General features: G+C 41.5%; 1 protein-coding gene and 1 long non-coding RNA gene across 2 annotated transcripts; one reads left to right on the top strand and one right to left on the bottom strand.

Moving 5' to 3' along the window:
* Positions 1–16,380: 16,380 nt before the first annotated feature.
* LOC116355496 (uncharacterized) lies at positions 16,381–17,444 on the bottom strand. Its single transcript, XR_004204512.1, has 2 exons — positions 17,401–17,444; positions 16,381–17,248 (listed from the first exon to the last, which is right to left on the bottom strand). It is a non-coding gene; the product is annotated as an uncharacterized LOC116355496 (long non-coding RNA).
* Positions 17,445–20,607: 3,163 nt separating this feature from the next.
* Positions 20,608–113,640, top strand: LOC109865191 (transient receptor potential cation channel subfamily M member 4). Its single transcript, XM_020453296.2, has 27 exons — positions 20,608–20,835; positions 23,824–23,885; positions 24,112–24,289; positions 36,234–36,414; positions 40,527–40,696; positions 41,368–41,545; positions 45,293–45,357; positions 45,544–45,777; positions 46,063–46,165; positions 57,898–58,019; positions 60,333–60,629; positions 63,561–63,662; positions 63,889–64,147; positions 65,515–65,660; positions 65,921–66,033; positions 66,314–66,415; positions 68,647–68,693; positions 69,099–69,331; positions 73,050–73,165; positions 89,594–89,726; positions 95,305–95,479; positions 95,640–95,805; positions 96,047–96,228; positions 99,463–99,595; positions 101,679–101,751; positions 106,338–106,431; positions 113,447–113,640. Exons 1-27 carry the CDS (start codon positions 20,779–20,781, stop codon positions 113,476–113,478), a joined length of 3,753 nt encoding a protein of 1,250 aa, XP_020308885.1. The 5' UTR covers positions 20,608–20,778; the 3' UTR covers positions 113,479–113,640.
* The last annotated feature ends 2,326 nt before the right edge of the window (positions 113,641–115,966 follow it).

The raw sequence follows: 115,966 nt of genomic DNA, 5'->3' as shown, positions 1-115,966 counted from the left end.
GTCCATTTAAAAAAAAAAAAACGTGTTCCTCTGCTGAGACTTAGGGTTCTATTCAGTCTGTAAGCTGAAGCGTAACAGATTCTGCGATTAGACATTTAAAGGTAATTTCTGGTTGAGCCGTCATATGCAGCTTTTACCATGAATGCAGCCACCACTAATGTGGGAACATTTCCTTTAAATTTCAATCACGCTGTAAAGCTGAACATCTGCAATGCGGAATGAATAGTGCCCTAAATCACTGTAAAGGCTGGTATACAGTAGGTCTATTGACATGTCTGTAGAGAGTTGTCGCAATGACATCATGAACATTGTATTGTCGTACGACATAATACATTATACTAATGACAAGTTTTAACACAAAAATGACAGCCTGGTGGTCTAAAATAGCATAACTACGGTATTTTAATATCAATAAACCCATTGGTTTTATGAATTTAGTATATGTCAATCTAGCAATCCAAGCAACTACTGTAAAAGCAACTTTCTAAACAATGTTTTGGTTAGTTTCTAGCTTATCTGGCTAGCCAGTTCAAATAATGATCATATCATAGCTTTAGCTCATTGTTATTCATTATTACAGGAAAAATGAACTCACAACAAGATAATTATTGAATTTTGATTCATTTTTTATTTAACCTTCCCTATCTGACTGAGTGCCTGGGGACAGTTCATGTCAGAACATGTTAATAGGCTTGAGCAGTGCTTGCCTCACTCCAAGCCTTTTATGCAACTCCCTGACAGATCTCAGCCAGTGTTTCTTGGCTGTGCTCGCCTTTTCGGTCACACTTTATTTAGATGTTCCATCAATAAATGCTCTACAGATGGTCATACTATACAAAATAATACAGTATATGGCATGTGTGTCCAAAAGTGATCATCTATTTTTTGTGTCACATGTCTATGCCCTTTTATGGACATCCTGTCTGGATGTTCTCACGCTATCGAGTGAGTGCTTTTGGGTAAAGCAAATGTTTGCAATAATATTTGTATAGTAATAATACTTGTAATAATACTTGTATAGAGCAGACAAACCCAGTAATCTGTAAAGGTTTCACCGTGTTACAGGTGGTCCAAAAGCTGATAGAGACCCCTTCAGAGAGGAAAACTGTCCAACAACAGAAAGCTTGTGTTGTGAGGCCATTGCACTGATGAAGCAATTGTGAAGGAGAAGATGAAGCAGATGTTCGCCTATCGCCTAAAGATGGTTCATGACCCAGTGAAGTCCTCTGAAATATTCACAGCGTTTCCAAGATTCCAAGACATAGCAGGAATGGTATGTGGATCTTCGACTGTCTTGCCTTGAAACTGTCAGGACAATTGTTTTCTGTTCTACAACAGTCCGATTAGGGCTGTGATATATTACATGACGATAGTGCCACACCATAATGTTTACTGTTCTGTCTTGACTTATTCCATCTTGTCGGCAGATTTAGCAAGATTTTAGTCTGATGTTTGGTGATGGAACCTCTGCAAAGTTTCTGGAGAAGTGGCCTACTCTCTTCAAGCAGAAAGTCATTGACCAAAGCCAGGGACTCACATAGACAGGTGACCAGCAAGACCTGGTTCAAAATGCTGAATCCACAACAGAAGTGGAAAATGGTATGCTGGAATAAAATGATTATACTAATGGAAGGGAGCATGGTTTCTGAAAGCAAAAGGGAATGATGCAACTTTCAGTGAAAATGTGTACTTTCAGGATGGGACAGGGACATGTCCTCCACTTTGGTCCTTGTCCACCTTCTGCCACAGTCACCTCATGGCCGCAAGAGACCAGGAAAAATCTCAGCCAGACATGCCAGTGACAACATTGTGAAGTTTATCAAGGTGAGGTTACAGTTGACTGTTCTGTCCCCATTCCTAATAACTACTTTTAAGATTATTGGACAAACTTTGCGAACCGTGATTCATTTTAATAGCACACTAATGAAGTTATTGTGGCACAGACTGGGACCAGCATCCAGGGGCATCTGGAGAGCATCATGGGAAAGCCTTCAACCCGATCTGCTTGCTGTGGGGACCCAGAGGACTGGGATTCACAAGCATTTCATTGTGATTGACAAACATGCAATACCTTGTAAGTCACCAGACCCTCTTGCCTGTTTTGATGAGCATTTCAAAGCTCATGTTGTCTTTGGTACCTCATACAACCAGGATCTGGTTAATGTGTACAACTTCTTGCAACCACAATTTATGAAATTGATGTTGATACCACTAAGGTTAATCCTAGGGTTGCAGAGTTGAGGGCTCGGATGCTGCATGGAGTTAAACGTTTTGAAGTTGCAAAGGGTTAAAACGCAGCATATGAAAAAGGTTATTTCCTATCATTCATCTAAAATGTTGTTTTGCTTGCAAAAGCCCCCAGGCGAATGCTAATTCTTTGACAAAACACTTCAAGTTGGTCCACAGACATTGTCCAGGAAAGGCACGGTCTTAAATGCGGTCAGGCTGGTTGTTCACAAGTTTATGGCACATTTTCTGGGTTCAGAAAGCATCTTAAAAAGCACATGAACCTTGTTCTGATCATGAAGGCCCCTCTACAGCTGAATATGTAGCAGTAATTTTGATTACTTGCCATCAACTAGTTCCCCTTCTGCCTCAGTCCTTGTCAATAAGAGTCTTGTAGACAGCTGAGCTGCAACCATAGCTGAACTTAGTGGCAGGTGTAGATGAAACAACCATTAACTCTTTGGTCATTTCCATGGGCGAGATAGCTTGATTATGAATATCATCAACTAAAGAATCTGTGAAGAAGTGTCTGTCTATACAGGAGCCTATTAAAAGTGACATTGAGTGTAAAAACGATCAGTGTTTTGAAAAAGAACGAAAATCCTTTTGGTGTATTAAATTCTGAAAGTAAGAGAAGGCAGTATTTTACAGAAAAGTGGGGAAGGGTAGACCCAGTGAATACTTTCTTGGTACAAGATTTGATACACAATGCAATCGGACTACTGGAGGCTATGATCAAATTGGTGTTACTGATAAACTTGTTTACATCCCAATTTTGAAAACATTAGTTTATTTACAAACAACCTAAAGGAGATGCAGACTTGATTCCAGTTCAAGAAAACTTTATGACTTATGTGATGGAGATCTGTTCAAGAGCCATGATCTATTTTCAAAACCAGAAGCATGCAATTCAGATACAGCTTTTCTATGATGATTTTGAAACAGCAAATCCTCTTGGATCAAAACAGGGAATACATAAATTAGGAGCAATCTATTTCACCTTACAGAATTTCTCCAAAGTTCAACTAATTTCTGCTTAATATTCATTTGGTTGCTTTATTTCATGCCCAAGACGTTAAAACATATGGCTTTTCTAAAATACTTGAACCAATTGTGCAGGATATTCAAGTACTTGAGAGGGATGGAATTATGGTCCCCTTGAATGATCAACCAGTGTATGGAACTATTGTCCAAGTTACAGGTGACAACCTTGGTCTTCACTGTGTATTTGGTTTTGTTGAATCATTCAGTGCCACATATTGTTGCCGCTTTTGCCTTGCTGAGAAAGAGGACTCAGACTGAATTTGATGAAGATTCACCCAAGATAGTAATGTGAACTCGAGCACTTCATGCAGAACAATGCCAAAAAAAAGACAAATCCCAGTCTTCCCTATGTGATGGGTGTTAAACGTTCTTGCAATCTAAACTCCTTGCACTCGTTCAATACATGTGAAAACTTGTCTGTCAATATTATGCATGATATCTTGGAGTGGCACAATATGAAATGAAACTGCTAATACTGCACTTGTCTATCAAGTACACAACATCAAATGAAATAGATAGGAGAATAAAGAGCTTTAACTATGGTTACATGGAGCAAAACAACAAGCCTCCTGCTGTGAAGTTAGGAAAGGACTAATGACGTGGGGTTAAATGCTATCCAGTCCTGGTGTTTACTTCGCAATCTACCATTTATCTTTGGAAACTTAGTTTGTCCAAATGATTTACACTGGTATTTACTGTTGCTTCAGATAATACACTGCTCAAAAAAATAAAGGGAACACTTAAACAACACAATGTAACTCCAAGTCAATCACACTTCTGTGAAATCAAACTGTCCACTTAGGAAGCAACACTGATTGACAATACATTTCACATGCTGTTGTGCAAATGGAATAGACAACAGGTGGATATTATAGGCAATTAGCAAGACACTCCCATTAAAGGAGTGGTTCTACAGGTGGTGACCACAGACCACTTCTCAGTTCCTGTGCTTCCTGGCTGATGCGTTGGTCACTTTTGAATGCTGGCGGTGCTTTCACTCTAGTGGTAGCATGAGACGGAGTCTACAACCCACACAAGTGGCTCAGGTAGTGCAGCTCATCCATGATGGCACATCAATGTGAGCTGTAGCAAGAAGGTTTGCTGTGTCTGTCAGCGTAGTGTCCAGAGAGTGGAGGCGCTACCAGGAGACAGGCCAGTACATCAGGAAACATGGAGGAGGCCGTAGGAGGGCAACAACCCAGCAGCAGGACCGCTACCTCCGCCTTTGTGCAAGGAGGAGCAGGAGGAGCACTGCCAGAGCCCTGCAAAATGACCTCCAGCAGGCCACAAATGTGCATGTGTCTGCTCAAACGGTCAGAAACAGACTCCATGAGGGTGGTATGAGGGCCCGACGTCCACAGGTGGGGGTTGTGCTTACAGCCCAACGTTTGGCATTTGCCAGAGAACACCAACGCCAGAGAACACCAAGATTGGCAAATTCGCCACTGGAGCCCTGTGCTCTTCACAGATGAAAGCAGGTTCACACTGAGCACATGTGACAGAGTCTGGAGACGCCGTGGAGAACGTTCTGCTGCCTGCAACATCCTCCAGCATGACCAGTTTGGTGGTGGGTCAGTCATGGTGTGGGGTGGCATTTTTGGGGGGGCCGCACAGCCCTCCATGTGCTCGCCAGAGGTAGCCTGACTGCCATTAGGTACCGAGATGAGATCCTCAGACCCCTTGTGAGACCATATGCTGGTGCGGTTGGCCCTGGGTTCCTCCTAATGCAAGACAATGCTAGACCTCATGTGGCTGGAGTGTGTCAGCAGTTCCTGCAAGAGGAAGGCATTGATGCTATGGACTGGCCCGCCCGTTCCCCAGACCTGAATCCAATTGAGCACATCTGGGACATCATGTCTCGCTCCATCCACCAACCTCTGGCGAGCACATGGAGGGCTGTTGCACCACAGACTGTCCAGGAGTTGGCGGATGCTTTAGTCCAGGTCTGGGAGGAGATCCCTCAGGAGACCATCCGCCACCTCATGTCCAGGCGTTGTAGGGAGGTCATACAGGCACGTGGAGGCCACACACACTACTGAGCCTCGTTTTGACTTGTTTTAAGGATATTACATAAACGTTGGATCAGCCTGTAGTGTGGTTTTCCACTTTAATTTTGAGTGTGACTCCAAATCCAGACCTCCATGGGTTGATAAATTTGATTTCCATTGATAATTTGTGTGTGATTTTGTTGTCAGCACATTCAACTATGTAAAGAAAAAAGTATTTAATAAGAATATTTCATTCATTCAGATCTAGGATGTGTTATTTTAGTGATCCCTTTATTTTTTTGAGCAGTGTATATGATCCCATTTCAGATGCATTAGCTAGCTCCAACACATACTAGGTTGTTGTGTGGCTTGGTCTTGTGGGGTTAGTTAACCACCACGCAGTTCAAATGTTTGCAACTGCACATGGGGACAAAGATTGTACTTTTTGGAGAAATGTCCTCTGGTCTGATGAAACAAAAATAGAACTGTTTGGCCATAATGACCATTGTTATGTTTGGAGGGAAAAGGGAGGCTTGCAAGCCAAAGAACACCATCCCAACCGTGAAGCACGAGGGTGGAAGCATCATGTTGTGTGGGTGCTTTGCAGCAGGAGGAACTGGTGCACATCACAAAATAAATGGCATCATGAGGTAGGAAAATTATGTGGATATATTGAAGCAACATCTCTAGGCATCAGTCAGGAAGTTAAAGCTTGGTCAAAAAATGAGTCTTCCAAATTGACAATGACCCCAAGCATACTTCCAAAGTTGTGTCAAAATGGCTTAAGGACAACAAAGTCAAGGTATTGGAGTGGCCATCAAAGCTCTGACCTCAATCCTATAGAATATTTTTGGGCAGAACTGAAAAAGCTAGTCCGAGCAAGGAGGCCTACAAACCTGACTCAGTTACACCAGCTCTGTCAGGAGGAATGGGCCAAAATTCCCCCAACTTATTGTGGGAAGCTTGTGGAAGGCTATCCAAAACATTTGACCTATTTTAAACAATTTAAAGGCAATGCTACCAAATACTAATTGAGTGTATGTAAACTTCTGACCCACTGGGAATGTGATGAAAGAAATAGGAGCTGAAATAAATTGTTCTGACATTTCACATTCTTAAAATAAAGTGGTGATCCTAACTAACCTAAAACAGGGAATTTTTACTAGGATTAAATGTCAGGAATTGTGAAAAACTGAGTTTAGATGTTTGGCTAAGGTGCATATAAACTTTGAGTATGAATCAAGTCGACCATAGGACAAACATTACACAAGTTGGAAATCGAAATTCAACAATGAGTGGTTTGAAAGGACTCAATGACAGTGGCTTTTAGCAAGCATTTATCGAGCCACACAAAGCGATAACTAGCTGAGTCACTAGTTGACATGAATGTTTTCTAAAGTTATTGTGATCATCATCTCCTTCTGACACACACGCAGGGAACACACATACCTGTTGTGTTAATGATAGTAAATGTGCGTATCAAAAATGTCAGCTAGCTACAACCAATGCCTACAACAGGTAAAAATGAAAACTTACCATGCCCATGGAGGATTAGCCATTGAGCTAACATTAGCCAACTAAGTTAGCTGGCTAGCAAATTTTTCCTTGACGTTCTTCTCCCCAACAAACCACCTGTTACGCTCGTCGTTGTAAGAATGGTCGGACCAAGATGCAGCATGGGGTAGGTTAATCATATTTATTAATGCTAACCAGCAAGAAACCCACCGAACTGTACAGCCTTGTCGGGCTCAATAGCAACTATACAAAAAAAAGATCCCACAAACAACAAGTGGGAAAATATGATCCTCAATCAGAGACAACAATAGACAGCTGCTTCTGATTGGGAACCATACCAGGCCAACAAAGAAATAGAAAACATAGATTGCCCACCCTAGTCACACCCTGACCTTACCAAATAGAGAATTAAAAGGATCTCTAAGGTCAAGGCGTGACACCACTGCTTAACTTACACAAGTAAAACAAGAATGCAGGAGAACAGGGACTACCACTTAGCAGTCAATTATTTTCTAAGTTGTCTGTGTACATTTTTTTAGAAACTGTCATTGATTTCCAGCTGTGTTGTTGTGTAGCCTACTGGGCCTCTGTCCAAACTGCTTTTGAAATAACCACAGAGCAAGCAGGCTGCCTGCATGTAAAGATCTATTACTGCGCTATGCACAGATTCCATTCCAAGTTTTCACTGGAACTGATATGCCTACCTCCTTATTTAAAATAACATTATGTTTATTGTTTAAAAGCTCATCATATATGCATAGTCACCTTAACCATACCCACATGTACATACTACCTCAATAAGCCTGACTAACCGGTGTCTGTATATAGCCTTGCTACTCTTATTTTTAAATGTCTTTTTACTGTTGTCTAATTATTTCTTATTACTTCTTATTTCACACACACACACACACAATTGGTTAGAGCCTGTGAGTAAGCATTTTGGGGCACGTGACATATAAACTTTGATTTGACAATAGTAATATTTTCAGTGTCCAAATCAGGTGGAATTTTTGAAAACAAATTATTCATAGAAATAAATGTGATGAAAATAGGGTTTTGTAAATCCTGGTGGATTTTAGTATGATATTGAAGTAAAAGACAGTTTTATTTATTACATTCTGAAAATTATTTAGTTATTCATAATTGTCACGACTTCTGCCGAAGTCAGCCCCTCTCCTTGTTCGGGCGACGTTCGGCGATCGACGTCACCGGCTTTCTAGCCATCGCCGCTCCATTTTTCATATATCTATTTGTCTTGTCTTGTTTCCATACACACCTGGTTTTCATTTCCCCAATCGAGCTACTTGTATTTAACCCTCTGTTTCCCCATCATGTTTTGTTTGTAATTGTTTTCATGTTAGGTAGTGTTAGTTTACGCGCTCTCGTTTTTGGAACTATAATAAAAGTGCGCCTGTTCATTGTATCTGCTCTCCTGCACTTGACTTCACCTCCAATATGCCATCCTGACAATAATAGAACTTCAAAACAGCATTCAGTGGAACAGAAGAAAATGTGCAGCACAATAAACAGTGCAATTAGCTAACACAAATACAATATTACCATTAGAAGCCAACACACACAGCAAGCTACCAGATTTCATTAATTTAAAAACATTTATTTGTACTGCAGTTTTACTGCATTTTAACAGTAATGCGTTTTTGTAAGGGTATCCTGTATTATTGTGCATGTTTATATTTAATGCTGGTGAATGTGCATTTTTCAATTGGGTGGACTGCAACTATGTAAAACACTGCATGCTCAGCCATGAATTGAATGGTCATTTTTGCAAACAGTGATAGAGTTATTGTTACGCGGAGTGGAACAAGGGAACCCAAGAGCAGACTTAGACGAGGAAACTGGGATGAAGTAACCAAAGGTATTTATTGAAACACGGGGAAGATGGAGTGCAGGTCAGAGGAAGCGAAACGGAGGTGGAGGTGAGAGTAGTGAGAGGTGCTGCCAGGCGGCTGTAGTTGCGGATGAAACGTCTGTAAAAATGTGCAAACTTCAGGAAATGCTGTAGCTGCTTCAGGTTGGAGGGCGCAGGGCACTCTGTGACTGCCATAACCTTGGCGGGGTCCAAACACAACTGTCCCTGTGCAAAAATATGACCCAGGAAAGACACTTTGGCAGTATGGAACTCACATTTTTCAGCTTTATTCAAAAGCTTATTCTCCAACAGCCGTTGAAGAAGGTGTTGCTGTTGAGCCTCAGGGTCCTTGGAAAAAAAATCAGGATGTCGTCTAAATAGATAAAAAATGAAGCATCCAATCACATCCCTCAGCACGTCATTGACTAGGTTCTGGAAAACAGCAGGGGCGTTAGGAAGACCAAAAGGCATGACCAAATACTCAGTGACCAAGTGTTGTGTTGAACGTAGTCTTCCACACGTCCTCCTCTCTTATGCGACAAGGTGGTAGACATTCCGGAGCTCCTGCACACTTCTCACATCTCAGAATCTCCCTCCTACACACTGCTGCTACATCACCATAAACTTGACACCTTAGTTTGTTTGGCACAAAAGCTCTCATGGACATATCCTAGCATGACTTTGTCAGGTAAAGACTCAAGGGGCGGAAGGGTAGCCTAGTGGTTAGAGTGTTGGACTAGTAACCGGAAGGTTGCAAGTTCAAACCCCCAATCTAACAAGGTACAAATCTGTCGTTCTGCCCCTGAACAGGGAGTTAACCCACTGTTCCTAGGCCGTCATTGAAAATAAGAATTTGTTCTTAACTGACTTGCCTAGTTAAATAAAGGTTAAAAAAAATATATTTTTTAAAGGACAAGACAGTGTTATCTCAGTTTCACCATGCTCAGTTTCACTGTGTCTCACCAAACTGCAGGCGTAGACACAGAGAATCTTAATTTCAGTTGCTCCTCCTCAAAACTTAACACTACCCCAGTAGTCACTCGTTTCAAAGGCACCAGACAAAAGCAACAATTCTTGGGACGTGAGGTGCCTGCTCCCTCTGGGCAGAAGAAACACAGAAAATGATCACAAGCCCACTTCAGTGATTTAACAGTAGCCAATTTATTTTCTACCCAGCCTTAAACTACAGTGCAAAATCTACAATGGAATGGTTAAAAAATAAACATATCCAGGTGTTAGAATGGCCAAGTCAAAGTCCAGACCTGAATCCAATCGAGAATCTGTGGAAAGAACTGAAAACTGCTGTTCACAAATGCTCTCCATCCAACCTCACTGAGCTCGAGCTGTTTTGCAAGGAGGAATGGGAAAAAAATGTCAGTCTCTCGATGTGCAAAACTGATAGAGACATACCCCAAGCGACTTACAGCTGTAATCGCAGCAAAAGGTGGCGCTACAAAGTATTAACTTAAGGGGGCTGAATAATTTAGCACGCCCAATTTTTCAGTTTTTGATTTGTTAAAAAAGTTTGAAATATCCAATAAATGTCGTTCCACTTCATGATTGTGTCCCACTTGTTGTTGATTCTTCACAAAAAAATAAAGTTTTATATCTTTATGTTTGAAGCCTGAAATGTGGCAAAAGGTCGCAAAGTTCAAGGGGGCCGAATACTTTCGCAAGGCACTGTACATATGGGTCAGCCAAAAGGCTTAGCTTGCTTCTTGTTGCTTCCTCTCAATGTGAAGAAGAACAGCACGCACCAGCAGTAGCAACACTCTGAAAGTCTCCCTCTAGTGGTAGCACTAAATATTGACGCTACAGCTAAAAATATGACATTTGTTCTCTGATTTTAAAAACAGCTGGAGAACTTGTGTTATCAACCTAAACATTTAATTGACTGAAACCGTATATCTATGCATTAAAAAAAAATTGAAGGTGCATGCTTTCACATCTCAAATAGAGTGTGAGCCATACAGCAATTGGAATACCCAATTATTTTATAAGTACAGCAAGGCAAATGCACATGCATCCTTCAAAAAACCCATATCAGTCATACTGTGACATTCTCCGTAGGTATAGTCGGGATTCGGGACCAATATGTAACTTTATGAAAACACTTTCAATTTTAGTGACTGGGCAGAGTATTCCCATACCTCACTTGCGATGGCCATGTGGCGTGAGGTAACGTTCTCTGGGAGAGGAATGAGGGTCAGCACATCCTCAAGGGATACCAAAGGAAATTGTCCCTCAACAGCCAGAAAAAAAACGGTTTACCCCCACTCTATGCATACATTTCACCTGACGTTGGGTCTTATTCACCTCTTGGATGATCCCTGAGTAAATGGTGTGGTCATGCACCAGTGCACACCATTTCACCACAACCTCTGTACTGTGCCACTGCACTCCTTCTGGTGTGGTGTATGGGGGGTCATCTGTGGGATTAAAGCTGGAGCACTTTGTTTTTTGACAATCACACTTCAGATTCCTTGTTGCAGCTGACGTCGCGGTAGAGAATTTTCCCAGGTGAAAGTGACCACCTGGTGGAGCCTCATTGTGGACAGTACGGCTGGAAGGTCAGCTAGCATTTTTTTCACTGCATCCTCCACAGTTTTATCCTGAATGTAAAACAATTTCACCTTCGATTGTCCCTCACTCAGAGTTTGGTACAGGGACAATGCTGTGGGGATATCAACTCCTTGGCTGACAAGCCTGTCAGCCCTCCTCTTCAATATGCCACCCACACCATCTGGGGCACCTTTGCCATGACTGGCTTCGAAGTAGTTCCAGGTTCCTCTTGTAAACCCCTTGAAAATGTCAGTACAAAATAGGTACAAATGTTATAGAGATGGTGCCTGAACTTCTGGACCAAAATGTTACAAGTTTCCACCAGCTCTTCTTGGGGACATTCAAATAATTTTTTCAAAGTGATCTTTGAGGCTGCTCCAGGATCATTTTTGTGCTCTTTGTCCACAGTGGCCCACTGAAGGTAGGAGACGCGATCGGTGGCTCTGTAGCGGATTTTGAGTGTATGGGTATTATTGCTGCATTGCTCATTCTCCATACATACAGTGGGGATAACAAGTATTTGATACTGTAATTTTTGGTACACTTCAATTTCATAGGTACACTTTAACTGTGAGAGACGGAATCTAAAACAAAAATCCAAAAAATCACATTGTATGATTTTTAGGTAATGAATTTGCATTTTATTGCATGACTTAAGTATTTGATACATCAGCAAAGCAGAACTTAATATTTGGTACAGAAACCTTTGTTTGCAATTACAGAGATCATACGTTTCCTGTAGTTCTTGACCAGGTTTGCACACACTGCAGCAGGGATTTGGCCCACTCCTCCATACAGACCTTCTCCAGATCCTTCAGGTTTCAGGGCTGTCGCTGGGCAATACGGACTTTCAGCTCCCTCCAAAGATTTTCTATTGGGTTCAGGTCTGGTCAAATTTCAACGAAATGTACCATTTTACTACCCCTCCTAATCTGTCTAATAAAGTAGAGAAAAAAATATTCTCCATAGGACCTTATCATCAATCAATATTTAGGCTATAAACCATTTGCATTTCTAAACCATTGATTGTGTGAGAAAACAACTTTTTGTGTTTTGATCCCTTTTCATGCACTGAAACCCCAAAAAGTGTTTTTACAACACTCTCAAAAACACCAATATTCAGGTTGAAGAACCACTTTGGGTGTTTCAGAGTACTTAATTTCTGTTTTAAAAAACATTCTGTGTATTAATACATTGAGTTACATTCAATCACCATCCAAACACCAGATCTCAGCTTAAGTGCACTACTTTACATGATTTAATTTCACAATCATGGTGTTCTGAGACTTTCTAGTTCTACAGTGTAGGGTAAATGAGCTCAAATTAAATAGACAGAACAGAACTATTGTACCTGCCGGTGGGGTGGGAATAATACAGCCTTGGACGAAAGTAACAGCTGTCAAGAAATGCACAATATCTGTCTTATTTCCATGTTACTGGTTTGTAATGCTTGTTACTTTCAACAAATGTACAATCAGCCATCATTTCATGTTCGTGTCGATTTGAATAATCAGTTGATTAAGGCATAATTATAATGATGTCATATAATTTTCAGACATTGTCACATATTTTGCGAAGATTATAAAGCAATATGAATTAGAGGAGACAATGGCCTGTGCTTAAAAATTATTTAATTTTATTCCAGGTCATCAGTTAACATTGTGTTACTTTGCTGACTTCGCTGTTTTCATTCTAGCTTCTGTTTTATCTGAGAAAATGGCCGTGTTACAGTAGCCCTGTGTTACTTTCGTCCCGGCTCTCCCCTACTGTAGTCTTTTTTATAGGGGTTAAATCAGCTTTAATATTGCAGATAAATTGTAGGTTCTATCAATTTAATTGTTTCCCCCTAAATGGACTAAATGGACAAACAATACTTATACTGCGAGGTACAGTTAAATAACTAGAGATTCCTTATATTCCTAATTTCCTCTTTCCTCAAGTACTGGATTTTTTATCCCATAGCAACCAATTCACCATTCATTCTGATTTTAATTCCAATCCTCCGACTGTTATGGGTGTGTACTGGAGGCGAAGTCAGGTGCAGGAGAGCAAAGTGTAGTGAACAGGCGCACTTTTTATTCCGGTCCAACGAAAGCACAAAAGTACACGAATGTGCCCAAACACGGAACAATAGACAAAAAGTATGGCGCGTAACAATACCCACATAACATAAATACAATTTCACACAAAGACATGGAGGGGAACAGAGGACTAAATACATGCAGTGTGATTAGGGAATGAAAACCAGGTGTGTATGGAACAAGACAAAACAAATAGAAATATGAAAAATGGAGCGGCGATGGCTAGAAAGCCGGTGACGTCAATCGCCGAAATCCGCCAGAACAAGGAAAGGAGCCAACTTCGGCGGGAGTCTTGACACCGTCCAGAGATTAACCCATCTTTCCCAGTATAATGCCATTTTATAATGTTATTTCCCATTGACTGATCGTGGTTTCTCAGATCCCCTAACTATACAGTTTGCAGGTACTTCTGAACCTTGATATTATGACATAACAACCATTCCTGGACCTGACTCCAAAACCGAAACACTGATTGACAGTACCCAAAAAATATTCTATTGATTCTGTTTCCTTGTAGCAGAGTCTGCACAAGGCTGATTGTTCAATGACCCATATATTGAGCATTCCTTTTGTAGCAAGTATTTGATATAATAGCTTAAATTGAAACGAACGGATTGATGTGTCAATTGTTGTTTTCTACTGTATGGAGGGCATGGCTGAGGCTTAGTGTTACGGAGTCTAGTTGATAGGTAATCGACTAGCCGGACTGTTCCCCGGACTACAGTTGTACGGATTTGTACAATGCACTAACAAGGCTATTGAACCTGACAGTGGTGTCTGTCTTTATTCCTTTATCCAACATATCATACTGAAACACTTAGAGCTGGGGCAGAATGCTGTCCTTCACAGGTGCAAAGCAGGCTGGGTGATGGAGACCGGTTGACTGGGTGAGTGACTGTCCTTCTGGGGGGCAGAGCAGGGTCCCTGGGGTGGCCCCATTCCTCCCTGGCCCTTTCCCTGGGGCAGAGAGATGGCTAGACTGAGTGACGTCCCCTGGCAGCCGTGTAGTGGGTAATATTTGATATATACACCTCGTAATAAGACTATGCAATTAGCCCATTAAATGAAATATCTGACTCCATAGGATAAATGGATGCAGTGGCACCACCTGGAACCCCAGCCCTCACTGGCCCTCCGGAGCTCTCTCATTCAATTCAATAAAGTGCGGATAAAGGGAGGGAGTAACTGTAGATAGCCAAATTATGACACAGAGCTCTAAATTGGCCAGTGTAGCAAAAGTTGGACTCTGTAATTGTTTTATTCATATGGAAGTAATTAAAGTTAAGGAAGTATTTGTCATGTAAATACAATTACCATTGATAAAAAAAGTTAGAAAGTCAAAAAGCCAAAACGTAATTGGAGGGAAGAGGTCCCTCAACCAATAACAGTTGGTTGTATTCATGGAAGTCATATTGGGTTGAAGCTATTGAAGATTTAAGGAATCATTTTTCATGTAAAGTCAATAAAAATTCATTAAAATAGACAAAGTAAAAAAATACAAAAGTAATTGCCGTAGACTGTACAGACAAGGTCCCTGAACCAATAACAGTTGATTGTATTCATGCAAGTGATATGGGGTGGAAGCTGTTGAAGTTTTAAGCATGTATTTTTCACAGTTAGATGTAACTAAATGTAATCCAAAATGTAATGTACGTAACACCCAAAAGTAATTATTTGTCATACGTGGGCCATAAACAATAACTAGTAATGCATACCCCAAGAAAGGTTATCTTACCTTTCTGGTAAAAATATTAATACATTGCTGAGGTGTAGTCCCTCCCACCCCCCTCCTGAGTGGCACAGCGGTCTAAGGCACTGCTTTGCAGTGCTTGAGGCGTAACTACAGGCCCGGGTTCATTCCCGGGTTGTGTCACAACCGGCCATAGCCGGTAGTCCCATTGGACGGCGGACAACTGGCCCAGGGTCATGTTTTGGAGGAAGCATGACTCCACTGTTGCCTTTCCCGAGCCCGTTAGGGAGTTGAAGTGATGAGACAAGACAGAAATTGTGGAGAAAAAGTGGGGTAAAATACATTTTTTTAAATATATAATCCTCCATTGCTGTGAACGTCACAGAGCTCTAGCTTGGCTTCCTGAACTCCTTAGGAACTCGCCTTTCATCGCATATTAATGTTGTCCGTCTATGACCAAAAGAAAGAAAGTTTTCATTTAAATTGAATTAGTTTAAACGACTGGGTATAAATCTGAATGTGCTAAAGTGATAAAACCATTCTCCTGCTGCGCTACGATGTTAGGATTACAGGCATGTGCTTTATCAGTGGCTTTGACATAGGGTTCAGCCAGGAGTTTGACAGTTGAAAGCGCAAATTAAGTGGTATTTAGGGACATCCCGGCTTCAAGTGGTTACATTCATTGAAGAGCCAAAGCAAAAAAAATAACCATTTGTATTCACGCAAGTGATATAGGGTTGAAGTTAAGTATTTTTGTTTTTTACATTTGAGCTATTTCATTTTTTTTTTAAATACAAAGGTTATTGCCATAGAGTGTACAGAGAAGGTCTATGAGCCAATAACGTTTGGTAGTATACTTGGAAGTCATTTGGGGTGAAAGCTATTGACATTTAAAGGAAGTGTTTTTAATTTAAAGTCCATTCAATATTATTTTTATTCATGAAAGTCCTTAGTGGAAGATAGAAATTAAGCAATTATTAATGACAAAAAACACAAAAGTAAATGCTGTAGCTCGGAAATGGCCGAGACCTCCGCAGTAGAGGCAGCAGCATCAAAAAGGCGGTCACGCGTTCTGAGGTGGTTGTCGATCCTGATTGCCAGCAATTAAATCATGGCCTCGAGGTCCTCTCCCAGTTCATCCATGGAGTTAGACAAACGCTGGTGGAAAGCAGTGACCAGGACCTCCGTATTACTACACCCACTCTGAGGTGAGGGTGCAGAACTCAGCCACTGGTCTGACCCCTTGGCAGATGTAGAACAGTTGGCTGGCTGCTTCTCATCTGCCGACTGGGTATTAAAGGAATTTCATTCCTATATGTTCTTCAACCAATTCAATTAAAACACTCTGCCCAGTTCTAAGAATTTGTAAGATACTTATTTGCATAAAATGGACAGAGACCAGTCTCAAAATCAATCAATAGCGTTTATTCTCAAGAGTACTGATCATAGTACAATTTACATAAGGTTATATACTAAAAATGACATAGGTTTTAAAATGTCCTTGCTCCACTCCGATACAATGTATAGTTCACAAGCCTTCCCACATTGTCTACCACCTGTTAAATAATCTACTACTAGCCCAAGGTCTATCCCCTCCCTGGGTAGAGACAGGATGTCCTGTAAAGGAACACAATATTCCAGCCGGTCTGACGATAACTCCATTAGTTTCTAACAAGGAACAGAGTCCTTGTTCTAATTACACACATTATATCCAGTACTATGATTATAATAAGATTCATACAGTAACAGCAGTATTCTGTTTAGTTATAGTTAAGCTAAATGTATACATCATTTAGTCATTATTCATCAAAATCCCATAACACTGGGTGGTCGAAGACTCGTTGCAGCTCGGCAGTGAAGGCTAATGTGGAGCTGCAGGATGGTGGCAGCTGTTCCCACACAGCCGTTGCCCACGCCAGGGCCTTGTTGAGAGTAGAGAGATGTAGGTGACCATGGCCCAATCTGTGTAGAACGAGGAGGACTGTAGCTCAAACACCAGAGAACACTGAGTGAGGAACCCCTTGCATCCTCCCGGGTGGGCGTCATATCGCTCGGGGGCTGAGATCTTGGGTTCCCTGGAGGAACTACAGCGACACCGGTAGCACTGGGCGATGGGACTTGGCAGCTCCTGGGTTGAAGTTGGACTGTGGTTGGAGGGAGTAGGTAAGTGCCCGGAGGGTCTCATATTTGTGAGAGTTGTTCTTGCCGTCGCCCCAGCAGTGCTCCTTGATCTGGATGATCTCTGCTGGGTCCATGTTTTGGCAAAAGCTTGCTGTGACATGGTGAAGTTGGACCCAGGCACAGAGAAGAGACCAGACAAGGAATCAGTGGTTAAGAATAAACATAATACTTTACTGAGAAACAGTAAACAAAGGATCACAGTAACATTGTGAAACTACCAAATACTTAGTCTCAAAAACTCACTCAGGAGCCACCCGCACACAGCAAACAATTCAAGCTTCTGCAAATGAAACCAGAACACACACCTCTTTTAACAGGGAAATCATAATGAGTAACAGGACACACCTGAGTGTCATTATTGTCTCTAGGACGGTCTCTGCCACCCACTGGTGATAGGTGGAACCATGACATCAGGAGGGAAGCAGTGAGTGACAGAGAGTGGGAGAGGGAAATGGGGAGGGATTGGGGTATTGTGAGAAACACTAAATTACAATATTGCCTCCCTGTGTAATTGGAGAGATTAAACGATAACCTCCAATAAGATTATTTCCTGCAAGACTGGGTTATACTATGACATGAAAATAATTCTGAAACTGAAATTAATCTCTTTATAATTATTATAAATTATCTCCTTTGGGATGTATTGAGGGGGAAATCTTGGGAAACTGGTCATGAGGGAGTTTTCTGGTGAGATGTGTTTGAAGGATATTTCAGAAATAAACATGGTAATGTAAAACTTGACTCAAGGGAAATATGGCATGAAAAATGGGATTATAAAGAAAGAGTGAGAGGAGACTGAGTTATTTTGAGCCGTTGGGTTTCCTGCAGGTGAAGAAATGAAACAATGTTTTTGGGAACAATCGCTCCACTGCGAACGGGGCGGGGGGAGAGGAGGAGTAGGAAAGGGAGGAGGGAAGTGTACAAGAAGAGGAGTGATTATAGCACAAACACATAAACAAAATAATATCTAATATAAACATTTATGATGTTGACTTGGCTACTTTATAAGAAGTGTTTATATTTCAAATGTAGCTATTACTAAATGTACAATAACACTGTCAAAAGTATTGATTTATTATAGGAGGAGAATTTGGCTTGTGAGTATAGTAACCCTTGGACACACCTCCCCTCATCCCATCTCTCCAGCTTATAAAAGAAGAGAGAAGGAGAAGAACATAACAAAAATAATTTGTTTGATTTTCAGTTTTCTTAGTGATGAGTTTTTATTCATGTATCCACTTGTATTAATTCATTCAAAGTCTGTTGCATTTGTATGTATAAATATGAGGGTGTATCAGTACTAAAACACTTTTTATTTTTGTTTTATATAACCTCCCATGAGAAATTATAAATGTATGAAAATATAAAAAATGTATTCCATGTTATTCCAGTGATAGCATGGATAATCATATCCGAAAGGTGCAATATATTACTCTATGCTATGTATGCAGTGTAATATTACAGTATATAATGCAATGTTATCGTCATTTCTATGTAATAATCATATCATCTTCCTTATAGGCCACCGCAGTATTGAGATGGCTGTACTGCTGCTTTTGACTGTGCCTTTGACCAGAGCCTCACCTCTCAGATTAACACACAGGTGACTTATTGATCCCTTATAGACTGCATCTATGACCATAACCCTCAGACTTAACACGGGCAGAGCTACACTTTAAAAAAATGAGCGGGATAGGGTTATACTAAGAAACGTTTTCATCTGAAGAACCCTTTTTGGAAGAGAAGGGTATTTTGTAAGGCAAAGAGTTCTACCTAAAACCTTTTTCATTCTTTGAAAGGCAAGAAGGATACCTTGGAAGGCAAGAAGGGTTCTACAAAGAACCCTTCTGAATCTGAATAAGCTTTTTTACTGTTTATTTTCTTCTTTCTTTTAAATAGTGCCTGAGCATTAGTGTTGACTGCAGTGTTTAAACTTTAACTTCAGGACTTTGCATAATCTGATACGTTTGAAAAGATATGTGTGAGAATGTTTTAAACTGTACCTATAATATTTGCGCATGTCACTTGTTAAATCCACTCAATCAGTGTAGATGAAGGGGAGGAGAAGGCAGTCATTCTGAATGCAATTTGCGTGTGATTGATAGTTTCAATTGTTGGATAAACACATTCTGGCTAAATTCCAATAAGAATTACACATCACTTTGCTAGTGATGGGAAACCGAGGCTTTCTGAAGGCGTTGGCGCTTTCATCAAATTATACTGAAAAACGGTTCATTACTTTGCGCTTCATTATCTGTTCACAATGCACATTAGGGACCTCTGCCAGCCAGCAATACTTTTTTCTTCTTCACTGTTTTTATCAGAACTCCGTGGCTCAGTGGTAAGTCGTTGGCTTCAGTAGCCTATAATCAGTTGGAATACCAGGTTTGCATTTTACATTATGCTTACCTTTCTTGCCTTCCAGTTGACTATTATTATTATTATTTTTTAAATCTATGCATTATTTAGGATGCTTAAGATAGAAGCTTATACTATACCAAATAAAACAAATTATTTGAACAACAGTGCAGAAAGTGTCTCTGAATGTTCCATAGTTCCCTACTCTACCTGCTAAGTTACCAGTCAGGTGAAACCTTTAGTACAAAATTCAGTCGAGGTCGATGTTTGAAAGCAGCATGGGATCGAAGAAAGCACTGAAACCACAGCGAAATCAATGGTATCTCACATTTTGCAACACACGGTTTGAAAAAGCATGTGATCAAACGTGTGTTATGTGACAAAACAGCACATTTTAGAGTGGCCTTTTATTGTGCTTTAATTAATGCTAAATTGTAATTATTTTGGCTCTATGGCCTATTTATTGCCTTACCTCCCTACTCTTCCACATTTGCACACACTGTATATGGATGTTTCTATTGTGATATTGACTGTACGTTTGTTTATGGGTTGTTGTTTGTGTCGCACTGCTTTGCTTTATCTTGGCCAGGTCGCAATTGTAAATGAGAACTTGTTCTCAACTGGCCTTCCTGGTTAAATAAAGGTTAAATAAAAGTGTCCCCAGCACAAGGTGCACCTGTGTAATGTTCATGCTGTTTAATCAGCTTCTTGATAAGCCACACATGTCAAGTGGATGGATTGTCTTGGCAACAGAGAAATGCTCACCAACAGGAATGTAAAAAAAAGTGTGCACAACATTTTAGAGAAATAAGCTTTTTGTGCATATGGAACATTTCTAGGATATTTTATTTCAGCTCAATAAACATGGGACCAACACTTTACATGTTGCATTTATATTTTTGTTCGTGTTATTATGAAATATTAAAGGTGGATAGTTTGGCCCCTTTTCAACGTTACTATCCGCATTATTAAGTCATGCCATGCCTTAATTGTCTGTCTAGACTTGACTTGTTATCCATATGCTGCATTGGTATTACCCCATTTTCGCAATAAACTTTTTTCCGATGTCCTTCTTTCATACCCTTTCTTGATTCTAACCACACCTACCTAGCAAACGTGTCGTCGAATGTAACCACAACGAAACTGGATTTTCATACTCAATTCTGAACGCTCACCGCATGGCCAGTAATTTAGAAAAGGTTTAGTCATATGGATAACTTATCTGTTCATAGTTTTTCGGGAATAAAACGATAGGTATTTGAGATGAGCGATACGGAAGGAGAAGGCGGCGGCGAAATGTCAAAGACCGAGAAAGATCAGGTGGGAATGCTTCCAAAATGTGTGAGAAATTGTATTCCGTTGTAACCTAAAGTTGACTGTACTATACAGTATTGATTTACTGCATGTGGGGCTATTTATTATGTGGGGGCTAGACTACGATTAAAAAAGGCTGAGAGCACCGTGTGTGGCGCGGCAGCAACACGCTTTTAACACGGCTTCAATCAGCATTTTGAAACTTGTCTTTCGAGTAGCCTAGCTATGCACTACTGTAGAATGTGGGATAACAACATTTTATGGTATTATTCGTTTGTAAAATAAATGTTGGCTATTCTTCCTGGTATCACATTATTTTACAATCGGTCAATTGTAAATCTGAGTGGTTTTTACGCATTGTGATTTTGCATACACAGTGTTCCAAGCATCGCCAAAAGTATGCTGCATGACCATGAGTTTTTAAATACACAGCAAAGTCCCCTGTGTTAAATCCACACAGAGTGTTACATCTACCTCTGATTTAACACCGGTCCAGTGTATAGGGGTGCACACTTTTCAGTGTTAAATTAACACACTGCTTAGTGTAAAGCCTTATTTGCATATTTCCTCACCCCATTCCGTACAAATGTGCGCCATCGCAACATTCAAACGAGGCTACAAAGAAAACTAATGGGACTGTGTTGACTTCAAAATCGGGGGTGTGAACTAGGTTTTTATTCATGCGTTGATCGACATGGTGATGGCTCTATAGTATTGGAGAAAAGTTGAAAAAACGGACCCTCCATTACATCGTGGGGTGTCATGTCGTAACGTACAGCACGCATAAAGCAACTATGTCTGTGTTACAATCTCTCTCCACCAGGTGTAGCACTTCTATCATCCTTTAAAAACAAGAAATGGACTGTGACAGGGGTAATACCAAGTCATTTTTTCCGTCATCATTGCATGCGATCATCATTCTCAAAGCCGCTGTTTGCTTCAAAGATCACTTGACCACTGCCCTAAAAAACGATAAAAATTTGTACACAAACCTTCAAATAGGTATGTAATGACATTATATAAACTCTTTTATATTGTTTTATTAACATTTTAGAGGCGATATTGTGATAAGTTGGACAGATCGAGTGTGGGAAAAAAGCCATTTTCCCACTCGACATCTCCTTCTCACTATCTCGCATTAGTTTCGCTTCCCCACACGCCATTTTTAAAAAGACCCAACGGGGCTCATTGCCTGCTTGACTTATGCAGAAACGGGCAGCGTTTAGGTCATGTCATTTATTTTGTTGGAAAGTGGAGAAATTGTGCTCTACAATGGTATTGACATTACATTTGATTTGGAAGTATTACGTTTTTGGGGCGCTAAAATAAGAGCAATTGTACGGACCAAGGTGATGTACGAGTTTACATGAGTTTACGTTATTCTTTAACACAATACCACACATATTTTATAAAGGGCCTAGCTTTACCCTAATACAGTGGCCTGAACTCATGGTTTTACAGGTAACAGTAGGACTGCAAGTCACATTATGCAGGCTTGGGATTCAGCAAGAGTGGCCATAATTTTTTTGGGAATTTTTATTCACCCACAATATGAGACTACCTAATCCAAGGGGGGACAATGTACGGCCCGTCGGGCACTTCAAGCCGGCCCGCAAGACAAAATATATATATATTTTTTTATTGTCCTTTTTTGTCCCCAATTTCGTGGTATTCAATTGGTAGTTACAGTCTTGTCCCATCGCAGCAACTCTCGTATGGACGCAGGAAAGGCGAAGGTCGAGAGCATTGCGCCTCCGAAACATGGCCCAGCCAAGCCGCACTGCTTCTAGACACAATGCCCGCTTAACCCAGAAGCCAGCTGCAGCAATGTGTCGGAGGAAACACCTGGCAACCGTGTCAGCGTGCATGCGCCCGGCTTGCCAAACCCTTTCCTAACCCGGATGACGCTGGGCCAATTGTGCGCTGACTCATAGGTCTCCCAGTCACAGCCAGCTGTGACACAGCCAGCTGTGACACAGCCTGGGATCAAACCCGGTCTGTAGTGATGCCTCAAGCACTGCAATGCAGTGCCTTAAAGCGCTACGCCAAGAGGCACCCGAAAACTGCTAAAAAAATTAAATAATTGGGTCTCCCAAAGAATGCGACCCTCTGTAGAATATCAAAATCCCGTTTTGGCTCTCGAGCCAAAAATCTACCCACCCCTGACCTAAATCATCTAAACTGGAACAACCATTTCAGTAATGGGTGCAATAAATCCAAGTAACATGTTGGATTAGTTTATAACAAATTGTATGTTATTTATATTTGAGTAGCACAAGATTAATGAATCAATCAATGTACATGCAAAGACATAGATATTAAAACAATCAATTCTAAAATTCAACCTGCCATAGAGCATGCTGGGAAATATGATAATGGTGGGTGTGGATTTTAATACTTGAATCAACACAAGAAATGTTACACTGAAGATCAACACTAGGTAAGACTGGCCTATTTGCTATGTAGGAGTAATAATATGGCAAATGGGTGGCAAACCGGTGGCAGATTACTTGACAATTATGCCATTGTTGATTAATGCTTTTTTCATTAGCTATTTTCTCTTGAATAATATGGCTATCCACTAGAAACTCATGACATGGACAATATGGACACAGATGTACATTTGAAGAAAAAAATGAATATATTAATACATTTTAAAAAATATGATTGAAGTATAAATTACCACATTTTCCATAGATTACCTGTTAATTACAGAAACTTCAGGTAACTTTGGTAAATTACTGGTAGTTTTCCAACACTACATGGCACTTATTTCAAAGCACCTATAACAAAACAGTGTCATCGTTTGGATTTAATATTACAGGAGGCCTAACAGTTAGGCCTAATCTTAATTTAGTGAGGCACCCTGAAAGTCTCAGGGTGGAAACCGAACACCTGCAATAACGCACCAAATCATGTGTATTTTGCTTCTTGAATCAATCAAATATCAGCAATCTTGATGGTTATAAACTAACCTTCTAATTATAATTTCAGAGCTGGATACCCAAAATTATCAAGAAACGAGTGTGCACAACTTTCGTAGAGGATTCTTTCAGGTAAAGTCTAATCGCATTCCCAGTTTCCCTCATTCTCTACATTTGTTTTATTAACATTTCAAATTTTTCACCTATTGCTCAAAATAATGCAAGCTCAGGAGGCCAATAACTGTGTAAAGCTTGAATATAGTAATGATGAATATGTTATTCTTATAATGTAAATGATCAAAGTAATAATGAATATTTTCCTATGCTGCTGCTGATTGTCCCATTTCCTCTCCCTTAGTAATGGCAGGCTGTGTCAGTGTGGGGGTACGCGGGACACCCATGAGTCAGTGGCTCTGGGGGACTATTTCAGCACAGCCATCGTCAGCCACTGGGACAGCTCCCAGCATTCCTCAGAGTACCCCACCGACGCCTTCGGAGAGCTGGAGTTCGCCGGTGCCAGCAAGAGACACAGCAAAGTAGGTGTCTGTCTTTCTGTCTGTATGCTTCTCCCTCTCTCTACAGTGTTTCCTCCTTTAAAAGTTGCGAGCTTACGCCGCTGGACTTAGAGGTACCCAGCGTCACGGCTGCATTGCTCCAGACCACCGCAAGGGGGAGTGAAAACACTCATTATGTATTTGGGTCCCAAGGTTTTTATATGACCAATCATTCCGAGTGGTTCTAATGACGAATTTGACGCGAGCCACCCATCCCTGGTGACTTTCAAAGATGGCTGACAAAACACTATGGTGAAAGCAAATTTAAGTAATTATAACGTCATAACGAGTCAAGCAAAAAATGTACAATTGAGAGGAGTATGTTAGTTAATGTAAAGACAAACGATTGTGCATATTTTTTGTTATAAAGTACATTTATGAAAATCGCTATTTAGGATGTTTTTTTTCAGTCATATCCAATACCAGGTGTATCAAACTCCATTCTTTGAATGATGCTGTGTCTGCATGTATGTATTACAATTATACACTTCAACAGTGTTTACCACTCCTGCTCCTGGGACATCAATGATTACACATTGTAACTATGCAAAAGACTAGAAACCTTGGTTTAAGTAAAGGCTGATTTGTAATTCATATATACAGTGGGGCAAAAAAATATTTAGTCAGCCACCAATTGTGCAAGTTCTCCCACTTAAAAAGCTGAGAGGCCTGTAATATCATCATAGGTACACTTCAACTATGACAGACAAAATTAGAAAAAAGACCAAAGAGCTGTCAAAGGACACCAGAAACAAAATTGTATACCTGCACCAGGCTGGGAAGACTGAATCTGCACTAGGTAAGCAGCTTTGTTTGCAGAAATGAACTGTGGGAGCAATTATTAGGAAATGGAAGACATACAATACCACTGATAATCTTCCTTGATCTGGGGCTCCACGCAAGATCTCACCCCAAAATGATCACAAGAGCGGTGAGCAAAAATCCCAGAACCACACGGGGGGGCCTAGTGAATGACCTGCAGAGAGCTGGGACCAAAGTAACAGCCTACCATCAGTAACACACTACGCCGCCAGGGACTCAAATCCTGCAGTGCCAGACGTGTCCCCCTGCTTAAGCCAGTACATGTCCAGGCCCGTCTGAAGTTTGCTAGAGAGCATTTGGATGATCCAGAAGAAGATTGGGAGAATGTCATATGGTCAGATGAAACCAAAATATAACTTTTTGGTAAAAACTCAACTCGTCGTGTTTGGAGGGCAAGAATGCTGAGTTGCATCCAAAGAACACCATACCTACTGTGAAGCATGGGGGTGGAAACATCATGGAAACATCATGCTTTGGGGCTGTTTTTCTGCAAAGGGACCAGGACGACTGATCCGTGTAAAGGAAAGAATGAATGGGGCCATGTATCATGAGATTTTGAGTGAAAACCTCCTTCCATCAGCAAGGTCATTGAAGATGAAACGTGGCTGGGTCTTTCAGCATGACAACGATCCCAAACACACCGCCCGGGCAACGAAGGAGTGGCTTCGTAAGTAGCATTTCAAGGTCCTGGAGTGGCCTAGCCAGTCTCCAGATCTCAACTCCATAGAAAATCTTTGGAGGGAGTTGAAAGTCCGTGTTGCCCAGCAACAGCCCCACAACATCACTGCTCTAGAGGAGATCTGCATGGAGGAATGGGCCAAAATACCAGCAACAGTGTGTGAAATCCTTGTGAAGACTTACAGAAAATGTTTGACCTCTGTCATTGCCAACAAAGGGTTGTTGCCAACAAAGTATTGAGAAACTTTTGTTATTGACCAAATAGGCCTCTCTCATCTTTTAAAGTGGGAGAACTTGCACAATTGGTGGCTGACTAAATACTCTTTTGCCCCACTGTATAGAATAAAAAACAGTCCATCCTGCCAGCATGCCCACAAGAGAGCCAGCCACTCAGGAAAAGAATGACGCGAGGAACGAGATGGGAGTTTTTTGCTCTGAGACCGGCATAATAATGTAATGAAACAAGGAGGGATCAGGTTTTGAACCCTCAACATTTTGGCCCGAAGTCCAGCACGCTATCGACTGTGCCCAAATGTATTAATTGGGGTTAGGGCCGATTGTGGCCAAAAACACTTTATCAATTGTAGTCTTCAACATGTGGAAAGGGGAAAATTATTATTATTAGTTTTTCACAAGCGTAGTAGCAGGATGAGCTATTAGCTGAACAATAGTCTATTCAACCTTTATTTAAGAATTGTCTAATAGCCGAGCTAGATGTGAAGCCCCCTGCCCAACTTGAGCTAGGTGAAAATCCCCCCCCCCAACTAATCATTTGTATCTATCGTTCCACATCTACAGTGGTTTCCGAAAGTATTCACCCCCGTTGGCATTCTTTCTATTTTGTTACTTTACAACCTGGAATTAAAATATATTTTGGGGGGGGATTTGTATCATTTTATTTACCCAACATGCCTACCACTTTGAAGATGCAAAATATTTTTTTTGTGAGACAAGCAAGAAATAAGACAAACTATTCACCCCCCAGTCAATAATTTGTAGAGCCACCTTTTGCAGGAATTATAGCTGTAAGTCTCTTCGGGTATGTCTCTATAAGCTTGGCACATCTAGCCACTGGGATGTTTGCCCATTTTTCAAGGTAAAACTGCTCCAGCTCCTTTTAAGTTGGATGGGTTCCACTGGTGTACAGCAAAACAGTCATTCTCAATTGGATTGAGGTCTGGTCTTTGACTAGGCCATTCCAAGACATTTAAATGTTTCCCAATAAACATCTCAAGTGTTGCTTTAGCATTATGCTTATGATCATTGTCCTGCTCGAAGGTGAACCTCGGTCCCAGTCTCAAATCACTGGAAGACTGAAACAGGTTTCTCTCAAGAATTTCCCTGTATTTAGCACTATCCATCATTCCTTCAATTCTGACCAGTTTCCCAGTCTCTGCCAATGAAAAACATCCCTACAGCATGATGCTGCCACCACCATGCTTCACTGTGGATGGTGGTCTCAGGGTGATGGGAGGTGTTGGGTTTGCGCCAGACATAGCGTTTATCTTGATGGCCAAAAAGCTCAATTTATTCTAATCTGACCAGAATACCTTCTTCCATATGTTTGGGGAGTCTCCCACATGCCGTTTGGCTAACACTTTAAGCAATGGCTTTTTCCTGGCCACTCTTCTGTAAAGCCCAGCTCTGTGGAGTGTACGGCTTAAAGTGGTTCTATGGACAAATACTCCAATCTCCGCTGTAAAGCTTTGCAGCTCCTTCAGGGTTATCTTTGGTCTCTTTGTTGCCTCTCTGATTAATGCCCTCCTTGCCTGGTCCGTGAGTTTTGGTGGGCGGCCCTCTCTTGGCAGGTTTGTTGTGGTGACATTCTTTCCATTTTTTTATAATTTATTTAATGGTGCTCCGTGGAATGATCAAAGTTTCAGATTTTTTTAATAACCCAACCCAAATCTGTACTTCTTTACAACTTTATCCCTGACCTGTTTGGAGCGCTCCTTGGTCTTCATGGTGCCCCTTGCTGAGTGGTGTTGCAGACTCTGGGGCATTTCATAACAGGTGTATATATACTGAGATCATGTGACACTTAGATTGCACACAGGTTGAATTTATTGTACTAATTATGTGACTTTCCTATTTTGTTGCATTACAACCTGTAATTATTAATTTAATGAAATTTAATGAAATAAACCCCTAAATAAGATCTGGTGCAACCAATTGGTTGCACCAGATCTTATTTAGGGGTTTCATAGCAAAGGGGGTGAATACATATGCACACACCACTTTTCCGTTAGAATTTTTTGAATCATTTTTTGAAATAAGTAATTATTTTCATTTCACTTCACCTAATTTGGACTATTTTGTGTATGTCTATTTCATAAAAAAAAATAATAATAATTACAGGTTGTAATGCAACAAAATAGGAAAAACGCCAAGGGGGATGAATAATTTTGCAAGGCAATATACCTACACCTACACACAGTTAGTGTTCTGAAATAAATAAATATTTATTTATTTATTGGTCATGGCTCCCGAGTAGTGCAGCAGTCTAAGGCACTGCATCTCGGTGCAAGAGGCTTTACTACAGTCCCTTGTTCGAATTCAGGCTGTATCACATCCGACCATGATTGGGAGTGCCATAGGGCGGCGCACAATTGGCCCAGCGTCATCCGGGTTTGGCCGGAGTAGGCCGCCATTTGTAAATACGTTTTTTTTCTTACCTGACTTGCCTAGTTAAATAAAGGTTCAATTTAAAAAACAGCTGGCTGCAATCAATAGGAGGTGAACAGAGGCTGGTGCTGAAAATATAGCTAACTTGTTATGCAAGTGTTGCACACCAACAGATGGAGAGAACCTACACCAGTCAAGCAATTCATTTCAACAATAATATTAATTTTAATTTGACTTTACAAACAACAAGAGGGCTTAATTGGAGTCTATTTCTTCAGAGCCTAGACCTATATACAATTACTTAACTGGATGAGGTAGGCTATTAGGCTTAACAGCCTAATAGAAGTAGGATTTATTTTATTAGCCCTACTTACAATTACAACTGTTCAGAAATGTAGCATACTACATAAAACAATAGTTTAAAGAAAAAAAGTCTGCACTTTCTAACTAAAACAATGTAACTAATATTGAAAAGCGTACATTTGTAAATCCCAAACTCTAAAAGTAATTGGAAAGTTAGATACAAATGATGTGTGACACAATAAAGAATGTAAACAAGATGTTATGTTTTTATTTACAGTAGTATGGACAACTGGAGGCATTTTGAAAACAGGTTTTCAAACTTGTTTTTCACAACTGTAGCAGGTGTAGCCCATCATGCAAATGTTTCCTATTAGCAGGACAATAGACTTTTTATAACCCAGCCACTGTTGTGAATATCCCTCAACTTGCAATGTATTCGATGCTTAAGCACTCTAAAGTGTTACATTTCTAACTCAAAACAGCAGTTACAGTATTTATTCATCAACATCTTTATGCTTTTGTTAATAAAATAAAATCATGAGAAAAATGCATTAAAATGGGGATGTTTATATAAACTACATTTTAGTCGCACTTCCACCCAGCTCCACGACCACAGTTAAAACCTTGCTGAGATGAATGTATTTGTTGCATTGTTCTGTCATCAATTTCTCTTGCCAAAACATCTTGATGGCCTTGAACAGTTCACCTTTGCTTGTCGGCTTGGCAGAGTTACGGATTAATGTTTTCAGTTGATGCCAAACAAGTTCGATCATGTTTAAATCAGGAGACCAACATGTATAGATGAATTATTATTATTATTATTATTTATTTTTTTACCCCTTTTTCTCCCCAATTTTGTGTTATCCAATTGTTTTTAGTAGCTACTATCTTGTCTCATCGATACAACTCCCATACGGGCTCGGGAGAGACGAAGGTTGAAAGTCATGCGTCCTCCGATACACAACCCAACCAAGCCGCACTGCTTCTTAACACAGTGCCCATCCAACCCGGAAGCCAGCCGCACCAATGTGTCGGAGGAAACACTGTGCACCGGCAACCTTGGTTAGCGTGCACTGCGCCCGGCCTGCCACAGGAGTCGCTGGTGCGCGATGAGACAAGGATATCCCTACCGGCCAAGCCCTCCCTAACCCGGACGACGCTGGGCCAATTGTGCGTCGCCCCACGGACCTCCCGGTTGCGACAGAGCCTGGGCGCGAACCCAGAGTCTCTGGTGGCACAGCTGGCGCTGCAGTACAGCGCAATTATTATTTTTTAAACATACCGTTAGGCCTACCGAAGGTTTTGTAGGTCTTTTACTTATTTGTATTTAACCTTTATTTTACTAAATAAAGGTCTACTTACTCTGCTGGCGTCTTGACTCAGTTTATGCCCTCATTTGCAATGCAAAACCTTGCGGCAGTGTGTTTTGGGTCATTGTCTGCATTTGGAGAAGAAAAAATACATTTAGGTACAATAATAGAAATATACATGTAAATAGGCCTTAAACGTAACAAAAATATTGCTATAATCCTACATAGAAATAAGCAATGTGTACCCAGAAACACCTCTCTGACAGGGTCCAGCATATCTCTGATTTATTCGTTTTCATCAAGCCAGCTTCTTTCTATGGTGCTATCCATTCCAGAGTTAGGACTGTAACCACCAGAGGACTTGAAAATGAGCCGGTGCTGAGAGGATCACCAAAACTAAAGGTATTTTGGTTTCAGAGCATTTTATATAAAAAATAAGGTATATAGCCAATCAATGTGTAGGCATACACATAATTGTGTACTTTAAACCTCTCTAGGGTATGTGGGACGCTAGCGTCCCATCTAGCCAACAGCCACTGAGATTGCAGAGCGCCAAATTCAAATACAGAAATACTTATTATAAAAATTCAGAAAACAAAACATATTTTACATAGGTTTAAAGATTAACTTCTTGTGAATCCAACCACGGTGTCAGATTGAAAAAATGCTTTACGGCAAAAGCATACCTTACGGTTATTTGATAACAGCCCAGCAGACAAATCATTACAAACAGTAACCAGCCAAGTAGAAGAGTTACACAAGTCAGAAATAGAGATAAAATTAATCCCTTACCTTTTGATGATCTTCATATGGTTGCACTCAGACATTCATTTACTCAATAAATGTTCCTTTTGTTCGATGAAGTCTCTTTATATCCAAAAACCTCTGTTTAGTTTGCGCGTTTTTTTTTCAGTTATCCACAGGCTCAAACACAGTCAAAACAGGCAGACAAAAAAATCCAAATTGTATCCGTAAAGTTCATAGAAACATGTCAAACGATGTTTATATTCAATCCTCAGGTTGTTTTTAGCCTAAATGATCTATAATATTTCAACCGGACAATAACGTTGTCAATATAAAAGATAAACAAGAAAGGCACTCTCTCGGTCGCACGACAAAGGCACTCTCTCTGTGACACGACAAGGGTCCACTCATTCAGACTGGTCTTACTCCCTCATTTATCAGAACATGACAACATGACATCTAGTGGAAGGCATAGGAACTGCAATTTGAGTCCTAAGTCAATGGATACTGTAATGGCATTGAATTGAAAACTACAAAAAAAACTGCCAAATCAGTTCTGTTATACTCACAGACACTATTTTAACAGTTTTGGAAACTTTAGAGTGTTTTCTATCCAAATCTACCAGTTATATGCATATCATATCTTCTGGGCCTGAGTAGCAGGCTGTTTAATTTGGGCATGCTTTTCATCCAAAATTCCGAATGCTGCCCCCTACCCTAGAGAAGTTAAAACGTGAATGTGTTTTTGCAGAGCTTACATTACAACCATGCTGACAACCATCCGTGGAGACCAGTGGACAAAGGTCTGGAAAAAACGCATGGTTGCCAAGAAAGCGGTTGAGGCTAGGGTCCTTTTTTCAGAATTTCCGCCTGACTGACGTGCCCAAAGTAAACTGCCTGTTACTCAGGCCCAGAAGCCAGGATATGCATATAATTGGTACCATTGGATAGAAAGCAAAGTTAAAATAATATATGAGAAGAACCAGAAGTAGTTTTTTTGGAGATCCCGTGCTCTTACAATGGAAAGCTATGGGTCCTATGCAATTCTCCCATATTGCAATTCCTATGGCTTCCTCTAGATGTCAACAGTCTTTGTTCAAGGTTTCAGGCTTGTTTCTTCCTAAATGAGGAAGAATTTTGAGTTTTGGTGCTGGGAGTCACAGTTGGAAATCAGTCTGTGGGTGCGCGATTAAGACGACGCACACTTTCTAATCTTACTTTTCTTTTGAACATACTTCTTTCCGTATGAAATATTATAGTTTAATCACATTTTAGGGTGCCTGAGGATTAATTAGAAATGTAGTTTGGCTTGTTTTAACAAAGTTTAGCGGTAGCTTTATGGATTCCTTTGTCTGCATGTAGAACTCAAATCAATGGAGCCAACTAAACTGACTTTTTGGGAAATAAAGAAGCATTTTATCTAACAAAACGACCATGCATGTTGTAGCTGGTACCCTTTGGATTGCAAATCAGAGGAAGATTTAAAAAAAGTAAGTGATTATTTAATCGCTATTTGTGATTTTATGAAGCCTGTGCTGGTTGAAAAATATGTTGATCTGGGACGCTGTCCTCAAACAATCGCATGGCATGCTTTCGCTGTAAAGCCTAATGTAAATCGGACAATGCAGTAAGATTAACAGGAATTTAAGCTTTGAACTTCTGGATGCACCCATCCCTTTAGTGGGATCCTTTTCATCAACATCCGCTCAATTGCAGAGCGACAAATTCAAATTAAATGACTAAAAATATAAATTTATAATAATTTTCATGAAATCACACGTGCAATATAGCAATACACAGCTTAGCTTGTTGATAATCCACCTAGCGTGTCAGATAACAAGCGTTTATGTAAGAACATCTCTCTCAGTCGACAAAATATTGCAAACAGCTAGCAGCCAAGTAGATTGATCCTGAAAGTAAGAAAAGCAATAAATTAAATCGCTTACCTTTGATGATCTTCGGATGTTTGCACTCACGAGACTCCCAGTTATACAATAAATGTTCCTTTTGTTCCATAAAGATTATTTTTATATCCAAAATAGCTCCATTTGTTTGGCGCGTTATGTTCAGAAATCCACAGGCCATTGGAACAGAGCACTTTCAGCACCTCCTTGTTGGATTTTCCTCAGGTTTTCGCCTGCAATAGCAGTTCTGTTATACTCACAAGCAATATTTGGACAGTTTTGGAAACTTTAGAGTGTTTTCTATCCTAATCTGACGGGACACCTAGCCTCATTTGTGTGTTGGAGTCACTTTTCATTCTCAATTGATCTACCGTTTCTATCACAGGCCACTGTAATCTATGGGGGCTCAGGGCAGTACCATTCTGCTCATCTCAGGAAGGTGCTCATGGGTGAGGAACGAGATGGAGTCACAATCCATGCCATCCCATGCACACTTGTGAGCTCTGGAGCTCCACCTCCGACAGGCAGAGTCAACATACGTTGCGGGTTCGTCAGGTTCACGAAGACATTTCCATTCCTCTTCTGACAACAGAACTTGACCAACTGCTCACCAGGCACAGCATGGGCTGCCCAGACCGTTGTGCTGTTCTTGTTATGCTGTTCTTGTTATGCTGTTCTGCTATTCCAAGGATGTGTAACTGAAGAATATAGATTAAAAATACTCTTTCAAAATGCTGATGTTTATTTAGTTATGGATCCATAAGAAATTAATTTGTCAAATATTCCATGATATTCTTAAGATATGTGTTGACTGAATATAAGCTAGTGATGCCTGCTAAAAGATAATTCTAAATAACAAACTGGCTTTATTTACAAATTAGTGAGAATGTCTCACCCCATGTTCAAGAATGGCTTTTTCTCACTCACTCTAGGTTAAATAAAAACAAAATCTTCAAAATATCGTTACTTTTTAAACAAAGCGATTTATTATTAATTCCTTTAGAATGATAAAAGTCTCTTATCTAATGGAAATGCCGCTTTGATATTAGTTTAGAGTCCTCCAATCCTCTAAATGTAATTATCGAGAGTTACGTCATAGATTTTTTTTTTGTCTCACTAGTGTTGAGTAATGTTCTGTTAAAAATGGTGTAGGTCTTATTTATTTCAAGAGCAAATTGAAGTTAGAAGCAAAAGCCTGCAACTGTTTTAGCACTATTTTACGCTGCTCTGAGGCAAGCATGGGGACTGGTCTTGATAAATCAATGAGTTTTTTTACTTTCACTTCATCTCTGTTTGGGTATTGGTTAGACAATAATTTGAACATTTGGGTGCAGAAATGTTATGCTCTTAGTGCAAACTTTTTATTTAACTAGGCAAGTCAATTCTTATTTACAAGGACAGCTTACTCCTTCCTCCCCATCGGGGATTTGAATCCCGGTCTTCCGCGTGCCCCGCATTCTGTAGTACAGACATGGCCTGCTCTCCCTTATGTAAAGAATTAGGCACGTGTCCATGTTTACTACAGTATGTATTGTAGACTGCACAGAAGCATAATAAACACATTTTGTTAATAATATAATGATAAAAATACTCTTTCAAATTGCAGATGTTGATTTAGTTACTATGGAATAAATATCACTGATTTACAGAAATATTGGAACAAAATTTGTCTAATGAAGGCAAACAATTTAGAATGCTCCAATCCTGTAGCCTTCTCCTGACTGTCACATTGTACAGCGCCATATTTTCCATTCCTTGAGGGTTTCGTTTTTTGTTTTTTTCTGAATAGAAACATAATAATATTAATCAAATTAATTAAGCCAAATTTCTTATCAATCCCATATACTATGTTATTACAAAAAGGTTTTAAATTCTCTGATAATGCCAATGCAGAAGACTATCAAATGCTTCTCAAAGATGTCCTCTGGTGGTCAAACTAGAAATAAGTTGCATTAACCTCTCTGCGCACGGAACCCCAAGTGGAGGAATATTTTTTGAACGGAGAGGACATCGTTTTGGACTGGTAAGTTCTTCTCATGCTAATGCCATAGTTTGAAATTAATAATATAAAATATTATTTGTGAAATGAAATAGCCTATTTGAGGCTGTTGAGGGGAGGGCAGGACCACAACAATTGCCAAAGTGAAATGGAGACTGTAGATACAGCTGGTCTGTTGTAATATAATAAAGACAGTAGATCTAGCTAGTCTGTCATAATATAATAGAGACAGATCTAGCTGAAATGTCATAATATAAATGAGACCGTAGATCTAGCAGGTCTATAATAATATATCCAACCTTATGTTCCCTGTACTCTATATATATCTGTTTATTATACCTGTTGATACAGGGCTCATATGTGAAACTATTCTAACTGAACATTTTCTTTCACAGTGACACTGACTTGGAGCCCCCAGTGCCAAGGTGTCCATCCCCCACTGAAGCTGGTTCATCCAGCTCCTGCCACAAGTGGTGTTCATCTGCGCAAATGTATTTCTGCAGGCATGGATGTGCTATGGCACCTGGCATCAGCAGCATAATATTGTGTCGAGGACTGAGGGTCTTCCAAATATTGAAAGTGTTATTTTGTAAATGTATATATTTATTTGTATATATGTTTTTTCTCTTTTTTTTGGGGGGGGGGGGGGTTAGAATACCATTTTAGTATTTTGTATATAGTTATTCCATTCAAAATGTATAACTTCACCAATTTGGCTACTTAGGTACATTTGGGCTACTTGTGTGGGACACCTGGGTCACTTCATGTCATGTAGCACACTCATTTTGGAAGTTATCATTCTGAAACTTTGCACACTTTGCACTTTGCCCTCTAATGTTTTTCACGGAAATTGTCCCCATCATCCTATCTGAATGTTTGTTTTATCTTGTTCATTTTAAAGATGATGATACAACAATAAAAAAAAAAACGTATGTTTTTTTTCATTGTATTATCTAAACCAGATATATTGTGTTATATTCTCCTACATTCAATTCACATTTACACAAACTTCAGAGTGTTTTCTTTCAAATGGTACCAAGAATATGCATATCCTTCGTTCTGTGCCTGAGCTACAGGCTGTTAGATTTGAGTATGTCTTCAGGCGGAAATTGAAAAATTGTAGGGGGTAGCTCTAAGAGGATTTATTAACAGAAAAAATGGCTGACAAATAGATAACATGCCACAGAATGCTGCAGCAGCCCCAGGGTGTGCCGCAGTATGACACAACTTTTAAAGGAGGAACCACTATAGATCTATTTGCTTTCTCTCACTATGTATGTGCTTGTCTGACTGTTTCTCTCTCTGCTGCTTCCATCTTTCATACTGCTTTCTTTCTCCTGTCAACATTCATTTTGTTCTTGAATTGATTAATCATCATTACTATGGCTTTCTGGTAGTAATGATAGAGCAGAGACACATCTTTTACATTAGTGCAGATGAAGGGAAGGAGACGAAGAGAGTATACTATATACTTTATACAATATTATTGTATAGACTGTCTACTATTGGCATGTACTATTCTTTTTCTCTCTCTCCCCTAGTTCCTGCGTCTCTCGTGGGACACCCCTCCTTCCATCGTCTACACCCTGATGATGGCCCACTGGGGGCTACCTCCACCCAACCTGGTGGTGTCAGTGGTGAGCGGGGAGGGGAGAGCAAAGGTCAAGACGTGGGTACGGGAGGTCCTGAGGCAGGGATTGGTCAAAGCCTCCCAGAGCACAGGTACTGATGGAACCGCCTCCTCTCCTTACTCAATGGCACTTTTTGAACACGCATGTGCATAAAGATGGCAGAATACAGATATGACTTCATTGTTTTAGCACTATCTACAGAGTTTTTAAACTATGGCGCACAACATTGTTCAATTGGGATCATGTATACTGTGCTAAATACAGATATAAAAAGAGGGTAACGGTGAGAAAGCTACAATACAGAAAACGTATTAAGTCCATGGAGGCCGCCACCTTTGTGCACATCCGCTTTTGTAAATCATAATGAGTAGGTGAGATTTTTGATATACTGTGGTCAGTGGTCAGTGGCCATTTAAGATGACGGAGGTCAGTTATTATAATTTTTCTATGAGCATACCTTATATTATTTTTTATTATTTCTATTACATCATGTCATTCATCTTCCATTCAGTCATGTCAATCTAACATTGACAGGTTTAAGCTACGACATGATACTCAAATTTTCCCTAACCCATCATGAGGTTGCTACAACCTAGCCTGTAACTGAAAGTTTACAACGTAGGTGCATAGATCGAGAGAACATTTTTAGTAATCAAAATAACAGACATTGACACATTCAATACCGCCTTCCACACTCTTGCCTGCATGTAGTTGATCTAGGGTGTAATCAACAGTTGCAAACGAGAGTTTCTTTTGGACAAATTCAGGTATGTTTATACCCGTTTCGATCCGTTTGCTTCCGTTTATCCCCATTTTTCAACAGAATCGGCAGAATGAATACAGCCCTGATCACACACAAACACAGTTTACCTTCATAGCAGCCAAATACAAACAGCATGATTATTTTTATCGTTGTATAATTCCTTCTCACATCTACGCGATCTCCTCCTCTCACATTTTCCCTTCACTTGTGGACATAAGTGCACAACACATTGGCTGTCTCTGACCAGGCGAAAAAACCTTCCCAAGCCTAACCTTCATATCATAACCGCTAACCTCTACACATAGCCTACATTGTTGTCACAATATTAGTTAACGTCATAGCCGCTACAATCATACAGTACAGTCAGCAAGCAGTTTAGTAGTTACACCGGAGGGCCCTGGTGGCATTAAATTAATAAAACCAGAAGCTTACCTTGACTTGGAAGAGTTCCAGTGTTGGATAGCCTTAGCCAGCTAGCTAACATAGCACCCCTCTCTTTTTAGGTAGGTAAAAACTAGCTAGCTAGATGGGGTGGCAGGTTGCCTAGAGTGTTGGGCCAGTAACCAAAAGGTTGCTGGATTGAATCCCCGAGCTGACAAGGTAAAAATATGTCGTTCTGCCCCTGAACAAGAGAGTTAACCCACTGTTCCCTGGTAGGCTGTCATCGTAAATAAGAATTTGTTTTTAACTGACTTTCCTAGTTAAATTAAGCCGTGGAAAAAAATACAACGAAATATAGCTCTTTCTTGTCATTACTTTTTGAAGAAAATTATTTGTTCAAAACTGTTCAAGTGTTGTCTTTCTCTCTCTTTGAGTCAACTACTCACCACATGTTATGCATTGCAGCGCTAGCTAGCTGTAGTTAATGCTTTCAGTACTAGATTCATTCTCTGATCCTTTGATTGGGTGGACAACATGTCAGTTCATGCTGCAAGAGCTCTGATAGGTTGGAGGACGTCCTCCGGATGTTGTCATAATTACTGTGTAAGTCTATGGAAGGGGTGAGAACCATGCGCCTGCTAGATCAATGTACCCAGAGGAGGACGGAAACTAGCTGTCCTCCAGGTAGATCATGGTGCTTCCCTACAGAGTGCTGTTGAGGCTGCTTTAGACCTTCATTGCAAAAAGTGTGTTTTAATAAATTATTTGGTGACGTGAATATATTTTGTATTAGGTTTATCTAAAAAGGATAACTTTTTTAATGTCTCACTATTTTTATTTTTATGAAATCCACTAATCCACTGTAATCCACTAATCCACTAATCCACTGTAATATATTGTGACCATCCAGGACAATACAATGGGATTTTAGGCAAATACTGAAACTCTAGGTTTTACTAAGTCACAACATTTGCTGATTTGAAAACTTAGCCACAAAAAAAGGTTACAGATTGAGGAACTGCAACAGTTTTTTTCTGTAAGTGCGTACTTATACTAACAGGAAAAACACTAAGAACTGAAGACAATTCTCACGCTACTGTATGACCTCTGCCTTGCACAACCGCTATACAACTCTCTCGCCGTGCAATACCACAGTGTGTGAGCATATTTATTGTTTTGTCTTGAACTCTTCGGCCTCAGAGGGACTTCTGGAGAACGACAAGTAGCTGGTGCGGGCCCGTGGCCTTGTCACTTCAGGAGAGAGGAAATGGTCACTGTACTCCAAATTAGTCCCATACCCCGAGGGGTGATAGGGAATTGTGGAAATCCACTACTGTTCTCAGCTGTCCTGCCCTCTACACTCTGACCCAGTGGTTACCAAAGTTGTACAAGCTGTGACCCACCTTTCTGATCCTTTTTGAATTTTCCCGTGACCCTTTGAATATACTAGGATGACTGAATATTTGGAAAACCTTGCTCTCAAACCTGTCATTATCATAAGAAGGAGAGGGGTCTTTCAAGACATACAATCGCATGAATTGTCTCCCCCCAAGGGGTTCATATCTCTAGGTATTCTGCTCCATCTAGCTTATTAGTAAGTGGGTTTATTATTATTTTTAAATTCACCTTTGCTGTGTTTCAGCCTCCTATGTTATGCAATATAAAACGTTCCTTTAATATATATATATATATATATATATCTTTTTACATTTAACCTTTATTTAACTAGGCAAGTCAGTTAAGAACAAATTCTTATTTACAATGATGGCCTACACCGCCAAACCCGGACGACGCTGGGGATTTGTGCGCCACTCTATGGGACTCCCAATCACGGGCCAGTTGTGACACAGCCTGGATTCAAACCAGGGTGTCTGTAGTGACACCTCAAACTCTGAGATGCAGTGCCTTAGACTGCTGCGCCACTCAGGAGCCCTTTATATGAGACGCTCTGGATTTTAGCACTTCATTGAGAAGCTCTACTCCCACTACTACCACTCCCCCTCTCCAGCTTCACATACGACACCCACCATTATCTCGGTTAAAAGCTACTGCTGATGCAAGCACAAATAACTTTGAACTTAAGAGTGGGAGGAAAGAGAGAGTAATTGGCTCAGTAAGGAGAAGTACGAGGAGAGGACAGATGTATTTAGACAATCAATAATCCTAAATTAAATATTGAAAATTATGAATAAAGAACCAGTGTTAATGAGTGAGTGAGTTGCCATGACTTGTTTTTTGTAACATTTGGTCTCACCGTTCTACAAAATTGTTAAAGGAATTATATTCCTATTTGTTCATCAAACAATTCAATTAAAACACTCTGTGCATTTCTAAGAATTTGTAAGATACTTATTTGCATAAAATGGACAGAGACCAGTCTCAAAATCAATCAATAGCGTTTATTCTCGAGAGTACTGATCATAATACAATGTACATTGGTTTATATCACATTTCGTCATCGCGTTTTGAATGCTGCTCCTCCTTCTCTCCGATATGGCAAAATAGTTCACAAGCCTTCCCACATTGTCTGCCACCTGTTAAACAATCTACTACAAGCCCAAAGTCTCTCCCCACCCTGGGTAGAGACAGGATGTCCTGTAAGGAACACAGCATTCCAGCCAGTCTGACGATAGCTCCATTCGTTTCTAACAAGGAACAGACAGTCCTTCTAATTCTGGACGAAAACTACACACATTACATTCAGTATTATGATTATAATAAGATTCATACATCCATACAGTAACATAGTAGTATTCTGTTTAGTCATAGTTCTGATTTAAATGCATACATAATTTAGTCATTATTCATAAAAATCCCTTAACAAAAATCTACAACATTAGGCCTCCTCAGTTGTTTTCCTAGAAAGCAGCTGACAATGACAGAATCGTCTGCTAACTTTATTAGCTATTTCTCTTGAATCATATTTGCTCCAAGTAACCATCATTACTTGTCAATGTAATACCATCTTACCACTTTGAACTGGAAATATACTTGATCATGTAATAACACCCCATGATATTCTCCCCTCTCTTTCTCTCTCTCACACACACCTACTACAGGAGCGTGGATACTGACTGGAGGCCTGCGTGAGGGTGTAGGGAGGTGTGTAGGGGAAGCGGTAAGGGACCATGCCACCGCTGCCTCATCTGTCTCCCTGAACAAGGTGGTGGCTCTGGGCATCGCTCCCTGGGGCCTGGTCCACAACCGCCAGCAGCTTGTCAATCCGCAGGTAATGCACGAAACAAACTGCTAACTCAGCTATTTCCTTTTCACATTGTCTTTTTCAGCATAGTTTAAGAAACTATGGTGGAAATGATGGTGGATATTTTGGCTTGGCTTGGCTCGGCTCAGTTTTATTTTTTTATTTCATCTTTATTTAACCAGGTAGGCTAGTTGAGAACAAGTTCTAATTTACAACTGCGAACTGGCCAAGATAAAGCAAAGCAGTGCGACACAAACAACAACACAGAGTTAAACATGGAATAAACAAACGTACAGTCAATAACACAATAGGAAAAAAGTCTATATACAGTGTGTGCAAATGGCATGAGGAGGTAAGGCAATAAATAGGCCATAGTATATAGGCCAAGTAATTACAATTCAGCAAATTAAGACTGGAGTGATAGATGTGCAGATGATGATGTGCAAGTAGAAATACTGGTGGGCAAAAGAGCAAAAAAGTCAATAAGAACAATATGGGGATGAGGTAGGTAGATTGGATGGACTATTTACAGATGGGCTGTGTACAGCTGCAGCGATCGGTTAGCTGCTCAGATAGCTGATGTTTAAAGTTAGTGAGGGAGATAAAAGTCTCCAACTTCAATTTTTGCAATTAGTTTCAGTCACAGTAGTATGAAAAGCTCTCATGTTCTGACCATGTCTTGTTTCCCCCTCTTTCAGGGTAGCTTCCCTGCTAGGTACTACTTCCAGAACACGTCCCGTGACTCATGTTGCCTGGACAACAACTACCAGGCCTTTCTTCTGGTGGATGATGGGAGTGTAGGCCGCAGAGGGGGCGAGGCAGGCTTCAGGGCCAGGCTGGAGGACTATATTTCCCATCAGCGCACAGGCATCTGGGGTGAGAGACGTTGGATTCAAATACGTCAATTTAGTCTATGTAATTCAGGCTAAACAAAAGCGCGTGCCTCAGGTGAGAAATATGTGAGAAATAAGGGCACTATTTCCGTTGGAGGGCATCTTTATTTGAATCATACTAGTATATGGTTTTAGCTTGTTGTTGCCACCTGACTGCGTGGCTTCATCCTATCCAAAATTCATCCTTTCCTCCTCCTTTCTTGAAGTAATCACTCATCAGCATGACTGGACAATCATGTTAGATCAGTGATCACCTCATTGAAAGGGCCTCCTTTTGTCTCTGTTGCCCTGCTCTCGTGGTTCTGGTTGAACTGGATAGGTTAAAGCCAGGCTGTCAGGTGGCAACACCAAGCTATTACCATATTACTTACACTAGTATTGATTTGAATTCTAGAGGATGATTAATCTTGCGTTACTACAGGGGTTCTATATACTTCTGGCCCTTCTTTGGACACTGTGTTAACTAACCTCCAGACGAGCTTCAATGCCATTACAACTCTCCTTCCGTGGCCTCCAACTGCTCTTAAATGCAAGTAAAACTAAATGCATGCTCTTCAACCGATCGCTGCCCGCACCTGCCCGCCCGTCCAGCATCACTACTCTGGACGGTTCTGACTTAGAATATGTGGACAACTACAAATACCTAGGTGTCTGGTTAGACTGTAAACTCTCCTTCCAGAGCATCTCCTATCCAAAATTAAATCTAGTATCGGCTTCCTATTTCGCAACAAAGCATCCTTCGCTCATGCTGCCAAACATACCCTTGTAAAACTGACTATCCTACCGATCCTTGACTTCGGCGATGTCATTTACAGCAAATTGGATGCAGTCTATCATAGTGCCATCCATTTTGTCACCAAAGCCCCATATACTACCCACCACTGCAACCTGTATGCTCTCGTTGGCTGGCTCTCGGTGGCTGGCCCTCGCTTCATATTCGTCGCCAAATCCACTGGCTTCAGGTCATCTGTAAGTCTTTGCTAGGTAAAGCCCCACCTTATCTCAGCTCACTGGTCACCATAGCAGCACCCACCCGTAGCACACGCTCCAGCAGGTATATTTCAATGGTCACCCCCAAAGCCAATTCGACTTTTGGCCGCCTTTCCTTCCAGTTCTCTGCTGCCAATGACTGGAACGAATTGCAAAAATCACTGAAGCTGGAGACTCATATCTCCCTCACTAACTTCTGCACATCTTCTGCACATCTATCACTCCAGTGTTTAATTGCTAAATTGTAATTATTTTGCCACTATGGCCTATTTATCTTACCTCATTTGCCCACACCGTATATAGACTTTTTCTATTGTGTTATTGACTGTATGTTTGTTCATTCCATGTGTAACTCTGTGTTGTTGTTTGTGTCGCACTGCTTTGCATTGTCTTGTCCAGGTCGCAGTTGTAAATGAGAACTTGTTCTCAACTGGCCTACCTGGTTAAATAAAGGTGAATTTAAATAAATAAATAAAAAGGTCCCCCCCAAAAAATGTATTGAAAAAAATATATATATATATATACAGTGCCTTGCGAAAGTATTCGGCCCCCTTGAACTTTGCGACCTTTTGCCACATTTCAGGCTTCAAACATAAAGATAGAAAACTGTATTTTTTTGTGAAGAATCAACAACAAGTGGGACACAATCATGAAGTAGAACGACATTTATTGGATATTTAAAACTTTTTTAACAAATAAAAAACTGAAAAATTGGGCGTGCAAAATTATTCAGCCCCCTTAAGTTAATACTTTGTAGCGCCACCTTTTGCTGCGATTACAGCTGTAAGTCGCTTGGGGTATGTCTCTATCAGTTTTGCACATCGAGAGACTGACATTTTTTCCCATTCCTCCTTGCAAAACAGCTCGAGCTCAGTGAGGTTGGATGGAGAGCATTTGTGAACAGCAGTTTTCAGTTCTTTCCACAGATTCTCAATTGGATTCAGGTCTGGACTTTGACTTGGCCATTCTAACACCTGGATATGTTTATTTTTGAACCATTCCATTGTAGATTTTGCTTTATGTTTTGGATCATTGTCTTGTTGGAAGACAAATCTCCGTCCCAGTCTCAGGTATTTTGCAGACTCCATCAGGTTTTCTTCCAGAATGGTCCTGTATTTGGCTCCATCCATCTTCCCATCAATTTTAACCATCTTCCCTGTCCCTGCTGAAGAAAAGCAGGCCCAAACCATGATGCTGCCACCACCATGTTTGACAGTGTGGATGGTGTGTTCAGGGTGATGAGCTGTGTTGCTTTTATGCCAAACATAACGTTTTGCATTGTTGCCAAAAAGTTCAATTTTGGTTTCATCTGACCAGAGCACCTTCTTCCACATGTTTGGTGTGTCTCCCAGGTGGCTTGTGGCAAACTTTAAACGACACTTTTTATGGATAGCTTTAAGAAATGGCTTTCTTCTTGCCACTCTTCCATAAAGGCCAGATTTGTGCAATATACGACTGATTGTTGTCCTATGGACAGAGTCTCCCACCTCAGCTGTAGATCTCTGCAGTTCATTCAGAGTGATCATGGGCCTCTTGGCTGCATCTCTGATCAGTCTTCTCCTTGTATGAGCTGAAAGTTTAGAAGGACGACCAGGTCTTGGTAGATTTGCAGTGGTCTGATACCCCTTCCATTTCAATATTATCGCTTGCACAGTGCTCCTTGGGATGTTTAAAGCTTGGGAAATCTTTTTGTATCCAAATCCGGCTTTAAACATCTTCACAACAGTATCTCGGACCTGCCTGGTGTGTTCCTTGTTCTTCATGATGCTCTCTGCGCTTTTAACGGACCTCTGAGACGATCACAGTGCAGGTGCATTTATACGGAGACTTGATTACACACAGGTGGATTGTATTTATCATCATTAGTCATTTAGGTCAACATTGGATCATTCAGAGATCCTCACTGAACTTCTGGAGAGAGTTTGCTGCACTGAAAGTAAAGGGGCTGAATAATTTTACACGCCCAATTTTTCAGTTTTTGATTTGTTAAAAAAGTTTTAAATATCCAATAAATGTCGTTCCACTTCATGATTGTGTCCCACTTGTTGTTGATTCTTCACAAAAAAATACAGTTTTAAATATTTATGTTTGAAGCCTGAAATGTGGCAAAAGGTCGTAAAGTTCAAGGGGGCCGAATACTTTCGCAAGGCACTGTATATAGTAACTTAAAAAAAAATAATAATCAATGGCATTATAACCATTCAATGCTGTTATTATAGTTTATGACCTCTGACATCACCTAGTTGTGTACTGAAATGCCTGGAGTAGCTATTGCATTTTCAGGTTGACATCGTGAGAGTGCACATTATGCCATCCTGTGGTGATAGTACAGCACTGCATGCATGATAATACGATTTTACAACTATGGCATCTGTTGGACCTCAGCCATGGCATAGTCTAGTTCTTCTGCCAAGTGTAGGAGATCATGTCACATCATGTCTTTTCAATGAGCTTATCAAAATGTAAATGCAAGCACACAGAGTTGAAAAGGTAATCTTAGACGATTAATTCTTTGAGTGCAGTGACACACATTATCAAAATGCATTGCGCTAAAAACTTTGCTATTCTTAACATTATGTTTCTCTTATCTGTGTAGGAACCCTGTAATACACTAGTGCTTTCTTAGTTTACCTGCCGCAAATAGTCATGTATAGCCAACAGAAACATTTGAGAAATTTCAAGCTGTTACTCAGTTGTTTTTGTTGGAAGTTGTAATCAATTCTGAACGTCTGTCTGTCAGGCAGTGGAAGCATTGACATCCCCGTCCTGTGCATGCTGATATCAGGAGAGACAACCATGCTGGAGGTACAATCACATGACTTAATTTCTTATAGTCTGAGTAGTTTTATTTACAAACCCTTTTTAATAATCAGTCTATTAGTTGCTCATTGCTATCTGTGTATATTGCAAGGCTTGTATATCACCCTCCTTCTCCCTCCCCCACTTCCCTCCTCCGTCCTCCCTCCCCTCTTCCCTCTCTCTCCTTCCCAGCGGTTGGATCTCTCTCTGAGGAACTCCATGCCCTGGCTGGTGCTGGCGGGGTCGGGTGGTGTGGCCGACCTCGTCAGTGACGTCCTGGAGAGCCTATCGTCTGCGCCCCCTGTCCTGTCCTCCACCGAGGGGGAGGGGGAGGCGGGACCTAGTGTGGACCTTAAAGACAGAGTGGCCGAGAGGGTTAGGAAGCACTTTCCGACCGAAACAGAGATAGACAAACTGGTAGAACGGGTAAGAGCAGGGGAGAATGTGGGGCAGTCTTTTGCTGCACAGGGTAAATTTCTCAGCTTAAGCATTGTCTTTCACGGCTTCCTCTCTTCATCTCCTTTCCCTCATTACCACAACCAGGTGAAAGGATTGGATAGGTTTTCAACATAATTATTTCAATTGACATTGAAAAGCCTGACCATAATAAAGAGCCTCTCAAATATTGCCCTTGAACAGTGTTTGCCAAACTGGTCATCATACTATTTTCACCTACACCTCAGCATCTCTCCTCCTATCCCATGTTCACAGGTTCTGAGCATCTACCTGAACAGGGATCTGATCACTGTCTACCACGGAGAGCAGGAGGGACCAGATGACTTTGACACGGTCTTGCTCAAAGCCTTGGTTGGAGGTATGATACACCGTTTCACCCCTGTTTCGCGAATGCAAGCATTGCATGAGTGGAATAATTTGACTTCAGCCCATATGTATCCACAGTTCACACTGCTGATCCATACTGTATAAGCTGATGCAGGACATAATTCCAAATCAAATCAAATGTTATTTGTCACATAAGCCGAATAAAACAGGTGTAGACCTTACAGTGAAATGCTTCCAAGCCCTTAACCAACAATCCAGTTTTAAGAAAAATTTTAAAAAGTAAGAAATAATAGAAACAAATTATTAAAGTGCAGCAGTAAAATACCAATAGCGAGGCTATATACAGGGGGTACCGGTACAGAGTCAATGTGCGGGGGCACCGGTTAGTCAAGGTAATAGAGGTAATATGTACATGTAGGTAGAATTATTAAAGTGACTATGCATAGATAATAACAAGAGAGTATTTTTACTGTCTGGTATAGAGGTCCGGGATGGCAGGAAGCCTGGCCCCGGTGATGTACTGGGCCGTACACACTACCCTCTGTAGTGCCTTGCGGCCGAAAGCCAAGCAGTTGCCATACCAGGCAGTGATGCATCCCATCAGGATGCTCTTGATGGTGCAGCTGTAGAATATTTTGAGGATCTGAGGACCCATGCCAAATCTTTTCAGTCTCCTGAGGGGGAATAGGTGTTGTTGTGCCCTCTTCACGACTGTCTTGGTGTGCTTGGACCATGTTAGTTTGTTGGTGATGTGAACCTGCTCTACTACAGCCCGTCGATGAGAATGGGGTCGTGCTCGGTCCTCCTTTTCCTGTAGTCCAATATCAACTCCTTTGTCTTGATCACGTTGAGGGAGAGGTTGTTGTCCTTGCACCACATGGTCAAGTCTCTGACCTGCTCACTATAGGCTGTCTCATCGTTGTCGGTGATCAGGCCTACCACTGTTGTGTCATCGGCAAATGTAATGATGGTGTTGGAGTCATGCCTGGCCATGCAGTTATGAGTGAACAGGGTGAACAGTAGGGGACTGAGCCCGCACCCCTGAGGGGCCCCCGTGTTGAGGATCACCGTGGCGGATGTGTTGTTACCAACCCTTACCACCTGGGGGCGGCGGCCTGTTAGGAAGTCCAGGGTCCAGTTGCAGAGGGAGGTGTTTAGTCCCAGGGTCCGTAGCTTAGTGATGAACATTGAGGGCACTATGGTGCTGGAATGCTGAGCTGTAGTCAATGAATAATATTCTCACATAGGTGTTCCTTTTGTCCAGGTGTGAAAGGGCAGTGTGGAGTGCAATAGAGATTGCATCATCTGTGGATCTGTTGGGGCGGTATGCAAATTTGAGTGGGTCTAGGGTTTCTGGGATAATGGTGTTGTGAGCCATGACCAGCCTTTCAATGCACTTCATGGCTACAGATGTGAGTGCTATGGGTTGTTAGTCATTTAGGCAGGTTACCTTAGTGTTGTTGGGCACAAGGACTATGGTGGTCTGCTTGAAACATGTTGGTTTTACAGACTTGGACAGGGAGAGGTTGAAAATGTCAGTGAAGACACTTGCCAGTTAGTCAGCGCATGCTCGGTGTACATGTCCTGATAATCCGTCTGGCTGTGAGGCCTTGTGAATGTAGACCTTTTTAAAAGTCTTACTCATATCGGCTGTGGAGAGATCGTGATCACACAGTTGTCCGGCACCAGTCCTCTATTTGTATATAATTTTTTCTTTCAAACATTTTATTTAGCCTTTTCCATAAAGACAACCAACAACAACACAAAGCAATGAACATGTACAAAATAGATAAAAACAAAAAGACGGAGACAAATACACAGTCCCCTGTGTAAAACGGCGCATTTGCACATAATGAAACTCACCTGGACTCCATCACCTTGATTACCTGCCCTTATATGCCACTCCCTTGTTTTCTTCCCCAGTCATCAAATGAGCATATATCATGTTATAAAAACCGGATAGGACCTTTAAATTACTGTTGGTTGGGCAAATTACTTATGATTCATGCCTGTTTAGTAGGCTAAGTATAATTCATGGTTGGATTTGGTTAGGGTGTAGCCTACAAGGCTTCACCATAGGCCCAACAATCAGTCCAAGATTTAAATTAGTAAATAACATACAGTATGTCTATGAATCCTATCATATTGTGATTATCTGTAATCACATTTTTTGTTGTCTCTTTTAATCTGCTAGGTAAATTAACTAGCCTATCAAAATACCGTATCGTACCCACAAGCGAACCATGTCCATCCTCCTGTGTCGTCTTGTCATTAGCGGCAAGAATTGTCTTTACTTGCTGCGCAGAGTTGTTGTAATAGGCCTCTTCATCTTGGGGGTTCAGAAAGGTTTTGGTAGCTCCTTGTGAGGTGATGATCAGTCTGGCAGGGTGAATTAGCCCGTGCTGGATCTCTGCCTCACGTAGGTACACCCTGATATTGTTGTCAAGGCTCTCTTTTTGGTCATATCAGCAGTCATGTTGGGAAACATCTTTGCCTTCATCCCACAAAAGTTAATATCTAATTTCTTCATTGACAACTGTATGATTGCGTGTTTGACCTGACAACGCTGCATCCTCACGATCATCACGCGGGGTCAGCATGCCAAGATGGTTTCGATCCAATTCCGATGTGTGTTCTCCACTGCTGGTTCACTGGACAGTTCCTCAGCCTGGAACAGTTCTGTGAAGAATGCTGTCATGTAAGTTGTTGGATTTCCCTGTTCAATGCCGTTATCAAATCCTGTGACACGAAGATTACATTTACGACTGCATTTCCAAAACTTCAAGCTTGTCAAGTTCAGTCACCCTGCCATCCACTTTAGGCATGGCTTCTTCAGCTATGGCTGTCTTCTCGTTTCATTCAGCAACTGATGTCCTAATTGTTTCCAGACTTGGTTGGAGCTTGTCTATTGCTGTGCCTATCTCTTCCTGTATGATAGAACAGATGGGGATAGGGCGTTCGGATTCATTCAACTCATTTTCTCTCACTGCAGCTTGCGAACCAGATTCGGTGCCCACCATTGCGCCGACAGTGTGGTTTCTCGGTTTCTCTGAGCTTTCCATGCTCACTCCATGCGACCGAAACAGGAAGTGATCTCTATTTGTATTTGAACTGTCATGACTCTCTCTCCTTGGTGAGGATCTAAGGCACAAGATTAGCTCGGCACAGGGCTGACAGCAGTGTAGGCTGGTGACTTGAAAAAATGAGGAGGATGGAAGACCAATGGTATAGGCGTGGACCAAACCATAAAACGCATTTGAAAAATCATCAAAGACAAATGATTTTAACCGAAACGTTTAATAAAGACATTTATAGTAAAATATTATGGGGAAGGGAATGAGAAGGCTACAGTGTTGGGAAGGTCAGCAGTGATTGAATGAGGGTATTCGGCGTGAGTAGAGGTGTTCAGAGGCTTCAGTGGCAAAAAAGTTTCATCATGGATGGATGGTGCTGTGGAAGAGCCCAACTCCTCCACTAAGGGCAGGACAGGATTTGGCTGGGAAGACAAAAAAGCAATAACACACAGTTAGACAAAAGAGCTAAGAATGAGTTAGTCCAAGCAAGGAGTAAAACCACACTTGTGTGATAATGTGATTGTGTTTGTGTATGGGATTGACTCTACATAGTAATGAAGAAAATGTATAGGTGTACTCACTTGGAGAGGAACCATTCAATGTGCCAGTGGATAAAAGGGCATATGGGGAATAACAGACAGCAGAGGACCAGGGGGTTCAGTTCTTCAGAGGGGCATAGACTGTTCAGTTCTTGAGAGAACTAAACACCCCTATGCCCTCTGAAGAACTAAACAGCCCTGTGCCCTCTGAAGAACTAAACAGCCCCGTGCCCTCTGAAGAACTAAACAGCCCCGGCTGTCCATGGAGCGTGGGGGAGTTACTGTTGAAAACCAAATGTTCATGAAACATAATTTCATAAACAATTAAACTAATTAAAACCTTATTATAATGGGGAAAACATGTTAAAGTCTTACTTTTAAAGTTGAAGTCCATTCTTCTCATAGTCAGTCTGGTTGGCAAACTGGTCGATGGCCTCATACCAGTAAGGATCTTTCTGCAGTGATTTAAGAATTCTCCTCTCTATGGATAAAATTACAAGGTTCCTCAGTGTCTCTTGTCCCATAGAGTTCCGAGGAGAAGCTTCGCTCCACCCTAGCTGATGTTGCCCCCCCCCCCCCATAGTAGCAACTAGGCAGCCTGCACAGCTCAGGCATCGCTTCATCAAGTCCACTGCTCTTATAGTGCAGGATTGTGTCAGACAGCTTTGCAATGTTCCCTTGAATCCCCTCATCACAGTAAAACACTTGTTTTCAGTCTTTCCTAATATATATTTTTTTCCAATAGTCTGCAATAGGCTTGTCAGAGCATCATCTGGGAATTTTCTCTTGAATTAATCAAATTTACTACCATCTAACAACTCCAGGAATCGCATGCTGTTCAGGCTTTTGTACCTCTGTGCTATCTGAGACTTCATGTTATCATGAATTGAGTCATACAGTGCTTTGTAGGTGCCTTACATCCTGAGTGCCCTGCCGACGCTTCCTCCTGTGCATGATCTCTGGATCATGAATTGAGTCATACAGTGCCTTGTAGGTGTGCCTTAGATCCTGAGTGCCCTGCCGACGCTTCCTCCTGTGCATGATGTCTGGATCCTCTTTCACGCTTGCTGTCTTCTCATATATGGCACTGAATGCTACATCAGACTTTTGCTCCTCCCATTCTGCTTGTTAGATTCTCTATTAGGCTACATCCATGGCTTTCTGCTGCACTATGTCAAACGCAACATCTGTGTGAGCAAATATCTCCTCAAAAGTTAGAGGTAAAAAAAATAAATCTAAATCTTCCAGCTTTGCCTTGAACCCATCTGCACATGACACAGTATCATCATCCATGGTAGAGTGCTCTATAATATGTCAATCGTCCATCAGTTGGTCATAGTTTTTCGCCACAGTGTTAACAATTCTAGAAGTGAAATTCTAACGTGTTGGTGCGTCTTTTGGCCAGCATGCACATCCAGCCTGTTCAAGCAACATCACGATCTTGGTCGACTTTAAAAAAAAGTGGTGAAGCCGTCCAGTGTCGCAAAGAAAACCTTAACTTTGTGCTCTGACTCAGAACTAAATAGAGCCAGTGTGCATAGCCGTGCACAAAAGTGGCACTCGGCGCTACTTCAGCAGCACCATTGGTTTGGGCAACAAGTTTCTTCTGAAGTTTAAACTCAGACATCTCAGAATTCACAAAGTCAAACACAGACTGCGCATCTCGCCCACATGACACTTAAAAAAGTAGCCCAAGAAACGTTCCTAAAGTCCTGATCATCCACATACCTGACGATAACTGACAACTGCGACCAACACAACTGCGAACGATATAAATGTGGGCAGTTACAGTGGGGCAAAAAAGTATTTAGTCAGCCACCAATTGTGCAAGTTCTCCCACTTAAAAAGATGAGAGAGGCCTGTACTTCTCATCATAGGTACACTTCAACTATGACAGACAAAAATAGATTTTTTTTCTCCAGAAAATCATATTATGGTCTGTGAGAGCCAGAAATCTTGCTTGTTTGTAGGTGACCAAATACTTATTTTCCACTATAATTTGCAAATATATTCATAAAAAATCCTACAATGTGATTTTCTGGATTTGTTTTTTCTCATTTTGTCTCTCATAGTTGAAGAGTACCTATGATGAAAATTAGAGGCCTCTCATCTTTTTAAGTAGGAGAACTTGCACAATTGGTGGCTGACTAAATACTTTTTTGCCCCGCTGAATATGCTCCCTGCTTTTGTGATGCCTTATACCTGAACGATCAATGTTCTTCAGATCACAGTTACCCTCCTTTCGCCCAAGGCTGAGACTTTCCAAAAGGCAGGCAAGGCCAGCTATACTTTTGATACCAATTGACATTGAACGCCCTCACCTTTTCATCCTTCTTCATGAAACTAATCTCAGGCAAAGGCCGACCCTCGTTTTTAATTCGTACCTTTTCTGTGTACCCCGGAGAATGAAAGGGGTTCTTAAACAAAATGTTCACAAAATTTTTGGTAGCGTTAGTCATTCTGTCGGAGAAAACTGCTTGCTCACGTTGCTAGCTACTGAAGATAGCTAGGCAAATTTAAATAAATTGCACTAACTGGACACAAAAATAAATGTATAAAAGCAAGAAAACAATTTATAATATACCTCCTCCGTCTCCTGTAATTTGATAAACTCATTTGAATTGAATAATATCACAAAAATGCTCAACCATCACTCTTTACTCTTAATCTCTATCCAACAATATCACCAAGCTTCTCAACACATGCAGTTGAAGTCGGAAGTTAACATAAACTTAGGTTGGAGTCATTAAAACTCGTTTTTCAACCACTCCACAAATGTCTTGTTAACAAACTATAGTTTTGGCAAGTCGGTTAGGATATCTACTTTGTGCATGATGCAAGATTATTTCACTTATAATTCACTGTATCTGGTTAACCTCACGAGGGTATGTGGGACGCTAGCCAGTGAAACTGCAGGGCGCCAAATTCAAAACAACATAAATCCCATAATTAAAATTCTTCAAACATACAAGTATTTTACAGCATTTTAAAGATACACTTGTTGTAAATCCAGCCACAGTGTCCGACTTCAAAAAGGCTGTACGACAAAAGCACAGCAAACGATTATGTTAGGTCAGAGACAAGACACAGAAAAACACAGCCATTTTTCCAGCCAAAGAGAGGGGTCACAAAAAGTAGAAATAGAGAGAAAATTAATCACTAACCTTTGATGGTCTTCATCAGATGACACTCATAGGACTTCATGTTACACAATACATGTATGTTTAGTTCGGTAAAGTTCATATTTATATCCAAAAATCAGAATTTACATTGGTGCGTTATGTTCAGTAGTTCCAAAACATCCGGTGATTTTGCAGAGAGCCACATCAATTTACAGAAATACTCATAATAAACATTGCTAAAAGATACAACTGGAATTTTAGAACCACTTTACGGAAAAAGCACACCATGCAATAATCTGAGTACAGCGCTCAGAGACCAAAACAACCCAAACAGATATCCGCCATGTTGTGTAGTCAACAGAAGTCAGAAATAGCATTATAATATTCACTTACCTTTTGATGATCTTCATCAGAATGCACTCCCAGGAATCCCAGTTCCACAATAAATGTTTGTTTTGTTCGATAATGTCCATCATTTATGTCCAAATAGCTCCTTTTTGTTCGCACGTTTAGCCCAGTAATCCGAATTCATGAGGCGCGATCACTAGGTGCAGACGAAAAGTCAAAAAGTTCCATTACAGTCCGTAGAAACGTGTCAAACGATGTATAGAATCAATCTTTAGGATGTCTTCAATAATGGATGTCATCTTCAATAATGTTCCAACCGGAGAATTCCATTGTCTGTAGAATTGCAATGGAAAGCAAGCTAACTCTCACGTGAACGCACATGGTCAGCTCCTGGCACTTTGGCAGACCTCTGACTCAATCCCCTCTCATTCGCCCCCACTTCACAGTAGAAGCATCAAACGAGGTTCTAAAGACTGTTGACATCTAGTAGAAGCCTTAGGAAGTGCAATATGACCCCATAGACACTGTGTATTCGATAGGCAATGAGTTGAAAAACTACAAATCTCAGATTTCCCACTTCCTGGTTGGATTTTTTGTCTGCCATATGAGTTCTGTTATACTCACAGACATCATTCAAACAGTTTTAGAAATTTAAGAGGGTTTTCTATCAGAATCTACTAATTATATGCATACTCTAGCTTTGATGGCTGAGTAGCAGGCAGTTTAATTTGGACACGCTTTTCATCCAAAATTCCCAATTCCCAATTCCCTACCCTACCCTAAACTCAGTTTTTCATAATTCTTGACATTTAATCCTAGTAAATATTCCCTGTTTTAGGTCAGTTAGGATCACCACTTTATTTTAAGAAAGTAAAATGTCAGAATAATAGTAGAGAGAATGATTTATTTCAGCTTTTATTTCTTTCATCACATTCCCAGTGGGTCAGAAGTTTACATACACACAATTAGTATTTTGCAGCATTGCCTTTAAATTGTTTAATTGGGTCAAACGTTTCAGGTAGCCTTCCACAAGCTTCCCACAATAAGTTGAGTGAATTCTGGCACATTCCTCCTGACAGAGCTGGTGTAACTGAGTCAGGTTTGTCGGCCTCCTTGCTCGCACATGCTTTTTCTATTCTGCCCACAAATGTTCCATAGGATTGAGGTCAGGACTTTGTGATGGCAATTCCAATACCTTGACTTTGTTGTCCTTAAGCCATTTTGTCACAACTTTGGAAGTATGCTTGGGGTCATTGTCCATTTGGAAGACCCATTTGTGACCAAGCTTTAACTGATGTCTTGAGATGTTGTTATGGGATGGATTTGCACTTTTCGCACCGTCTTCTTCCTGAGCGGTATGATGGCTGCGTGGTCCCATGGTGTTTATACTTGTGTACAGATGAATGTGGTACCTTCAGGCATTTGGAAATGGCTCCCAAGGATGAACCAGACTTGTGGAGGTCTACAATTTTCTTGGCTGATTTCTTTTGATTTTCCCATGATGTCAAGCGAAGAGGCACTGAGTTTGAAGGTAGGCCTTGAAACACATCCACAGGTACATCGCCAATTGACTAAAATGATGTCAATTAGCTAAAGCCATGACATTTTCTGAAATTTTCCAAGCTGTTTAGAGGCACAGTCAACTTATTGTGTGTAAACTTCTGACCCACTGGAATTGTGATACCGTGAATTATAAGCGAAATAATCTGTCTGTAAACGATTGTTGGAAAAATGACTTGTGTCATGCACAAAGTAGATGTCCTAACCGACTTGCCAAAACTATAGTTTGTTAACAAGACATTTGTGGAGTGGTTAAAAAAACTAGTTTTAATGACTCCAACCTAAGTGTATGTAAACTTCCGATTTCAGCTGTATATGATTATATATGAAACTATTTTTGAAAAGATAGAAATTGAGTTTGTCTTCTAATGAAAATGGCTTTTCATGTCTGTTGTGCACTAACTAAGCCACGCCCCTATTGAGGTAAAGAGTCCGTGTCAACATGATGGAAACGCCTTTCAGGCCAGAGTGCTTAAAATGACTCGCTGAGAATTTAAATATTGACCAGAGAATGTGAGGATGTGATCCACACGTTGAAATGGTTAAAACTACAAGACCAGTAAATAGTAAGACCCTCTGAAACTCTCGACGAGTGGAGAGGGTGAAGACTAGACCAAAACATGCACCGTCCGCAGCTCTGCATGTAAAGTAGTCTTGGACAATTGACCCAAGTTGGAGGGAAGAACAGATCCCTCTCACCACCGTGTGGTATATCTGATGTATCCATTCTAAGAACACTCCAGAACAAAAGAAGCCTACAACTAAGAAGGACATTGTGACCTCTGGTGGACAACCAGAGACTTGCATCAAACTACTACCTTTTTTTTTCAAACTACTTCTTTATAGACAGAGTGATTTCAAGAGAGAGACGACAGAAAAAGACACCTATGCATAAATATATGTTGCATTTCTAATCTGAATGAGCTGTATAAATATTCATATTTACGGTTTCCAAATGTACGTACAATAAGTCCACACTCTTTGTCTCTCCCACTCTTTATCTTTCTCCACCCCCTTTTCATTGTGTAACAAGCCGTCATATCAGGTTAGTCCACTAGGGACTTCTCATTGCATTATGTTAGTAATCAATAACGCATACTGTGTGTGTGTGTGTTTATGTAATTCTTTGTGATTATTTAGTTTGTTAGTAAATAAATAATTAAGCCAATTTGTGTATCGATTCATCACTTAGGTTATGGTTCGTGCAGATTTACGAAATCAACGACGTTCACAATGAGACTGATATGAGGAAATGATTGATTGATGACTGGTATGATATCGATATATTCTTGAGTTCATTCGGTAAATGGTAACTGATTTATTAAATAAACTTTTCTCGTGGGCCCCAAATTCCTAATGAGTTAATTGTTACATGATTAATTTCATTGAGTAATAATTAAATGTAGTAGGTAATTATTCGATGAATTGCAGTCTATTAATGATAGTCATGTCATGACAGAACTAAAGATGTTAGGTGTTCAAGGTAATTATGTTGTCTTGACATTATAATAGACATCTTTGTCTGACAATATGGTGCATGTGATGTACAGTACCAGTCAAAAGTTTGGACACACCTACTCATTTGAGGGTTTTTCTATATTTTACTGTTTTCTACATTGTAGAATAATAGTGAAGACATCAAAACTATAAAATAACACATATATGAAATTACGTTGTAACCAAAAAAGTGTTAAAAAAATCTAAATCTATTTTAGATTTGAGATTCTTCAAAGTTGCCACCCTTTGCCTTGATGACAGCTTTGCCCACTCTTGGCGTTCTTGAAGGAGTTCCCACACTTGTTGGCTGCTTTTCCTTCACTCTGTAGTCCAACTCATCCCAAACCATCTCAATTAGGTTGAACTCGGGTGATTGTGGAGGCCAGGTCATCTGATGCAGCACTCCATCACTCTCCTTGGTCAAATAGCCCTTACACAGCCTGGAGTTGTGTTGGGTCATTGTCCTGTTGAAAAACGACTTATTGTCCCACTAAGCGCAAACCAGATGGAATGACATATCTCTGCAGAATGCTGTGATAACCATACTGGTTAAGTGTGCCTTGAATTCTAAATAAATCACTGACAGTGTCACCAGCAAAGCACCATCACACCTCCTCCTCCTTGCTTCACGGTGGGAACCACACTTGCGAAGATCATCTGTTCACCTACTCTGTCTCATAAAGACAGTGGTTAGAACCAAAAATCTCACATTTGGACTCATCATACCAAAGGACAGATTTCCACTGGCCTAATGTCCATTGCTGGTGTTTCTTGGCCCAAGTAAGTCTCTTATTCTTATTGGTGTCCTTTTAGTAGTGGTTTCTTTGCAGCCATTCGGCCATGAAGGCCTGATTCACTCAGTCTCCTCTGAACAGTTGATATTAAGATGTGTCTGTTACATGAACTCTGTGAAGCATTTATTTGGGCTACAATCTGAGGTGCAGTTAACTCTAATGAACTTATCCTCTGCAGCAGAGGTAACTCTGGGTCTTCCTTTCCTGTGGCGGTCCTCATGAGAGCCAGTTTCATCATAGCGGTTGATGGTTTTTGCAACTGCACTTGAAGAAACTTTCAAAGTTCTTGAAATTTCCGCATTGACTGACCTTCCTTTCTTAAAGTAATGATGGACTGTCGTTTCTCTTTGTTATTTGAGCTGTTCTTGCCATAATATGGGCTTAGCCTTATTTGGTAAAATACCATCTTCTGTATACCATCCCAACCTTGTCACAACACAACTGATTGGCTCAAACACATTAAGAAGGAAAGAAATTCCACTATATGACTACCTCTTGTAGCTGGTTGAGAGAATGCCTAGAGTCTGCAAAGCTGTCATTAAGGCAAAGGGTGGCTACTTTGAAGAATCTCAAATATAAAAAAATAAAATAAAATTTGTTTAACATGATTCTATTTGTGCTATTTCATAGTTTTGATGTCTTCACTATTATTCTACAATGTAGAAAATAGTACAAATTAAGAAAAACCTTTGAATGAGTAGGTGTTTCCAAACTTTTGACTGGTACTGTATGTGTACATTATCCTCAAGTCAAGATGTGTGTTTGTGTGTGTGTGTGTCTGTCTGTCTTTCTGTGTCTATGCGTGTCTCTTTGCACGTGTGTGTGTCAGCGAGTAAGCAGCGTGTGTCAAGTGAAGCCAGCCCCTACACTGAGGAGCTGAAGCTGGCGGTTACCTGGAACAGAGTGGACATCGCCAAGAGTGAGCTCTTCAATGGAGACATCCACTGGAGGGTGAGACACTCATGTTCCCAATCAACCCCTAGACCCTAGGCCAGGATTCCCCAACTGGCTGCATGCGGTCTGAATTCCCAAAGTTATTTGGGGGGACATAATAGACTCAAAACACCAGGAAATCAGCTCCAAGTGATATTCATTTAAGAATGGTGTTCCCAAGTATTCCACACATAATGGAGAGAAACGTGATTGTATACAAATGTAAGCAAAGTTTGATATTACTATGTTGTAGTCAAACATTATATCTGTTTGGGCTTCTTGTGGTCAATTTGCCATCTACAAATTATTTATAATTATATTCTGGCCCCCTGACCATCGGCTCAAGAAAATAATTGTTGAATGGCTGAATCTAGTTGTTGATCCCTGGTTTAGGCCCAATGCACTATTGTGAAAATTCCACCAAGCCTATCAGAGGTCTAGGAGGATTGGGAAATGGAGGGGATCAAATCGGGACAGGGTTTCTCAATACTTTCACTTTAAAAAAAAGAATTCTCTACAGAGAACCTAGTAGTAAATCATTTCTCTCTTCCAGCCACACAGCCACGAGTGATTAACAACTTTAAAATTGATGTGTGAATGCTGATCTTCTGTGCGCCAGCACTGTTTTACAAGTGGCGTGTGAGTCTGGGTTGTCGAGAGAAATAATACACTACTTTAGCCACAAAGGCTTTGGGAGGCCCAGCCTTTTCCATCTATACAGCAGCTGTCAAAGACCTGTTCCATCAGATTCAAGTGTATGTGCCATTTCATTGTAGGTTTGTACATACACTGAGTATACAAAACATTAAGAACGCCTACTCTTTCCATGACATAGACTGACCAGGTATATCCAGGTGAAAGCTGTGATCCCTTATTGTCACTTGTTAAATCCATTTCCGTTAGTGTAGATGAAGGGAAGACAATTGAGACATGGATTGTGTAGGTTTGCCATTCAGAGGATGAATTGGCAAGAGAAAATATTTGTGTCTTTGAACAGGGTTTGATAGTAGGTGCCAGGCACATCGGTTTTTGTCAAGAACTGCAACGCTGCTGGGTTTTTCATGCTTAACAGTTTCCTGTGTGTATCAAGAATGGTCTACCACCCAAAGGATATCCAGCCAACTTGACACAACTGTGGGAAGCATTGGAGTCAATATGAGCAGCATCCCTGTGGAACTTGTAGTGGCAAATCGGTTCAAATATGACACAACCAAGAACTTTGTGAAAATCAATATAGACTTTTAATACACCAGTATCATAAGCCGGAGCGATCCGCGGAACCCCCCTCTCCAGAGCTCTCACTCTTCATTTTATACCCACACATACATTATCAGTTCATCCCCCAATGCAAGTACAGTTACATCCCAATCCTGCTTGTTCAGCCCAGTAACGCCCACATCTGCTTTCGGCCAGATTATAATGATGACCAGACCTTTGCTTTGACCTAAAGATAATATACGTCCCTCTTCCTGTGGCCTGTGTTTTAGACCCTGTAATTAACTCCATGTGTCCCTCTGCATGTGTCTTTCATCTCCTCCAGCTTCAGTGTCCAGCTGCCCTGTGATTGATGTCTGTAATCCATCAGTTGGTCATTTGGCTGACCCCCTCCTTTTTCTATCCCTTTGATCCTTGTATGCCCAGCTGGTCTAGGAGTGTTTCTCAGCTATCCCATACCCCCACGGCCTTTATCTGCTTCCTGCCATATACAATAGACAATGCATTTTACCAGAACAGGAAATGAACCCATAAGTGTATCTTTCTCTTGTGTTTACTATAATCATGTATGTCATTTCTCCCACAAACTCTTTCGACATCTTGTAAAGTACATGCCGGATTAATTAAGGCTGTTCTAGGGGGGGGGGGGGGGGGGGGGCAGTGTAGAGTTCATGATCATCTCATGCACAGTAAGGTAGCTCCCATGACACTGTATTCGTAGACTGCAGTGCTCATTAGTCAATATAGGAGAGTGTTTAAATTTTTTCCTATTTCACACAAGCACTAGCGTGTATTAAATGTTTTTGTGGCATATCCCAAATCCCCCTGAGACACCCTCGGAATGTGGGGTCACAGCCAGGGCCTACCATTATCAATGGCAATCCTGGAGCAAACAGGGCCTTGCTCAAAGGTACATCAACACATTCTTTACCTTGGTGATTCGAACTAGCAAGTTTTCGATTACTGGCCCAATGCTCTATCCACTATGCTACCTGCCGCCCATTGGTATCACGTGGAAGAAAACAAGGGAAGGACTACCTGAAATTGTACAATAAGAAACACCCATTTTTGTTACCTCTCACCTTTGACCTCTCAACCTCCTTAACCCCCCTGCAGTACCAGGACTTGGAGGACTCCATGACGGACGCGTTGGTCAACGACAAGCCACAATTCGTGCGCCTCTTCACCGAGAACGGACTCAACATCCTGGACTACCTGACCTATGGGCGGCTGGAGAGCCTCTACCGCTCGGTGGCCGACAGCTCTCTAGCCTACGTCCTGCTGCAGCGCCGCCTAGGGGAGCGCCAGGGTATGACAGGCTCGCAGGCCATGCTGCCGGATGTCTCTCCCACCAAAGGGTCTGGTGGGCAGCCAGGGGGGCGGCGGCCTGCGAATAAGTTCAGTTTATTTGAGGTAAGAGATGTTTTTAGTAAATTTTTATAAAATGTACTCATTTCAAATACACTACATATACAGTGCATTCAGAAATTATTCAGACCCCTTGACTTTTTACACATTTTGTTACAGCCTTATTTTAAAATGGATTCAATAGTTTTTTCGCCCCCATCAATCTACACACAATACCCCATAATGAAAAAGCAAAAATAGTTTAAGAAATTTTTGCAAGTTTATTAAAAACAATAAAATTTACATAAGTATTCAGACCCTTTAGTCAGTACTTTGCTGAAGCACCTTTAGCAGCGATTACAGCCTCGATTCTTCTTGGGTATGTCGCTTCAAGCTTGACACACCTTTATTGGGGGAGTTTCTCCTGTTCTTCTCTGCAGATCCTCTCAAGCTCTGTTAGGTTGGATGGGGAGCGTCGCTGCACAGCTATTTTCAGGTCTCTCTAGAGATGTTAGATCGGGTTCAAGTACGGGCTCTGGCTGTGCTCCTCAAGTACATTCAGAGACTTGTCCCGAAGCCATTCCTGCGTTGTGTTGGCTGTGTGCCAGTCGTTGTCCTGTCGGAAGGTGAACCTTCATCCCAGTCTGAGGTCCTGAGCGCTCTGGAGCAGGTTTTCATCAAGGATCTCTCTGTGCCAGGTGTCCTCCAGACGTGACGTGACGCTTGGCATTCAGGCCAAAGAGTTCCATCTTGGTTTCTTCAGACCAGAGAATCTTGTTTCTCATGTTCTGTTAGTTTTTAGGTGCCTTTTGGCAAACTCCAAGCAGGCTGTCATGTGCCTTCCGTCTGGCCACTCTTCCATAAAGGCCTGATTGGTGGAGTGCTGCAGAGATGGTTGTCCTTCTGGAAGTTTCTCCCATCTCCACAGAGGACCTCTGGAGCTTTGTCAGAGTTACTATCAGGTTGTTGTTAACCTCCTTAACCAAGGGCCTTCTCCCCCGATTTCTCAGTTTGGCTGGGCGGCCAAGTCTAGGAAAACTATTGGTGGTTCCAAAATTCTTTCATTTAAGACTGATGTAGGCCACTGTGTTCTTGGGGACCTTCAATGCTGCAGACATTTTTTGGTACCCTTCCTCAGATCTGTGCCTCGACACAATCCTCTCTCAGAGCTCTATGGAGAATTCCTTCAACCTCATGGCTTGGTTTTTTCTCTAACGTGCACTGTCAACTGTGGGACCTTATATAGACAGGAGTGTGCCCTTCCAAATCATGTCCAATCAATTTAATTTACCACAGGTGGACTCCAATCAAGTTGTAGAAACATCTCAAGGATGATCAATGGAAACAGGATGAGTTAAATTTTTAGTCTCATAGCAAAGGGTCTGAATACTTAAATAAGGTATTTCTGTTATTTTATTTCATGAATTTGCAGAAAATGTCTAAAATCCTAGTTTCACTTTGTCATTATGGGGTATTGCGTGCAGATTGATGAGAAACATTTTAGATTAAGGCTGTAACCGAAAATAATTATTTTCCGAATGCTCTGTATACAAAAGTATGTGGACACCCCTTCAAATTAGTGGATTCGGCTGTTTCAGCCACACCTGTTGATGACAGGTGTATAAAATTGAACATACAGCCATGAAATCTCCATAGACAAACATTGGCAGTAGAATGGCCTTACTGAGGAGCTCAGTGACTTTCAAGATGCCAACGAGTCATATTGTCACATTTCTGCCCTACTAGAGATGCCCCGGTAAACTGTAAGTGCTGTTATTGTGAAGTGGAAACATCTAGTAGCAACAACGGCTCAGCCACGAAGTGGAAGGCCACACAAGCTCACAGAATGGGACAGCCGAGTGCTGACGCATGCTGCACATAAAAATTGTCTGTCCTCGGTTGCAACACTCACTACCAAGTTCCAAACTCACCTGGAGCTTAATGAAATGGGTTTTCATGGCCGAGCAGCCGCACTCATGCCTAAGATCACCATGTGTAATGCCAAGCGTCCGCTGGAGTGATGTAAAGCTCGACTCTATTGGACTCAGGAGCAGTGGAAACGTGTGCTCTGGAGTGATGAATCACACTTCACCATCTGGGAGTCTGACAGACATCTGGTTTTGGCGACTGCCAGGACAACACAACCTGCCCCAATGCATAGTGCCAAATGTAAAGTTTGGTGGAGGAAGAATAATGGTCTAGGGCTGTTTTTCATGGTTCGGGCTAGGCCCCTTAGTTCCAGTGAAGGAAAATCTTGATGCTGCGATTATGTGCCTACAACTTTGTGGCGAAAGTTTGGGGAAGGCCCTTTCCTGTTTCAGCATGACAATGCCTTTGTGCACAAAGCTAGGTACATACAGAAATGGTTTGTCGAGATCTGTGTGGAAGAAGTTTACTGGCCTGCACAGAGCCCTGACCTCAACCCCATCAAACAGCGTTCCAATGGTATGAATTGGAACGCTGACTGTGAGCCAGGGCTAATCGCCCAACATCAGTGCCCCGACCTCACTAATGCTCTTGGCTGAATGGAAACCAGTCCCTGCATCAATATTCCAACATCTAGTGGAAAGCCATCCCAGAAGAGTGGAGGCTGTTATAGCAGCAAAGGGGGGGGCCAACACCATATTAATGCCAATGATTCAGGAATGAGATGTTCGACGAGCAAGTGTCCAAATAATTTCGGTCATGTAGTGTACTTTGGTTGTGTTTGCACTTTTGGGTTCCATTGCACCAGGCAAGCTCAATCAGGTGAATGAACATGAATGCTATTTGAATCTAGTTCTGGAGAGTTAGTTATTTCTGTTAGATCTGGAAATGTTTAGTTGTGGATTATGGCTGTATGAAAACAGCACCTGCTGTTATTTGAAAATGGACATGACAAAACATCCCTATGCTTTTAATATGGTTTATCAGTCATTCCTCATTCTCCTTTTCTTGTCATATTATCTTCCCCCTCTGTCTTCTCCACCACCATGTCCTCTCTCCCTTTCTTCTCAGGTGTCGAGAGTCCTGGAGGACTTGATGGGGGATGTGTGTCAGCCATTTTACCACTCACCACTGGAACTGGAGAACATCTCATCCCAGAGAAAGGCTCTCAGGGTACTCTCAATAACATAGATTTTCCTTTGTCTTTCTTTCCTTTTGCATAGTTTATTTTTCTTCATTTCCCTCAATTTTCTCCTTGTATTCACTCTTTGTGGGCTTTGTACTTTGATACGTGTAAATTAAATTGCATATTTGGTCCAAGATACTTAACTTCTTTATTGGAACTCACCCCAATCATCTCTCTCTCTCTCTCCCCCTCTCGCCATCCCCATTCTCTCAGCGTGTGAGTAAGCTGTTGCGGGGTGACTGTGTGTACCAGGACAGGCGCTGTCTCTTTCCCTGGGCTAGTCTCTTCGTCTGGGCTGTGCTGCAGAACCGCAACGACATGGCTGTCTTCTTCTGGGAGATGGCAGGCGAGTCGGTCCTCAGTGCTCTGAGCGGCTGTAAGATCCTACGGGAGCTGTCCAAGCTGGAGAGCGAGACGGAGACCAAGCTGGCCATGAAGGAGCTAGCGCAGAGGTTCGAGAACCTGGCTCACGGTGAGACGAGAGGATACCTTTTTTTAATAGAAACATGAAAAGTGATCATGGAGAAGGTGTTATTTCATCATTTCATAATATTATAAAGGTTGAAAAGCGGAAAACAGTGCAGAGCCTGGTGAAGTGGTAACACTCCTCGCTCTCATCTCACATGCGACTCCCCGCCGGAGACCAGGGGCTCTATTTTAACAACCCTAACGCAATGGTAAATCTAAGCGCTGTTGGTAGCGCTTTACTGTAGTTTCAGGGCTATGCCATAAATATTGTTGCTATTTTCACAATCATAATTCTGGACGCAGTTGCTGAAGGTGGCGCGAAAGGGCTGGGTTTTGATGAAAAAACTATTTGTGGGTGTGTCATGGCTTGGCCCCTCACTGGCCAATCAGAACCTGCTCCATGGCTAAATAATGTGGTTGCTTCAAGTTTGTATTTACGGTCTTTCATGTATTGCGTTGTCATCAACTCTAATTCGAATGTTAGTCTGTTATAGCCTAGTTCGTTAAATAGCCTGCCCCATATTTACAAAACATATTGAACATGTTTGCATTCCACGTTGTAATTGCATTGCTTCAATTTGGAAATACATTGTTAAACATATGCTATAGCATTCGCACTGATATATGGGCTAGGCCAACTGTAAATTGCAGTCTGTGGACATGCCAAACGTAGTCAATGAGCAAGATTAAATTCACTCGGCTATTGCTAAGGCCTAAAAAGACTATGTATAATTCGAATCAAATTCTAATAAAAACGAAATAAAAACTTGTTTTAAATAGGCTAAATACAGTTACAGACACCATAAATGTTCGCTGTGGGTGTATAACTCAGACAAGGCAACTTAGACTATGGAGGGTTTTACGTATATCCTCACTTTTCACAGGAGCTGGATAAAGATCCAATATAAAGAGAAAGGAGAAATGTCTACTCACCATAATTGTTCCCTATGGGCATATAATTCAGACAAGGCAACTTGCTCCCAAATATAATCTTTTATAAACATTGGAACCATCTTACAGATCGCATACACACTTCTCCAAAAGTTTTTGGGGGATTTAGATTTTTTTGAATCATGTTCGGTTTTAATAACATTTTAAAACAACAAATGTCAAATGTAATGATATCATAAAATTGCTGTTGAACCAGCCTTCGTTATAGTAGGCCTAAGGTAAAGATGGGATTGGATTTTGAACATATGAAATGGAAAACAAACCGATATTTTGGTTCACCGATATTCACAGAGGTTCTCATCTCTTGTTTCATGATGGGCATGGACACATGTAGCCTATATCATGGAGGGGATTTTACACATGTCCAAAACCGGATCTGCATCGCTAAAATAATGTAGACCTTTAAATCCGTCTCTGTAGATGTATTCAGTAAGTGTTACCAGAGCAGTGAGAGTCGCTCCTTCACCCTGCTGATCAGGAAGTCTCCCGTATGGGGAGGGACCACCTGTCTAAAGATGGGCATGGCCGCCGATGCCCGCCTCTTCTTCAGCCACGATGGAGTACAGGTCTGTCTGTGTCTGTCTGTGTCTGTCTGTCTGTCTGTCTGTCTGGCTGGCATATTCTGCCTTCTAATTAAACAAAACATTTCAACTAGTGTATTCTTTTCACCGTCTGTAATCATATTTCACTGCGTCTTGGATGCTCCAGTGCATAGAATGTAACCATGTACATTTGAAGTTGTATACAGGAGCATAACATGACATCATAGGCTACAATAGATTGAATAAATTGCAAACGTCGACATCTCTATGTGCCTCCCCCCCAGTCTCTCCTGTCTCAGATCTGGTGGGGGGATATGAAGAGGAGCACGGAGGTGTGGAAACTCCTCCTCACCTTCTTCTGTCCCGTTCTGATGTACACCCAGCTCATCTCCTTCAGGTACCTTTAGTACCTCCTCCACATCCACCTCTGTCTGGGAGTGTCTGTTTTTCTGACCCAGATTAAGCCTAGTCCTTGATTAAAAGTGAATATAAATTTTTGTTTGGAAAACTGTTTCTTTCTGTGTGCTTTTCTTTCTGCTTCTCCCTCTTATCACTAGCAATGTGTGGGATTAAGTCGCTGATTACGTAAATCATGCATTGATGTCAAAGGTTAGGATTTGGCCCTCAGTACCTTAGAGTTTCAATGTTATTTATACTTTAAACTTTGTCTTTCACAGGGAATTGGAGGAGCCGGGGAAGCCTGATGAGGTTGCACAGGGTAGAGACAATGACAGCCTTTATGGAGAAACAATTTTCTCCTTCTCTGACATCAAGCACATGTAACTCTCCCTCTAAAAACCCATTTACATTGTAGTGTGTGTGTGTTAAATTGTGTACATACTGTATGTCTCACCACGTTTGCGTTCTTGTCTGTGTTGTGTACACCTGTTATGTGTTTGCATGTAAATATACCTACTATAACCTTTGGTAATATGCAAGTATGCAGTGTTTTCCACTAGTGCCGGTTGTCGGCTATACAGCTCATTAGACTAATTTTCAGCCGGCTACTTTTTCCACTTAAATTAATTAGGCAACTTTTTAATTCACTAGTCAGAAAAAGTTTTGCGGAGCCCTCTCACGCTAGAATGAACGATATGTTTCTAGTAGCTCCCGAGTGTCGCAGCAGTCTTAAGGCACTGCATCGTAGTGCAAGAGGTGTCCCTACAGTCCCTGGTTGGAATCCAGGCTGTATCACATCCGGCCGTGATTGGGAGCCCCATAGGGCGGTGCACAATTGGCTCAGCGTCGTCCGGGTTTGGGCGGGCGACGTCAAACCCGGACAAACCCGGACCCGGTCAATAAGAATTTGTTCTTAACTGACTTGCCTAGTTAAATAAAACAAATAATTGCGATCTATTGATAGGACAGGTGCCTGTCAGTCACAAAGTGAGCGATTACAGGGAAACACTACTGGTTTGACAGTCTGCTCTCACTGGGCACACACTGGTTTAATCAACTTTGTTCCCATCAACTTTGAACCAACATGGAATAGACGTTGAATTGATGTCTGTGCCCAGTATACTGTCTGTCCCGCCTCCCGGTACCTGGTAACCTGTTGTGTGTGCTGTGGTTGCAGTCAAAATTCTTTACATGGAGGGAGAGAGCATGAATTTGCACGTCCCATATAATTTGAGTGAATTTGTATGTCCCATATAAATGTGGTAACGATGAGTCGAAATCCACTTAGGCTATTGTTTTCTGGCACATTCATTTATTTTGTTTTGCGTGCAGTGTCTGCCATCAACGATGGCCTGGGGACAGTAAAGACATGCTGGGCCTGTGAATCAATTAAAGAACTACACCATATCTGGGACAGTAGAAATTCTGTTTGGGCCAGTAGATTTTGACCTACTGGCCCGACCAGCCAATTGATAAAAAAGTTAACATTGAACCCTGGCGTGTTTCATATGCAGCCATGGAGGGGTGGCACATATGCTCTTTACACTGCTTTGATTGACAAACAGCATTTCTTCTAAAAGTTGTCGAAAGGTTGTCGAACTGACTGAATAAAGTCGATCTCATCCTTGCCATTCATAAATCATACAACGCAGTTATATGTCCATGGTATCGCATCAGGACAAGTGAACTAAAGATGTAGTTTGTATTTTTGATATACAGTGCCTATAGAAAGTCTACACCCCTTTAATTTTTTTAAAACATTTTGCTGCCTTAAAATTACATCTAAAATAGATTTTTTTTTCTACAAATCTACACAACCTGAAAGAAAGTTATAGAATCCCGCCCCCCTGAAATATCAATAATTCTCCACCCCTCTGAGTTAACATTTGGTGAAAGCACCTTTGGCATCCAGTACAGCTGTGAATCATTTACATTAAGATTTTACCAACTTTACACAAGTCTTAGGGTAATATATCCAACGTTTTTGTCCAAAAATTGCTCAGCCTCAGTAAATTTGTATGGGGATCAAATCAAACTTTATTTATTTGACACATGCGCTTAATACAACATGTGTAGACTGAGACCACACCACTCAGGAACACTCAAAACCTCTTGGAAAGCCATTCTGGTGTGTATTTTACATAACAACTTGTGTAATTGTACCGAAGAAAAATAAAACCCTTCTGAGAGTTAGGTTTTCAGAGCATTGTCCTCTATAACATTTTACCTGGGCTTTGCTCCTTTCATATTTATTTTATCCTAACAAACTCCCCAGTCCCTGTCGGTGACAAGCATACTCAATAACATGATGCTTCCACCACAGCTGTTTTTTTATCCAAAACTAACAATACACTGTATTAATATAGTTTCATTAATTTAAAAACAGCACCACAACAAATTCAATAAAGTATTCAATATTTTCGCTGTGAGTTTCGGATGGAATCAAGGCATTAGAATGTACCAAAGGATAGCAAAATACAACTTGTTCTGCAAAAATCTAATGGGCACATTTTTCTATTTGGCTGGCTACTCCATGTGCTTGTGGAAAACACTGAGTATGTGAATGGACATCAATGTAATGCCTCATTGCAATATTATATTTTTACTTCAGTGAACATCATACACAGGGTCCTAATAGTCCCAGATATCATCTAAAAGGTGAGTAAAATATTACGTTCCCTCATATCTCCATTTCCCTATTTTCTCCAATGTCCCTCACTTCTTTTTAGTTGCAGATAGAGCTCCATACACTGCAAATCTACCAAGCCATACAAACCAAGTCATAGGTTCTTAATTGCCACATTTCATCAGCATACTTCAGTTCAGAATGTTGTCTAGCAGGTTTCAACATTCTGCATCATGCTATTATCGATTTTGTGCTTCATGAATGTTTCAAGTTTATCTAAAGTTCTAGTCTTAAAGAGTCTGTTATATGCCAGAAACAGGTCTATTGGTTTTGTAATGGTACAGTACAGGATATAAATGTATGTGTACATTATTACTTGATGTAAATGAGTGTGCAGTAGTTCGTGTTTATATGTACATCTTTCTTTGTTTCTTCAGGCACGCCCGACACCCCACCTAAACGGCCGTTTGTGGTATCCCGATGGCGGCAGTTTTGGTTCGCACCCGTCACTTCCTTTTTAGGCAACGTTCTGATGTACTTCCTGTTCCTTCTGCTGTTTGCCTACGTGCTATTGGTGGACTTTAAGCCGCCACCCCCGCGAGGCCCCGCTTTCGCCGAGTGTGTGTTGTACTTCTGGGTGTTCACCATCGTCTGTGAGGAGATCCGAGAGGTGGGAAGAGAAAGATGATTGAAGGAAGTGTTTCTCAATCCTGGTCTTGGGAGACCCAAAGGGGAGCACGTTTTTGTTTTTGCCCTTGCAGCACTGTCACACTTGTTTCAACAAATCAACTCATCATCAAGCCTATAGTTGAATCAGGTGTCTTAGTGCTAGGGCAAGAACTCAAATGTGCACCCCTTTCAGTCACCAGGACCAGGATTGGGTCCCTAGGACCAGCATATACTTCATTCATATTGCCCCTAACATAAGAAAATAGCCTGCAGTTGGCGCCAAAGGCAAAAAACCCTAACTTATGTAGTGTAATGTATACAGTGTCTACATATGTAATGTTTACACATTATTAACTCTTTATGGCACTTTTAATTATTGTAAGACTTCATTTAGCTAACTAGCTATATCGATTAGCAATTAGCTATCTAAAGCTGAAGAACATACGCACATCCAGGTTCCTTTCCGCAGGTGCTGGAGTTCTAGGCAAACTCATGAAAAACAGAAAGGAAAATGCTGTACACTGCTGCTCATGCTCCCAGGTGAAATGTATTAACAACGTTTCGACCCTTGGGTCTTCATCGGGTATCCAAATCCCAGGTGGGGGTGGAAGGTCCTATATGTAGGGGCAGTGACATCATCTCCGGAAACAGGAGGTAAAAAAAAATGGAATAACATAGTTTCACAATATTAACATTCAATGTATCAAAATATATGATCATACACAGGGAATGTGATCAATATTTACAGTAATATACAGGCAATATTCAATTAGGATGAAAAAAAACACAATTTAGACATATTGAAACAATAAAAATGGTTTCAAGTCAAACTCCTCAATAAGGCCAAGAGGAGACTGTGTTGAGCCTGCGGATCCAGAAATATTCCCTTTGAAGAAGTTTCCTCTCAATGTCCCCTCCCCTGTGTGACATCTTGACCATTTCTATTCCAATGTATCACAGAGAGCTAATAGGATGTCCAGCTTGTACAAAATTAGATTTTTGTCTCACCTGTCCGTATATTGCTGCGGTGCTCACTGATCCGTGTCTTAAGGCTTCTACGGGTTTTACCTATGTAAGACAGACCACAAGGACATTTCAACATGTAAATAATATTGGTGGAAATGCAGGTAATCAGGCCCATGATCACCCACCTCTGTGGGGGGGTGGAGTGGTGTAAATGAGTTACATTTGTAGGTAAAGCTGCGTTGAGTACATTGGCCACATTTGTAATTGCCCTCCGGAACCTTGTCCCAAAAAGTTTCCCTTTTCTCTGGTGGGTAATCAGATTTAACCACAATATCTCTCACATGTGGGGGTCTTTTAAAAACCATACATGGGGGATATTTAAAAATGGGTTTCAATTGTGGGTCAGTATCAATAATGTACCAGTGTTTCCTGATAACGTCCTTAAATGTCTTCCCCAATGGTGAGTATTGGGTAAAGCATGATGGACATGTTCTGCTTTTTCTTTAAGGCTTTCCAACTGTGTTAAACCTTTGAAACGATCATTGGCATGTTTTCCCCAATTGTCTTTGTACCCCCTTTCCTTAAATTTTTGTGTGAGGTCCGTGGTCTGTTTCTGATAAGAAGCATCAGAGCTGCATATTCTTCTGATACAACTGAATTGACTTATAGGGAGACTTTTAAAAAGTGGACGTGGATGAAAGCTGTTGCCTCTAAGAAGGGTATTTCTGTCCGTAGGTTTCCTATAGAGATCTGTAGAGGGAGGGTTCGTCCTTAATAACCATCATATCAAGAAAACTGATTTGTGATTGGTCAAAGTTAATGACGAAGTGAAGGTGTTCATTCATAGAGTTTAGCTAAGCATGGAATTCCAAACGTTGTTCCTGGGTGCTTGTATAGATCATGAAAATGTCATCCAAATATCTCAGAATTAGGAGAATATTGGATAGAAAAGTGTCAAGGTCTGGATTCAGCACCACCTGTTTTTCAAACATTCCTAGATATAGGAGAGCATAATTAGGAGCCATAGTGCTCCCCATCGCTGTCCTTTTTGCCTGGAGGAAAAAGTCTCCTCTGAAGAGAAAATAGTTGGAGGTTAGTGCCAGTTCAGCCAAGTCCACAGTACAATTGGTGCTGGTCAGAGCATTAGGGGGACGTTCATTGAGGTAGAACTTGAGGGCCTCTAGGCCGCCCTGATGGGGGATGTTAGTATATAGACTGGTAACATAAGTACACAGAATATAATTTTCAGGTATATGGTCCACAGATTTTTTTTAAATATATATAAAATCAATTGAGTCTCTAGTATACGTGGGGAGGGAGATCGCCCAGGGTTTCACAAAATGGTCTACAAAGGTAGAGATATTCTCTGTCGGAGATCTCTTACTACTCACAATGGGCCTGCCTGGTATAGGTGGTGTCATGTGCTTGTGAATTTTGGGTAAAGTGTATATGACAGGTGTGGTTGGGCAGTCAACTTTCATAAACTCATATTTGGTCTTTGTAATTTCTCCTTCATTCAAACATTTTGACAATTTAACATGGATCAGAGACTTGAATTGATTAGTAGGGTCCTTTGGGAGTCTTTTGTAAAATTCATAATCACTAAGTTGTTTCAGAATTTCCTTTTCATAGTCTGCTATCACAATTTGCACCTCCTTTGTCGGTAGGTTTTATAATGATACTGGAGTCATTTTTCAGTTCCGAAAGAGATTATTTCTCTGCTTTGGACAAATTGTGAAATACCTTGTATTCTTTTTTTTCTTATCCAGGAGATTATGTACATTTTTCTCAACTAGGTGGCAATAAGTTTCATTAGAGGGATTTCTTTTAGGTGGTAAAAATGTGTTTTTCCTCTTAAAATATGTATTTTCCCTTGTCATGTTCTCAGGGCAAGAGTCAGGTTCATTGTCATTCAGGTTATCAATGGGAAAAACATTAGCTCTATTTCCTGTCTGGCTACTAATATCGTTCAATAGATGAACATTGGCAGGTGCATAGAGAGCAACCCCATTACCAAAAATCTCAGTCAATCTGAAACTGTAAAAACAAAACTTGTGAAAGTCTATAACTGTTTCAAAGTCCTTGGCCTGTGATGTTGGGACAAATGATAGTCCCTTACCTAGGGCAGATGAACATGTATCAGACATAGACCTGTTGGACAGGTTTATTACTGTGTCTTGCTCCGTGTGTGGGGCGGGAATTTCGGGTGTTGCCGTCTTCGTACGTTGTCCATTTCTGCATTTCTTGTGGGGACGCAGGGAGGGCGGTGGTCGTGATGATGGCCTATTCGATGACGTAATGAGGAGTTTGACTTGAAACCGTTTTTATAGTTTCAATATGTCTAAATTGTGTTTTTTTTTTATCCTAATTTAATATTGTATGCATATTACTGTGAATATTGACCACATTCCCTGTGTATGATCATATATTTTGATACATTGAATGTTAATATTGTGAAACTATGTTATAATTTTTGTACCTCCTTTTTCAGGAGGTGATGTCACTGAGTACTGCCCCTATATACAGGACCTTCCACCCCCACCTGGGATATGGATGCCTGATGAAGACCTAAAGGACAAAACTTTGTTAATAAATATCACCTGGGATCATGCGCAGCAGTGTGCAGAGTTTTCCTTTCTGTTTTTCAATTAGCTATCTACGCTCACCCTGGATGACTGGGACTTACTTACAGTAGCATATGTTCTGACTGAAGGTAACAGTGTTTAATTGACCCATGTCTTCTCTTATCCCAGACGTTCTTAGTGGGCAGCATGATGTGGCGTCAGAGGATGAGGAAGTACATCCAGGACGTTTGGAACAAGTGTGACCTCACCGCCATCATACTCTTCATAATAGGCCTCACCTGCAGGTGGGCAACAAGATTTCACAGTAGGCTCTTATGTCATAACTGCATGGTCCAGAGATACAGTTGAAGTCGGAAGTTTACATACACTTAGGTTGGAGTCATTAAAACGAGTTTTTCAACCACTCCACAAATTCCAGTTGGTCAGAAGTTTACATACAGTAAGTTGACTGTGCCTTTAAACAGCTTGGAAAATTCCAGAAAATGATGTCATGGCTTTAGAAGCTTATGATAGGCTAATTGACATCATTTGGGTCTATTTGAGGTGTACCTGTGGTTGTATTTCAAGGCCTACTTTCAAACTCAGTGCCTCTTTGCTTGACATCATGGGAAAATCTAAATAAATCAGCCAGGACCTCAGAAAAAAATAGTCGACCTCCACAAGTCTGGTTCATCATTGGGAGCAATTTCCAAACGCCTGAAGGTACCACACTCATCTGTACAAACAATAGTACGCTAGAATAAACATCATGGGACAACGCAGCCGTCATACCGCTCAGGAAGGAGATGGGTTCTGTCTCCTAGAGATGAACGTACTTTTGTGGTAAAAGTGCAAAGCAATCCCAGAACAACAGCAAAAACCTTGTGAAGATGCTGGAGGAAACAGGTACATAAGTATCTATATCCACAGTAAAACGAGTCCTTTATAGACATAACCTGAAAGACCGCTCAGCAAGGAAGAAGCCACTGCTCCAAAACCACCATAAAAAATTCAGTCTACGGTTTGCAACTGCACATGGGGACAAAGATCGTACTTTTTGGAGAAATGTCCATTGTTCTGATGAAACAAAAATAGAACTGTTTGGCCATAATGACCATCGCTATGTTTGGAGGAAAAAGAGGGAGGCTTGCAAGCCAAAGAACACCATCCCAACCGTGAAGCATGGGGGTGGCAGAATCATGTTGTGGGGGTGCTTTACTGCAGGAGGGACTGATGCGCTTCACAAAATAGATGGCTTCATGAGGATTTGAAAATTACGTGGATATATTGAAGAAACATCTCAAGACATCAGTTAAAGCTTGGTCGCAAATGGGTCTTCCAAATGGACAATGACCCCAAGCATACTTCCAAAGTTGTGGCAAAATGGCTTAAGGACAGCAAAATCAAGGTATTGGAGTGGCCATCACATAGCCCTGACCTCAATCCTATAGAAAATGTGTGGGCAGAACTGAAAAAGCGTGTGCAAAGAGGCCTACAAACCTGACTCAGTTACACCAGCTCTGTCAGGAGGAATGGGACAAAATTCCCCCAACTTATTGTGGGAAGCTTGTGGAAGGCTACCCAAAACGTTTGACCCAATTTAAAGGCAATGCTACCAAATACTAATTGAGTGTATGTAAACTTCTGATCCACTGGGAATGTGATGAAATAAATAAAAGCTGAAATAAATCATTCTCTACTATTATTTCACATTCTTAAAATAAAGTGGTGATCCTAACTGACCTAAGACAGGGAATATTTACTAGGATTAAATGTCAGGAATTGTGAAAGATTTTGGCTAATGTGTATGAAAACTTCCGACTTCAAACTGTATAGGCCCTGTTTGAATACTTAAAAACTACACCCATGTTTCCTTGAGCAAATCGCTGATCTCATGCAGTACGTTTGGTAGAAGCAATGGGATGGACACCATATTTGAACTTATCATCTCACTTATAGATCAGGTTCCCCAAAGGAAAAGACGAAGGAACGATTCATGTTTAAGGTATACAAACAGGGCCAATGTCTAACAACATCAACTGGGAGTTGTCAGTTTGTTGTCATCTGTCATGGTATCATCATTCTATGATCATCGGGGGAAAAAATACAAAGGGAGCCACACAATTATTCCTCTCTTATTCATAATGCACATAAACAGGCCTGTATTCACAAGTGTTGCTGATTATAGTATCAATTTTGCCTTTCAGATCATAATGATTAAGATTATATGGACAGGGTGGACCTGATCCTTAATCAGCACTTACTTACCCTAAAACAGGAACGTTTCTTCATATGGACATTGATGGACAATAGAGGGTTATTTTGTCCTTGGGACCAAATTATACTCCCACATGGTTCAGTATGCTATGAATGCTGAATTCCAAATTAAGCTAACACTCCCTAGACACTCCTGCAGATATTAGAGAAATGGTTAGGTTAAAGCAATATAATAATTGCTTCACCTTCTCCTTTGATAGGGTAAGTGTAATTTCCACCATATTGCTTACACCTATCCATTATTTTCTGCTCTACAGGAGTGCCTTGGTGTATTTGGAATTAAGCCCCATTCTTTTTGTCTGAACAGGGTCATATTAATTTGTTCACACCATAGGAACACTTAACTTATTTGACAAGTTCAGATTGTCCAGGTCGGTTTCTTCCATTTGGTGCCTAATGAATACGACCCAAGAACTGTTTTCTTATGTTAATAATGAGGTGGCAAGACCCGTTTTAGCCTTTGACTTAATTTCTTTATCAGCACTATCATGTGTGATTTACATGTAAGCATATGATGTATAATTAATATTATAGGTGGCAAGACCCGTTTTAGCCTTTGACTTAATTTCTTTATCAGCACTATCATGTGTGATTTACATGTAAGCATATGATGTATAATTAATATTATAGCAATGTATCAAAGATGCAGACAGCGTCGAAGTAACAGAAGTGTATTACTAGAACAGGGGACAGCAAAACGACAGGTCAAGTGCAGGCAAAGGTCGGTATCCAGATCAGATTCCAAAAGGTACAGAACGGCAGGCAGGCTCAGGGTCAGGGCAGGCAGAATGTTCAAAACCGGGAAAACTAGAAGACAGGAACTAGAAACAGACAGGATCAAGGGGAAAAACATTGGTAGGCTTAACGAACAAAACGAACTCGCAACAGACAAACCTGTATAAATACACTGGGGATAATTGGGAAGATGGGCGACACATGGAGGTGGGTGGAGACGAGCACAAAGACAGGTGAAACAGATCAGGGTGTGACAGTACCCTGGTCATCAGCGATGAGGCCTGGGTGTCCCTAGCGGGTAACCAGCACCTCTCCTCCGGGCCATAACCCGCCCAGTCAACCAAGTACTGGAAACCCCTGCCCAGAGGTCGAACCTTCAGGAGACACCTCACAGTGTACACCGGTTGTCCATCAATGTGACGGGGGAGAGGGGTGAGCCTGGAAACAGGAGACAAAGGGCTGTGAGACATGGGTACGGGGCAACAGAAGATGAACAGCAGAGGGGCAAATGAAATGATGGGGAAAAGGCAGATTTGTGGGACTCCACCTGGAGGGTGTGGTGGTTAATTTCTTTACTATCAAATGAGGAGAGACAAACTTATCACACAAGTCAGAGTTATACTTAAACTAAATCTTTAATAGTGAGAGTTTTGCAATGGCTTGTCGACGAATCACAGTTTCTGATGATCCGTTGAGAGCGCCAAGACAAAAGTACAAAGGTCTTTTATAGCCAAGATACACCCCTTTCAACCTACATGACGAACAACAGATGTATGTAATGCGTCACAAGCTTAAGATGTGTATGAAAGATGCCTATAATACATAGCAGACAGTATCTGCTGTGTCAACAGTTTTCATTGTATAGACCAGTGTCTGGCTCTCCGACTCCAAACTGGAACCATTAACTCATGCTCTGGAATGCACTTTAGGCTTTATCATCCAAAAAACATCATAAATCTCCTGTCAGTGTTATCTCCCAGAGGCCCATCCTCAGTAGAACACACACACAATAGTTAACAGAATACTCTATTCTGTTGAATAAAACAACCATTTGATGCAATACAAGCATTATAACATAATCTTGCAATTTTGCCACCATTAGTGGCAGATACCAGGGGGACAGCCATACCTTTTGCCCGAGATGATACCGAGGAGACAGCGTCCGGTGGCAGTCCGCTTGACGATACCCGGAGGGGGTCTTGAGAAAGGCCGACTGGTTTCTCTACCAGGTACGACAACAAACATAATCTGGGCCGAAGGTATGCTCAGGGAAGAGCGGGGCCTGATAACCCAGGGAACACTCAAAGGGCGAGAGACCCATGGCAGAGCAAAGAAGGTTGTTGCGAGCGCATTCGACCCACACTAGTTGCTGGCTCCAGGTGGTGGGGATGGAGGAGACCAGGCCGCGAAAAGTCGTCTCCAGGTCTTGGTTGGCTCGCTCCGACTGTTCGTTGGACTGGGGGTGGAACCCGGAGGACAGGCTGGCTGACGACCCAATGAGTGTGTAGAACGCCTTCCAGAACCAGGAGGAGAGCGAAGGACCCCGGTCGGAGACCACATCCACTGGGAGGCCATGGATCCGGAAGATGTGCTGCACCATGAGCTGGGACGTCTCTTTGGCAAAGGGTAGCTTAGGGAGAGGAATGAAGTGGGCGGCTTTGGAAAACCGGTCCACTACTGTCAGAATGGTGGTGTTGCATCAGATGGGGGAGACCTGTGATGGCGTAGCAGTAAAGACGTGTTTTGTTCGTCCTCTCGTGTACTTTTGTATTTTTTGTATATATATTTCAATTTTATTTTCAATCTCTTTTAGATTTTTTATTCGATTTTACCTTCCTGCCTCACCCAATGTGATACGGAATCGCTATTATTTAAAATTTTAGAACACATTCAAGAACCTCCAGAAGCTAACCAGCTAGTTAGCTACAAGCTATTTAGTCATTGTTAGCCACTGCTAGCGGCTTTTACCTTCTTCACAGATACCAGCCCTGTTTTTAGCCTGGATAATACTCGCCAGTCTACCAGTATCGGACTGTCTCTCCACAACAACGCCGGATTCCTGCCGTAATCCCTGGACCACTACTTCTGATCCTCACAGCTAGCTTGCACCCAGTACCGAAGCTATCCCTGAGGCCCACCTCCCGGCCTACTCAGCTGCTCACCCGAACCCCACTCATACACGGCTAGAGCCCAATACTCCACCGGATCCTTGCTGTAAACTCTGGACCTTGGCACCGGATCACCGCTGCTACCGATTGGCTATAGTGGCTAACGCCACTGCCACGAAGCTAGCACCAGTTAGCCAGGCATATCTCCCGGCTAGCAAACTCAATTCTACAATACTCCTTTTGCCATCTGGCTTGGATTCTCTATCGAAACGGCGCCCTGCCGCACCACCACGACTGGTCTCCCGACGAATACTTCATCCGTTGTGTCTTCAACCGGCCTCTGTCGGAGCAGACTCTCCTACTAGCTACTAACTTTAAACTCTGTGTCGCCCGCGTGCTAGGCTTCCCTGTTCCATCTACTGCTGCCCCCTGGACACTATGATCACTTGGCTACATAGCTGATGCCCGCTGGACTGTCCATTAATCACGGTACTCCATTCTGTTTATTTATTTTTTATCTGTCAGCCCCAGCCGCGAACTCAGGCTCTGTGTGTAGTTAATCCGACCCTCTCTGCCTAGTCATCGCCATTTTACCTGCTGCTGTTGCGTTAGCTGATTAGCTGTTGTTGTTGTCTCACCTGTTGTTTTAGCTAGCTCTCCCAATCAACACCTGCGATTCTTTTACCTTTATTTAACTAGGCAAGTCAGTTAAGAACAAATTCTTATTTTCAATGACGGCCTAGGAACAGTGGGTTAACTGCCTGTTCAGGAGCAGAACGGCAGATTTTTACCTTGTCAGCTCAGGGGTTTGAACTTGCAACCTTTCGGTTACTAGTCCAATGCTCTAACCACTAGGCTACCCTGCCGCCCCGCTGTATGTCTCTCTCAAGTATCAATATTCCTTGTATACTGTTGTTCAGGTTAGTTATCATTGTTTTAGTTTACAATGGAGCTCCTAGTTCCACTCCTCATACCTCTGATACACCACACATGCAGTGACCTCAGCCATTATAACCAGCATGTCCAGAGATACAACCTCTCTTATCATCACCCAGTGCCTGGGCTTACCTCCGCTGTACCCGCACCCCACCATACCCCTGTCTGCACATTATGCCCTGAATATATTCTACCATGCCCAGAAATCTGCTCCTTTTATTCCTTGTCCCCAACGCTCTAGGCGACCAGTTTTGATAGCCTTTAGCCGCACCCTCATCCTACTCCTTCTCTGTTCCTCGGGTGATGTGAAGGTAAACCCAGGCCCTGCATGTCCCCAGGCACCCTCATTTGTTGACTTCTGTGATCGCAAAAGCCTTGGTTTCATGCATGTCAACATCAGAAGCCTCCTCCCTAAGTTTGTTTTACTCACTGCTTTAACACACTCTGCCAACCCTGATGTCCTTGCCATGTCTGAATCCTGGCTTAGGAAGGCCACCAAAAATTCTGAGATTTCCATACTCAACTATAACATTTTCCGTCAAGATAGAACTGCCAAAGGGGGAGGAGTTGCAATCTACTGCAGAGCTAGCCTGCAAAGTAATGTCATACTTCCCAGGTCCATACCCAAACAGTTCGAACTTCTAATTTAAAAAATGAATCTCTCCAGAAATAAGTCTCTCACTGTTGCCGTTTGCTATACCGACATCCCTCAGCTCCTAGCTGTGCCCTGGACACCATCTGTGAATTGATCGCCCCCCATCTAGCTTCAGAGTTTGTTCTGTTAGGTGACCTAAACTGGGATATGCTTAACACCCCGGCAGTCTTACAATCTAAGCTAGATGCCCTCAATCTCACACAAATCATCAAGGAACCCACCAGCTACAACCCTAAATCCGTAAACATGGGCACCCTAGACATCATCCTGACCAACTTGCCCTCCAAATACACCTCTGCTGTCTTCAATCAGGATCTCAGCGATCACTGCCTCATTGCCTGTATGCGCTACGGTCCCGCGGTCAAACGACCACCCCTCATCACTGTCAAACGCTCCCTAAAACACTTCTGTGAGCAGGCCTTTCTAATCGACCTGGCCCGGGTATCCTGGAAGGATATTGACCTCATCCCGTCAGTTGAGGATGCCTGGTCATTCTTTAAAAGTAACTACCTCACCATCTTAGATAAGCATGCTCCGTTCAAAAAATGCAGAACTAAGAACAGATATAGCCCTTGGTTCACTCCAGACCTGACTGCCCTCAACCAGCACAAAAACATCCTGTGGCGGACTGCAATAGCATCGAATAGCCCCCGCGATATTCAACTGTTCAGGGAAGTCAGGAACCAATACACGCAGTCAGTCAGGAAAGCAAAGGCCAGCTTTTTCAAGCAGAAATTTGCAACCTGTAGCTCTAACTCCAAAAGGTTCTGGGACACTGTAAAGTCCATGGAGAACAAGAACTCCTCCTCCCAGCTGCCCACTGCACTGAGGCTAGGTAACACGGTCACCACCGATAAATCCATGATAATCGAAACTTCTCAACGGCTGGCCATGCCCCCCCCCCGCAGCTACTCGCCCCCCGCAGCTACTCCCCAGCTTCTCCTTTACCCAAATCCAGATAGCAGATGTTCTGAAAGAGCTGCAAAACCTGGACCCATACAAATCAGCTGGGCTTGACAATCTGGACCCTCTATTTCTGAAACTATCCGCCGCCATTGTCGCAACCCCTATTACCAGCCTGTTCAACCTCTTTCGTATCATCTGAGATCCCCAAGTATTGGAAAATTGCCGCTGTCATCCCCCTCTTCAAAGGGGGAGACACCCTGGACCCAAACTGTTACAGACCTATATCCATCCTGCCCTGCCTATCTAAGGTCTTTGAAAGCCAAGTTAACAAACAGATCACCGACCATCTTGAATCCCACCGTAACTTCTCCGCTGTGCAATCCGGTTTCCGAGCCGGTCACAGGTGCACCTCAGCCACGCTCAAGGTACTAAACAATATCATAATCGCCATTGATAAAAGACAGTACTGGGCAGCCATCTTCATCGACCTGGCCAAGGCTTTCGACTCTGTCAATCACCATATCCTTATCGGCAGACTCAGTAGCCTCGGTTTTTCTAATGACTGCCTTGCCTGGTTCACCAACTACTTTGCAGACAGAGTTCAGTGTGTCAAATCGGAGGGCATGTTGTCCGGTCCTCTGGCAGTCTCTATGGGGGTGCCACAGGGTTCAATTCTCGGGCCGACTCTATTCTCTGTATATATCAATGATGTTGCTCTTGCTGCGGGCGATTCCCTGATCCACCTCTACGCAGAAGACACCATTCTGTATACTTCTGGCCCTTCTGGACACTGTGCTATCTAACCTCCAAACGAGCTTCAATGCCATACAACACTCCTTCCGTGGCCTCCAACTGCTCTTAAACGCTAGTAAAACCAAATGCATGCTTTTCAACCCTTCGCTGCCTACACCTGCACGCCCGACTAGCATCACCACCCTGGATGGTTCCGACCTTGAATATGTGGACATCTATAAGTACCTAGGTGTCTGGCTAGACTGTAAACTCTCCTTCCAGACTCATATCAAACATCTCCAATCTAAAATCAAATCTAGAGTCGGCTTTCTATTTCGCAACAAAGCCTCCTTCACTCACGCTGCCAAATTTACCCATAGTAAAACTGACTATCCTACCGATCCTCGACTTCGGCGATGTCATCTACAAAATAGCTTCCAATACTCTACTCAGCAAACTGGATGCAGTTTATCACAGTGCCATCCGTTTTGTTACTAAAGCACCTTATACCACCCACCACTGCGACCTGTATGCTCTAGTCCGGCTGGCCCTCGCTACATATTCGTCGCCAGACCCACTGGCTCCAGGTCATCTACAAGTCCATGCTAGGTAAAGCTCCGCCTTATCTCAGTTCACTGGTCACGATGGCAACACCCACGCATAGCACGCGCTCCAGCAGGTGTATCTCACTGATCATCCCTAAAGCCAACACCTCATTTGGCCGCCTTTCCTTCCAGTTCTCTGCTGCCTGTGACTGGAACGAATTGCAAAAATCGCTGAAGTTGGAGACTTTTATCTCCTTCACCAACTTTAATCATCTGCTATCTGAGCAGCCAACCGATCGCTGCAGCTGTACATAGTCCATCAGTAAATAGCCCACCCAATTTACCTACCTCATCCCCATACTGTTTTTATTTATTTGCTTTTCTGCTCTTTTGCACACCAGTATCTCTACCTGCACATGACCATCTGATCATTTGTCACTCCAGTGTTAATCTGCTAAACTGTAATTATTCACTCCATATTATTCACTCCACGCCTATTTATTGCCTACCTCCTCATGCCTTTTGCACACAATGTATATAGACTCTTTTTTTTCTACTGTGTTATTGATTTGTTTATTGTTTACTCCATGTGTAACTCTGTGTTGTTGTCTGTTCACACTGCTATGCTTTATCTTGGCCAGGTCGCAGTTGTAAATGAGAACTTGTTCTCAACTAGCCTACCTGATTAAATGAAGGTGAAATATATATATATTTTTAATGTCCAGGGATATGTGAGACCATGGATGCTGAGGGACAGGCATAGGCCGAAGGAGACCAGCCGGAGCTTTTTGAGGAGTCTTGTTCTGCGCACAGATCGTGCATATCAGGAACCATGGTAGGCCACCAAAAGCGTTGTCGCACAATAGCCAGGGTCCAATGGGCACCCAGGTGGCAGGCAAGCCTATAGGAGGGGGCCCACTCCAGGACAGAGTAGTGGACCGCGTCAGGAACAAACATCTGTTTATCTGGGCCCCACCGGGGTTCGGATATCAAGCGCATCCGGCTTGACATTCTTGGAGCGATGGTAACGCCAAATGACATGAACAGATACTCGTAGTGACCGCTGACCATGTTGAAGGCAGTCTTCCACTCGTGCCCATCCCGTATCCGCATCAGGTGCTAAGCTTTCCAAAAGGTCCAGTTTGGAGAACACAGTGGCCCCCTGGAGCGGCTCGAAGGCCGAGAAGATGAGTGGAAGAATGTAGCGGTTCTTCACAGTGATATCATTGTCGTAGTCGTTGCATGGGCTCAGGGTTTTGTCCAGCTTCTCCACACATGCGAACCCTGCGCAGGCGAGGGAGGCAGAATGTTGGATGAATCCTGCAGCTAGGGAGTCCTCAATGTAGGACCATAGCTTTGGTCTCCGGACCCGACTGAGAGTACAGTTGTCCCCGGGGCGGAGTGGTGTCTGCGAGAAGGTCATTCCCACAGTCATAGTGTCAGTGTGGTGGAAGCGAAATGGCCCGTGCCTTACTGAACACCCCCCTGATACTCCGGGGGAATGGCGGAGAGGTCCGGGGCAACTTCCGAGCCCCCAGGAAGATTTTCCGGGGCAGGCTGCGCTGACTTCATTCAATGAGCATGGCAGAACGGACTCCAGCCCATGATGGCACCAGCAGACTAGTCAATAAGGGGATTGTGTCGCTGGAGCCAAGAGAATCCCAATACTACAGGAATCTGTGGAGACTTAATGAGCAGGAATGGATCGTCTCGCTGTGGTTCCCTGACACAGTTAGGTTGATGGGGTTGGTATTGACCTGGCCTATAGAGGATGCCCTTCCAGCGCTCTAACGTCCATGGGAATGGAGAGGGGCTGAGTGGTTTATGGATGCCAGGGTAGCGTCCATAAAGCTCTCATCGGCCCCAGAGTCTATGAGTACCAAGAGAGATTTTGATTGATTCCCACACAGAAAAATGGCATGAAAAGGGGTGTGAGTAAGGGGAGAGGAAATGTTCTCCGTATGGCCCACCAGAGTACTCACTCCTACCGGTGAGCCTGGTCTTTTAGTGGACAGGTAGAGACGAAAGGACCAGTAGTCCCGCACTACAGGCAACTCTTAGTGTGAAGCCTGTATAGCCATTCGTCTAGAGACAGCCTAGCTCTGCCAAGTTGAATCAGCAGACTTCGGAGACTCTCGATGCCTCGGTGGCGAGGTAGAATCCTTGGGCGGGCGAGTGAAATAAAATCTCCTCTCCTTCCTTCGTTCCCATAGTCACCCATCGAGCTGAATGGTCAAGGCGATGAGCGAGTCGAGATCCGTCGGTAGTTTCCGGGCTGCAAGCTCGTCCTTTACTTCCTCCGAAACTCCGTGCAGGAACATGTCAAACAGCGCTTCCAGGTTCCAGGCACTCTCAGCTGGCAACGTGCAGAAATCCACCACAAAGTCTGCCACACTGCGGGAGTAGTGCCGAAGCTGGAGTAACTTCCCTGCAGCCTATCTCCCAGGCAATGGAGCATCGAAACTTTCCTTACCTCCGCCATAAACTCCTCCAGACTGAAGCATTCGGCCGACTGTTGTTTCCATACTGCCATTGCCCAGGTGAGAGCCCTCCCGGACATTAGCATGATGAGGTACGCTATCTTAGAGTCAGAGAGGAAGGAGTTGGGCTGCAGCTCGATAATGAGAGAATAATAAGCGAGAAATGCCGACAGGTGCCCGACGAATCGGTCCAGGGTTGGTAAGCGTGGTTCCTGGGAAACAGGGGTGGCCGGGGAGGCGGTACTGCTATCTGCTGGGTTACTGAGGGACTGGGAGGTTGCCGTTGTGGTAGGCTGCCTAACAAACAACCCGCAGAATTGCTCCAGAAATGTGTTCAACGCTCGGTCATGGCATTTGGCTAAGGTCTGGAACCCTTCCATCAGACCACGAAGCAACTGCTCGTGGCTCCTTGGGAGGAGATTGTGATGCAAAGCTGGTCCAAGTCTGCTGGGTCAGTCATGGCCAGTTTGTACTATCAAGTTTTAGGGAAGACCCAGATGCAGACGTCAAAGTAACAAAAGTTTATTACTAGAACAGGGGCAGGCAAAATTACAGGTTAAGGGAAGGCAGATGTCGGTAATCCAGACCAGAGTCCAAAAGGTATAGAACGGCAGGCAGGGTCAGGGTCAGGGCAGGCAGAATGGTCAAAACCGGGAAAACTAGAAACAGACGGGTACAAGGGAAAAACACTGGTAGGCTTGAAGAACAAAACGAACTGGCAACAGTATAATCGAGAACACAGTTATAATTATGCTGGAGATAATGGGGAAGATGGGTGGAGACAAGCCCAAAGACAGGTGAAACAGATCAGGGTGTGACAGTAATGGGTCTTTTTATAAACTATGGTACCAGTAAAGATTTCCCACACTGGACAACTTGTTACAGCTGTCATCGATAATAATCCGATTTTTTTATGGCAAGTTGTCGTTATATCATATATTAAGCATTAATTAGTTAATTAATACATTGTACTTAACTCTGTAAGAATCCTGGATCTAGCTGTCAGACAGTTTTTTTGTATAAGAGATCTCAGAAATGCAGTGTAACTACGTAACATTTTGTGTCTCCTTATGTTACGGGGTGAAAACAGTTTTAATGGGCACACAAGTCCAAACTAAAAAATGTGATTGCAAAATCGAATGCTTCTAACAGAAAGAGTCAACAAACCTTGATACTGAAAACCTAAATAGATACTGTCATTTACCATGGTTCTTCAATAATTATGAATAATCCATGTTGGATCCAGCTGATATATTACATTTGGTATGGTTACATAAGACAGCCTGGTCAACCTGGTCTCAGAGCATTTCATATGATTCTGTATGTAAATCCGAGACACTCCGTTTAGTATGATATGATATGTTACATTTCATATAGTATGTATTCATTTGTGGATCTACACCCTTTTCGTATGTTATATTAAGAATTCCAATTCGTTATGAATTAGCAAAACGTACAATATGTTACGAATTTGCCAAACATAAAATATGATATGATTTTGCAGAGCATATGATATGTTACGAATTCTAACTAGCTGGCTAAGGTTAGCTAGGATAAGGGTTAGGGTTAAGGTTTGCATTTAGATTAAAGAGTTAAGGTTAGGGGAAGGGTTAGTTAAAACACTTAAAGTTATGGTTAGCTAACATGCTAAGTAGTTGCAGAGTAGCTAAAAAGTAGTCATAATTAGCTAAAAAGTCATAATTAGCTAAAATGCTAAAGTTATCTGCGTTGAGATTCAAACTTGCATCCTTTTGGGTTTGTGTTACACACCCACCCATCTACCCCAACCAACCACCCTACAAGTAACCATCTGTCCAGCCTGGTCTCATAGACTAGACATAACATAGTAAACGTGACACTCAAATTAGTAGGATATGTTAAGTTTGTTATGGTTACATAAGACAGTTACTGAAACAACTTCTTAGGGCTGAAATCCCGTTAACGGGATGATATGACAACAGCCAGTGAAAGTGCAGGGTGCCAAATCCAAAACAACAGAAATCTCATAATTAACATTCCTCAAACATACATGTATCTTATAACGTTTTAAAGGTAATCTTGTTGTTAATCCCACCACAATGTCCGATTTCAAATAGGCTTTACAGCGAAAGCACCACAAACGATTATGTTAGGTCACCACCAAGCCAAAGAAAAACTCAGCCATTTTTCCAGCCAAAGAGAGGAGTCACAAAAAGCACAAATAGAGATAAAATTAATCACTAACCTTTGATCTTCATCAGATGACACTCATAGAACTTCATTTTACACAATACATGTATGTCTTGTTTGATAAAGTTCATATTTATATAAAAAGATCTGAGTTTACATTGGCGCGTTACGTTCACTAGTTCCAAAACATCATAGCCACATCGATTCAACAGAAATACTCATCATACATGTAGATGATAATACAAGTTATACACATGGAATTATATATATACCTCTCCTTGCAACCGCTGCAACCGCTGTGTCAGATTTTTGTTTAAACTTTACGGAAAAAGCAAACAATGCAATAATCTGAGACGGCGCTCAGAAAATAAATACAATTTTCCGCCATGTTGGAGTCAACAGAAACCAGAAATCACATTATAAATATTCCCTTACCTTTTGATGATCTTCATCAGAATGCACTCCTAGGAATCCTAGTTCCACAATAAATGCTTGATTTGTTTAGATAATGTCCATTATTTATGTCCAAGTAGCTATTTTTGTTAGCGCGTTAGGTACACATATCCAAATGCTCGTGCATGTCCCCCATAACTTCGGACAAAAACTTTAAACTTTAAAAAGTTATATTACAGGTCGAAGAAACATTTCAAACTAAGTATAGAATCAATATTTAGGGTGTTGTTATCATAAATCTTCAAGAATTCCTTTGTGTCTAGAGAAGCAATGGAACGCAGGTCGATATCATGTGGAATGCTCGTGACCAGGAAATGGCTCTCTGCCAGTAACCTGACTCGTTCAGCTCTTATTCAGGCCCACAACACAGTAGAAGCCTCATTCAAGTTTCTAAAGACGGTTGACATCTAGTGGAAGCCCTAGGAAGTGCAACTTCATCCATATCCCACTGTGAATTCAATAGGGCCTGGGTTGAAAATCGACCAACCTCAGATTTCTCACTTCCTGTATGGATTTCTTCTCAGGTTTTTGCCTGCCATAGGAGTTATTTTATACTCACAGACATAATTCAAACAGTTTTAGAAACTTCAGAGATTTTTCAATCCAATACTAATAATAATATGCATATATTAGCAACTGAGACTGAGGAGCAGGCCATTTACTCTGGGCACCTCTGGGCAACTTTCATCCAAGCTACTCAATACTGCCCCTGCAGCCATAAGAAGTTAAGGCAAAAAGGGAAGTAGGGTGGATGGGTGGGCGTATAACGTGAACGTCTAGCAAACCAAAGGTTGCAAATTCAAATCTCCTCACGGACAACTTTGCAAATACTTACTACCTTTTGGCTACTTTGCAACTACTTAGCATGTTAGCTAACCCTTCCCCAAACCCTAACCTTAACCCTTTAACCTCTTAAACTTAACCCTGACCGTAATCCTAACCCCTAGCGTAGCTAACCTTAGCTAACTAGCTAGATTTCGCAACACATAATACACTAGGCAAATTCGTTACATATTGAACTTTTAGCAAATTTGTTACATATAATATGAATTGTAATTCGTAAGATATACGAAATGGGTGATGAAACTCCACAAATTAATACATACCATACTAAACGTAGTATATACTATTGTAAATGGAGTGTCCGGTTTATGTACAGAATAATACGGAATGCTCTCATTTTCACACATCATCTGATCCAGCAAATAATTTTCTAAATGACAGTCAAGTGAAGAACAGATGTTGTGATAGAGCATTTAATGCAACAGCCCGAGTGCTGGAAAAGGGAATATTTTGGTGTCTCATTTGTTGGATCTAATATCCCTAGTGAATTGATGTTGGTCATCTGTTGTTGTCTACTTGATTTACAGCAAGGTCTCATTAGATTTAACAGAGAAAGAAAGCATCAAGGTATTGTGTTCATGTTTTCATATGTTTTTGTGCCTCGGCTTGGACACCAAGTCTAGTGTGCACAATTGTGTAGATAGAATATTGCGCAACACCCAATGCTATTCCTACAAATTATTTTGGACATAATTACAACAAATTTCATAGCCTAGTGGCCTTATTCACAATATCATCTGGTAATGAAATAACATGACACATTTAAACAATACAAGGGGCATTCAATTTTAAACAATTACAAGGGGCTTGAAGTTGCCAACTTGAATTTGGAGCTTAGAATTTCAAGTACTGGAATAGGCCTACCTGCGTGAAAAGACTGTGTAATTATTGTAGGCAGTTTATAAATTCTGCTGCTCCCTTATAATTATCTGTGATTTGGCCACTTTCATTTGATTCCCACCGCTTCAATTGAAGGTTGTCAAGCTACTCTGTTGCTTAAAACCACGTGCTGTTATTATGAGGACGACAACATCTAATGTTGGCTTCAACTTTCCTTTCCAATACAAATCCTTCCGCTTAAAAAGTAACCTGTTTTTTCTCCACTTTATCATTATATAAACAGTGAAGGTGAGATTCAAATGGTGCGATTAAATGCTACCGATATTCATGGCTTTATTATGTATGCCTGCACCTGCCACATAGGCTACAGAAAAATCGTCATGCATGCATCCAATCTATTTAGTCAGGCAATGTCCACATTATTCTTACATATTTTATTTTTTTTACACTTTTTGCATGCTTTTTTGGGGGAGGGGTTCTATTTTAGGCCCTATATGTACAAGTATATAAATTATACAAATGTATAACATTGAGATCCTTGAAAATTACAATTAAGTGCTTGAAAAAGTCCCTGAAAAGTATTTGATTTTGATTTTGACTTGCCAATGTCTGTATTTGTCCGTGCTTCTCCACCTGCATTGCTTGCTGTTTGGGGTTTTAGGCTGGGTTTCTGTACAGCACTTTGAGATATCAGCTGATGTACGAAGGGCTATATAAATAAATTTGATTTGATTTGATTTGTATGAACCCTGCTTTAACGGATGTATAGTCCTAGGCCTATGCTGTTGTATAGGTGGAGTTACGGGTCAATTTGCATATATTCACTTTTATTCCTCTAAGTACACATGTGGAACTGCATGAAAATCCTTTTTATTTTTCAAATTATTCAGAAATGTTGATCCCAATGTCACACATTGGCCCCATTATTTATAGAAAGACCCTAATATACTTACATTTGCTCTACTGTGTTTGTGTGCATGTGCATACTTATGTTTGTGTGTGTCACTGTCTGTCTTTGTGTGTCTTTGTGTATTTGTGTGTGTGTGTGCATCAGAATGTTCCAGTGGTCCTATGAGTTTGGCCGAGCAGTCCTGTGTGTGGACTACATGGTCTTCACACTTCATCTCATCCACATCTTCGCCATTCACAAACAACTGGGGCCAAAGATCATCATCGTCGGCAAGATGGTGAGACTTACTGAAGCAACAAAATGAGACATGACTATGGCTGGGTTGTGTTTAGTTAGTTGAAAAAAATAACGTTTTGGAATGGAAAGGTAATGTGTCCAATTAGTGGTTTGAGGTGTGAAGATAAGCACATCCATAAAATCCTATCTCAGGTGTTTGATCTGAGAGGATAACATGCACCAAAAAATATAAATCTGGTGTAGCCAAGCCTGCTGCAACATTTACAGTTGAAGTCGGAAGTTCACATACACTTACAGTGAGGGGGAAAAAGTATTTGATCTCCTGCTGATTTTGTACATTTGCCCACAAAGAAATGATCAGTCTATAATTTTAACGGTAGGTTTATTTGAACAGTGAGAGACAGAATAACAACAAAAATGTCAAACAAAATGCACGTGAAAAATGTTATAAATTGATTTGCATTTTAATGAGGGAAATAAGTATTTCACCCCTCTGCAAAACATGACTTAGTACTTGGGAGCAAAACACTTATTGGCAATCACAGAGGTCAGACGTTTCTTGAAGTCGGCCACCAAGTTTGCACACATCTCAGGAGGGATTTTGTCCCACTCATCTTTGCAGATCTTCTCCAAGTCATTAAGGTTTCGAACCTTCAGCTCCCTCCACAGATTTTCTATGGAAATAAGGTCTGGAGACTGGCTAGGCGACTCCAGGACCTTAATGTGCTTCTTCTTGAGCCACTCCTTTGTTGCCTTGGCCGTGTGTTTTGGGTCATTGTCATGCTGGAATACTGTTACGAATCCCTTTTGGCCCGACAGTCTAGGGGTGGATGGTAACGAGACCCGTAACATTACTCATGCAATTTAGAATAGCGACAAAGTACAAGTGAGAACGAAATAACCACAGACAACTAAATTACCGTCAAACACATGGTTTATTAGAAACACACGGTAATGGGGAGGGAGGGGGGCAGGAAAAGGGGCTGAGCTGGACCCAAGGAAAGAAACAATAAGCATCCAAAACACCCCTAAGCTAGACTAGCCTATTTCAACAACAGCTAACTACCTAACCAAAAATACAGTGGGTGGTCCGCCCAGTTCTATCTAGTGTTTTTAACTAAGTTTACCTACGGGTAGTGTATGCCCATGCAAACAAACACAAACACCATAACCAAAAACAATACTCACAGGTGAGGACAAAGTGATATGGAGGTGCTCAAACAAAAGATAGCTCAATACATAAAGAGCGATAGAGAGACATAGTAGGAGAGGGTGAACCAGAGCGATCTACAGACATATGGTATTTACAGAGAGATTGAGCTCTAGAGCAAACAACTGACAGGGTTTTTAAACCAAGGGAAAGGAACTGTGATTGGGTAGGAAACAGGAGGAGGTGTGTCTTCTGATTGATGATTGATTGGTGACTGATTGGGGAGTGATGATTTTCACCTGTGAGGGGAGGAGAGAAAAGAACACAGGATACATACATACACACCCACACAGGATACCTGTATCTGTAACAAATACCCATCCACGACCCATTTTCAATGCCCTGGCTGAGGGAAGGAGATTCTCACCCAAGATTTGACGGTACATGGCCCCGTCCATCTTCCCTTTGATGCGGTGAAGTTGTCCTGTCCCCTTAGCAGAAAAACACCCCCAACGCATAATGTTTCCACCTCCATGTTTGACGGTTGGGATGATGTTCTTGGGGTCATAGGCAGCATTCCTCCTCCTCCAAACACGGCGAGTTGAGTTGATGCCAAAGAGCTCCATTTTGATCTCATCTGACCACAACACTTTCACCCAGCTGTCCTCTGAATCATTAAAATGTTCATTGGCAAACTTTAGACGGGCATGTATATGTGCTTTGTGCGCACTGCAGGATTTCAGTCTCTCACGGCGTAGTGTGTTACCAATTGTTTTCTTGGTGACTATGTTCCCAGCTGCTTTGAGATCATTGACAAGATCCTCCCGTGTAGTTCTGGGATGATTCCTCACTGCAACTCCACGAGGTGAGATCTTGCATGGAGCCCCAGGCCGATGGAGATTGACAGTTCTTTTGTGTTTCTTCCATTTGCGAATAATCGTACCAACTGTTGTCACCTTCACACCAAGCTGCTTGGCGATGGTCTTGTAGCCCATTCCAGCCTTGTCTAGGTCTACAATCTTGTCCCTGACATCCCTGGAGAGCTCTTTGGTCTTGGCCATGGTGGAGAGTTTGGAATCTGATTGATTGATTGCTTCTGTGGACAGGTGTCTTTTATACAGGTAACAAACTGAGATTAGGACCACTCCCTTTAAGAGTGTGCTCCTAATCTCAGTTTGTTACCTGTATAAAAGACACCTGGGAGCCAGAAATCTTTCTGATTGAGAGGTCAAATACTTATTTCCCCCATTAAAATGCTAATCAATTTATAACATTTTTGACATGCATTTTTCTGGATTTTTTGTTGTTATTCTGTCTCTCACTGTTCAAATAAACCTACCATTAAAATTATAGACTGATAATTTCTTTGTCAGTGGGCAAACGTACAAAATCAGAAGGGGATCAAATACTTTTTTCCCTCAATGTAGGTTGGAGTCATTAAAACTCGTTTTTCAACCAATCCACACATTTCTTGTTAACAAACTATAGTTTTGGCAAGTCGGTTAGGACTTTGTGCATGACACAAGTAATTTTTCCAACAATTGTTTACAAACAGATTATTTCACTTATAATTCACTGTATCACAATTCCAGTGGGTCAGAAGTTTACATACAGTAAATTAAACAGCTTGGAAAATTCCAGAAAATGACGTCATGGCTTTAGAAGCTTATGATAGGCTAATTGACATAATTTGAGTCAACTGGAGGTGTACCTGTGGATGTATTTGAAGTCCTACCTTCAAACTCAGTGCCTCTTTGCTTGACATCATGGGAAAATCAAAAGACATCAGCCAGGACCTCAGGAAAAAAAATTGTAGACCTCCACAAGTCTGGTTCATCCTTGGGAGCAATTTCCAAACGCCTGAAGGTACCACGTTCATCTGTACAAACAATAGTACGCAAGTATAAACACCATGGGACAATTCAGCCGTCATACCGCTCGGGAAGGAGACGCGCTCTTTCTACTAGAGATTAACGTCCTTTGTGGGAAAAGTGCAAAGCAATCCCAGAACAAAAGTAAAAAACCTTGTGAAGATGCTGGAGGAAACGGGTACAAAAGTATCTATATCCACAGTAAAACGAGCCCTGAAAGGCCGCTTAACAAGTAAGTAGTCACTGCTCCAAAACCGCCATAAAAAATCCAGACTACGGTTTGCAACTGCACATGGTGACAAAGATCGTACTTTTTGGAGAAATGTCCTCTGGTCTGATGAAACAATAATATAACTGTTTGGTCATAATGACTATCGTTATGTTTGGAGGAAAAAGGGGGGAGCTTGCGAAGAACACCATCCCAAACATGAAGCACAGGGGTTGGCAGCCTCGTGTTGTGGGGGTGCTTTGCTGCAGGAGGGACTGATGCGCTTCACAAAATAGATGGCATCATGAGGTAGGAAAATTATGTGGATATATTGAAGAATCATCTCCAGACATCAGTCAGGAAGTTAACGCTTGGTTGCAAATGGGTCTTCCAAATGGACAATGACCCCAAGCATACTTCCAAAGTTGTGGCAAAATGGCTTAAGGACAACCAAGTCAAGGTATTGGAGTGACCATGACAAAGCCCTGACCTCAATCCTATAGAAAATGTGTGGGCAAAACTGAAAAAGCATGTGCGAGCAAGGAGGCCTACAAACCTGACTCAGATTCACATTAGCTCTGTCAGGAGGAATGGGCCACAATTCACCCAACTTATTATGGGAAGCTTGTGGAAGGCTACCCAAAACATTTGAACCAAGTTAAGCAATTTAAAGGCAGTGCTACCAAATACTAATTCAGTGTATGTAAACTTCTGACCCACTGGGAATGTGATGAAATAAATAAATGCTGAAATAAATAAAAGCTGAAATAAATCATTCTCTCTACTATTATTCTGACATTCCACATTCTTAAAATAAAGTGGTGATCCTAACTGACAGGGAATTATTACTCTGATTAAATGTCAGGATTTGTGAAATAATGAGTTTAAATGTATTTGGCTAAGGTGTATGTAAACTTCCGACTTCAACTGTATGTAATGAGTTTTTTGCTGTTGTCTGACCTGGGTGATTATGTGTTATCATCTTTGCTATATAAATACCGGAGGAAAGTGGAAAGCCTACTTGAGCCTGTGCGAAGAAATACGCTGAGTCAACCTTTCTCTTTAATCTAACTTTTAATGGATGATGGGATGGAAGCTATCAAGTAGTTTTGAATTGATTTCGGGATCCCGGAAAAGACAGTCGAAAGTTCCATATGTTCAGCAAGTAACACATCATAACCTGCTATTACCTCTGCAAGCTCCTTGTAGTTGCCCTTGTTAGTGGAACTGTCCTTCTCGTCGTGTCCTCTAAAAGCCAAATCTTGCATGCCCAAAAATGCAGTGGTGTTGATAAGCCTCTTGAGAACATCCCTGTTTCTTCTTACTTTCTTGTTGTATTACGCAGTTTGAATACGCAGACCATTGTCATGTTCGATGCAGCTTTTTCCCAGAAGCATGAATCTGATGTCAGCATTTATATGCTCCCTGCTTTTGTTTTTCTGTTTAGCTGAATGATTGATGTTCTTCGGGTCACTGACCCCCCTTTTTCCCAAGACTTTCTAAAAAGCATGCAAGGCCAGCAATGCAGGCAGCTTGGTTAAAGGCTCCCTGTTAACCAACTATACTTTTGATACAAATTGGTAATGAACTCCCTCACCTTTTCACCCTTCTTCATGAAACTGATCTCAGGCAGAGGTCGACCCTCGGTTTTAATTCACACCTTTTCCGTGCACCCCAGAGAATAAAAGGGGTTCTTCAACAAAATGTCAACAACATTTGGTGGCGAAAACTGCACACTCAAGCTGGTAGCTACTGCTACTGAAGTTAGCAAGGCATTTTTTCAAATAAATTGCACTAACTGGACACAAAAATAAAGTTCTAAAACAAGAAAACTATTTATAATCTATGTCCTCCATCTCCAGTAATTTGAAGAAACTCATTTGAATTGAATAATATCCCCAAAATGCTATCACTTTTCAATCTCTATCATGTCACCAACTCACCAAGCTTCTCAACACATATTACGCCCCCATAATGCTCTGCAGTACAACCCCAATACAACACACTAGGTTCATTCTCTGAGACTAATCCTATGATTGGATGGGCAACATGTCAGTTCATACTGCAAAAGCTTTGATTGGTTGGAGGTCGTCCTCCGGAAGTGTTCATAATTACCATAGGTCTATGGAAGGGGGTGAGGCCTTACGAGCCTCCTAAATTTTGTATTGAAGTCAGTGTACCCAGAGGAGGACAGAAGCTAGCTGTCCTGCGGCTATACCATGGTGCTACCCCAGAGAGTGCTATTGAAGTTGTTTTAATCAATTATTTGGTGACGTGATTATATTTAGTATAATTTTATCTTAAAATTTCACTGAGGAGGATGGTCCTCCCCTTCCTCCTCTGAGGAGCCTCCACTGTAATCCATGTTAAATGTTGTGCTCTCCTATAGATGAAGGATATCTTCTTCTTCCTCTTCTTCCTGGGTGTGTGGCTTATGGCATATGGGGTGGCCAATCAAGCACTGCTGTACTCCTATGACCCTCGCCCCGCCTGGATCTTCCGGCGCGTGTTCTACAGACCGTACCTGCACATATTTGGACAGGTCCCAGTGGAGGAAATAGATGGTATTGTGTGTGTGTGTGTGTGTTTGTAAGACCCGTACAAATTATGTGATGCTTTCCAACTCAAAGCTGCCAAACTTTTCGATAAGATCAGTGTGGAAAAGTCTACAAACCTCTGTTTTCTCATGTCCTCCATATTGTGTGTCTGTCTGTCTGTCTGTAGTGAGGAAGGAGTGGGACACGGAGTGCACTGACAATGTGACGCTGATCGAGGGAGGCGCGGAGCCCTGCAGGAGCCATTATGCTAACTGGCTCGTGATTGTCTTACTGGTCATCTACCTACTGGTCACCAACATCCTGCTCATCAACCTACTCATCGCCATGTTCAGGTAAATGATGGACACTCTCTTTTCCTCCTTTCTCTATCTTTCTTCTCTCCTTTATTTCTCTCTCTCTCCCTCCCTCTCACCTCCCTGAATCTTCAGTCTCCTATAAATCTATTCTGTCAATATAATTTTTACTGACATTTGTACTATCATTTTCAGCTAAATCGAATTCCTCGTCTTTTGTCAATTGTGTACCACATTATGTTAATTATGAATCCTTTCTCTTCATCCCCTCTCCACACAGTTACACATTCTCCAAGGTGCAGGGCCAAAGCGACACCTACTGGAAGTTCCAGCGCTACAATCTGATTGTGGAGTACCACTCCCGGCCCTCCCTTGCTCCCCCCTTCATTATCCTCTCCCATGTTCACCTATTTATCAAGAGATACATCCGCAAGGTACCCTCGGTCAAGATCCTCCATTTTGGTGAGAATTCAACCCAGGTATTCATTGAAAAGGAATTTTTATATCCTTACAATCACTATAGGAACTTAAAGGGGCAATTAGCAATTGCTACATCCATTTTTGGACTTAAACATTTATGATATGATACATTGATTCTTGAAGAAGATAACTTACAAATGCCCCATGAGCTTAGTTTAACAGTCGTACCCCATCAGAACAAAAAATATGTTTGTTTTACACCAATGTTTATGAACAACGTAAATGTAAACAAACACTGTATAGCTTTAAAACAAGGTTAAAATGATAATTTTGATATCATGGATGGTCAGTCCTTGAATCCTTAAAGTGTGTGTGTGTGTGTGTGTGTCTGCGCCTATGTTTGTGTTGCTTCACAGTCCCCTCTGTTCCATAAGGTGTAATTTTTATCTGTTTTTTTAAATCAACATTTTCTGCTTGAATCAGTTACTTGATGTGGAATAGAGTTCCATGTAATCCCATAGTCTGTTGTGGACTTGGGGACTGTGAAGAGACCTCTTGTGGCATGTCTTGAGGGGTATACATGGGTATCTGAGCTGTGCGCCAGTAGTTCAAATAGACAGTTCGGTGCATTCAACATGTCAATACCTCTCATAAATACAAGCAGTGATGAAGTCACTCTCTCCTCCACTTTGAGCCAGGAGAGATTGACATGCATATTATTAATGTTAGCTCTCTGTAGACATCCAAGGGCCAGCCGTGCTGCCCCGTTCTGAGCCAATTGCAATTTTCCTAAGTCCTTTTTTGTGGCACTTGACCACACGACTGAACAGTAATTCAGGTGTGACAAAACTAGGGCCTGTAGGACCTGTCTTGTTTTTAGTGCTGTTAAGAAGGTAGAGTAGCGCTTTATTATGGACAGACTTCTCCCCATTTTACCTACTGTTGTATCAATATGTTTTGACCATAACAGTTTCCAATCCAGCATTATTCCAAGCAGTTTAGTCACCTCAACTTGCTCAATTGACACATTATTCATTATGAGATGTAGTTGGGGTTTAGGGTTTAGTGAATGATTTGTCCCAAATACAAAGCTTTAAGTTTTGGAAATGTTTAGGACGAACTTATTCCTTGCTACTGCAGCTCTTTGTTAAGTGTTGCAGTCATTTCAGTTGCTGTAGTAGCTGACGTGTATAGTGTTGAATCATCCACATACATAGACACACTGGCTTTACTCAAAGCCAGATTTTAAAAAGTAAGGGGCCTAAACAGCTACCCTGGGGAATTCCTGCTTCTACCTGGATTGTGTTTGAGAGGCTTCGATTAAAGAACACCCTCTGTGTTCTGTTAGACAAGTAACTCTTTATCCACAGTATAGCAGGGGGTGTAAAGCATACGTTTTTCCGGGCAGCATACGTCACATACGTTTTTCCGGCAGCATTATGTCAAAAGCCGCACTGAAATCTTAACAAAACAGCCCCCACAATATTTTTTATCATCAATTTCTCTCAGCCAATCATCAGTCATTTTCGTAAGTGCTGTGCTTGTTGAATGTCATTCCCTATACGTGTGCTGAAAGTCTGTTTACTGTAAAATAGCATTGTATCTGGTCAAACACCATTTTTCCCAAAGGTTTACTACGGGTTGGTAACAGGCTGATTGGTCGGTATGACTTTTGCTTTCCTCTAGGCCTGGGGGCACACAATTTCTGGTAGGCTTAAATTGAAAATATCCTCAGTAATTTTCCATCCAAGTTGTCAGACCCCAGATCACCTCTGCTTGTCTTTCATAATTTGGTCAGATATACTTGGATGTGTAGTATCAGCGTTTGTTGCTGGCATGTCATGCCTGAGTTTGCTAATCTTTCTGAAGAAAACAAATATTGAAAGTCGTTGGCAATATCAGTCTGTTTTGTGATGAATGAGCCATCTGATTCAATGAATGATGGAGCTGAGTTTGCCTTTTTTTTCAAAATTTAATTTAAGGTGCTCCAAAGCTTTTTACAATCATTCATTGAACCTTTGTTTCATAGTATAGTTTCTTCTTAATTTTATTCAGTTTAGTCATATGATTTCTTAATTTGCAGTACATTCACCATTCAGTTGGGAAGCCAGACTCTTTTTTTTTCTTCAAACATACAATTTTTCAATTCCTCATCAATCCACAGGGATTTAACAGTTTTTACAGTACTTTTGTACACTAGGCAGGGCAGCCTAGTGGTTAGAGTGTTGGACTACTAACTGAAAAGTTGCAAGTTCAAATCCTGGAGCAGACAAGGTACAAATCTGTCGTTCTGCCCCTGAACAGGCAGTTAACCCACTGTTCCTAGGCCGTCATTGAAAATAGGAATTTGTTCTTAACTGACTTGCCTAGTTAAATAAAGGTTAAAAAACCCCACATAGGAATCACTAGAAAATGTATTGTATGACCTCTTAGGCCCAGCCTTTGGAACTTTGGTTTTCCTAGATATGGTTACTATACTGTGACCACTACATCTGATGGATCTGAATACTGCTTTCAAGCTCATTTCTGCAGCATTAGTAAAGTTGCGATCAATACATGTTGATGTGCTGTTTGTAACTCATATCCTGAACCAGGTTGCAGGCACTGGTTACAGTTTGAAGCTTCTTCTTGAGTGGGCAGCTTGATGAAAGCCAGACAATATTTAAATCACCCAGAAAATATACCTCTCTGTTGATATCACATACATTATCAACTATTTCACACATTATCCAGATAATGACTGTTAGCGCTTGGTGGTCTATAGCAGCTTCCCACAATAATGTGATTTAGGTGAGGCAGATGAACCTGTAGCCATATTACTTCAACAGTATTTAGGCAAAGACTAGAAGGAGTTTCCATATGCCAGTAATTTCCTTTAAAATCCGTGAAGGTAAGTGAACAAGCGCACACTTCGGGAGGCCATGTCTTCAGATGAGAGGCCATGTCAGTGGCATATCTACCCATTCCAGTCACAAAATAAACCAGATGAGAGATTATTGGGACACAACCTCTGTCTTGACAGTGAGGTTAACATGCTAACTACTGGTTTCCTACCACAGGAGGTTGGTGGCACCTTAAATGGGGAGGACGGACTCGTGGTAATGGCTGAAGAAGAATCAATGGAATGGTATCAAATACATCAAACCATGTGTTTGATGCCCTTTCATTCGCTCTGTTCCAGCCATTATTATGAGCCATTCTCTTCTCAGCAGCCTCCTGTGTTTCCTACCTCACGCTAAGCATCAGCACGACTAATACATTTTCAACCTCTGTTAGTATTGGAGCTGACGGGGAAAGCAGCTAACAGGTTAATGACATGGGAGGCCATTCAGAAGGAAAACTTCCTGACAGCCCAGAGCAAGATCCAGAGAGGGAGCGACTCAGAGAGGCTCAAACGGATGTCAGTCAAGTGAGTAAACCTTTACACCCGCCCTCCAGTTAGGATCCATCTCTCTTTCAGCATTTTTCTCTACCAATTTAACTACAACCTTTTCTAGATAATGTGGATATTTATGGATATTATGAATATATTTATATTTACATGTTACAGTAGCCTACATATACATGTGTTGTATACATTTAAATATTTATATATTTTTGTCCAAATAATATATTTTCTATACATTAATATACTATATGTACTGTACTGTAATATTTTTATTATATGATGTTGTATGATCAGGTCCAAAATGATTGGCACCCTTGATAAAGATGAGTAAAAAAGACTGTATAAAATAGATAATACAAATACTGAGGCTGAAACTTGGCCGCAAGTAGATCTTCCAGTAAGACAATAACCCCAATGCACACATCAAAATCCACAAAGAAATAGTTTATTTACCACAAAATCAACATTTTGCAATGACCATCTCATGCTCCGGTCTTGAACCCCATTAAAAATCTGTGTTTTGAATCGAAGAGGACAGTCGAAGGATATCAAGGATCTGGAAAGTTTCTGTATGGAGGAATGGTCTAAGATCCCTTCCAATGTGTTCTCCAATCTCATAAAACATTTTAGAAAAAGGCTCAGTGACATTATCCAAGTTTCAAGTTTTATTACTTGTATGTGCGGGATATACATGGTATACATCATCCAACTAAATGCGTATTTGCAGGTTCCTTCTCGACAATGCCACAACAATAAGAAATAATAAAATATAAGAATAAAAACAAAGTTCATGACTCAGTAGAATAAACATTTTTAGGATGGTATAATATTTGATTTGTAGTCCAATATTACACTTGTTTTGGAGAAGAGGGGTTTGGGGGCCAAGTGTTTAAATTGTGCACTATTTAGCAATCACAATAAAAGTCTGGTAGCAGCAGTTGTGAAGTGTGTGTGTAGCATGAATTAGTGTGTGTGCGAGTGCATGTGTGCTAAGGTGTGGAGAATCAGAGCAGGTGATCAGTCCATTTCAAGTGTTCAGCAGTTCAGCGATGTGAATCGGGGCATGTTACCTTGTCTGCTTGCTGAAGTCAACAATCAACTTCTTTGTTTTGTTGATGGTGACGGAGAGGTTGTTGTCCTGGCACCACAATGCCAATTATTTTACCATCCTACTTATAGGCTGACTCATCATTGCAGGTTAACCATGGTGTCATCAGCAAACTTGATGATGGATTTGGTGTCATACAAAGCCACGCAGTTGTGGGTGAATGGGGAGTACAGCAGAGTGTTGAGGACACACCCCTTGAGGGCCCCTGTGTTAACAGTCAGTGTGGAGGTGTTGTTGCCAATCCTCACAGCCTGTGGTCTGCCTGTCAGGAAGTCCAGTTGCAGAGGGTGGTGTCCAGACCCAGGGCTCTGAGCTTGGTGTCGAGCTTGGAGGGGAAAATTGTGTTGAATGCTGAACTGTAGTCAATGAACAGCGTTCTCACATAGGTTTTCCTCTTGTCCTGATGTGTTATGGAAATGGCATCTTCCGTGGATCTGTTGGAGTGGTAGGCAATTTGGAGTGGGTCCAGTGTGCCTGGCATGCTGGCCTTGATGTGGACCTTGCAAGGTGAGGTACAGATGTAGAATCTTCATTTAAGACAGTTTGCTACAGAAGGAAAATAATCCTTCAGCAACAGCAAATGTGAATTATTATGTGGATTATAATTAATGAACATTTTTGTAGTGGTGGATATGTTTTTCGTTAGGACAAATCAAATCCAATTTCTACATAGAAATTAAACTTTAGAAGCCTTTTTAAACCTCAAATACATTACAAGTTTGCATTTCTGGCTGTGCAGGAAAATTCACAGCGACCAAAGTGATCAAATTAAGATCCTACATCTGTATTGAAAGGTATTGAAAACAGGGGTTCCAATAATTTTGACTCCTATATTTTTGAGCAAAAAAAATCTTTCTCTGAGTAAATGTATTAGTGTAAATGTTTTGCAGGCAATATAGCTCTGTATTTGTGTTCTCTATTTTATAGTCTTTTTTGCTTATCTTTATCAAGGGTGCCAATAATTTTGGACCTGACTATGTGTTTACTGTGTAACAGGGTGGACAGTGTGCTGAAACAGATGGCTGAGACAAGGGATCATGATCGCAGACTGAGGGCTCTGGAATCGGAGGTCAGGCTTACATTTTGTTCCGACATTCTATTTATGTGTTTGTGTGTGTGATTTAGATTTTGTACATATGTATGACTGTATGTCTCACAGTCCCAACATGTTTGTGTGTGTGCTTGAGTGTTTCCACCAGCAGACAAAGATTGAGAAGGGGCAGGGTTGCTCCAGCTCCCTTGGCATGTGATTGTTGCTTGTGATGCCAATTGAGTCATTCGTTATATCAAATTGAGATGTGTGTGTGTTTTCAAGTTGTATTAATCGAATGTACAGGATACACATGATACACCTTCCAACGAAATGCTTACTTGCAGGTCCTTTCCTGACAATGCAATTAAATGGCTCAGGGCATCAACAAAGGAACTCCATTTCTGTCTGTCTCTGTCTCTTCTCCACCGTGCCCCAGCTGTGCTGATTTTGTTGGAGCTTGGTCTCCATTGTTCTACGCCACATTGTCTTGGGCCTCCCCCTCTTACATCTGCCCTCTGAAAGCCAATAGACAGCTATTCTTGGGATAGAGTCTGTACTCTTTCTCAGGACGTGTCCAATCCAGTTCCAGCAGCGTCTGTTGAGTATGGCATCGATGGCTTCCGGCTTAGTTTGTCTAAGGAGGTTGGTCTTTGATATTGTGTTTGGCCAGAAGATGTCCATGATTCTCCAGAGACAAGTTAGATAGGTAGATAGTTTTTTCGGGTGTTCTGTCATTTTCCAGCATTCTGAACCATAAAGGAGAGTTGGCAGTACACAGCTCTGGTATATTTTGAGTTTGTATTTGTGCTATATTGTCCCAATTTCCAGAATTTGTGGAACTTCATAAAGATTGCTCTTGCTTTATTGATTCTGGTGCAGATGTCTTTGCTGGTGCTTCCATCATGGCATATGGTTAATCAATCAATGGTATTTATAAAGCCCTTTTTACATCAGCAGATGTCAGTGCTATACAGAAACTCAGGTCAGGGGAAACTGTTGCCCTGTCCGACGCTACCCCCGGACAGGGCCAACCAGGCACGATATATCCCCACCCACTTTGCCAAAGCACAGCCTCCACAACACTAGAGGGATATCAACAGACCACCAACTTACTACCTTGAGACAAGGCTGAGTATAGCCCACAAAGATGTCCTCCATCACACAAGCCTGATGGGAGCGCAAAACCGGACAGGAAGATCTGAGACTCAACCCACTCAAGTGACGCACCCCTCCTAGGGACGGCATGGAAGAGCACTAGTAAGCCAGACACAGCCCCCATAATAGGGTCAAAGGCAGAGAATCCCAGGGGAGAGAGGGGAGCCGGCCAGGCAGAGACAGCAAGGGCGGTTCGTTGCTCCAGTACTTTGCCGTTCACCTTCGCACCCCTTGCCCAGACTACAATCAATCACAGTACCCACAGAAGCGACTTCAGTAAAGACTTAAAGATTGATACCGAGTCTGTGTCTCTCACATGGATAGGTAGACCATTCCATAAAAATTGAGCTCTATAGAAGAAAGCCCTGCCTCCAGCTGTTTGCTTAAAAATGGGGACAATAAGGAGGCCTAGGTAGGTATGTACGGCAGGACCAAATCGGAGCAAACCCATGTAATGCTTTGTAGGTTATCAGTGAAAGACGAGACTTTTATCTCCCTCACCAACTTCAAACATCAGCTATCTGAGCAGCTAACCGATCGCTGCAGCTGTACATAGTCTATTGGTAAATAGCCCACCCTTTTCACCTACCTCATCCCCGTACTGTTTCTATTTATTTACTTTTCTGCTCTTCTGCACACCAATATCTCTACCTGTACATGACCATCTGATCTTTTATCACTCCAGTGTTAATCTGCAAAATTGTAATTATTTGCCTACCTCCTCATGCCTTTTGCACACATTGTATATAGACCCCCCCTTCGTTTTCTACTGTGTTATTGACTTGTTAATTGTTTACTCCATGTGTAACTCTTTGTTGTATGCTCACACTGCTATGCTTTATCTTGGCCAGGTCGCAGTTGCAAATGAGAACTTGTTCTCAACTAGCCTACCTGGTTAAATAAAGGTGAAATAAAAATAAAAAATAAATTAAAAAAAATCAACCCTAGCCTTAACAGGAAGCCAGTGTAGAGAGGCAAGCACTGGAGTAGTATGATCACATTTTTTGGTTCTAGTCAAGATTCTAGCAGCTGTATTTATCACTTACTGAAGTTTATATGATCCTCCCAAGGTAAGTAAAACTGTGGGTTAACGCTCCTGTTCCTTGATTTTGGCTGCTTTTGCTGTGTTGATGTTGATGGGCATGACCTTTGTCTTACTGTAGTTGATAACCAGGCTGGTTGACTTGCTGGCCAAAGGACTGGACTCTGTCAGTTTTATATTGTAGATGTTGGTGTGTGTGTGTGATAAAAAGAGAAAGGTCATCGGTGAAGTCAAGGTCTTCTAGAGAAGAGTACAAGGTCCATCATATTCCTCTTGCCTGATCTTCTGTTGTTCGCCATATGAACCTGTCTATTGCCCAGTTGAAGAGTAAGTCTGACATCACACAACCTTGACAAACTCCAGACTTCACAGCAAAGCTCATGTTTCTCATTCCCACAGTGCATGAAAAGTTGCTGTAGAACTGTTTTGATGTTAACAACATGGGTGGGGATTCAATAAATTCTTAAAATCTTTCATAGGCTTTCGCGGTGAATGCTGTCAACAGCCTTCTAGAAGTCAATAAAGTTGAGTAGAGTTTCCATCTGTAGATCTCCTTCCTCCCCTTAAACCTACTTGTTCATTCCTAAACACTTTGTCTATAGCTCAAGACATCCATTGTATGATAATCTTGCAAAAGATCTAGCTTGGAACGGATAAGTGTCACCCCTCCAGTTATTGCAATCGGATACTGTGCCCTTAGGCACCTCTGTATGATGACCCCCTTGGTCCAATCTGAAGGTATATTTCCTTTCATCCAGATGTCAGTGAACAGTGGAAGACGAATGATTGCATCCAATACTGGATCGATTTTGAATAGCTCTGCATTGAGGTTATAGGGACCTGGAACTTTCCCATTCTTTAGTGACTTGATGGTAGGTTTTTTCTATTTTTTGGTTGGCGGGGCAGTGTTTATGTCTAGGTCTTCTGGAGCAGCTTCAGGTGTGTTAATTAACCTCTGAAATGTTCTCTCAGTCTTGCTTCATTTTCATTTTCTGTAGTCAGGCGATTGCCTTGCATGTCTTTGATTTGAATATTTTACTTTCATTTTCTGCCAGAGATTAGGTTAGTGGTTTTGTATACTTTTCCTTGCCAGCTGCTTGCTGCTGCTTTTTCAGGTGCACTTGCCAGCTCCTCTAGGTACTGCCCCTCCAATTTCTGTTTTGACCTTTGTGATTTAGCATCTGTTTTCTTTTTCAGGTCCCTTCTTTCCGCAATCATTTCCCATGTTTCTGGGGTGATCCATTCATTGCGTTGCCTTCTTCTGTGTTCTATGGTTTTCTTGCTGCTTTCACTGTAAGCTTTAACCACTTTCTCCCACTATCTGACTATATTTCCTTCGTCATCTGTGTTCATTGAAAGGGCTTGATACTTGTTGCGAACTTGCATTATGAAGGTTTTCTTGACGGTTTAGTCCCTCAGCATGCCAACTTCAAATTTTGTTGTTCCTTTTGTCGGTGGTCTTGAACAGTTCAGCTTTAGTTGATGTCGGCAGTCACAAGACGTCCCTCCCGCACCTTGACGTCCCTCAGCGAGATAATCCACTTGCTATTGATCATCAGGTGGTCAATCTGGTTCTTCTATCTTCCATTAGGAGAGTACATTGTCAGCTTGGATATTCTTGTGGGGAAACAAGCTGCCACCAATCACCAGGTTATTTGTGACACAGAATGTTGCCAGTCTCTCACCGTTGTCATTCATCTCTCCACAGCTGTACTTCTCCATTGTTCTCTCATAGTTGGCGTTGGCGGTGCCAACCTTTGCATTCAGGTATCCGATGATATGAAGAGCAGGTGTAAACTTCAGATTGGAGGGTGTTATAGAACAGACATTTTTCTTCATCTTTGACATAGTTTGTGGGATGTTTTACTCTACCCCTTTCTGTAGGATGATGGCGACACCTTCACAATGTTGTCCGTCCTCCCATACAGAGTGTAGTGCTGTTTCTCCAGTGCTGGTTATTGTGGAACCAGAGCAAGTCCACCTGGCTTTACTCGCTCCCAGGATCTGTAGCTTGTATCTTCTTATTTCGTTGGTAACCTGTGCCAGCTTTCCGGACTCAAACATTGTTTTAACATTCCAATGTGCAGTTTGTTTTTGGTGTTCAGTGCTACCATCTTCACATAACCAGTTTCCCATAGGCTTTCACTGATGGCGGTTATACAAGTCTGGGACTCTGGGAGATCTTAGCATCCAGTTGAAGGATTGTCATTTGTTCATGTAGCACAAAGGTTTTATGGTATGATGTTGCTAGCCCCATGCCCAACCATGCACCATGTTAGATTCTTGAAAATGTATCGAGAATGTCTTTGACGGGTGTTCATAACTTAATGGTAGCTACATTTAGCTGTGTGAGAACAAGCTTGCACTGGAATATATTTAATTGAACTTGACTCTCAAACTACATTTTTTAACCATTCTTTCCCAGTTGGAGTATTGCTCCAGTGCACTCAGCTGGATAGTGGAAGCACTCTCACAGAGCAACATGGTCAAACCCACTCGACCACCGCCAACACTTAGAGGTACCTCCCAATATACAGTGCATTCGGAAAGTATTCAGACCTCTTGACTTTTTCCACATTTTGTTACATTACAGCCTTATTTAAAAATTTACCCCCTCAATCTACACACAATACCCCATAATAACAAAGCAAAAACAGGTTTTTAGAAATGTTAGCAAATGTATCAAATAAAACTGAAATCAAATCTAACTTTATTTGTCACATGCGCCAAATACAACCTTAGTGTGAAATGCTTACTTACAAGCCCTTAACCAACAATTCAGTTCAAGAAAGAGTTAATGAACTATTTTCTTCAACCAAATAAACTAAAGTAAAAAAAAAAAAAAAAGTAACACAATAAAATAACAATAACGAGGCTATATACAAGTGGTACCGAGTCAATGTGTGGGTGTACAGATTTTAATGTCATTTGTACATGTAGGTAGGGGTAAAGTGAGTATGCATAGATAATAAACAGCGAGTAGCAGCAGTGTAAAAACAAATGGGGGGGTTGTCAATGTAAATAGTCCGGGTGGCCATTTGATGTATTGTTCTGCAGGATTATGGCTTGGGGTTTGAAGCTGTTGAAGAGCCATTTGGTTCTAGACTTGGTGCTTCGGTACCACTTGCCATGCGGTAGCAGAGAAAACAGTCTATGACCTGGGTGACTGGAGTCTTTGACAATTTTTTGGTCTTTCCTCTGACTCTGCCTAGTATATAGGTCCTAGATGGCAGGAAGCTTGGCCCCAACGGTGATGCACTCTCTATGGTGCAGCTATAGAATTTTGAGGATCTGGGGACCCATGCCAAATCTTTTCAGTCTCCTAAGAGGGAAAGGTGTTGTTGTGCCCTCTTCACGACTGTCTTGGTGTGTTTGGACCATGATAGTTTGTTGGTGATGTGGACACCAAGTAACTTGAAACTCTAAACTGCTTCACTACAGCCCCATCAATGTTAATGGGCACCTGTTCGGCCCACCTTTTCCTTTAGTCCACGATCACCTCCTTTGTCTTGTTCAGATTGAGGTTGTTGTCCTGGCACCACACTGCCAGGTCTCTGACCTCCTCCCTATAGGCTGTCTCATCGTTATCAGTAATCAGGCTTACCACTTTTGTGTCATCAGCAAACTGAATGGTGTTGGAGTCGTGTTTGGCCACGCAGTCATGGGTGAACAGGGAGTACAGGAGGGGACTAAGAACGCACCTCTGAGGGGCCCCGGTGTTGTTGATTAGTGTGGCAGACGTGTTGTTGCCTACCCTTACCACCTGGGGGGTGGCCCATCAGGAAGTCCAGTATCCAGTTGCAGAGGGAGGTGTTTAGTCCCAAGGTCCTTAGCTTCGTGATGAGCTTTGTGGGCACTGTGGTGTTGAACGCTGAGCTGTAGTCAATGAATAGCATTCTCATATAAGTGTTTCTTTTGTCCAGGTGTGAAAGGGCAGTGTGGAGTGCAATAGAGATTGGGTCATCTGTTGATCTGTTGGGGCAGTATGCAAATTGGAGTGGGTCTAGGGTACCAGGATGATGCTGTTGATGTGAACCATGACCAGCCGTTCAAAGCACTTAATGCCTACTGACGTGATATATTACATTTACATAAGTATTCAGACCCTTTACACAGTTCTTTGTTGTTGCACCTTTTGCAGCGATTACAGCCTTGTTCATCTTTTCCTCGATCCTGACTAGTCTCCCAGTCCCTGCCACTGAAAAACATCCCCACAGCATGATGCTGCCACCACCATTATTCACCATAGGGATGGTGCCAGGTTTCCTCCAGATGTGACGCTTGGCATTCAGGCCAAAGAGTTCAATCTTGGTTTGATCAGACCAGATAATCTTGTTTCTCATGGTTGAGAGTTCTTTAGGTGCCTTTTGGCAAACTCCAAGCGGGCTGCCATGTGCCTTTTACTGAGGAGTGGCTTCCGTCTGGCCATAAAGGCCTGATTGGTGGAGTGCTGCAGAGATGGTTATCCTTCTGGAAGGTTCTCCCATCTCCACAGAATAACTCTGGAGTTCACTGTCAGAGTGACCATGGGGTTCTTTGTCACTTCCCTGACCAAGGCGCTTCTCCCCCGATTGCTCAGTTTGGCCGAACGGCCAGCTCTAGGAAGAATCTTGGTGGTTCCAAATTTCTTCCATTTAAGAATGATTTTGTTTTGGTCTCGGCGCTCTACGGACAATTCCTTTGACCTCATAGCTAGGTTTTTGCTCTGACATGCACTGTCAACTGTGGGACCTTACATAGACAGGTTTGTGCCTTTCCAAATCATCCCCAATCAATTGAATTTACCACAGGTGGAGTCCAATCAAGTTGTAGAAACATCTCAAGAATGATCAATGGAATTAGGATGCACCTGAGCTCTCGAGTCTCATAGCAAAGGGTCTGAGTACTTATGTAAATAATATTATTAATATTAATAATATTTGTAATACATTTGCAAAAATGTCTTAACCTGTTTTTGCTTTGTCATTATGGGATTGATTAGGAAAAATGTTTAGTTGATCCATTTCAGAATAAGGCTGTAACATAACAAAATGTGGGAAAAGTCAAGGGGTCTGAATACTTTCTGAATGCACTGTATGTCCCCACAACCTTAATGCTGAGAACGCGGTTAATAAACACATTTCAGTCATTCATTCATTCATTCATCTCCCAAATCTCTTCTCCAGAGTTTTTAACCAACATAACAATGATGTACAGTGGTTCTTCCTTTAAAAGTTACGAGCTTATGCCGCGACCGTTTGTGGTATAATGGTGGCATTCTGTCATTGCACCACACTATCACAAGGGGGAGTTAGAACGCTGATCTATCGGTAGTCTAAACTGTGGCAATTAATGGAGGCGTTTTCAGTCTTTGAGTCTCTCCTCTGGCAATAGAGTTCTGCATCAAACAACAACAACTGTCTGTGGTCCTGGAGTTAAGATGGAACTTGGGTAAATACAATGGGGGAATTTCACTTGACATGTGGACTGACAATTTCCCCCAAAAAAGGCACGGTGTGCTTTTGGTATCTCTCCCTCTAAAAACAGAAATTATTCATTCTAAGTAACAAACTGGCTTTATTTACAAATTAGTAAGAATGTCTCACCCCATGTTCAAGAATGGCCTTTTTCTCTTTATTCAGATTACAATCGCTCACTTTCAGTTATTTGAAACGAAATCATCTCCAAAATATAATAATTTTTTTAACAAACCATAGAATGTTGGTTGCAATTTCAGTTAAAACATTTTTTAAGTAAGGAACTTGTCTGTCGGCCCTGCCGAGATCAAAATTGGTTAAAGAAAATTGTGATGAATAAAAATATATACTACCGTCTCTTGCTCTTGCTGTTAAGTGTTGTAGGTCTTTAAAAAATATATATGTTATTTAACCTTTATTTTACTATATAAAGGTCTACTTAGTCTGCTGGCGTCTTGACCCAGTTTATGCCCTCATTTGCAATGCAAACCATAACGAATTACTATGGGAATAAATGGAAGAGGCAAGTGGAAGAGTAAGTAAGGAACCTTTCTGTCGGCTCTGTCGGCCCTGTTTTCACAAGGGCTATATTAGCAGGACAATAGACACAATGTGGTCCCAAAAATTCCTCTCTGACATAGGGTCCAGCATATCTCTTGAAGATGTCATTGAATGTCTCGTCAGCTTGGATCCATGCCTGGGCCTGCAGTATACAACGTTTTTTGTTTCAGACTAATCATTGGGTCGAAACTACAGAACAGTACAAAACAAGAGAACACACATCACATGGTTAGTGTTTTGGAGAAAAAACGATATATATAATAATAATTACAATGTCTTACAGAGCCTTTCCATAAGTCCTCTCAAGTTTCTTCAACTGTCTTCTGACTGTGATTAGAGCGCTGTTGATTGCCTTTGCTGATCGCTCATCATTCATCCATAACAAATTATTATGGGAATAGATTTCACTGAAATACAGAAATTTTGGAGTAAAGTAGGCTAATGAAGGCAACAAATTGTTGCTTACTGGAACACCCAAAGTGATCCAATTGTTATAATAGGATTTGAAGCAATAGCTTACCCGTGCGTGGTCAACTATTTCAGCACCATTTCGCACTGCTGTGAGACAAGCATGGGGACTGGTCTTGATAAATCAATTAGATTTTTATTTTCACTGAATCTACGTTTGGCACGGTGGTTAAGTCTCCAATTAAGGTGTGGAAATGTTAGGAGTATTTCGCTCTTAGTAGCCTACTTCCGACCGTCACTTTGTACAGCACTATATTTTCCCAACGGAAACCCTGAGGGTTTTGTTTTTCTTGGAATTAGAAACACCATAATATTTATCAAAATAAGCAAAGTTTCTTAAAATCAATCCCACATACTGTGTTCTTACAAACAAAAACAAAAAATTATCTAGTACAATCAATATTAAATACTGTCAAATGCCATCTGGTGGTCAAACTAGCACTAACTAGCGTTAATGGCAATAATGGCTGACTCTTAAATAACGTGCCATAGAATTCTGTGGCAGCCCGCAAGGTGTGCTGCAGTATGACAACTTTTAAAGGAAGAACCACTGTATATAAACCCTGGATTGCTGATGCTTTGTACTGGCCAATGAGATGCTTTGAAGCCACCAGTCGGCCATATTGGCACTCCTCAGAAAAGCAGTCCTCCATAGGAATAAATGGAATTCTACAGTATTTAATTTAAATGTTGAGGACAAAATTACACGCATTTATTTTTGTTGTTGTGGTGGCAACAGTAACATTAGTACTTTCTAAAAATATACACTACCATTCAGAAGTTTTGGGTCACCTAGAAATGTCCTTGTTTTTGAAAGAAATGCATTTGTTTTTGACACATATATTGTCCTAGAGACATCATAATGCATACTTTTAAATTATTTTATGGGAGCAAAACATAAAATATATACACTAACGTTCAAAGGTTTGGGGTCACTTAGAAATGTCCTTGTTTTTGAAAGAAAACAAAAAATTTTACCATTAAAATAACATCAAATTGATCAGAAATACAGTGTAGACATTGTTAATGTTGTAAATGACTATGACTGCCTAGAAGGCCAGCATCCCGGAGTTGCCTCTGGCGTTGAGACTGGTATTTTGCGGTTACTAATTAATGAAGCTGCCAATTGAGGACTTGTGAGGCAACTGTTTCTCAAAGTAGACACTCTAATGTGTCCTCTTGCTCAGTTGTGCACCAGGGCCTCCCACTCCTCTTTCTATTCTGGTTAGAGATGGGTTACTCTGTTCTGTGAAGGGAGTAGTACACAGCTCGAGATCTTCAGTTTCTTGGCAATTTCTCACATGGAATAGCCTTCATTTCTCAGAACAAGTATAGACTGACGAGTTTCAGAAGAAAGTTCTTTGTTTCTGGCCATTTTGAGCCTGTAATCGAACCCACAAATACTGATGCTCCAGATACTCAACTAGTCTAAAGAAGTCTTCTTTAATCAGAACAACAGTTTTCAGCTGTGCTAACATAATTGCAAAAGGGTTTTTCTAATGATAAATTAGACTTTTAAAATGATAAACTTGGATTAACTAACACAACATGCCATTGGAACAAAGGAGTGATGGTTGTTGTAAATGGGCCTCTGTGCGCCTATGTAGATATTCAATAAAAAATCTACCGTTTCCAGCTACAATAGTCATTTACAACATAACAATGTCTACACTGTATTTCTGATCAATTTGATGTTATTTTAATGGACAAAAAATATGGTTTTCTTTCAAAAACAAGGACATTTCTAAATGACCCCACATTTTTGAACGGTAGTGTATATATTTTATGTTTAGCTCACATAATATAATTTAAAAGTATGCATTAATGTGTCAAAAACAAATGCATTTCTAGAGCTTCCCACATTTTTTTTTACATCGATGGGGGAGTGCCAAGATGGATGTGAGGTGGTTTCAAAACAGCACCCCCTGTAAGTCTAGTGTATATATGTAAATCGTTAGTAGATACAGCCAAATCATACTATACAAAACAACAGGGTACACTTAAAACTGACAGGTTTAAGCATGATACTGTTATAATGCATATTAAGATTAATATGTACACTGAACAAAAATCTAAACGCAACATGTAAAATGATGGTCCTATTTTTCATGAGTTGAAATAAAGTACCCAGAAATGTTCCATATGCACAAAAAACATACTTCTCTACAATGTTGTGCACATTTGTTTACAACCCTGTTATTGAGCATTTCTCCTTTGCCAAGATAATCCATCCACCTGACAGGTGTGGCATATCAAGAAACTGATTAAACAGCATGATCATTACACAGGTGCACCTTGTGTTGGGGACAATAAAAGGCCACTCTAAAATTTGTAGTTTTGTCACACAGCACAATGCCACAGATGTCTCAAGGTTTGAGGGAGCGTGCAATTAGCATGCTGACTGCAGGAATGTCCACCAGAGCTGTTGGCAGAGAATTGAATGTTCATTCCTCTACCATAAGCTGCCTTCAACATTGTTTTAGAGAAGTTTGCTGTAGGTCCTACCGGCCTCACAACCACAGACCACGTGCATGGCATTGTGTGGGCGAGCAGTTTCCTGATGTCAACATTGTGAACAGAGTGCCACATGGTGGTGGTGGGGTTATGGTATGGGCAGGTATAAGCTACGGACAACAAACCCAATTGCATTTTTATCAATGGCACTTTGAATGCACAAAAATACTGTGACGTGATCCTGAGGCCTATTGTGATTATTTTTAAAGTTATCTGTGACCAACAGATGCGTCTCTGTATTCCCGGTCATGTGAAATCCATAGATTAGGGCCAAATTAATGAATTTAAATTGAATGATTTCCTCATTTAAACTGTAACTCAGTCAAATCAATGAAATTGTTGCATGATGCGTTTATATTTTTGTTCAAAATATGTATATACACAATCTTGTTCAGTTTTGTCCTTTTTGATTTTGATAATTGTTTTGTATTTTATCTGATTGTGATTGACCGGTTTGCACAATGTCAGTGTCTGTAGAAATTTAAGCCAAAAGTCAAATGTCTTGTCCCTTCTCTGTTTTTCTCTCGTTCTCCAGAGCCATTCCCTACCCCCTCCTCTTCCATCTGATCCTGTCTTTGTTTACATGCCAAGCCATTCAGGGTCACTGAAAGGAAAGTTGAAACGCTGTTTCTTTCCACTTCGGCTGCTTCTTTATCAACAAGGGACCACTGCTGCCAATTGTTTTTGTTGGCATTTTAAATTGTCTTTATTCATTAAGGTTGTGTATTTCATTTTTAAACGGTTCCTGAAAGACAACAGTTGGAACCAGGGGAAAGGGCTGTTGAAGAACAGTTTTTTTTACGAGGGCTATGTTTTTTTTAAAGGGGTAATGTGATATACTATGTATTAGTCAAATACTTTTTTGCGGCACTCTCTTATGAATTTTACACCATTTTTTGCACAATTTCTTTTACTTTTTGAAGTTTACATGTTTTATATTGGGTATTTGTCACTGCATCTAGACCAGTTCTAGGTTCATAATGTACATTTTGTGTAAGAGGTATCTGACATATTTTAGGACATACAGTTGAAGTCGAAGTTTACATACAACTTAGCCAAATACATTTAAACTCAGTTTTTCACAATTCTTTACATTTAATACTAGTAAAAATCCCTGTCTAGGTCAGTTAGGATCACCACTTTATTTTAAGAATGTGAAATGTCAGAATAATAGTAGAGAGAATGATTGATTGATTTCAGCTTTTATTTATTTCATCACATTCCCAGTGGGTCAGAAGTTTACATACACTGAATTAGTATTTGGTAGCATTGCCTTTAAATTGTTTAACTTGGGTCAAAAGTTTCGGGTAGCGTTCCACAACCTTCCCACAATAAGTTGGGTGAATTTTGGCTCATTCCTCCTGACAGAGCTGGTGTAACTGAGTCAGGTTTGTAGGCCTCCTTGCTCGCACACGCTTTTTCAGTTCTGCCCAAAAATGTTCTATAGGATTGAGGTCAGGGCTTTGTGATGGCCAATAGCTTGACTTTGTTGTCCTTAAGCCATTTTACCACAACTTTGGAAGTATGTTTGGGGTCATTGTCCATTTGGAAGACCCATTTGCGACCAGGCTTTAACTTCCTGATTCATGTCTTGAGATTTTGCTTCAATATATCCACATAATTTTCCTCCATGATGCCATCTATTTTGTGAAGTGCACCAGTCCCTCCTGCAGCAAAGCACCCCCACAACATTAGTCTGCCACCCCCATATGCTTCACGGTTGGGGTGGTGTTCTTCGGCTTGCAAGCCTCCCCCTTTTCCTCCAAACATAACAATGGTCATTATGGCCAAAATGTTATATTTTTGTTTCGCCAGACCATAGGACATTTCTCCAAAAAGTAAGATCTTTGTCCCCATGTGCAGTTCCAAACCGTAGTCTGAATTTTTATGGTGGTTTTGGAGCAGCGGCTTCTTCCTAGCTGAGCGGTCTTTCAGGTTATGGTCAATATAGGACTCGTTTTGCTGTGGATATAGATACTTTTGTACCTGTTTCCTCCAGCATCTTCACAAGGTCCTTTGCTGTTGTTCTGGGATTGATTTGCACTTTTCGCACCAAAGTACGTTCATCTCTAGGAGACAGCGTGCGTCTCCTTCCTGAGCGGTATGACGGCTGCATGGTCCCATGGTGTTCATACGTGCGTACTATTGTTTGTACTGATGAACGTGGTACCTTCAGGTGTTTGGAAATTGCTCCCAAGGATGAACCAGTTACAATTTTTTTTCTGAGGTTTTGGCTGATTTCTTTTGATTTTCCTATGATGTCAAGCAAAGAGGCACTGAGTTTGAAGGTAGGCCTTGAAATACATCCATAGATACACCTCCAATTGACTCAAATGATGTCAATTAGCCTATCAGAAGCTTCTAAAGCCATGACATAATTTTCAGGAATTTTCCAAGCTGTTTAAAGGCACAGTCAACTTTGTGTATGTAAACTTCTGACCCACTGCAATTGTGATACAGTGAAATAATTTGTCTGTAAACAATTGTTGGAAGAATTACTTGTGTCATGCACCAAATAGATGCCCTAACCGACTTGTTAAAACTATAGTTTGTTAACAAGAAATTTGTGGAGTGGTTGAAAAATGAGTTATGACTCCAACCTAATTGTATGTAAACTTCTGATGACAACCGTAGATTGCTGTATTCATTCTTAATTAATTCTGCTTGCAGTCAGGTCCAGTATTAGTCACGTCTGTATTACTTTTATTTCCGACCACTAGAGCTCTGCTACCCGAGCCCGACGGGGTCCGACATTATACATTCGGGTAGGGTCTGTTTTTTAAAAATCAATAACTAGGGTATGGCTCGGGTATCACAAAATTGATCACCATCTTTTTGAAGCTGAGCCATTTGCTCATGCTCTGCTACGCAGTAGAGTCATTTCTGACTGATATGATAACATGGTGTCAGAATTACTTCAACCTCATCAAATATAAATCAGGAGAGATTGTTTAACAGAAAATAATAATGTACCTTGAGTTTTGTCCAAGTTTTGAGCAGAGCAGTCCAAGCGGAACCATTGTTATGGATATTCACCGACTTAGAGCCGTGTGCA

The sequence above is a fragment of the Oncorhynchus kisutch genome, linkage group LG20, assembly GCF_002021735.2.
Source record: "Oncorhynchus kisutch isolate 150728-3 linkage group LG20, Okis_V2, whole genome shotgun sequence".
Lineage (NCBI taxonomy): Eukaryota > Metazoa > Chordata > Actinopteri > Salmoniformes > Salmonidae > Oncorhynchus > Oncorhynchus kisutch.
This window is presented reverse-complemented; position numbering and strand designations above follow the sequence as displayed.

Excerpts from the sequence above, each read along its gene's own strand:
- LOC109865191 (XM_020453296.2), top strand. The coding sequence starts at position 20,779 with ATGAGCGATACGGAAGGAGAAGGCGGCGGCGAAATGTCAAAGACCGAG. Across the intron at positions 68,694-69,098 it reads TCCCAGATATCATCTAAAAG|GCACGCCCGACACCCCACCT; the intron begins GTGAGTAAAATA and ends TTGTTTCTTCAG. Across the intron at positions 95,806-96,046 it reads CTACTCATCGCCATGTTCAG|TTACACATTCTCCAAGGTGC; the intron begins GTAAATGATGGA and ends CTCTCCACACAG.